Source organism: Gigantopelta aegis, chromosome 6 (assembly GCF_016097555.1).
Source record: "Gigantopelta aegis isolate Gae_Host chromosome 6, Gae_host_genome, whole genome shotgun sequence".
NCBI lineage: Eukaryota > Metazoa > Mollusca > Gastropoda > Neomphalida > Peltospiridae > Gigantopelta > Gigantopelta aegis.
The window spans coordinates 99525257-99669435 of record NC_054704.1 but is presented as its reverse complement, the minus strand read 5'-3'; the positions used below and the strand labels follow the sequence as shown (position 1 = coordinate 99669435).

Below are 144179 nucleotides of genomic sequence, written 5' to 3'. Positions count from 1 at the left end.
AATTAGACATATGTCTGTAGCTACGAACGTGTAACTTTAAAATAGGCTTTGTAAATTCGGCCCGGGATATTTTATATGCACCTCCCACATACAGGACAGCACATACATTGGCCTTGGATTTATCATAATCAGTCATGGGTCACTGGTTAGATCGGAAAACAAAAACCAATAATGGAATGCATCCACTAACGGGATTTTCTGCTATAAGTCGAAGCAGTCGTAAATGTTTTGGTGTTATGTGGTCGCAACGATAGTACTTCGACAGTCGTAGGAAAAGCTTAGTGGTATAACCCAAAACACACGTAGATTTGGCGTAAACCAAATGTATAGCTAGAGGAACACGACTGTAACTCGAAATGCCTGTATACTTATGACAAGGGGATTCCCTTGTTGCCACCAATGAGATCCGTAAAACTGCTTGTAACACGTACTGACAACAGACGGGTGGATGCAGTTCAGTGGTAGAGTGCTCGCTTGAGGAGCGATGGGTCAACGCAAAATCGACCGCCCTCGGTGTACTTTAATTTGTTTTCTTCCCAATCAGTGCCCTACGACTGATATGTCGAAGACTGCGGTATATACTTCCCTATCTATGAGAAAGTGCATATAAAAAGTGCGTGCTTACTTTTGAAATAAGTAGCCGGTGTGGCAGCAACGGCCCAGTAGGCCCCCCTCGCTCTCTCCCCCTCCCCATTTCACGCCCAGAAGTGTGGAAATAACCATATTAGACATCAGATAGTTGTACCGTAGTTTATCAAATGTTCTGAGGTGTCGTTAACTAAATTACAAATCACGTAATTAACATACGACTATAATTACAGATGTAGAAGCATACAACAATTGCGATCAATGCATTTATTGTCTAAGATCATCTTCTAATATCGGGATACGGACATTTCCCCCCACCCCCAGGACATTTGCCCCCCAGTCCAAAAATGGATAGGTGGACATTTGCCCCCCAGTCGAAATGATGGCTAGGACATTTGCCCCCCAGTAGAAATGTTGGCTAGGACATTCGCCCCCCAGTAGAAATGTTGGCTAGGACATTTGCCCCTCAGTTGATATCTACTATATTGATAAAATAAAACAAAAACACTAAATATTGTGAACAACTTTATTTTCATTTTAAGCACATGTTGAAAAAGCACATTAGAAAGCACATGGTTTGGGTATGGGTAGGGGTTAGGGGTTAGGGTTAGGGGTTAAGGGTTAATTAAGAACTTAGTAAACAGTAATTTAAGTTGTTAATTAAACCAATTTTTCTACTGGGGGGCAAATGTCCTAGCCAACATTTCTACTGGGGGGCAAATGTCCTAGTCAACATTTCTACTGGAAGGCAAATGTCCTAGCCATCATTTCGACTGGGGGGCAAATGTCCACCTATCCATTTTTAGACTGGGGGGCAAATGTCCTGGATTCTTTAATATCGCAAACAATTCAGTAATATAATATAATAATCTAGTTAACATTAGGCTTAGCAGACCAACACTGAGGACAGAAATTACCGTCTAGACATGAAGACCAACACAGAAATCACCGTCTAGACATGAAGGCCCGTTTAAGGGGCATTTAAAACAGTCATTGTAAGGACTTTCAACGATTACTCCCATAGGGTGCCTCCCAATCTACAGTGCCCTTCTCCGGACACTCTCAAAACGGCCCGAGTCGTTGTAAGGACTAAAAGAAGGCACCTATGGGAGTGAAACCATCACACCATCCATGAAGGCAAGGTTCCAGCAACGAGCTATAGCATTCGACCAACTATGTCAAAACCAACAAACTATCTCCATTTTAATTTCGGTGAACCGTTCTAAATTATGCGTCAAAATTACCATCACAAAAATTACACAACAATTTTTAGTTCACTATAATCTCATAGGACATTTACAAACTCAACAGCACCAAAACCATCACTCTCGCAAGGTTCCGACCCCGGTTGGGCTGCTTGTTCTCCTTTGCACATGCTAGCGTGGGCGATCCTCTCTCCTACGCATCTCACAACATTTCCCTATCTTGGACGTAGGAGTAGGCAAGAACCAACACCTGCGTCCATGACAGGCGTGTACTACAACAGCTTTTTCTGAATGTGCGCGTTAAATTCGATTACCTAACCTGATTGGGGTTATAATCATACTACATTTAGCCTTTCTAATCACACAAACTAATGTTATGTCCATGTTACGACTGATCTGGGGTAGAACTAAATTTTGTTGTAAATCTGGAAATTTGTGCCTGTCCTAGGTGAGGAGTAAAATTACGAGTAGTTCGTGTTACACACCTAACTTTTTAGTATAGCTTTCCGACTATCGTAAGTTTAGTATGCCCTTCCGACTGCTTCGAGTTACAAGCCCTAGGTGAACGCTCTGCCCACTGAGCTAGCTGCCGCTCTCTGTGCGACGAATACGTCTACATACAGATAAACATTTAACATTTAACCCAACCATTCAACCATGGTGACATTTACCTGTACAGGCTCTTGTTATCGCTTAGTTTACGTATGTGGTATGTAAATCTGCGTGTAAACAGCAAATGGCCAATCATTATACCTGCGTCTTTATTCACAGCAGGGGCGGGACGTAGTCCAGTGGTTAACGCTCGCCTGATGAGCGATCGATCTACAATCATTCCCTGTTGGTGGGCCCTCTGGTTATATCTCGTTCCAGCCAGTGTCCCATGTAATAACTGGTGTAACAAAAGTTTAAACTTTCTTTGGTTTAACGACACCACGAGAGCACATTGAATGTCAAACATTTGGTAATTGTTTAGAGGAAACCCGCTACATTGTTCCATTAGAAGGAAGGGATCTTTTAAATGTACCACCCCAGACAGGATAGTACATACTACGGCCTTTGATATATCAGTCGTGGTGCACGGGCTGGAACGAGAAATAGCCCAATGAGCCCACCGATGAACGTTAAAGTTTGTTTTATTTAACGACCCCATTAGAGCACATTGGTTTTTAATCATCGTCTATTGGATGTCAAACATTTGGTAATTTTGACATGTAGTCTTAGAGAGGAAACCCGATACATTTTTCTATTAGGAGCAAGGGATCTTTTATACGCACCATCCCACAGACAGCATAGCACATAAAACGGCCTTTGATATATCAGTCGTGGTGCACTAGCTGGAACGAGATATAGCCCATACGGCCCACCAACGAGGATCGATCCCAGACAGTCCGCGCATCAGGCGGACGCTTTACCACGGGGCTACGTCCTACTAACCGATGGTAAAGCGCTGGCTTGATGCGCGGTAGGTCTAGGATCAAACCCCAACGATTGGTGTAATAAAGAACGTGATATGTAATAATGCCGGTCTACAGAATGGTGCGTATAAAAGATATCTTGCTGCTAACGAACGAAAAGACTAGGCTCCCATGTTGTAAATGGCGGCAGCGGTTTTGTTTTTAATCTACCATTATCTGTATGGTCCTTATGAACCATAAGTCAGACGCCATATGACCGTAAATTTGCATGTAGTGAGTGCGTTGTTAAATAAAACATGTCTTTCTTTATTCACAACTGTACTTCATGCTCGAGTGAGCCGACTCCCGTGACAGAGTGAGAATCGCAGATGAATAATGACAAATAATACAGTCACGTGACCTGGCTTTCAGCATTGACTAGATCGTCTATACACCCATTCATCATGGGACATGGACGCAGTCATTCATCAATGTGGCTTCAATCAGAAGGGCAACTAGCCTATCTAAATATATCAGTTTTGGGCTGGAGTTTGACCCTTTCAATTGTTAGGGTAGTTTTATGTATAGGGTTAGGGTTAGTCTTTAGAGCCTTTGATGTAGAGGGATACGACTTCATTAAAAATTTAAATATTCATACAAGCCTGTAGCGGGAAAGGGTGGAGGGGTGAGGGGTGGGGGGGAATACAGTGGTGGCAAATTTCTACTGCCGTAGATGAAGCAGGTGCGGATCCGGGGGGGGGGGGGGGTCCACCACTGAGCAACATATCCCCACCCATAAACACACCCGGTAGTAATTAAAACCACATCCTTAGTCGAAACCATCGAAATTATCCAATACAATATTTCACTAACAGACCAATTATCACATCATTACTAACCAATAACCAATAACTTCATATTTTTGCACAGCTCTGTATATTTTATTTTAATTTAACTTTTGAATTTTTGTATTGATCTTCATTATCACTTCACTTACACATTTACCAATAGGCGATATATGTTTTCGTGCTGGGGTATCGCTAACATCCATTCATTCCAATAACTATTTCTTCATTACAAAACGTCCCACCTTCTTATATATCAGCTGTGATTTCATCTCAACTGACTTTCGTGTTTATATCCAATTAAATTTTAAAGTTTGTTTTATTTTAACGACACTACTAGAGCACATTGATTTATTAATCATCGGTTATTAGATGTCAAACATTTGGTAATTTTGACATATAGTCTTAGAGAGGAAACCCGATACATTTTTTCCATTAGTCAGCAAGGAATTTTTTATATGCACCATCCCAAAGACAGGAAAGCACATACCACGACCTTTGATATACCAGTTGTTGTGCACTGACTAGAACGAGAAATAGCGCAATGGGCCTACATACGGGATTCATCCTAGACCGACCTCACATCGAGCGAGTGCTTTACCACTGGGCTACGTCCCGCTTCATATTCAATTAAGGTTCAATCACGCTGTCCTGGATACACACCTGTTATCTGGGCTGTCTGTCCAGGACAGTGGGTGAATTGTTAGTGGTTAGTGAGAAAGACGAGGGTGTAGTAGTCATACACCTACCCATTGAGCCGTTAAAACTCGCTCTGGGTGGGAGCCGGTACCGAGCTGCCAACCCTGAGCCTACCAGCCTTATGTCCGATGACATAACGACGACACCACCGAGGCCGGTTTCATTTCAGCTTATTTTCGTGCTTATATCCAATTAAGGTTCAAGCACGCTGTCCTGGACACACACACACATACATACACACCTCAGTTATCTGGGTTGTCTGTCCAGGACAGTGAGTTATTTGTTAGTGAGAGAGAAGAGGGTGTAATGGTCTTACACCTTCCCATTGAGTCGTTAAAACTCACTCTGGCTGGGAGTCGGTACCGGGCTACGAACCCTGTACCTACCAGCCTTATGTCCGATGGCTTAACTACGCCACCACCGAGGCCGGTTATCAACTGTGAGCCAATCCTTCGATGAGGGTCGGGCCAGGACGTAGCCCAGTGGTACAGCGCTTGCTCGATGCGTGGTCGGTGTGGGATCGATCCCCGTCGGTGGGCCCATTGGGCTATTTCTCGTTCCTGCCAGTGCACCACGACTGGTATATCAAAGGCCTGTCTGTGAGATGGTGAGATGGTGCATATAATAGATCCCTTGCTGCTAATCGAAAAGAGTAGCCCATGAAGTGGCGACAGCGGGTTTCCTCTCTCATTATCTGTGTGGTTCTTCATCATATGTTTGACGCCATATAACCGTAAATAAAATGTGTTGAGTGTGTCGTTAAATAAAACATTTCTTTCTTTTTTCTTTCGATGAGGATCGATCTTATGATTCATCGGTCCGCTCGGCTACGTGATCCCGCCTTGAGCACCTGCGTGTTAATTGAGACTTCGCTCGCGTCATCTACCTGATTGCACTGGCGTCAGGTGGGCTACTTCGGACGGAAATGAAGGATTGCTCCGCTTCACGAAACAACTCGACATACCGCCTGTCAATTAGCGGCGGTGAAAAATAAAATCTGTGTACGTATAAAAACGGTTTAAATGTACAATCCGAAACATTTTAAGATTGTTTTTTGTTATTTAAAACGACTTTTATTCAGCGTTGTATAGCTATTGTCTGGCTTCCGTAAAATATGTAGCAGATCGGCTACTGACGCAGACTCAAGCAAATCGACGCAGACTAAAGACTATTTTTAAGGGAACACAATTGCAGATGATCTGCATCGGATCTGTGGCTGTGTTTCAGACCTTGACTTTTAATCTGAGTAATGCTAGGATCAGACTGTCAACCGTCACAACAGAGTTGACCAACTCGACAGTTGCGTTGTACTTTCCCCCACTCCTGGCCTAAGAGTAATGCGCTCTGGGGCCTAATTCACAAAGGTCTCTTAGGATCTACTAGACAACAAAGCATCCTCTTTTATTTGTAAGTATTTTAGCATTGCACTATGAGATCGCAAAGTTACGAGAGTTTTGTGAATTAGGCCCCTGATTAACAACTAATCGATCGTAGAAGCTGTATATGACGAGAATCGAGTTGTACGTGTGCTCAGACAAGCAACTAGACAGTCGTAGAAGTCGAGAAGCCGGTTAACTGCGTCGTGACAGTTGGTAGTCTGATTCTAGCATAATAGAGATAGGCGTACAGGCTCCCATTTTTGTAGCGGAGCAGGCTGGTTTTTGTAGCGGAGCAGGCTGGTTTTTGCCAGAATTAAACGAAAACTGGCCGAATTTGAATAACACCATTTATTCATATTAACATTACAGCCAAACAGCTATATAGGATTCAACTAATATTGTGGGTAGAATGATGAAAATACATGGTGAAAAGGTTTTATCGTTTTTGTCCGAATTCTAGAATTTGCTCCAACATGGGGGAGGGGGCGTGGGTAGTGGCCCCACTGCCACCTCCCCCACCCCGTCTCGTACGCTTATGCTAACAAATCCACTGTGGTTTCTTCGATGACATTCACTGTAGAAAGCTATACGTGGCAGTGCTCAGACAATACGGATACTTGTAAACTCTTGATAATGGTGAGACATGATTTCATTAACCAATCTATCGCATACCGTTTACGTCAGTGAACCAGAAGCGAACCCCAGACGTAACCCGAGACAAGGAAGATTGGCGCATCATAGGCGTATGGCTTGGTTACTTACTGAAGGAATTCGCCCTGCAAATGTCGAAGGTGGCATGATATCCGAAGTAACCAGTGGAACCCCTTCCAGTCAAGATATTATTGACCTTTCTTGGGGGTGGGTGGGGAAGAGACCCTCAAATACAATGGGCTCGTTGTTGTTCTTGTTCCAACCAGTAACCCCCCCCCCCCCCACACACACACACACACACCTCTATCAAAGAATGTGGTGTCTGCTAACTTGCAAAAATAAATATAAAAGAGATTTTGCTGCTATTCAGTAAGCTTAACTTTTGTATGGCAACGGGTTTCCTCTTTCCTTTCTCGCTATGTAAATAACCAGTCGCGAATTCAGGCGCCCTCCTCCGCTCTCACCCCCCCCCCCCCCCCGCCCCCCCCCCCCCCCCCCCCCCCGCCCCTTCCCACATTTATGGTCAAACAACACATATCACAGAATACAAACTTATCCCGTCCACCGGTCAAGGACCGTTACATTTTATTTTCAAAAAGAACAACGGGTTTTAAACAAAAATGCTGGATCCGCGCCTGATACCCATAATCAAAGACGAGATGGTTAGAGGGACTGCCATGAGTTTTCTACCACGGTAACATGTTTACACCATACGGAACCTTTGTGGTGGCGAAAATTACATATTAAAAATATTTTCTTGTTTCGAATATCAGTATCTGTATGAAAAAGAAGTAGTACGAAGTAAAATTATTTATATATGTCTGTATGTGTGTGTGTTCGTGTGTGTGTGTTTATGTGTGTGTGTCTGCCTGTGTGTGTGTGTGTGTGTGTGTGTGTGTGTCTCTCTCTCTCTCTCTCTCTCTCTCTATGTGTGTGTGTCTCTGTGTCTGTGTGTGTGTGTCTGTGTGTGTGTGTGTGTGTCTGTGTGTGTCTCTCTCTCGTTCTGTGTGTGTGTGTGTCTGTGTGTGTATCTCTCTCGCTCTGTGTGTGTGTGTGTCTGTGTGTGTCTCTATTTCGCTCTGTGTGTGTGTCTCTCTCTCGCTCTGTGTGTGTGTGTGTCTGTCTCTCTGTGTGTGTGTCTCTCTCTCGCTATGTGTGTGTGTCTGTGTGTGTGTGTGTCTCTCTCTCTCTCTCTCTCTCTCTCTCTCTCTCTTCTCTCTCTCTCTCTCTCTCTCTCTCTCTCTCTCTCTCTCTGTGTGTGTGTGTGTGTGTGTGTGTGTGTGTGTGTGTGTGTGTGTGTGTGTGTGTGTAAGTTTTGTCGGAACATCTTACAGTGGCTACATACTTAGGAAGGTCACTTTAAAAAATAACTTGGGGTGTTATTAAACAAAAGGGCGGGACGTAGCCCAGTGGTAAAGCGCTTGCCTGAAGCGTTGTCGGTCTAAAATCGATCCCCGTCGGTGGGTCCATTGGGCTATTTATCGTTTCAGCCAGTTCACCACGACTGGTATATCAAAGGCCGTGGTATGTGCTAGCCTGTCTGTTGGATGGTGCATATAAAAGATCCCTTTCTACTAATGGAAAAAAATTAGCGGGTTTCCTCTCTTATACTATAATGTCAAAATTACCAAATGTTTAATATCTGGTGGTTTCGTTAAAAAACTAAACTTTAACTTTTGTAACATGTTTACGACTAACAAATCCTTTCTGGTGGCTAAAGTTACTTATTAAAGATATTTTCTGTTCCTAATATCAGTATCAGATTAAAAAAAGAAAAATGTATTACGAAGTAAAATGCAAATGCCTGCTACAAGACCCCGGTGTTCTAAACGAGAAAACACAATTAATAGGTAATGTTAGTCGCCAATTTAAAAAAAAAAATATATATATATATATTTAATAAATTCGAAATATTTTAGTTTCAATGACAGCGTCGTGTATATGCCCAAAACACAAGAAGGGGACGCATTAGGGTTTCTTCCTGTACTGCGTGTATTAGTGATTAATATCTGAACATTTTGTTATCAAGGAGCTTAAAAAAAGTATTGATGTAAAGGTATTTAACGTCAAACATAGGATTAGTGTTGTATTAGAGCGGGAATCTTTGACTACCGTTTGGTAGGCAGCGATTGCGCAGAATTTATATAGATTGATCTCTAATGGTGAGAGAGTGTTGATAACAGTCCAAATGTCCGTCTAGCTCTCTTACCGTCTGAGCACTCGGGCTAACGGCGAGAGAGCGTTGATAACAGTCCAAATGTCCGTCTAGCTCTCTAACCGTCAGAGTACTCTGCCTAGGGACGCATCAGACGCATCACACTTGTCCGCCGCATCCAAACCATACGATTATTTCTTTGCGACTGGCGGCGTGCGTTTTGTAGACACACACCTCACACGCATCCTCACATTGTAACCGGACCGCACGCACGCGCCGTATCCAATCTATATGAGCCTTTAGTCGCAAACATCTTACAATGGCTGCAAACTCAGGACAGTCCCATTAAAAATATGTTGAGGTGTTATTAAATGAAATTAATATTCCTATGTCTGTACCCAGCTCGGGGGGGGGGGGGGGGGGGGGGGGGGGGGGGGGCATACTTAATGCACATACAATAGCTACAGTGAAAACATCGACATACCTTTATTGCCTAGGACTATCGCAGCAGAGGACAACCCATTGGAGTACCTATGGAGCGCCGTCTGGAGACCTGCTCATTATTAAATTTTAAGTCGCCGCTACAATGTTATACTGAACATTGTAACATTATGTAAATCTCATGTTTAACATTGTTTTCTTATTGTAGGGGACACGACTCGATGAACAGTGAATGCTGTTAGGTACAGATGGTATCAAACTATTCGTATAAAAAAGTTTTGTTTAACGACATCACTAGAGCACATTGGTTTTATTAATAATCGGCTATTGGAAAAAAAGAGTAAAGTTTGTTTTATTTAACGACGCCACTAGAGCACATTGATTTTTTTTATCTCATCATCGGCTATTGGATGTCAAACATATTGGTCATTCTGACACTGTTTTTTAGAGGAAACCCGCTGTCGCCACATAGGCTACTCTTTTACGACAGGCAGCAAGGGATCATTTATTTGCGCTTCCCACAGGCAGGATAACACAAACCATGGCCTTTGTTGAACCAGTTATGGATCACTGGTGGTGCAAGTGGTTTACACCTACCCATTGAGCCTTGCGGAGCACTCACTCAGGGTTTGGAGTCGGTATCTGGATTAAAAATCCCATGCCTCGACTGGGATCCGAACCCAGTATCTACCAGTAGACCGATGGCCTAACCACGACGCCATCGAGGCCGGTATATCGACTATTGGATGTCATTATATAAAAGTCTAGCAGAATTTAAGGAGCAATAGTTTTTCAGGAAGGGACAATCCCTCTCCCCCCCCCCCCCCCCCACCCCCGGCTACGGACCAGGGTATTTCTTTCCTGAACTGGTTTAGCTCATATAAATCTGAAAGTGGTATGTCCAGATAATGCATTAAATCATGGATATTCTGTAACAGGACCGTACCAAGCGAAAGGGGGGGGAGGGGGAGGAGGGGAAGTCACCCGTTTTAGTTTGTCCACCCACCCTCAATCCAGGCCCTGTATAAACTAGTTCAAATTGTAAGTAGCAATGTAAGTGGATAAGATACGATAAGATAAATTTAATTCCATGTAAACATTCCGCATTCGGAACAGCATGAACATAATGACATAATATAATATATATGTATATATCAAAAGGTTTCCTACGCATGTAATGACCTAGTGAAGACATTAACTTCCCAGTACATAAGCGTGGGTATTTTCTAAACTCGCGGCACAGAATTCCTCAAGTCGCTTGCTACTGACCTAGTCAACGGAATTCAGGCCAGATCGATGAAAACGTTTTTACACACGACGTCGTGTTTCAAATGAGCTTTTAGCTACCAGTGTTAAAGATGTAGGCGGACACTGGCCTTGGACCGAGATCGAAAAATCGATACCGTGTGACAAAACAGTAGGCCGAGTTGTTTCTGTCTTGTGCCACGTGTTGGGTACGGTAAAAAAAAAAAAAAATCTAGTTGATCGCTTTTCAAAACTCGTTTGACAGAACACAGGAATGGTAAATTGAATTGTGGACCGTGATGAAAAATAATGTATGTTGATCGAATTATGAGTCGACACCAGTTGTTAGAGTACAATACAGAAATAGATTAAAGATGTTTTTGTTTTTATTGTCTTTATTTGAAATATAAAACTATAGTTTTACAAGAGTACATACGGTTTTCACTCTATTATCCGCCTCCGGCGAATTGCTATGCAGATATATCTGGCTCTCCTGCTGTTGGTAAATGGCAAACCGATGTGGTCTCACGACACGTTCCACAAGAAATGCGCTGGCACCCATCAGGAAGTGGATACGCGCCTGGCATTTGATATATCAGTTGTGGAGCACTGGTTGAAAACGAAACTAATGCGGTGTGTTGGGGGTGGGGTGGGGGGTAACATAAGGTGGACAGGAGATTTGATCCTGCTACCCATAGCACTTTAGACAGAAGCTCCGTCCCGCTGAACAACGCGTGGCAAATTAAAAAAAAAAAATTGTCGAGATATGGTGCTTGAGGGTTTTGTAGCAGAGAGATTTGAAAAGACATCTTTGATCATACATACTAGTAACGGATCTAGGGGCATTTACGCCCACCTGAATGCTGAACATATAATTCCAGCGAACAAGGAAGTTATGACCGCTTTACAAAGCATCAACACCAACAACAAAAATCAAACCAAACAAAAATTGGGCGCTGAAAGTAGGCTTTTGGGGTTGAGTTTCAATTAAACATGGAATCCTACAACAACAAAAAAAATTCATTTAATTTTATTTTAACCTGATTTAGGTGCTTATGATAGACTGAATTCAAGCACATTGTCCTGGACACCCTCCTCCGCTATCCGGACTGTCTGTGTAGAACAGTTGTTAGTGGTTGGTGAACTACTTTTACACTTTGATCACCAAAGGAATGTGGTATTGTTCAAAGTTACTTATTCTTTTATTTCCAGTTGATTGTTTCGATTTTAAAAAACATTTTGAAGACCGTTTAAACAAAAAACAAATAAATAAATAAATAGTTTTTTAAAAACTATTTTGTTTTGGTGTATAGATATTGTAGGCGACAAGGCTTCAGCACGTGTGCACATACTACTTTGAAAAACGGTAAGATTGTGAAATAAACGGTTTATTTAATTAACTTTTCTTTTTATGTGGATTGCAGTATAAAAAACCCAAACCTGATATCAGTTTTATCCTGCTCAGGTTGAATGGCGTAAACCCACGCAGAATTCGGCGGCAGACCCACGCAGCATTTAGCGGCAGAACCAAGCAGCATTCAGCGGCCGAGCCACGCAGCATTCAGCGGCAGAGCCACGCAGCATTCGCCATTCCAACCTTCACAGGATAAAAAAAACCCCAGTTATTCTCTATATAGCCGACGCCACATAACCATAATTAAAATGTGTTGAGTACGTCGTTAAATAAAACAGCCCTTCCTTATTGAACACGAACTCAGTATCTACCAGACTTTAGTCCAATGGTTTAACCACTATTCCACTGAGGTCCTACTATTTTCATTTTAAATGTGTTTTAATTTGACAAGCAATACAGCGGTGAAGTCAGTGGTCTCCCTGGGTTGGGACAAGTCACACCCACACCTGGCTTCTTTAGTATGAAGGTTGCCAACCGGTCTAATTTGACGCCTGGCCCCGCCCCCATGACTTCCCCGGCACCACCAAAACCCAGTGCCGGACCTTCGCCTAATTGGATTAATCAAAAAGGGGGCGGATTGGAGGGGTGGACTGGAATCCAAATGACTCCCTAATGAAATTATTACTAATGGAATTTAGGTGTCAAATGAAAACAAAGAAATATTTGTTTATTGACACAAAAAAAAAAGAGTTAAAGTATGTTTTGTTTAAGGACACCACTAGAGCACATTGATTTATTAATCATCTGCTACTGCAAGAAGAAGAAGTTTGTTTTGTTTAACGACACCACTAGAGCACATTGATTATTAGTCATCGACTATTGGATGTCAAACATTTCGTTATTCTGACATATAGGTAGAGAGAAAACCCGCAGAGAGGCATTCCACGACCTTTGATATACCAGTCGTGGTGCACTGGTTGGAACGAGAAATAGTCCAATGGGCCCACCAATGGGGATCGATCCCAAACCGACCGCGCATCAAGCGAACGCTTTACCACTGGGCTACGTCCCGCCACTATCGGCTATGTCAAACATTTGGTAATTCTGGTATATAGTCTTAGAGAGGAAACCTGCGACATTTTTCCCGGGGATCTTTTATATGCACCATCCCACAGATAGCACGTACCATGGCCTTTTGATATACCAGTCATGGCGCCGTTGCTGGACCGATAAATATCCCAGTGGACCCTCCGACGGGTATCGATCCCAGACCGATCGCGCATCAAGCGAGTTCTTTACCACTGTAAAATGATTAATGGTATATCAGCGTGTAAGTCTGTTGAATGTCATTATGTGTTTATCACTTCTTTAAAAAAAAAAATAATAATAATGTTACAGGTGTAAATTAAATTGCCTCCTATAAAATGCTGGCTACGCCAATGCCTCGGTCCCAGGAGGGCGGGCCGTAGCCCAATGATAAAGCGCTTGCTTGGTGCACGGTCAGTCTAGGATCGATCACTGTCGTTGTGCCTATCGGACTAATCTTGTTCTAGCCAATGCACCACGAAAAATGTAGCGGGTTTCCTCTGATGACATCGTGTCATAATTACCAACTGTTTGACATCCAGTCGCCGATGATGATTAATAATTAATCAATGCGCTCTATTGGTATCAGTAATCAAAATTTGTTTAACTTTAATATGCTGAGGTGATGTATACACGAACATTCCTTCCCTTGCATCAGGGTGAAGCACTTGAATAATGGACCGGCCTCGGTGGCGTCGTGGTTAGGCCATCGGTCTACAGGCTGGTAGGTACTGGGTTCGGATCCCAGTCGAGGCATGGGATTTTTAATCCAGATACCGACTCCAAACCCTGAGTGAGTGCTTCGCAAGGCTCAATGGGTAGGTGTAAACCACTTGCACCGACCAGTGATCCATAACTGGTTCAACAAAGGCCATGGTTTGTGCTATCCTGCCTGTGGGAAGCGCAAATAAAAGATCCCTTGCTGCCTGTCGTAAAAGAGTAGCCTATGTGGCGACAGCGGGTTTCCTCTAAAACACAGTGTCAGAATGACCATATGTTTGACGCCAATAGCCGATGATAAGATAAAAAATCAATGTGCTCTAGTGGCGTCGTTAAATAAAACAAACTTTACTTTTTAATAATGGACGCACTGAACGGCAGACAGACGTGCCATCGACACGAGGATAAGCCCGCGCAATGATCGTCGTATGTCTGCGGAAGGGAACCACGTTGTAACTGCTGCACAGGCCTGAACTTCCAATCTCGTCTGATACTATTTTATTTGTATTCGTGCCAGACTGTCTGACCTTGTTATTGTCTTCAAGGTAAGCGCAGCCAGTGGATGTCATCCTGCCCTGGGCTGTGCACCAGACACTTGATCGCCAGCGCGCCACACGCAGCCGTCATCGACCTCCGCATCTCCCGACTTCGATCACTTGGGTATTGACGAACGTAATACAACTACACTTGACCGTCTCAAGAAATAACGTCTGCCAGTTTTCTGGCGTTAATTACTGCAATTGCCGACGACAGTTATTTTTGGGAGTTTATTCATACATGCCGTGTGTGTCGTTTGTCTGTCTGCGCTTCAGGGCTGGTACACCAAAGTTCGTGATATGTACTGTCCCGTCTATGAAAAAAAAAATATATATATATAAAAGATAATGTTGCTACATTTTTGGTTTGTAGGAATAGTCTGTTGTTGCAGCGGGTTTCTGGTTATACTCGTTCCCCCTCCCTCTCCATCTTTATCCTCCCCCTCCGTCTTTACTTCCTCCCTCCCATCCTCTCTCTCTCTCTCTCTCTCTCTCTCTCTCTCTCTCTCTCTCTCTCTCTCTCTCTCTCTCTCTCTCTCGGTGTGTCTGTGTTAAAGGGACATTCCTGAGTTTGTTGCATTGTCAGATGTTTTCGACTAATAAAATATTTCTATGATTAAACTTAGATATTAAATATAGTTTCTTGTTTAGAATATCAGTGTCTGTATATTCAATGTGTTTTTGGTCGTCTTAATATTTATAAGAAGCCCAAACTTCGTACGTACGAAAAAAACATATTTTAGGAAATAAAATACAATTTAACCTAGTACAAATAATCAGAAACACGTTTAATATACAGCCACTAATATATTATGCGGGAAAATATATTTGATATGTAATTACAATCGTTAAAAAGTCTCTGTCAGTCGATAACATCTTAAAAATTGCAGCAAACTCAGGAATGTCCCTTTAAAGCTTATGGTCACTGCCAAATCAGCAAGGAGTAAACGTGTAAAATCCTTTAGTATATAACAACCTGTTGAGTCTTTGGGAACTCGGCCATTCCCAGACACACGTCGTTAAAATCTTCTCAAATCAACAGGTCTCGAACATGCGGAACTAGAATAAAGTGCTGTACCAGGCCCCGGAATTGCGGGACAAGAGTCAGCTCTTGTTAAAATATCATAAAAATGCACCAGACCAAGGCAATTTCCGAGGAGAAGAACCGCGAGTGACTGTCTGACCAAGTGTGAACTCTTCCAGCACAGACCCCATGTGAATCTGCTCTCGCAGATCGTCCACCTCTTGGTTCCGCTGGTGAGAGCATATCAAACGAAACGCTACCCGCTGACTGGCAATAGAGGAACGTGTGTGTCGTGTGGTGCACATGAAAGTGCAACGTTGCAGAGTTTAAAGTTTGTTTTGTTTTCCCCGACATCTCTTGAGCACGATGATTTATTAATCATCGGCGATTGGATGTCAATGATGGGATTTTTGAATAAGCACTTCCCCTACTGCCATGCATTGGTCTTTGATTTACCAGACGTGGGGCATTTGGGATGAAAACCCCCAACAAAAACCATCTGAGAATGGATCCAGCACCAGTGTATTGGAATACTATCACCTAAGAATCTCAGACGAGACTTTATGGACTGAGCTGGATCGTGCCCTCAAATCATCAAATGCTAATTAATATTGAATTGGGTGAATATATGCCATTGTTAAATTACCAAAATGCTTACTTGAAAATATAATTATTTAAAATGCCGTAATTGTTTTGGCCAACGAATGTAGCTAAAGACTGTCTGATCGAATTGCTAATTTACTGTTGGGTCCAGCTAATTAAACCTTGCTATTGCAACTCCTTCCACAGCAAGGGATCTTTATATGCATTCCCAGACAGGACAGCACATATCACAGACTTTTATGTATAATTCTTAGAGTATAGTTGGAATTTTTTTCTCCAAAAAAACAAAACCCGTCCATTCTGGGAGATCGATCATGTGACCCATGGCGCGTTGGGCTCTACCACTGAGCTACATTCCGACAACATACGTAAAATAATTACAACTGCGAACATGTTATGTCCTGGGAATTTCATATTAAAAATAACCTGTCACCTGATCGGAAAAGCAGCCACCTACACGATCATGGGTTTCCTTTTTGAATACCAAAGACAATGATTCACATTACCATACTGTTTAGCATCTAAAGCTGTAGAACAAACTGTTGGGTATCATTCAATATTGTATACTTAACAAAATTAGTTCAGACGCATGTACAGGGGAATGGTTTCAGGGGTCGAAACCTCTCCCTACTCAAGCAAATTTTCCTCCTCTCCACGCCCCCCCCCCCTCCCCCCCCAAATAAATATTCCCTGGCAGCATGACTCGATCCCCCTATACACTTTGCTCACCACAGTACAAATCCCCTCCTGCTAACAAATCCTGCACATGTGCCAATAGTATGGATATTTTTGCTTTAGATATACCTAACAAAAACATATATTCTTATGTTATACGGTGTCATCGTTATGACAAGTTCTTAATGTTTACAAGTCATCACGATCTGCAATCAATACTTGCCAAAATAATGACACTAGGAAATAATTACCCAAAAAATCTACTGGGTCTTAATTACGTTTGTCGAGTATATTACTTATCTTGAAATAAAGAGATAAAGAGAAAAAAAAAAGACAGATATCTGCACAAAGCTGATTTATTATCTTACCAGCAAAGAACACAGCAATGCAAACCGAGACTTAACAGATTTGTTTTAATACATTTCAAAAATCTTTTTTCTTTCTCCTTCACATTTTATTATTTAGTTTTGACAATCTGATGAAATATTTATATAATAAAAATAAATACAAGTTATGAATTTTATTTAGTTTTTATACTGAAGAGTTTTGTCAATGTTACTGGCCATTAACAGAAGCAATTTCAGCACAAACACTAGAGGTGCCATCTAAGATACAGTCTGATGTGTCAGTGTCTGAAAGGAACCCAAAACCACAGCATGGACCTCTGATGTCCTGAAAGATGATACCGAACAGAATCTAGTGTATTAGCAGGTCAAAGGAAACATTCTGTGGATGTTTTGTACCCATACACATTTGTCAGCACCAAGGAGAATGTTCTGTTGATAACTGAACAATATCAAGTATGTTGGCATCTTACAAAAAATAATAATAATATAAAAAAAACCTGGCACGGCCAATGTAAATCCTTTTAGGTTTGTCAATAAACAAGACCTAGTGACAACTATATGAATGATTTGGTTATTCCTGCTTTTCAACATCCATGAATGCAAGTCGGAATACAACAGAATGGGCATGGGAGGCAACAACTGCTGCCCTATTATTTTGGTAAAACTATTTTTAAAAGCAGCAATCAGGGGGACACCCACTTGCATACCCAATTCTTTCAGATGCCCCTGTACTATTACAGGCATGGTTGCACGGTATTTGACCTTCATGAACCATTCAAGGCTATAAATGTATTTGTGGTGTGGCAAACAAAGCAGTTTCCTGAACAGGACAGCACATACCACAGCCTTTGATATGCCTATTGTAGGGTTATGTTAGGGCAATGGGAGAGAAAACAAAAAAGGGCCCCCCACATCTAGATGATTCCATCCTACGACTCACGTATCTCTGATTTATTGCTACATAGCCCCAATTCAATCACCTATCAAAATAAATATGCAGACTATGTTGCTCAGGGCTAGCCCTGGCACTCGCTGAATTTGACAATTGCAAATTTTAAAAACAATTGGTGAAATAATTTCATGTAATAATTGATATTTTGTTACAAAATAACTGGGTTTCTGTAAGTTTAATGGATAATTTGGCAAAATGTTCTGCTGACCCAGAGCTAGCCCTGTTGCTGATGGAATAAACTACTTTTGAGAACAAATATAACACTTATATGTCCGGCACGGTTTTGGGGCTGTATGGAAGGTCAAACGATTCGTGTTTAACATATTCAAAACCACTCACTTCATGTCCTGAAGACAAGTCTTGGATAACTCTATTTAAAAGTAATAAAACACTCTCTTTTAAACTGTCGTGAAGACAACTCTTGGATAACTCTATTTAAAAGTAATAAAACACTCTCTTTTAAACTGTCGTGAAGACAACTCTTGGATAACTCTATTTAAAAGTAATAAAACACTCTCTTTTAAACTGTCGTGAAGACAACTCTTGATAATTTCTATTTAAAATTAGTCTCTTCAGGCCATGAAGACAACTGTTAATAACTTCAGGTTTATCTGGGAGAGAAAGTTAGCATACCTCAATAGGACACAGAAGTCTGTAAAGTAACAACTTATGCTAAAAACAACGGCCATTTCACAATTTTGGTCCTTGTCAATAATATTTCATCTTCAGTGTTAATGCAATAAGCACCCAGTGAGGACAGACGTCTCTGTTGGTGTGCTTCGTAAAATAAAAATTATAAATAATAAAAATGACAATTAATATTTATTCTCAGCTTACAAAAGACAAGTGAACAAGTTGGCCCACACAGTAAAGCATGTAACAACTATTTACATCTATACAATGTTTAACGCCAAGAACATAACTCTGATACATTCTGTATTGGTTATCTTATTTACGATTTGGCTGTTATTCACTACAGTCAAGTCGTATTTGATTAATATTTTTATCAATAAAATTGGATCTTTAAAAAATGCACAAGAAAAGTTGCATTAATGGAATTTTGTGGATGCCACACACAATTAATATTTATGATCCAGGATGAATGTCTGCATGTATACAGCATTTTCCTGTAAAGTTGAAAATGGGCCCAGAAACAAATTTAACCAAGTACTTATGGTTGTGGCTGGTAAAATTCTGTTGTACTAGAACAAAATTAATTCCAAAAATTAGTTTAAAAAGTAAGTTTCGAACCACTGGTAACTTATTTCAAGTGACCAAACACACGTGCAACCCGTTCTCAAGAAAAATACTCATGTGTGTGGGCTATACATACAAATGTCAAGTACGTAACAGCCTTTACGTTATAACAATTTTTCTCTAAGACAATTTATGCCTTTTTAAAAAAATGAAATCAATCAAACTGATAACAATTTTGAGAATTGGAGAGATGCAGAATAAACCCTGCAATCATACAAGAAATTATCCATCTTTCATTTTTGTTTGTTAAACTGCTACGTAACAGAAAAATAAAACTGCATATTTAATGTATATTTCCTGCTGTATTGCAAACACTAGGCTTGGATAAGAATACTTTCTGTGTGTAAAAATATATAATTCAATACATTTTTCAGAAACAATATGCATATTAATTTTATGAATAAAACTGTGGCAGATGTAAAAGTGTGGCATGATATTCAGTCACTTAACTGGAACAGCACTTTGGCACATGGAATAAAACACCAAGTGCTATCCAGAAGACATACTCTGTAAACACACACACTCTCAGATTAAAATGTAAATATTTTGATTGTACAATACAATTTCCTGCATAGATATACATTGGAGTTTGACAATTATATCATAGTAAAAAAAAAATTAAATGGCAATACATTAATGAAATCTATAAATTTACTGGAATGTTGCCAAGACTGGATCTACGTTTTCTGCTATCAATGACAAGAATACATGTAGTATGAGAAAATTAATGAAACTTCTCTGGTCAAGTCTTATGTGATTTTTGTAACTGATATGAATTTCTTTTTTCAATTTAATTTGTTTTTCACTTATGGTGAATGTCAAAATATGGGTAATAGTAGCTGAACAGCAGTCAGTCATTTTGAAAAACAACCTATTTAAGACCAATAACTCTTTTTATATAAATTTAATTAAAGCTTTCACAAGACATGTATTAACTAAAAATTAAAGATTCATAAAGCTTGTATAATTTCATTAAACCACCTGAAAACTATAATGGTAATTTCTCAGCGTATGAGATTAAATTCAGTTTGTTTTATTAATTCATCCAAGAAAAAAAAAAGAGAGCAGAAAACCCCAACAATAAAATGCCTCATTTCTAATGAAGATATGGTCTAAAGGTAGACTTTGTATTACTAATAAAAGTACTACATAGCAACTAAAATGTACTTCATTGTTTTGTTTTATATTAAAAATTGATGAAGCTAATGCATAAGGCATGAGTATCTATTTTTGCATTAAAAATATATATTAAAAAATGGGTACAAATTACCCACCTTCCATTTTTCTTTGGAAGGGATGAAATACAGTTTGGCACAGATGTGGCAGCCTGATAGATGAAATCTGCTTTTAGTGAAACTAAGGACCAATACAGAATCAAACATGGTGGCGAACAGCATTCAAGGTCATGTATGTTCTCACACACAATGAAATGAATAAATGATACGACAAACAATTTGTATCAAAAGTTGATGCTCTTGGTAAATATAAATATATTAAATCTTTCGATGATAAAAATCAACAATCATTCGTAACTTAAATACATTTTCACTTAGATGATGATAATGATTCAGTGAATGATGATTTACATGAATTGATGATATGTAATCACTATACAAATATACATGAAGGATGAAAAAGGATGAAATTTTATCAATATACAATGAGGTGACAAGTGAAAACGAGTAATGCAGTAGCAATTCACCCTCAGAGATGGATGTACCATACCGGCCATTCTAATCGGCTAGTCCAAATCATCACCAAGGGATGAAAGCTTCAATAATTTATCAACTTACAATGAGGTGACAAATGAAAACAAGTAATGCAGTAACATTTCACACCTAGATGGATATACTAGACTGGTCTTTCTATTAATTAAGTTTAGTCCAAAACGGCATCAAGGGGTGAAAGTGTCAATAATTTATCAATGTCCAGTAAGGTAACACCCGATAACAAATGCAATAACGTTTCACCCCTCGATGAATGCAGTATTCTGTCCATTTGATTCGTGTCGACTAGTCCAAAACCCCAAGGAAAAGGCTTCTGAAAATTTGCAAGAATAATTTGTTTTATTCATGCGATGCTTCACCTATTGTTGTTCTTGCAAAATTTAGTGTACCATTTACATAGTCATTAACAGATTAAGCAAAAAAAAAAGTTACCTAAATTTATTTTTGTGCAACCATTTACCAAATGTTCAATTCTCAGAGGCCTAAAGGGTGAAGCCCTTATTAGGGGACCCATAATAACAAATACAACCTTTTACCCCTAAATGAATGCACTATCCTATCCATTCTATTTAGGTCGACTAGTCCAAAACATCACCATGGGGGAAAAGTGTTAATAATTTATCTGTACAATTCATGAGGTGATACATGATAACAAATGCAATAACATTTCACCCACTAGATGAATGCACTGTCCTGTCTTAATTTATTCATGTCGACTAGTCCAAAATGGCATCGAGGGGTGAAGGTGTTAATTAATAAGAGTTCTGCAATGCACAAATGAAATGAAGCACTCTAAAAAAGAGAACATGAGCTCCAAACACGAGGAAATGAATTAAGACGTCACTGGAATAATAAGTTTTCTCAGTCCATAACAGTTGGGTCCCTTTCTCAAGACTTGTGCACTATGACGCCTGGCCTGTAGTACTGTGGAGGGATGGGGTGATTCAGTGAAATGTTTTGCATGGAGTAGTTCTCTGTGTATGTTTTGTGACAAACACTCGTCAGCGAGTGAAGCTTGGCGTAGCACACGGGGGAGTCCCGGCCTGAACTGTCCGATTTGCTCCCCTCGTGGTCGCTGCAGTCTTTTTCACTCCCCTCGCTCCCAGCGATGGGTTGTTTCTCGTCCACCTTACGTTCGTCAAACAAAATCCTGTCACCTTCTAAGTGACGAATGGCTTCCACAATTGTTTCCAAATTTTTACGGGACATTGATGTTCGTAGGGTGACATCGGAACCAACTTTTTCCTCCGAATCAGAGAGCGAGACTTCTCTCGTACATGGTTCTTTCTGTAAGAAACAAGACGGGGAAAGTAAGTATTAGGATTTTACTTCATGGGAGAAATATACAGTACAAGACACCAATAAAATCAACCAACTACCCATATCTGGTTTCTCAAGACAAGACTACTCTTCTTCATTGGAAGGGATTTGCCCAGCAGGTTCCCGCAAATCATTAGAACCCATTTACTGGTGAAAAGGGTAATGGTGGATTGTGTTACTTGATAATGTGTAACATACTTCCAATTCCGTGACTTTGCTAAAACACTTACCAACAGGTTACCAAAAATGATTACAATCAAATTCCATGATTTTTGTAAGGATTTGAAAAAAAAATAAGAAGAAAAGGTCTGATGCTAATTTTTGCTTTTCGTTTTTCATATTATATGAGACAGAGACAAAATTATTTTCATTTTTTAAAGCCATCACAAAATTGAATAACACATGAACCCCGACCACTGTAGACAGAACCATGATTTTAATATATTTAAATGTGTAAAATATAAATCAACCCCCACTGACAGGATTCGAACCACAAACCAGCAGCTTAAGAGTTCAGCACTCTTACCAAATTGGCCTTTAACTTGGTTGGTAGAACACTGACCTCTCATACTGACAGTCTGTAGTTCGAATCTCCTCAATGTGGGTTGATTTATATGTTACACACGTTTAAAAATATTAAACCCAGGGATCTGTTTACAGTGGTCAGGATTCCTACGTGTTACACATGTAAGCAACAATACGCACCACAACAGCGGCGTCATCTTTCTTGTGCATCTGTGCCTGCACGTGTGCAGCGAGGTGGCGCAGGTGTTCAGGGTAGAGCTGGGTCTCGAGGACGCGTGTGCGTTCCTCCAGCATCATGCGCAGCCAGCGCTCCTGGTCGAGCTGTCGGCGCAGTTCAATCATCTCCCGCTGCAACTCCTCCGCAGCATCTTCACTGCTATCCATCGAACTGCCCAGACTGATGCCTTCGTCAGACGATTCTACAGTCAGATCAAAAACATGGATATCAAATGTCTGTTTCTCACAAACACTAGGCTACAATAGTAGGTTTTTTTTTACTACTTCTCAAATGTCTGCTTACTTACAAACACTAGGCTACAATAGCGGGGTTTTTTTTTTTACTACTTCTCAAATGTCTGCTTACTTACAAACACTAGGCTACAATAAAAAAAAAATTAAATACTTGTCAAATTTCTGCTTACGTACAAATACTGGGATGGATAGCTGTGTACAGAAAGTTGCTAAACTATCCCTTGAATATCTAAATTAGAAGAAACCACACAAGTATTTTCCAACAATGTCCCAGTCATTACTTTAATTTGTTCCCAGCCACATTAAAATAAAATGTGTCATTGGTGAATCGCAGAAAACTAGATCATACACTCACCACTGGGTAACATGAACACATATATTATAAATATACTATACAACAAAAGGATGTTGAGAACTCTGAATATATATTAAGTTGAGCAGAAAGAAAAACAGGTTACACAAACAAGATTTGCAGTCCTCCAAACAAAATAACATAAAGGGAGTAAGTGATTAATTGCTTCCTTAACTTACATTATAGGGAGCCAATTATCATATTGCCATATTGATACCTTGTAAATTCAGATGCTAATCCGAGATAAACATTACTCTCCTTGAAATAGTCTCAGAGGAGTGATGGGGAGCAAGTGACAGCTCCCCATAAATGGAGAGATCCGAAATGAATATTTGTGCAATTTTTAGAGGCATGATTCATCTTTCAAAAAGAAGCCTGGCTACAATAAACCTAATTTTACACGACCACAATCAAATACTTGTACAAATTTCTGTGTCAAATTCCCCCACGATAAATTGCACTGGTACCTAATTCTACACGACCACAACCAAATACTTGTGTAAATGTCCGAATCAGCCTACGCTGCTATAATCTGCCGTGTTACCTGTGTCGCGTTTCTTGCGTTTGGGTGGCGGTGACCCGTTGTAAGCTTCCTCCTGGACCCGCTCCATCTCCATGAGCACGTTCTTGAGGTGCGCATTCTGCGCCAGCAACTTCGTCTTCTCCTGCTCCAGGTTGTGCACATGCTCAGACGTCTGCTGCAAGATGGCCGCCTGAAAAACAACAAACACATCTCAGCATGGTAGCACTTTTGTGAAAGTTTCTTTTGCTTAAAATAACACAACCAGAACAAGTTGCAGGAAACATCTGCTAATCAACTGTTGCTATTCAAAGTTTTAAAAAGAAAATGTTCCCTGGATTGATGAATTATTCATCGGCTACTGGATATCAAAGATGATAATTTTGACACACAGCCTTCAAAGGACAATAACTTTTTTATTACAAGTAAAAAATGTCAGCAGAAAGAAAAATAACCATAGACAAAAAATCCAGAAACTTTTGCAGTCTTCAAAAAGCATGTTGTTACTGTGAGTATATGAACATTTTTGTTTTATTAGTGAAGTCTGTAAGTTTGTATAAATCTGGATGTGGGTTTTTTTTTTATCCATATAATTTTTTCCATTGTTCACCATATAAGGTGACTTGAGTGATTACTTGCACACCCCTTTATACTTGACTGCCTTGCAATAAATTGTTTAATAAATTTTACTTCAAACTGCTCGCCTAACACCAAATCAGGAGAGTGACCATCGACTCACAGATCAAGGGTGCAAAGCAAAGTTTTTAGGGGGTTCAGCGATATGCTCCCCCATAAAATTTTGAAAATTACATGTCCTGAAATGCTCAAAATTCTTCTGTCTTAAGATTTACTACAATTCACATTCAACAGATTAATCATTCTACTAATAGAGCTACATATAAGCAACACAAAACTCCCAATTCACTGTCAACAGGTTTTTGTCTAAATTTCAAAATTCCATTATTTTCAAATGTAAACATTTTTGTTTTAATATTATTTTTTAAATATTTCTGTTGTAACATGTATATTAAAAAATAAAACCCAACAAGCTATATATGCTTTAAACAAAACAATTTTTTAATAATTTTAAAATAAAGTAATCTTTATTTCAGATATTTTACTCATTTACAAAAGTAAAAAAAAAAATTTTTTATTGACGTTTGCATTAACGTTGGGGATTGACCAATAGCTGATGCCTATATTAATGCATTTTATCTTATAAGCTGTATTATAAACAGCTACACTGCACCACACCACACAGCCACTCAAAAACAACACACTGCATATGTGTGTATGTAGGTGGGATGACACCGACTCCCCTCACTTCCTTTTAGCATGGCTGCAAAAACATACACACACACACATGTAGGGCAACAAACCAACTGAATACAGCCACCACTGCCTGTGACCCACATACCAACAATCACACCAGAGTCGTTGGCTCCATGTAGTGTAGTGCAGCCAGGACGTCCCACACAAGAAGCCACAATGAGGCTAGTCAGTGGGTACCGGGTACACAAGCCTAGAAGCCTGCCTCGTCCTGTCTGTGCATGAATGGTCATGATTTTCGGCTACATGGGTGTGCAGTGGGCTTCTTCCCACACTCGGCTCCACGAATTAACATATCAATGCCCTGCTGGCATGCTGGGAATTTGACAATGAATGACTTTTTTAATGGCACCACCAAACCAAACCGGTTTCAAGGTTTCTTTAACTGGCGACATACCAGAAAACAATCCCACAGCCTACAGGGTTGATGTATTCTGTGTTTACATATTTTTATGTCACTGATAAATGGATTAAAAACAAAATAAAAAAATAACAGACACATTGTTAATCATTGGTGATTAGAGAATTATGCATATTTAAATAAATTAACTAAACTACACAGGGTGAGATTTAGCTCAGTCGGTTGAGTACTCGCTTGATGTGCTTGCATCACAGGATCAAACCACCTTGGTAAACCCATTCAACGGACTGGGAGTTTTCTCGTTCCAACCAGTGCACCACAACCCGTCAAAGGCCGTGGTATATGCTTTCCTTTCTGTGGGAAAGTGCATATGAAAGATCCTTTGCTGCATTAGGAAAAATGTTGCGTGTTTCCTCTGAATTACTAACTGTTTGACATCCAATAGCCGATGATTAATTAGTCAATGTGCTCTAGGTAATGGTGTTGTTAAACAAAACAAACTTTAGTTAAACTACATATATATAAATACTGTGATATATCATAATACAAGAAGAACCAGGCTGAGAAGAAACATGTTGCCACCACATAAGATACTCGTTTTGTCATAACCGTAAAAAGAATTGACCAAAACTCAGGAAAAGCTTTAAAGGTTCTTGAAAAGTCAGCGTTCTTGCAAGCTTTTCATTAGTTGTTTAAGTTTTAAATTTTACAACAGTCTCCCTAGATACCTTAAGAACTAAAGATCTCAGTCGAAAAGCCAGTATATTCTAATGAATTGGGAACGACTTGAAAATCAACACTGCTATATATATATATATATATATATATATATATATATATATATCTACATCAGTAGCACTCAGGAAAATCCCACTAGTAAATCAAGGATCAATACTAAAACACTTTCCACTTTATATCAACAACATGCACGTTGACCTCCTTCCTGCACAGGTTAATCAAGTGAGGGCGAAAAAGATAGAGTTGTAAGTGGCCAACACTACAAAGACAGCCTGCACTGCCTGGCATCAAACACAGCAAATGGCCGTGACAAGGCTCTTATGCCTTCCGCAGTTTGTCAGTAATCAGTTCTTCCTACGAGACCAAACTGATCACATGCACCACCTGATATCGGTCTACTGCAACGAGGTGAGTCAAGACTAAAAATAACACACAATACACGAGCCAGCCAGCCAGCTCCAGCACATGCACTATCACGCAACGAGGAATATATATATATACACACAACCACTATGTCCGTGAGTTTCGGGTGTTGTTTAGTACTACCCAGTCTTTGCCATGAGCAAAATCAAGGCGAGCTGACGATCACTCTTCTTGAATGGTGCCAGTCAAGCAAACACATGAAGTTTCAAATAAAATTAATTAAAAACAATTATTTCAATTGATCACTTTAAAGCTCTCCTAACTTTCCAGGCGAGTGTGGAGAGGAGAGATCACTCGTCTTCTCTGGCACAAAATAGCCCTGGATCATACCGAAAATTAGTTTAATTATCCGTACAGGTAAACTGAGGGATTGATTATAGAAGCTTGACCACATGTGTCCCAGATTCTGATTCAGTGTATAAGGAATACTAACAGGAGTGACAGAAACAGCATTGTCGTTTTTTGTTAGAAATACCAGAAATATGGATGTAGACACCAAAAATTTGAAAACAAAAAACACCAATTTCTGATTGGAAAATTCTCTCAAACAAATTTATTGCTTGCATTTTGTTTGTTGTGGGTTGGGGTTTTTTTTTTTTTTTTAAGGGGGGGGGGGGGGGGGGGGGGGGCTTGTTGGGTTTTTGTATTAACTTATCCTTATATATACTGAAATATACAAATTATGTATAATTGTTTTTCGTCAGCAAACATATATATGTTTGGTCTAAGTACATCTGATGTACATGCATTATGTTCACCATATAAATACAAACAGATCAAGATGACACAAAATGTACTCCATGCACTGTCATATTCCCTGGGACACTTATATATATATAAAAAAAAATATCTGTAGATTTTTAACGTGGAAACAAAGACAGTACATGATACATCAGTCATATTTAATAACGTGGGCTGCTAAAAAAGGATCTAAAAAAGGATCGTACAATTAATGTAGTCAATGCACACCTAAATGTTTAATGTTTTCCAAAGCACACGCACCAATTAGCTAAAATAAACCTATTGATTTCATTGATGCTGAAAATAGAAGTATACTAGTGGGGGGTTTTCTTATTTATTTATGCACATGAAGATGATAGCTGTATTTTATGGATGTAATATATACATTTTAAATGGCACTAATCCATTAGTCAACAATTTATATATATATATGTGTGTGTGTGTGTGTGTGTGTGTGTATGTATATATATGTATTGTTAAAATAAACTTAGGCATCTGCTAATCAATATACGTTTTTAACTAGTTGTTAATTAAATAAGTAATCTTTTTTTATCTGCATTCATATATGTACTTGTAATACAGTACACAGGCAACAAACAAGTTAAAAATAAGGCCAATTAAATACCCAAATTTTCTGTAAAAACATCAACAACAACAACAACAAAAAAACCCAAACACAACTCGCTACCAAAAACCTCAATACCACATTTATTAGGGTTCCAAATGGTAATATTTAATGTTGTCTTTTCTGTTTGCAACAAATACCCAAAAAACAAATTAAGCTATCATAGAAAAACAACAATTGACAACATCTCCATTAAAACTTGCCAACAAGAAAAAGCACAATTTCATAGCTAAAGAACTAGGTTATAGCTGCCATGTGGTGTTATATTTACAACAAAACAAGGGGCCACAACTCTGGGTGGTGACCTACATTCACAGCAGACTTCCCTGTCTGCCAGCAAGCGAGGGAGGGAAACCCAATCCCGCTACAGGAGAGCAGACTGCACCAGTTGCCCTTTCCTCCCCACTCTATAATGGATGCCTTACATGGCTGGCTAGGCTGGGCGTTTCTGACAAGCCAGCAAAACCTGTCCTGTGCCAGGTAGTAATGGGTTTAGGTTTTACACAGGGAACAAAAACCTTCAACACAAGCACACATTGTGAAATTGTGTCTTCACATCATAATTTAATACACATTAAAAAAATAAAAATAAAGAATAAACTTTAAAAATTAATGTAGAGCTGTTTAAAGTAAATAAAACAAATAAATAAATCTGGGTGATGCAGTGGTTTAGCCATAAGACTTTTAAGGTTTGGTAGGTACTGGGTTCGCATCCTGGTACCAGCTCCCACACGCAGGAGTAGGCCGCTACACCGACTTCTCTCTCACTACCCTAAACTCTGTGCCTAAGCGTGCTTGAATCTTAATTAGAAACAACCACAAAAATAACTACCAGTATGAATTATTGAATTTTAAAAAAAGTCATATTAAGCAGCAAATACACACAAAATCATAATAAATTATAAAAAACACAATACATATATTCCTTCTATTCTGAATGGTCAATTTAAAATAGCAATACACAGTACACGGTTTAAGCAGTGTGTATGTTACTTTGACCATAATATTAGCATACTTAAATTCTATGAGTTACATGAGTAGGGTATATATATACACACTATTATACCAGCAATCGAGACCGACTGTTGGCAAGGCGTTATGACAGCTATATATTATTTCAAAATAACTTCAATGTACATACCTGCACTAGCAGACATCTAACTGAAAACATTTACACCTGAACGTGACCTACCTTGCTAAGTTTCTCCCCCTCATGGTGTGGAATAAGATTGCGTAGTGACTGGAATCCAGCGTTGATACTCTGCATGCGACGTCGTTCATTGCTGTTAGCAATTTCTCGTCTCACCTTCTTATCGCCATCAAGGCCAAGTTTTGGTGAACAACCATGTTGCCTAAAACAAAGCAATCAAAACTCCATATACAGAAGTATATTCATAACATCAAGGTTAAGTTTTGGAGAACAACCATGGGCAACAAATGCGGCAGGGTGGCATAAAAGGAGGGCAGGGTGCAGCGCCCTTCCATTTATTGCCAGCTAGAAGACTGCTGCTTAAAACAAAGCGCCCCAAACTCCATACAGATATATATTCATAACATCGGACATGAAACTATAAACTTCAGAGTTCAAGGCATGTGTTTTATGTACACAAGAGTATAGCAAAAAAGCGTGATCACTTGGCATAGAATTTAAAAAGGTAATGATCGGAAACACTTTTCACAATCCATAACGGAGCAAACTGATTCACTTGATTTGACGTACAGGTGTTCTCTTCTTTAGCTAGTTACATCAGCTGTAACCATTTCAGACCGTCAGTGTTGGCTATATATGTACATGTATGGTCATAATTGTCCATAAACCAAAATACACTACTCAAAACAAGTGGGAAATGATCACTATGTTAGTAGGTGTTGTAGCTGTAGTTGAAAAGAGCAGACACACGCTTTTAGGCAGAAAATAATTTGAAGTTACGTAATAAAAACAGGTAATTATGGCTTTGAATGTTTGAAGTACCATTTCGGTAAAAATATGGAACCAAATTTTTGTTACCCATTATCACGTAACAGTCCACCGTTAAATAGTGATCACCAAAAATCAGTTTCTCATTGGTTTTGATGATCACAGGTCACGGAACCAAAATGTGATCGATATAAAATATAAAATCCAGCCTCATATTAAAAATGTGTCAACTACAACAATTTTGAAGTTTGTCAAAGGCAAAATAGTCATCTATGGCTATTGTGAGCAAGCATACAGCAATTTCAGACCAGTAACTTTTGCAACAAATAAACACAAACTTAAACACCCTGAATTATCCACTCTACTGACAGTAATATTTTTTACCCAGTTGCAGAAAAAACTAGTTTTAATTTTGAGCCCTGCTGGTATTAAGGGACATACCCTACTTTTTAAACACTACGGTATATTTTTGACCATTATAGCCGTTTTTGATAACTGAAATCATACATACTTAGATTTTATAGTTTAGATGATCAATTTCTGTACATTCGAAGTGTTTTTGGTCATCCTGGTGGTTTTAATATCACAAAATGCATTTCTCATATTTTTAAAAACACACGTGTGTCTGAGAAGAAACAATTATGGAGTCGAGTTTTAGTCCGTTTTTACAGGGTATTTCACCTTTTCAAAGTCACAGACTCATGTTTCACTCAACTGTAACTTTATCCAAATGTGTTTCAGGTTTGTAGATTAACTAAACTTAGTGTTAATGTTCATGGGTTGAAACTAGGGTATGGCCCTTTATACTTTTGAGGACAAATTGAATGTGTATATATAATTTTAATAACCATAATTTAGCAAGTCAACTGTCTAAAGTTACAACACTTACAATAGTTGGGGTTTTTTAATTATTATTAAAAAAAAATTAATTAAAGTTTAAAAAATAACAATAAAATAAGTTTTAGTCAAAAACAACTATGGAATACATGATATAATTGCCAGTAGCTAAAATTAGTCAGCTGTGCATACAAATTAATATTCAGCAAATAAACCTGGTTAAATTAGCTGGATTTCAATAAGTTTTTGTAACCTGGGGAAGAATACAGTTCTTAGCCCTCACTACTCAGTTTTTCCAGTGTAAAATTGATTAAAAGGTGTTTTTTAAATGTCAATGTACTTCCATAAAGTTTCGTATTTCAAACATTAATTAACAATTCCAGAAGAATATTACTTTGCAACAAATTATTAAAAAGTATAAAATTTGAGAAAATGAACATGCATTTTAATTTATACACAGGGAAAATGGAAAAAAGGGGAAATTTACTTTAAACAAAATTAACTAGACATATCAAATGTTCATATTGCACTGCTAAAGGGACAAGAGCATAGAAACACCCACCCCCTGTATTTTATTTTCCTATTTTAAAATATTATTATTAATTTTAAAAAGTAGCACAGATCTTTCTGTCCAGATATTCCAAAGTTAAAAAATTATTTGAGAAAAAAACCCTGCTTCTTTTCACTGGCAAGTGACTTTGGGGTTTTTAATACTTGTTTTGATTTTTTGTCAATACCAAACACTTCATTGATAGAAATTTGTATTCTTTTAACTTTTTTTAAACTCTTTTTGCCACAAGTTCTGTATTTTTGGAAAAAGAAACTTCCTGTTTAATATCTTGATTTTATCATGGTGTAGAATCAAGCTGTGGAACTTTCACTTTCAGATGTTTTGGCTGTCAAATTTATTAAGTACTATTTGCTACAGTGTACTTACAAGTTATAATAAACAGTAAATAGTTATCACAGAAATAACAAAATGCTAAAATTATATTTATGATTTTGTTCTGATGAAAAAATTAAACTGTGTAATTTAATAACACCAATTGCTGGCACACAATGATTTATTAATCATCAGCTGTTGGATGTTAAACATTGTTTTCAGAAGAAACATAAAGGCTATATTTGTTTATTAGCAGCAAGAGATTTTATATTTCCCACAGGCAGGTCAGTATATACTGTGGACAAGTCAGTATGTACCGTGGACAAGTCAGTATGTACCGTGGACAAGTCAGTATATATGCTATGGCCTTTGGTATATCAATCGAGGGGCACTGGTTGGGGGTAGCGAAAAAAAAATCAAAAAATGGGGCCACCAACGAGATTTGATCCCATAATATAATTATATATAATAGAATTCATCATATACCACACCCCTTCTTAAAAAAAACAATGATTTGATATCTATAGATAATTTACGAGATCACCCCTGATGAATAAAAAATCTGGCACATACATATTTTTTTTTTTAATAAAATACATTACATTCTAAGTAACAAAAACCCAATTAAATAGGCCTAATAATAAAAAAATTTTTTAAACAAGAGTCCAATATTTATTGAAAAAAAATTACTTATACATTAATACCTAGAGAGTACTAATTACCAGATTTAAATTAAAGCAAAACTATAAAACAATAAAAATTAACATGAACTGCAGTTTAAAAAAAAAAAATCCAGTTTGGCTAATTGCCAAATAATCAAAATCTATCCTTGATTATTTCAAATGGTGAAAGAATATATTTTCATATTTTGCAAAGTATTTGTTTTAACTTTATTGTGGAACTACAGTGTCCAGGAATAACAAATGTCAAAAAAAATACCCCAGTATTTGCTGTATTGAATAATACCATGATCACAAATTTCCGATAAGCTTTACTACTACAGTAACTGTCATCCGATTTGTATCTTGGCTCAGTGCCAAGCTTTTCTCGTGACTGAACTTATCACCCGATACATACTTACTAATCTTTTTAGACTACATCTATTTAAAAAATGTGTAGCCCACAATTTCTTGTTTATAAAACAATGTTACACCCCCCCCCCCCCCCCCACCCCACAAGCACGCACAGTGGCACCTATTTTACAAATACAATCTTGCAAATTAAATTGTATCGCCGCAGACAGATCGGGTTAACCTTAAAAGTGCAACACAGGAATCAGCTGATCAGTCTGACAAGGGCACGCATACGTCACTGATGTAAACACGCCACAAACATGTGGTACAACGAGCGTAGTCACAAAACTGCTTTAATTGCAAAAAGCATGTTAAAAACAACTTAAAAATAGAAAACGAAAGACGATAAAACCTTGCTTAACCGTTTTTAATCAATAACAATAATAAAAAAAAAATTAAACAATGACCACCTTTATACCGTTACTTTAAAAAAAAGGGGGAAAAAAGAAGAAACGTAGCAATCTGTATGATTTAACAAAAAAATTAAATAAAATGTGTTTGGTAGATAGATAGTTAATGCTTTTAAAAACACCAGGCCAAGCGACAGATGATGAATGGAGTCTTTGTGTAATGGCGACCATGTGGTTTCCTCTTGAGGAAAATATGCAACACTAAACACGCTTTTCTGACAAAAATAAAAGTACTACATCAAGAATCATAAGCAAATCAGGTACATTTCAGTAATACAACGTTAAAGTAATAATAATTTTAGTCTCTTATTCGAAAAATTTCAAGAAAAATTCAAAACAAGCTTTCGACATGTGTGCGTACGCCAATGTTTATAACGTAAACCATGTGTAATGTACCGTCTACAACTTACTTGGCTATTGCAGCAACAACTTCATCCTCCCTCAATTGAAATTCTTCAATAATACTTCTTCTATCAGTAGTCCGTGCAAAAAGAGACATTTTGAAGTTGAAAAAAGTAAATTTGCCACAAAATCTTCAAAATATGTGTTATATTATGTATAGAATAGTCAAACCCGGCGATACGCCACAAGAATGAGTAATAATTGGCGGGAAACAGCTGGCTTTGACCAATTCACGCCAAGAGAACTAGTCCATTGAGACAGTGCATTTACAAATTCTACATTGTTTGTTACAAAATATATTTAGTAAGTTACGTCCTTACTATTTTATTACAATTATTGTTAGATTTTTAAGATAAGACTAATAAAATACGTAAAACATGCAAATCTATTTTGTTGTGCGCAGTAATAGCTAGTAGGAGTAGTGCATCGTTCCGTTGGCAAGGCGCGGGAAAGTAAAAATAAACAAACCAGCCGCACCTGGCTGGTTGCCAAAAGCTTACTAGGGAGAATTGCAATATGATATAAATGAAAAAGCATAGTCTTTATTTAAAAAAGAAGCTATAAATAAAAAAAGTTATCTTGTCTAATGTATAAACATATATTTTATCTATATTCCTAATTTATCCTTAAAATTTATCTTCCATAGTTGTGTAGTTTGTATAAATGTTCTTCATTGTATTATTACTCTCAATAGTGGGTGAATATGTCTGGAATGCAGACAGCCTGTGACATTGCCATATACGTCGAATCTAAAATTAGGTCATTGTCATGTGACTAAATTCTAAACTGTGAGTGGATAAATGAAACCATCAATAGATTGCATCCCAAACAACCGCAATGTAACTCCTCGTTATTTCATTGACCAAATACATTCGGTTTCCCATCATTTTATGGTTTCTAATAAGTCTAATTTTCTTTTGCACATCTATTATTAGCATTAAAAAAAAGATAAAACAAAACATCTTTGTTACAAACACGCAATTAGCTTTGTATTAAATTATACTTAAACGTACGAAAATTCACCTTTACAAAAAGTCGACTTTCTGAGCAAAGTTCGAGACTGGAGAGGCCTACAGACCCTAATATGACATAATGTTCAAAATTCATACTGTATTTTGTTATATTCAATATGTCCGAATTAGGCGGGTTATATAGACGATTCGTCGCGAGTATTTTTTAATGTGAAAAATATCACTATGTTAATCGGTATTAAATTTTGTCGAGGCTCTGCAGAGACAAATACCGATTAACTAGACGATGTTGATATTTTACATATTAAAATACACGAGTAGCGAATTCTCCTTATCCTATAAAACTTCTAAAATAACATTTTAATTAAAAAAATTTTTTTTTAGTAAATCACAGTACTAAAGTCGCCGCCATCGGTAACATGACGTCTTCGCGATTAGCACAAATTAGTTTGACATCACGCATTTTAGCTAAATCTTTGAAAACGTTACGCTCAGTTAGCTCTTTTTTGCTTGTAAACAAATGACCCATTACCTAAAGACCTTACACATTTGCATACCATTATTAACCGGGTTAATACGCTAAATTGTCATATGGGTTTATGACATGGATATCAAGGGTAAGTTGTAGAATATATGTCTATATTACACTGTATGCTGTCCCTAATGGTGTATTGATACAAATTAACTGTAGGCCTAACTGGTTAAATGATAAACGCACATGCTCTCATATATGCATCTTTACACTAGTAAGGAAATATCGAGTCATTTAGTGCAAAATTGTGTATTTTTTCATGTGTGTGACTATGTCAATACATGTGTATACCAGTGCACAGTATTTTACGCAAACAGTTGTTCTGTTCGAATGTTACTATTGAAGGTTACGCAACCTTAAATCTTTAACTAAGCCAACCGCTGATCGATCACGTGATGAACTGTTACACTGCTGTATATTTCAAGATCACTGGAAGTTGATAAAATTTATGTATTAAAAAAAAATGTTTTTCAAATATTACGTAACGCTCAAGAGGTGGGTCGGTGTATGTCCAAACGTTATGTAGCGTTACAGGAGGTGGGTGGGTGTACTTAACAGCGTTACGTAAGTTGTACCGCACATTTTTATTACTAAACTATTTATTTCATTTTACATGTATTAATATTATTAATATTTTATTATTATTATTATTTTTTTTTTTTTTTTTTGTGTGTGTGTGTTGTTGTATATAAACGCTCTGTCACGATGACAGTGTTTAACGTATACTAGGTAGTTATAGCTAGACAGTCACAATTATAAGGACCATGCAAATATTACGTAACGCTCAAGGGGTGGGTGGGTATAGGTTCAAACGTTGTGTAGCGTTACAGGGGTGGGTGAATGGGAGGGGTGACTCCAAGCGTTACGTACTATTTTGGGGGGTTGTATGGTCTAGCGTAGCTTGAGTCACCTACAGCCCTCCCCTTATTGGTATGATATACTAGTATATAATCAGGATTTCTACCAGAGGGTAAAATGGGTATGGCGCCATACCGATTTTATTATTTTAACTTTTTAACTTCATGGGCAGATGCAGGACATATTTTTTAGGGGGGGGGGGGGGAAAAAAAAGGGCACATTGGCTCGTTAAAAGGGAATCTTAATAAAAGTTTTAATATTTGCAGTCAATATGAAAAAAGTTTGTTTTGTTTAACGACACCACTAGAGCACAGTGATTTATTAATCATCGGCTATTGGATGTCAAACATATGGTCATTTTTAACACATTCATAGAGAGAACATCCGCTACATTTTTTCATTCGTAGCAAGGGGTCTTTTATATGCACCATCCCTCAGACAGGATATCACATACCACTGCCTTTGATATACCAGTCGTGGTGCACTGATTGGAACGAGAAATAGTCCAATGGGCCCACCGACGTGGTTCGATCCTAGACCGACGGTGCATCAGGCGTGCGCTTTACCAATGGGCTACGTCCCGCCCCGCAGTTAATATGAAGAAGAAGGACATGTTTTATTTAACGACGCACTCAACACATTTTATTTACGGTTATATGGCGTCGGACATATGGTTAAGGACCACACAGATATTGTGAGAGGAAACCCCGTCGCCACTTCATGGGCTACTCTTTTCGATTAGCAGCAAGGAATCTTTTATATGCACCATCCCATAGACAGGATAACACATGCCACGGCCTTTGATGTACCAATCGTGGTGCACTGGCTGGAGCGAGAAATAGCCCAATGGGCCCACTGACGGCGCAGTTATTATGAATGCGTTTGTGTATATATCACAGTGTACGAACGGAAGTGTAGGCCTACACTAAAATGACTAGCTGCATTAATAAAAAAAATATTATGAGCTTTGAGGCCCGTCGGAGCATTTTTTAAAAGTGGGGTGAGCTAATGATCAGGATCGTTGTTAAGTATCAGGGCCGTAACTAGCATGGGAGTAAGGGGGGCAGTTGCCCCCCCCTCCCCCCCCCCCGCAGAAAAATTTCGGAAAGCATTATAGGAACTTAAAGAAAAAGAGTTTTAGACTATTAACTACTCAGTTGCCCCCCAAACAAAAAATCCTAGCTACGGCCCTTAGTATGGCACGAGATGTGTGTGTGTGTGGAGGGGGGGGGGGGGGGGGGTCCTGGGGCATGCTACCCAGGGGAAAATTTTAAAACTGGATTGCTTTAAACGCCTTTTCTTGGCCTCTGAACCGCAAAATTAACAATTTTTAAACAATAATAATTTTAAAAGTATTTTGAGCACTATTTTGCATATTATTATAATATAACCCAAGAATGTGTTTTTTCCCCTTGGCATCTTGATTGCAAGATTACCCATTTCAGACAGTGATCACTTCCTCTTTTGGATGTTTATAACCAAACAATTATTATTTAGAAGAGTTCAGACTCGTTACTCTTAGATCTCAATCACTAAATGGTGAATTTTAGCGTTGACCGGGGGCGGGACAACGGGGAGGGCGACCCGGGAAAAAGGCATAGAATCAACTTTGCTTCGTATATAAATAAGTATGACTATCATATATTTTATTGTAATTTGACTTTGATAACTTTTTTAAAGGTCACTATTCCAGGGACGGATCTGTTTAGGTAGGGCAGGTATAGCCTACCAAAAAAAAAAAAAAAAGAAAGAAAGAAAGAAAACTATAAGGCCTACAAAGGGGCACTTGTAAGCACTTGTAAATTAAAACTTTAAAGGGCACTATTCTAGGGACGGCTGTGTCTAGGTAGAGAAGTTATACATAGCATGACTTGTTTGTTAATGGGGTGGGGGGGGGGTGTCTCCAAGTGTTACGTAATATATCTATTATTTGGGTTTTTTTGTTTGTTTGTTGTTGTTGTTTTTGTTGGGGTGGGGTTTTTTTAGGGGGGGGGGGAGTATTGTCGAGCGTTACGAGTGGGGGTGTCTAATTTTGACAAAAATAGCGTCACGTTATATTTCAATGGCCCTTTACTGGATTTTTGTGATGGGCAAAATATCAGTAAACAAAAAGAAAAATACCAACTTTGTCTCTTACAAAAATCGTTTTTCTTTTTTTTTAAATATTTTTTATTTTGTTATTTTATTTGGAAGAAAAGTTAAAGTGTTTTGGAAATCTCCCCCCCCCCCCACACACACACACATACACTATTTTCGTATACAATTTACAAAACAGTCAGCTTATAAATAAATAATGTGTAGTAAATTCCATAGTATGAAAAAAGGCGTTACCTGTGGGAAGGATCATAACTACAAACTGCGCCCCCCACTCCCCACCCCACCCCACCCCTATTTTGGTCAAACAATATATATTACAGAATACACATTAACCCGTACACATGTCAAAGACCTTTAAATTCTATTTTCAAAACAACAACGGGTTTTGGACCCGTCTATTAAAAAATATGTTCGTTTCAAATCAATTTGAAATGTAGTGCAGGACCACGTAATACAAATTTTATGTTATGTGTTACGATTAGATCCATCATTTTAAGTTTTATGTGTTACGATTAAAAACCTCAATTTAAGGTGGATGTGAACAAATAAACACACATTTTATTTTGCCAAAAAATATACATTTTGTAGGCATACATACATATTTATATATAAAATAATATAATGTGCACACTGCGGGGAATGGTATGTAGCCTCGGTTACACCCAATAAAATTCTATAGTAAATGGGTAATGCATGCATAGCAATAATATACAATAATAACATATGTCATGTATCAATGTTGTTTGTTCTATGCGTGGTAGCAGTTTTCAAATACTTACACAATTTAATTGCGATTTTTTACATTTTGATTATACCATATGTGACCAAAACCGTTAGTGAGAAGCAGGTCTCTTATTTGACTAACCCAGTTAACAGAACGTGGTTTTCTTATGCACTCGTCATATAGGGTGTTATAACACTCTTTCAAAATATAGTTACAAATTTATCCAATATTTAACCATACGGATGTTCCTACTTATGTACAAAGGTGATCTACCTAATTCAAAATAGACCATCATAATAGTAGTGCTCCTTTTCACGCCTAAAATACGTTTACAGAATTGTAAATGTAGGATCTCGTGACTGTTTGCTTTGTTAAAACCCCAAACTTCACAGCCATAATTTAAAATACTACTAACATAAGTATCAAACAGTGATAGTAATGTTTCTGCATTTAAGAAATAGTTACTAGTTTTACCAAATAGAGCAGCCATAGCTTTTCTACCTTGGTTGCATATTACCTTCTGAGCGGTATTAAAGTTTCCACGAAGACAGACCCCAAGATAGTTAAAACTGTCAACAATTTCTAAATCTGTTTCGTGGTATGTCCACCTTTCTTCAGGTTTCACATTTCCACCTTTTCTGAATACTACAATTTTACTTTTATTAATATTTACTTTTAAATTCCATTTATTTGAGTATATATACAAAGTGTCTAACATACTCTGCAATTCAGGCGCACTTTCGGAAAACAATACTGTATCATCGGCATACATCAGTAGACAGAGATGAAGCATATTTAACTGATATAGTCGGTCGGTGGAATTTAACAGTTCCATTTTTAGATCGTTAACAAATAAAGAAAACAAGAATGGCGAAAGAGCTTCTCCTTGAATTAGACCGGATTTGTATCAGGATTCAGATATATTTCCCTGATATTTCACACATGATTTTATCTGACCATACATTGATTTTACAACATTTACAAGCTTACTATTTAATCCTAATTACCACTAGATAACTCACCGGTTACGCAACCTTCACAAAACATCGTAAGCGTAGTTTTGCACGTAAACATAAATATACGACTAAACCACACATTTTATACAAATATAGTTAAAAGTACAGGTATTTAATTTTCGTTTGTCCTTAAAATGTTCCAACTTTTGTAATGATGTAAATCGTGAACTAGCTGCCAAACACTTGTCAATGTATAACTGGTACAACGATGTTTTCTGAAATAGGCCCCAGTTATTTATGTAAAAACCATACGAGCGTACTTCCGGTTACCTAGGATTTTGAAATATTTTCCCCTGCATTCATACATTTGTGGTCAGCTTGGATTATTGTATATAAATATGCGTTTTTACTTTTTTTTCTTTTTTTTTAGTTATTATTATTATTTTTTAATATTTAGTAAAAAGGAATTTTCACAACAGTATTCTTTTCTCAAATAATTTGACTCACATGTTTGTTTTTGATATAGAGAACTCCATGAGTGTTTCAGCAGTCATTCCTCTTGTAAAGGCCGCTGCGGCAGAAGAGAATTAACATACTGAATGCTTCAGCCTTCCTAAAGCGGGGAAAAATCATTCACTCCCGAACAGTTACAGACCGATCACACTTACGTCTCACATGTGTAAAACTTTAGAAACCATCATTAATAAACGCCTTAATAACTATTTAATGGAAAATAAATTAATAACAGATGTACAAAGCGGCTTCCGCACTAAACATTCCACTATTGACCAGGTAGTCCGGCTACAAAACTCTATTACCGATGCTTCTAGGAAATCTCATAAAGTCTGTGCAATCTTTGTTGACATCGAAAAGGCCTTGGTGTTGCGCCAAGGCCTTCTAATTAAATCTAATGATAAAGGAATTAAAGGCAATATGTTTAATTTTACCAATAATTTTATTCATAATAGATCCATTTCAGTTAGAGTCAACGGACAATTCTCAGATAAAACAGAAATAGTAAATGGTATACCTCAAGGTTCAGTTATCTTTCCAACCTTATTTAACATTTTTATTAACGATATCATTACCGCTCTTAAAACTTAAGAAAAACCAGGCCAAAGCTCTCCACTAAATACAGCGTTATTCGCAGATGATTGCACCTTTTGGTGCACTGGCAGAACTATCTCTCACCTGTTTAAAAGTATGCAATCAGATATGGATAGACTTAATGCATGGGCTATAGACTGGGGCATTAAGCCTTCAGCAACTAAAACCGTCTATATGCTCTAACAAAACTAAAACCAAACCAGACAAATTTCAACTGATAACATACCACAAGTTGCAGTGCCAGAATTTAATTTCGATGCTCAACTAACATTCAAAGCCCATATCAATAATATTATTAAAAGTTCTAATAGTACTCTTAATCTACTCAGAGCCATCTCAGGTACCAGCTGGGGAGCTCAGACCGAGGCAGTGATTATGGTTTACAAAGCATGTATCCTCTGAGTTCGTCTCCAAGATAGACTATGGAGCCCAAGCCTACAGCTGTGCCTCCCCAAAGCTGTTACAAAAATTAGATATAATCCAAAATATATCACTAAGAATAATAGCTAGAGTACCAAATGACACCAGTAGTTAACGCTTAGAAGTAGAATTCAACATCATGCCATTAGAATATCGTCGTAAACTCCAATTACTTAAATACCATCTCAAAATGCATTCTCTTTAAATCAACCATCCAGTACAGGATCTTATGCCTGTAGAAAGCCGACCAGGGCAAACCTTTAAAACTAATTTTAAAGTTAACGATTCTTTTGCAACTCTAGCTAATAAAATAGAGATAGAAACAGGTACAGAAAACATACCCGTGACAATGCACCATGTCAACCAGCCTATCGACTGTCACGTCCCCTTCCTAATTAAACAAGTAAATAAAATCACCTTCCAACCCTTTAAGAAAATTCTGTTCGAAGCCGCTGTTAATGATAACTACCCAAACACATCCATATCTACACGGATGGATCTAAAAATTCTAATAATGGCAGGGTTGGATATGCAGTAGCGGAAGAAAAATTATCCAGACACCCTAAAGTTGTTAAATATGCACGTCTACCAGATAATTTATCAGTCTATACAGCAGAACTTACAACCATCCAGCACGCCCTTGTATGGATTAAAAATAATAAATACCCTAAAAGTGTAATTTTATCAGATAGTCTAAGTTCTATAAACTCACTTCAAACCAACCAGTCAACTACATGGGCGTACATAGGATTTTGAAAAGGGGGGTTCCAAAATAGATTGCAGAGATATTGGGCATATATTTCTATGTTGAGTTTTGAAAAGGGGGGTTCCAAAATAGATTACAGAGATATTGGGCATATATTTCTATGTTGAGTAAATATAATAATGTCAGATATCAATGTCAGATATATTAAATTATTAAAAAAAGGATTTCGAGGGGGGGGGGGGGGGGGTTCGGTCGAACCCATCGACCCCCCCCCCCCCCCCCCCCCCATGTACGCCCATGAACTAGGCCATATATTATAGCAGCCATTTACATTGAACTTAAGAAAATTCAACAACTTAACCTTAACGTAATGTTCGAGTGGGTCCCAGCCCACGTAGGTGTAATTGGCAACAAAATCGCAGACTACGGGGCCAAAACTGCCTTCTCGATTACCAACGACAAGAGGATCAAAGATGTACCACTGGGCATAACAGAAGTGATGTCCAAAGCCAGGGAACACTACATGAACAAATGGCAGGAAGACTTGGATCAAACGACTACCACATGGTACTATAATATCAAACGACTAACACATGGTACTATAATATCAAACGACTAACACATGGTACTATAATATCAAACCACTACCACATGGTACTATAATATCAAACCACTAACACATGGTACTATAATATCAAACGACTAACACATGGTACTATAATATCAAACCACTACCACATGGTACTATAATATCAAACGACTAACACATGGTACTATAATATCAAACCACTAACACATGGTACTATAATATCAAACCACTACCACATGGTACTATAATATCAAACGACTGACACATGGTACTATAATATCAAACGATTAACACATGGTACTATAATATCAAACGACTAACACATAGTACTATAATATCAAACGACTAACACATGGTACTATAATATAAAACCACTAACACATGGTACTTTAATATCAAACGACTAACACATGGTACTGTAATATCAAACCACTAACACATGGTACTATAATATCAAACAACTAACACATAGTACTATAATATCAAACGACTAACACATGGTACTGTAATATCAAACCACTAGTTACCTCTAAACGACTAACACATGGTACTATAATATCAAACCACTAACACATGGTACTATAATATCAAACGACTAACACATGGTACTATAATATCAAACCACTAACACATGGTACTATAATATCAAACCACTACGACATGGTACTATAATATCAAACCACTAGTTATCTCTAAAGTACTAACACATGGTACTATAATATCAAACGACTAACACATGGTACTATAATATCAAACGACTAACACATGGTACTATAATATCAAACCACTAGTTATCTCTAAAGTACTAACACATGGTACTATAATATCAAACGACTAACACATGGTACTATAATATCAAACGACTAACACATGGTACTATAATATCAAACGACTAACACATGGTACTATAATATCAAACGACTAACACATGGTACTATAATATCAAACGACTAACACATGGTACTATAATATCAAACCACTAACACATGGTACTATAATATCAAACCACTAACACATGGTACTATAATATCAAACGACTAACACATGGTACTATAATATCAAACCACTAGTTACCTCTAAACGACTACCACATGGTACTATAATATCAAACCACTAACACATGGTACTATAATATCAAACGACTAACACATGGTACTATAATATCAAACCACTACCACATGGTACTATAATATCAAACGACTAACACATGGTACTATAATATCAAACCACTAACACATGGTACTATAATATCAAACCGCTACCACATGGTACTATAATATCAAACGACTAACACATGGTACTATAATATAAAACCACTAACACATGGTACTATAATATCAAACCACTAACACATGGTACTATAATATCAAACCACTAACACATGGTACTATAATATCAAACCACTAGTTACCTCTAAACGACCAAGCAGTAAGAAACTCACTTGTTGATAAAACCATTGTTAAACTAAGAATAAGTAATTCATCCCAACTAAACAAATATCAACATAAAATTAGCAGTATATCAAGTAACTGCACGTGTGGCATACCAGACGATATGAAACACTGTTTTATGGACTGCACGCTACACAACAACCAGAGGAAAATAATGCTAGAACCACTGACTAACCCTGCCACTATCATCATCCCTAAAATGCTACTACAACCAGATAAAAACGAAAACACCAACTTTTTCAATCCATTTATCACTTCGTTCAGTCCATATGCGGGCTGGAACAGATTGGGAATTGGGGGAGGGCAACGGCCCAATCGGTCATGTTGCACACCGTGATTAGCGTCACTTAGTACTTGTCCGACCGATTATGCACTCACGGCTGGGACAGGACTGAGATTGAACGTTGTCGCCGTCCTCGAACACCTCACTCGACAACCAGCCAGACTTGGCAAATACCCCCCCCCCCCCCCCCACACACACACACACACACACACACGCGTTGGTGTGAGCTCCATTGATGGCTAGCCTCCGTGGAACCAAAAGACGAAGGGCTTGGGCACAAATGGCGTTCTTTGCAGATCTGAACTAGATATGTATACCTTTTGGTATGTTCATTTAGATTTTTTGTTTTTTTTTGTTTTGTTTAACGACAACACCACTAGAGCACACTGATTTATTAATCATCGGCTATTGGATCACAAACATATGGTAATTCTGACATAGTTTTAGAGAAGAAACCCACTACATTTTTTCGATTAGTAGCAAGGGATCTTTTATATGCACCATCCCACAAAAAGGATAGCACATACCACGGCCTTGGTGCACTGGCTTGAACGAGAAATAGCACAATGGGCCCACCGACGGGGATCGATCCCAAATCGATCGCACATCAATCGAAAGCTCAATCTAATTAAAATTAGCTCCACTATTGCATGTGGATCTAACACCAGCCAGTTGGAGCTCACGTCCACCAATCAAAACCTTACTTGCAGAATCCTGCCAGTGATTTAAAAATAATTTGAAAACATTCCGAATTATCCTGAGGGTATACGACATGTTTCATGTGAATTACGAATGCCTTATTTAGACCAGTAGAACTAATTTTAATCGGATTGCTAACAACACTGCGTAGTCTCCAATGTTCTGGCAACATTTCGTCTGTAAATAATAATATAAATATTGACCAATCACACTTCGCCTTTTATAACGTTATTTGGGAGCATACAAATTCTAAAAATATCGGTCGAGTCTATTTTAGTGACCGTAGTACAGCGAACCATACCAATACGTACGGGGTGGGTTATCAGTCTTCAATTTTACATTGAAAATTATTTATTTATTTATAAAAAAAACCTTAACTAAATTAGTCTTCAGTTTTACATTACAAATTATTTATTTGATAAAATAAAACATGTTTTAAGGCATTCGTAATTCACACGAAACATGTCGTATACCCTCAGGATAATTCGGAATGTTTTCAAATTATTTTTAAATCACTGGCAGGATTCTGCAAGTAAGGTTTTGATTGGTGGACATGAGCTCCAACTGGCTGGTGTTAGATCCACATGTAATAGTGGAGCTAATTTTAATTAGATTGGCGAAAGCTGTACCACTGGGCTACATTCCGCACCTGTTCATTTAGTCCAGCCAGTGCACCACGACTGGTATATCAAAAGCCGTGGTATGTGCTATCATGTCTGTGGGATGGTGCATATAAAATATCTCTTGCTGCTAATGGAAAAGAGTAGCCCATGAAGTGGCGACAGCCGGTTTCCTCTCTCAATATCTATGTGGTCCTTAACCATATCTCTGACGCCATATAACCGTAAATAAAATGTGTTGAGTGCATCGTTAAATAAAACATTTCCTTCTTTCTGTTCATTTAGAGATGCCTGTACTAAAATTTAATTCACTTTTCATTACAGGTATTCTTTCTTGTACCAAATATATGTCATTTGTCACGGACTAAACATACATGGAATATTTGAATTATTCTTTATTAAAATGGAAATATAATTATTATTTTCAACAGCAGGGTTCCAAATAGGAAGTAAAATGTGGCCTGCTATTATTATTATTTTTTGTTTTTTTGTTTTTGGAATTAGAAGGCCAAACGAAATATGAGACACGGCCTACTAAGAAAAAGTATGGCTTGTGTGAAATAAGATAGCGCGGAGTGAGTTGAGGTTTTGGGACAGTATGTGCAACATTAGCACCTCCAGTGGCGTGGCGTGGGTTGCCAGCGCCCGGGGCAAGGCAGGTATTGCGTCCCCTAATCAGTGGACCGATTAGCACTCCCAGAATCCCTTCCACCAGTCCAGAATTTTGCGCCGACGCTACGTCACTGAGCACCTCTGAAAGGGTTCCAGAGCATTATAAAAATATATAACCGAATGACGAGTCCAGCCTCAGCTAAATATAAGATGAGATTATTGTGTCTCACACACGTCTGTCTCGTAGAAAATGACATGCTAGTTTGTGGAAATTTTAGCAGGTGAATTTTTATTTAACCTGCTAGGTCTAAAAATGGACAGATTTTCACTTTTCGAAGGCCGCTTGTCACCACTTAGCAAGTGACTATATTTATTCTATAACTTCCATGTTATTCATGTCATAAACCCATGCGATAAATATAGATTATTATACGAGCTAGTGTGTCGTACTGATTTTACGAAACGAGTGTCAGGATTATGTATTACCCGAGCGAAAAAGTAATATTATTTGTGGATAATAAACAAATTATTACAATCGCGTATGAATCGTACTGATTTTACGCAACTCATGTCAGAATTCATGGGTAAAACGATGAACTCTTAAAGGGACTGTCCCACTGGTGGCACCTATCATTGGCAAAACGATGAGCTCTTAAAGGGACTGCCCCACTGAACTAATCATTTTGCCCATGATAGGTGCCACCAGTGCGACGGTCCCTTTAAGAACCAATCATTTTGCCCATGATAGGTGCCACCAGTGCGACGGTCCGTTTAAGAACCAATCATTTTGCCCATGATAGGTGCCACCAGTGCGACGGTCCCTTTAAGAACTAACCATTTTGCCCATGATAGGTGCCACCAGTGCGACGGTCCGTTTAAGAACCAATCATTTTGCCCATGATATGTGTCACCAGTGGGACAGTCTCTTTAAGAGCTCATCGTTTTGCCCATGATAGGTGCCACCAGTGAGGCAGTCCCTTTAAGAACTAATCATTTTGCCCATGATAGGTGCCACCAGTGGTAAACCAAAGGTCGTGGTATGTGCTATCATGTCTTTGGGATGGTGCGTATAAAAGATCCCTTGCTACTAATGAAAAAAATGTAGCGGGTTTCCTCTCCAAGACTATATGTCAGAATTACCAAATGTTTGACATCCAATAGCCGATGATTAATAAATCAATGTAGTCAACAAAACAAACTTGAACTTTTTCTGAAATATACTTTTTTGTACGTTCAAAATTATTGGATGGTTAAATCTAGTCTCGGCTTATAGAAACATTCAGGCGGTCAAAAAAACTTCGTACATGCACACACTGGTATTCTAAACAAGAAATGTATGCATTTCATATGCAATTTTAGTCATTACAAATGCTCTGTCGGGTAAAAACATATTAGAAACCTATCTTTAATGGACCTGGACAATTTGTTAAGACTGAAAGTGGATCAAGATACCCCCCCCCCCCCCCCAAAAAAAAATTAAAAATATGCTGAGACAAACATTTGTGAAATGCTGGAATTCCTCATTGACAACATACATGTCAGATTTGGTGATAGGACATATAAACAGGAAGTAGCCATCCCCATGGGAACCAACTATGTTCCATTACTCGCCGATTTGTTTCTTTGTGCATATGAATAAGATTTTCTAACTAATCTGACTAAATCCAAACAAAGGAGTCTGGCGAAAGAGTTTAATTACACCTGTCGATATACTGAGGTCTGTCCGTGGATGTGTAAAAAATATATTTGACATATTTTGAGACAAAGGAACATTTCAAATTTACTTCCCAGAATGCAGGAAAATGCATCTCCTGCATTCTAGATTAAAAATAAAATCGGGGCATGCCTCCGGACTCTCCTAACAACTCCGGCCCTTTGGGCCGTCGATTACGCACCCCCACCCCCCACCCCCCATATACATTTCTGCGTACGGGCCTGTGTAGAAAAGTCTGACCAGGGTTCTTACAAACCAAACACTCCTGAAAGATTTCGAGACGTTTTATGATAGACACCCAGAGGCCTATTCGTCGTTTTGGTGAAAATCCTCTATATTTCATCCATGGACAGAATGGCTGAAGGTTGTCATCATAGCGAGTGCCATCGGTGGGGCAGGGTGGCTGAAGGTTGTCATCATGGCGGGTGCCATCGGTGGGGCAGAATGGCTGAAGGCTGTCATCATGGCGAGTGCCATCGGTGGGGCAGAATGGCTGAAGGCTGTCATCATGGCGGGTGCCATCGGTGGGGCAGAATGGCTGAAGGCTGTCATCATGACGGGTGCCATCGGTGGGGCAGAATGGCTGAAGGTTGTCATCATGGCGGGTGCCATCGGTGGGGCAGAATGGCTGAAGGTTGTCATCATGACGGGTGCCATCGGTGGGGCAGAATGGCTGAAGGCTGTCATCATGGCGGGTGCCATCGGTGGGGCAGAATGGCTGAAGGCTGTCATCATGGCGGGTGCCATCGGTGGGACAGAATGGCTAAAGGCTGTCATCATGGCGGGTGCCATCGGTGGGTCAGAATGGCTGAAGGTTGTCATCATGGCGGGTGCCATCGGTGGGGCAGGATATGTTCAACTTTCGCGAACATCTGATATCATCACGACGGTGGGCCCATTGGGCTATTTCCGGTTCCAACCAGTGCACCACGACTTGTATATCAAAGGACGTGACATGCGCTATCCTGTCTGTGGGATGGTGCATATTAAAGATCCCTTGCTACTAGTGGAAAAAATGAAGTGGGTTTCCTCTCTAAGACTATATGACAAACAACAACAAAAAAAAAACCCCGAAACAACACCCCCAAAACACCTAACTAATATCACTGTTTTATAGTGATTCATGAGTACATGCCACCACAGCTTTATATATTTCCTATCCCGTGCAAGTTTGGGTTTTCTAAGCTAGTCTTTGGAGTGGCAGTCCTCCTAACGGCGGTGCAGGAAAGAATGAATGAATGAATGAATGTTTAACGACACCCCAGCACGAAAAATACATCGGCTATTGGGTGTCAAACTATGGTCATGCAAACAAATACAGTGATGATCAACATCAATATAAAAATTCAAGATTTAAATAAAAACAGTGTAAAGAACTGTGCAAAAATACAAATATCACAGATAGATACTGACTTTTACTCAAAATTTCAATTTGTGCTGTATTGGCCATTCTCAAAGAGAATGATAAACCCCTGCACCACGGTGAGGTTAGAGCACGCGCAGGAGAGATAAAACATTTGGTTTGTGATCTCCTAGGGGAATGGCAGTCCTTCTAAGGACGAGCCCCTGATAGTGGATTAGCCCTTGAAGTGGCAACAGCGGGTTTCCTCTCTTGATATCTGTGTAGTCCTCAACCATATGTCCCTCTTGCTCCCCCCCCCCCCCCCCCCCCCCCCCCGTTTGCTACGCCAGCGACATCCATTCATTCGTCTTGACCAAATCTCGTGACAGATTAAAATAATTTCATTTGGGAAATACATTTGATAACAGGTAACTCGTTTATTATCCTCTATTTACGTAGCCTACAATGTTTATAATTATTATTATTATTTTTTTTTTTTTTAATGAGGTAAATTGTGATTGGCACACAATAAATGTATTTTGTTCAATCACTTCCCATCTATGGCTTACATAACATTATTTAACGTAACTTTGTTTTCTGGACCGGCCTCGGTGGCGTAGTGGTTAGGCCATCGGTCTACAGGCTGGTAGATACTGGGTTCGGATCCCAGTCGAGGCATGGGATTTTTAATGCAGATACCGACTCCAAATCCTGAGTGAGTGCTTCGCAAGGCTCAGTGGGTAGGTGTAAACCACTTGCACCGACAGTGATCCATAACTGGTTCAACAAAGGCCATGGTTTGTGCTATCCTGCCTGTGGGAAGCGCAAATAAAAGATCCCTTGCTGCTAATCGGAAAGAGTAGCCCATGTAGTGGCGACAGCGGGTTTCCTCTCAAAATCTGTGTGGTCCTTAACCATATGTCTGACGCCATATAACCGTAAATAAAATGTGTTGAGTACGTCGTTAAATAAAACATTTCTTTCTTTTTGTTTTCTGGAGTATAGATCGTGATATATATGCAGTTTAGCATGCAGAAACGTACTAGTACTAATACTAGGCTACTTGTGAGTAAAATTTAAACATACAGTTAAAAAAAAAATGTGTTCATGTATATTCGAATGTACTATTTATAATTAAATAATCAAGTTGTTACAACTCTGGCCATCGGAATGAAAAGCATCTTCTAAAATAGGGTTCTTTTAAAAAAACAAGTCATTATATTTTTACTTTCGCGCGGGCGGGCGTGCTCTAGGTCACGTGATAGTGGAATGCTGTGACGTTTTGTTTGGCATGTTGGGGGTCTCGCATGTGCTGTGAAGTCGACCAACACGGATAGAATTAAAAGTAAGACGTTGTGTTTTAGCAGTTTGTGGTACCAGCAGTATATAAATGATGTAAATACATGCATATAAAATCATATTAAGCGGTACTTTCATTTTGAACACTAATTAATGTGTTCGTCTCGTTGTAAACGAAAGCACAGTGCACACGTCTCAATGTCAAGGTCGATGTCACTGTCAGTTTACAGTGTGGATTTTTATAGCCTCGTTTGATATGAAATATGTTTAATATATTATGGTTGATATTAAATGTCGTATTGTTTTGTCATCTGTTTGGTAAATTAACATGACATGCATTGCACCAGTTCACAGGTGCCCCAAAGTTACAAGTTAAGGGTGGGGTGACATGGATGATGGTGTTAATGTGATTCCTTACGCCCCCCCCCCCCCCCCCACACCCGCCCGTCCACCCGCCCGTCAACCCCTGGATTCTTGTTGGGGATACCTGTGCACCCATTTATATACAACACACACTATGAACCTCGGACAATCATTTGTTAATTTTAGTTAGGGCAGAGTTTCTTAATTCTCGGACACATGTTGAGTGGGTGGGGTGGGAGAAATATATATATATATATATATATATATATATATATATATATATATATATATATAGGGCCTATATTTTAAATATGTACCCCTGTCACAAAATATATTTAAACAGTTTAAACCATGTATGCAAGGGGATAGATCCTGCAGTCTCCAGGCATAAGGAAATGTTTTATTTAACAACGCACTCAACACATTTCATTTATGGTTATATGGCGTCAAACATGGTTAAGGACCACACAGATGAGGGAGGAAACCCGTTGTCGCCACTTCATGGCCTACTCTTTTCGATTAGCAGCAAGGGATCTTTTATATGCACCATCCCATAGACAGGATAGCACATACCACAGCCTTTGATGTACCAGTTGGGTGCACTAGCTGGAGCGAGAAATAGCCCAATGGGCCCACTGACGGAGATCGATCCCAAACCGACTGTGCATCAAGCGAACGCTTTACCACTGGGCTACATCCCGCCCCCTCCAGGCATAATCTCGCCCAAGCACATATATGGGGGGGGGGGGGGGGGGAAGAAGACATGCCTCCTGTTTTCACTGATGTGAAAAAAGGCTATCTGTCTGTCTGTCAATCATCTTTGTCTGTCATGTGAAATTATAGTTAATTTACTGAATGGATGAGAGAAAAAGACTCCATCATATGCGGTCATGTGGGATAGAAATTAACGTACGCTTCTGCGAGCCTTGTCCAAGGTAAAAATTTCCACCACATCAGATATACTTTTTCTGTGCCCTTTGAAGACTGTCTGTCAGTCTGTGTCTATCTATCTATCTTCCCATTACAATGACCACATTTGTCCCTAGATCACTTTGTTGGTATATCGAAATGGCGTAGCGTGGGTTGCCAGCGCCCGGGCAAGGCAAGTATTGCGCCCCCTAATCAGTGGACCGATAGCACCGCCCCGGTGGCCCCAACCACGCTACGCAATATTGAAAACATTTGCTCAGGTAAGCAAGTTTTGCTGTGCGTACACATAACCAACATTTGTGTGAAATACTGAGGCAATACTATTACTTATATGCACATGTTAATTTGCATGTGGTCTCCACTAGTATGCAAATTTCCATATATGTAAACACATACTCTTGTATGCAAATGTGTGCATGTCTCAGGGGAGTGGTGGGGAGCAAGTGTGATAGCTCCCCATAAATGATGAGGACTGAATTTGCAATTGTATCACATTTGGCATGAGTTATCTCACTTGCCATAATGACATAATACTTGTTAATAGTACTAGTAGTAACCGTTATTATGTCATAATTGTCAAATGAGACTGAATAGCATTTAAATAATTAGTGCATTGCAATTATTATTAAAAACAACTAATAGAAATTCAATTAATAAAGGGTAGGGACGTAGCTCAGTGGGACAGCATCAATCTAGGATTAATCCCTGTCGGTGGGCCCATTGTGCTATTTTTCGTTCCAGCCAGTGTTCCACAACTGGTGTAACAAAGGCCGTGGTATGTACTATTCTGTCTGTGGGATGGTGCATATAAAAGATCCCTTGCTGCTAATTGGAAAGAGTAGCCCATGAAGAGGTGACAGCCGGTTTCCTATCTCAGTATCTGTGTGATCCTTAACTGTATGTCCGACGCCATATAACCATAAATAAAATGTGTTGGGTGTGTCGTTAAATAAAATATTTCCTTCCTTCAGTTAATAAAATCTGTTTTGTGAAAAGCATTATTCAACCTAGTAATCAATAGACCTGCATCAAGATGCATTCTGTCAACCATGCACTATGAGACTGTCCTGCACATTTATAAATTGCCATAGAAAAAATATAAGATTATTTGAGGTGAATCAGGGCTTTAGATCTCACTGATTTGGGTGCAACAATAGTCATATATATGTATGTATATCAGTGTGCCATTTTGAGGAGAGTCCAGGAACCCGGGCTCACAAATATCATGTAGGACTCTCTATCTTGGCTAGCATATGAGCCTGCATGGCTCGTAAAAATTATTTGTACAAATTGCATTGATTTTTCGAAATGACAGTCATCATATATCTGAAAATCGTGGGAAACCACAGTTTGATGCAAAACCTTTAGTGTATTTTCTGTTCACTGGAGACGCGTGGTAGGGCTCACTAGGTTGGTGGCGGGCTCTAAAGATTTGTAAATAGGGAGTTGTTATGACACTTAAATTGTTTAAACCAAAATTGCATACTGTGTATATGTATATATATGATTGTTTTTAGTGATCCAATGACATTATAAATGATAATTGTTTGGTTGAGCTCTGCCTATAAGATGACTGTTGTGTACATAGAAGTACTGAATAGGTATAAAATGTAAAATTAGTGACTTGTGTGCTCTTTTCTGGAGAACATGACAATAGTTCCCAAATTCCCAAGACTATATTTTTTATAAACATGCAATTTGAATGCAGGCTGGTGGCTCAGGAATCTACATACTGGTATTCAGTCTGGTTTCTTATTCTCTGGTATACAGTGTAGTTTCTTATTCTCTGGTATTCAGTCTGGTTTCTTATTCACTGGTATACAGTCTAGTTTCTTATTCTCTGGTATACAGTCTGGTTTCTTATTCTCTGGTATACAGTCTGGTTTCTTATTCTCTGGTATACAGTCTGGTTTCTTATTTTCTTATTCAGTCTGGTATACTCTGGTATACAGTCTGGTTTCTTAGTCTAGTCTTCTTATTCTCTGGTATTCAGTCTGGTTTCTTATTCACTGGTATACAGTCTAGTTTCTTATTCACTGGTATACAGTCTGGTTTCTTATTCTCTGGTATACAGTCTGGTTTCTTATTCACTGGTATACAGTCTGGTTTCTTATTCTCTGGTATACAGTCTGGTTTCTTATTCACTGGTATACAGTCTGGTTTCTTATTCTCTGGTATACAGTCTAGTTTCTTATTCTCTGGTATTCAGTCTGGTTTCTTATTCACTGGTATACAGTCTAGTTTCTTATTCACTGGTATACAGTCTGGTTTCTTATTCTCTGGTATACAGTCTAGTTTCTTATTCTCTGGTATTCAGTCTGGTTTCTTATTCACTGGTATACAGTCTAGTTTCTTATTCACTGGTATACAGTCTGGTTTCTTATTCTCTGGTATACAGTCTGGTTTCTTATTCACTGGTATACAGTCTGGTTTCTTATTCTCTGGTATACAGTCTGGTTTCTTATTCTCTGGTATACAGTCTGGTTTCTTATTCTCTGGTATACAGTCTGGTTTCTTATTCACTGGTATACAGTCTGGTTTCTTATTCTCTGGTATACAGTCTGGTTTCTTATTCTCTGGTATACAGTCTGGTTTCTTATTCTCTGGTATTCAGTCTGGTTTCTTATTCACTGGTATACAGTCTGGTTTCTTATTCACTGGTATACAGTCTGGTTTCTTATTCACTGGTATACAGTCTGGTTTCTTATTCACTGGTATACAGTCTGGTTTCTTATTCACTGGTATACAGTCTGGTTTCGTATTCTCTGGTATACAGTCTGGTTTCTTATTCACTGGTATACAGTCTGATTTCTTATTCTCTGGTATACAGTCTGGTTTCTTATTCTCTGGTATTCAGTCTGGTTTCTTATTCACTGGTATACAGTCTGGTTTCTTATTCACTGGTATACAGTCTGATTTCTTATTCTCTGGTATACAGTCTGGTTTCTTATTCTCTGGTATACAGTCTGATTTCTTATTCACTGGTATACAGTCTGGTTTCTTATTCTCTGGTATTCAGTCTGATTTCTTATTCTCTGGTATACAGTCTGATTTCTTATTCACTGGTATACAGTCTGATTTCTTATTCTCTGGTATTCAGTCTGATTTCTTATTCACTGGTATACAGTCTGGTTTCGTATTCTCTGGTATACAGTCTGGTTTCTTATTCACTGGTATACAGTCTGATTTCGTATTCTCTGGTATAGTCTAGTTTCTTATTCTCTGGTATACAGTCTGGTTTCTTATTCTCTGGTATACAGTCTGGTTTCTTATTCTCTGGTATACAGTCTGGTTTCTTATTCTCTGGTATACAGTCTAGTTTCTTATTCTCTGGTATACAGTCTGGTTTCTTATTCTCTGGTATAAAGTCTGGTTTCTTATTCTCTGGTATACAGTCTGGTTTCTTATTCAGATTTGGGTTTTCTCCCTATCCCAGCTCGTGCCCCATGACTGATATATTATAGGCTGTGGTATGTGTTGTCCTGTCTGGAAAAGAATTCATAATAGATCATTTGCTGCTAGCTAGTAGAAAAATGTAGTGGGTTTCCTTTGAAGAGTACCGGGTATACCACAATTAACATATGTTTGACATCCAATAGCCAATGATTGATAAATCAATGTGCTATAGTCGTGGGTATACCAGAATTAACAGATGTTTGATATCCAATAGCCAATGATTGATAAATCAATGTGCTATAGTCGTGTTGTTTTCAAAACAAGGGGTTAAACATAGCCCAGTGGTAAAGCGTTCGCTCGATGCTCAGTCGGTTTGGGATCGATACACATCAGTGGGCCCACTGGACTATGTCCCGCCCTGGGTTTCCTTTGAAAAAAGAAGAAAAGTTTGTTTTGTTTAATGACACCACTAGAGCACATTGATTTATTAATCATCGGCTATTGGATGTCAAGCATGTAGTCTTAGAGAGGAAACCTACATTTTTCCATTAGTAGCAAGGGATCTTTTATATGCATCATCCCAGACAGGATAGCACATACCACAGCATTTGATATAGCAGAACGAGAAATAGCCCAATGGACCCACCAACAGGGATCAATCCTACATTGACCACTCATCAGGCGAGTGCTTTACCACTGGGCTACATCCCACCATCCTATCATAATATAGATGTTCTCTGTGTGCGGCTACATCCCACCATCCTATCATAATATAGATTACTTTATTGTATTCTGTGTGTGCGGCTACATCCCACCATCCTATCATAATATAGATGACTTTATTGTATTCTGTGTGTGCGGCTACATCCCACCATCCTATCATAATATTTTATTGTATTCTGTGTGTGCGGCTACATCCCACCATCCTATCATAATATAGATTACTTTATTGTATTCTGTGTGTGCGGCTACATCCCACCATCCTATCATAATATAGATGACTTTATTGTATTCTGTGTGTGCGGCTACATCCCACCATCCTATCATAATATAGATTACTTTATTGTATTCTGTGTGTGCGGCTACATCCCACCATCCTATCATAATATAGATTACTTTATTGTATTCTGTGTGTGCGGCTACATCCCACCATCCTATCATAATATAGATTACTTTATTGTATTCTCTGTGTGCGGCTACATCCCACCATCCTATCATAATATAGATTACTTTATTTTATTCTCTGTGTGCGGCTACATCCCACCATCCTATCATAATATAGATTATTTTATTTTATTCTTTGTATGCTATTAGAAACATGTGTGCCTTATACTCAGTGTTTATATCTACAACAGGACTGTACACTGTATATTGTCACTGAAATCTGTACTGAACGGTTTTTTACCCTTCTGTAATCATTAAATTACATACATTTCTGTTTGTTTTTGTTTTTATATGAAATTTCCTTCCTAGCTTGAACACCCAGTCTGACTATGCAGGGAATTCAGATATTCTGAATCCGATAAGAGTTGGTGTAAAAATAATCCAGGGGGCTGGTTAACTCACAGAACACAACCCTCAGTTATAGAGCATCAGCAAAAAGGTTACTAAGTTAGTGGCTAAAGTGAGGAACAGGAGGCAATTTTTTTTAAATATACCAATTACACACAAAATAAAATTTTAATTAAACCATGTCTATGTACTGTAGAGAAAAAATTGCAAGCAGATGTGTTGGGGCTGGGGTGGGTGTGTGGGTGGGGTTAGAGATGGGGGGGGGGTATACTGTATATACCGTCCGATATTGGTATTATGTCAGTACCGATTTACTATATCAAGCAAATCTCAATATACAAAAATTTTGGTATTGAAAAATGTTTCCTGCCATTTAGTAACAATATATCTGATAATATACTAGTAGCTCAAAATAGCTGAAAAGAAGATAGAGATGAGGGCCTAATTATATTTAGATGATTTACCACATTATGTGACAATCACTCCCCACTATTATACTGTACATTCTGTATATAGATTTGTATTTATTATGTATGCTGATGAGTTGCAGGGCCAGCTCTGCCACTCGCCAAATTCATCAGTTGCGAATTTTCAGAAAAATTGGCAAAAACAATTCATGTAATAATTGATATTTGCTGGAAAATAACTGATTTTTGCATTTTTGGACATATTTTGGTGAAAACACTTCATGTAATAATTGATACTTGTTGGAAAATAACTGAGTTTTGCATTTTTGGACATATTTTGGTGAAAACAATTCATGTAATAATTGATATTTGCTGGAAAATAACTGAGTTTTGCATTTTTGGACATAATTTGGTGAAATGTTTTGTACACCCAGAGCTAGCACTGAGTTGTAAATAAATTTGAACTTGAAAAAAAGAAGAAATGAAATTAGTGGATGAGCCTTAGTTCAGGCATTAAAGCAGAGTATACCGAAAATACCGCTTGATATCGGTATCAGTATTTTGTTAATACCAGTATTGTGTCGTTAACGAATACTGTATCAATACCGAGGTAAATCACCCCAAAAATACTAATACCGATACCGAGCCTTAACTTTCAATACCGCTCTAGTGTTGGTCAACACTCCTCCAACTCGAGCCAATTTTCTTGTTTTAAAATGTATTTCCCGGGACATCATGTCTTGATACCACCTTGAAACTTTGCCCACCACAGTCTAGACCCCCCCCTCCCCCCCCCTGCATAAATGCCTGCACACATGCCTGACGAGACATAAATACATAATTATGGCATCTCCCACCCACCCTTTTTTTAATAAATTCTGGAGTGGCCCTAACCTAAAATAATTATTATCAGTCATGCCTATATCCAGTTTAGATTTACCACGTCTAATTCTGTGATTATATTTGGGAGTTGGTAACATCTTGTCTGTGGTACAAGCCCAACTTTATTCCTCGAGTTCACGTAACAGATGACCTTATCTACAGTATATAGAAGGAAGTGGCGATGATCTCATTCCACTGTAAGTTTTTTCTAAACACTAACAGTATTCCAGTACAGTGGTGTTTTTGTTGTCTTACTCATTCGACTGGTATGAAAAATGCCACACAGAAAAGCTTCTTTTTTTTCCCCCATAAAATATTTTATTTTTGCTTTTGGAAGACCTGGAGTGAAATAATGTTCTTAGTGGTGGGTAGGTGGGTAGGTGGGAGTGGGTGGGTGGGTATGGGTGTGTCTTTTAAAGATTGTGCCTTTTATTGGGACTCACTGCTTTTTGCATGGTTACACTTTCTGCCAAAAAATAATTTGAGGATATGTTATAAAACCAAAACCGATGAGAAGTGCTCTGCTAGATAGTTACAGGTTTGAAATCTTTATAATTAGACACTGCATTTCATCTGCTTTGACATATTTTTACAGCAGTTCTCTTACTATATAATTTATCAGGAAAAAAGAGAAGACTATCCATTAATTTCCAAGATTTATATTTTCCCCTTTATACCCTCTCACAGAAGCCCTGATGGTGTATTTTCCCCTTTATAGTTATACCCTTTCTCAGAAGCCCTGATGGTGTATTTCCCCCTTTATACCCTTTCTCAGAAGCCCTGATGGTGTATTTTCCCCTTTATACCCTTTCTCAGAAGCCCTGATGGTATATTTTCCCTTCTATGCCCTTTTTCAGAAGCCCTGATGGTGTATTTACCCCCTTTATACCCTTTCTCAGAAGCCCTGATGGTGTATTTTCCCCTTTACTCTATCTCAGAAGCCCTGATGGTATATTTTCCCCTTTATATCCTTTCTCAGAATCCCTGATGGTATATTTTACCCTTTATACCCTTTCTCAGAAGCCCTGATGGTGCATTTTACCCTTTTATACCCTCTCGAAGAAGGCCTGATGGTATATTTTTAGGATATTATGGACATAAAAATAAGAGACCTATGTCCTGTCCCACCCAAATCCACAAGTAGTTCCATTCATGGTGTATATGGTATGTGATTTCCTGGCCTGTGATGGGTTTCTCATTCCAGCCAGTACTCCCTAACTGGTATAACAATGGCCATGGTATGTACTATCCTGTGCATATAAAAGATTCCTTGCTGCTAATCAGAAAGAGTATCTCATTGTGTGGTGGCAGTGGGTTTGTTCCCTCATTATCTGTATGGTCCTAAACCATATGTCTGATGCCGTACAACCGTACTTATAATGTATTGAGTGCGTCGTCAAATAAAACACCCTTCCTTCCATGTTATTATGCAGTTAAGATCCATTGATTATAATACACGTTTCATTTAAATAGAAGTAATATTTATTCAGTGACTGTTCTGGCCCAGTCCTTTCTCTACAAAAAAAAAAAAAAAAAAAAATATTCGTGCATGATATATATCTTGTGATTCAGTATCTGAGTTGAAATCCATTCATTCCTACATGTACACTAACAAATAAACCAATATTCATTCATACATTTGTCACGTCAACATCATGCCCAGCTAAAATTCTTTCACATGATTTAATACATGAAGTTGAAATGCCCATGAAGAGTGAGATGCCAGTGATAAGATTGATTCCTACGCTTCGTCTTACTACAAAATCTGGGGTGGGACAGGGCTTATAGATTATGGTAGCCCCACTCCCATGGCTAGTGATATTCAATGTTGGACTTGTAAAAAACTACTATTGCCATGCCCGACAGCTAGTGAATTTTTTGTGTCAACGTTACGTCTATTTTTTTAAAATATGAATATCCTACTTTCTCCCCAACCCCCAATGTTAGTGTTTTTAAGCTCTGTCTCCCTCTTTAGGTGATATATCCTATTATCACTATTATTTAGTAAAATTGTATTAACTTAAAAGTAAAGTTGGGCTAGTGAATTTTTTAATTGTCGCTAGTAAATTTGTAAAATCACTGATCTTATGGCTAGTGGATTTTATAAACAAGTCTAGAAACCCTGGGTGGGATCTGGCTCAGTTGGTAGAGTGCTTGCCTGGCGGTCTTCACGAGGATAGGCAAGTTATCACTCCCCTCCACACTCGCCCGGCGGTCTTCACGAGGATAGGCAAGTTATCACTCCCCTCCACACTCGCCCGGCGGTCTTCACGAGGATAGGCAAGTTATCACTCCCCTCCACACTCGCCCGGCTGTCTTCACCAGGATAGGCAAGTTATCACTCCCCTCCACACTCGCCCGGCGGTCTTCACCAGGATAGGCAAGCTATCACTCTTCTCCACACTCGCCCGGCGGTCTTCACGAGGATAGGCAAGTTATCACTCCCCTCCACACTCGCCCGGCGGTCTTCACGGGGATAGGCAAGTTATCACTCCCCTCCACACTCGCCCGGCGGTCTTCACGGGGATAGGCAAGTTATCACTCCCCTCCACACTCGCCCGGCGGTCTTCACGGGGATAGGCAAGTTATCACTCCCCTCCACATTCGCCCGGCGGTCTTCACGAGGATAGGCAAGTTATCACTCCCCTCCACACTCGCCCGGCGGTCTTCACCAGGATAGGCAAGTTATCACTCCCCTCCACACTCGCCCGGCGGTCTTCACCAGGATAGGCAAGTTATCACTCCCCTCCACACTCGCCCGGCGGTCTTCACCGGGATAGGCAAGTTATCACTCCCCTCCACACTCGCCCGGCGGTCTTCACGGGGATAGGCAAGTTATCACTCCCCTCCACACTCGCCCGGCGGTCTTCACGGGGATAGGCAAGTTATCACTCCCCTCCACACTCGCCCGGCGGTCTTCACGAGGATAGGCAAGTTATCACTCCCCTCCACACTCGCCCGGCTGTCTTCACCAGGATAGGCAAGTTATCACTCCCCTCCACACTCGCCCGGCGGTCTTCACGAGGATAGGCAAGTTATCACTCCCCTCCACACTCGCCCGGCTGTCTTCACCGGGATAGGCAAGTTATCACTCCCCTCCACACTCGCCCGGCTGTCTTCACCGGGATAGGCAAGTTATCACTCCCCTCCACACTCGCCCGGCGGTCTTCACGGGGATAGGCAAGTTATCACTCTTCTCCACACTCGCCCGGCGGTCTTCACGGGGATAGGCAAGTTATCACTCCCCTCCACACTCGCCCGGCGGTCTTCACGAGGATAGGCAAGTTATCACTCCCCTCCACACTCGCCCGGCGGTCTTCACCAGGATAGGCAAGTTATCACTCCCCTCCACACTCGCCCGGCGGTCTTCACCAGGATAGGCAAGTTATCACTCCCCTCCACACTCGCCCGGCAGTCTTCACCAGGATAGGCAAGTTATCACTCCCCTCCACACTCGCCCGGCGGTCTTCACGAGGATAGGCAAGTTATCACTCCCCTCCACACTCGCCCGGCGGTCTTCACGAGGATAGGCAAGTTATCACTCCCCTCCACACTCGCCCGGCGGTCTTCACCAGGATAGGCAAGTTATCACTCCCCTCCACACTCGCCCGGCGGTCTTCACCAGGATAGGCAAGTTATCACTCCCCTCCACACTCGCCCGGCGGTCTTCACGGGGATAGGCAAGATATCACTCCCCTCCACACTCGCCCGGCGGTCTTCACGGGGATAGGCAAGATATCACTCCCCTCCACACTCGCCCGGCGGTCTTCACGGGGATAGGCAAGTTATCACTCCCCTCCACACTCGCCCGGCGGTCTTCACGAGGATAGGCAAGTTATCACTCTTCTCCACACTCGCCCAGGATAGGCAAGTTATCACTCCCCTCCACACTCGCCCGGCAGTCTTCACCAGGATAGGCAAGTTATCACTCCCCTCCACACTCGCCCGGCGGTCTTCACCAGGATAGGCAAGTTATCACTCCCCTCCACACTCGCCCGGCGGTCTTCACCAGGATAGGCAAGTTATCACTCCCCTCCACACTCGCCCGGCTGTCTTCACCAGGATAGGCAAGTTATCACTCCCCTCCACACTCGCCCGGCGGTCTTCACCGGCATAGGGAAGTTATCACTCCCCTCCACACTCGCCCGGCGGTCTTCACGAGGATAGGCAAGTTATCACTCCCCTCCACACTCGCCCGGCTGTCTTCACCAGGATAGGCAAGTTATCACTCCCCTCCACACTAGCCCGGCGGTCTTCACCAGGATAGGCAAGTTATCACTCCCCTCCACACTCGCCCGGCGGTCTTCACCAGGATAGGCAAGTTATCACTCCCCTCCACACTCGCCCGGCGGTCTTCACGGGGATAGGCAAGTTATCACTCTTCTCCACACTCGCCCGGCGGTCTTCACGGGGATAGGCAAGTTATCACTCCCCTGCACACTCGCCCGGTGGTCTTCACGAGGATAGGCAAGTTATCACTCCTCTCCACACTCGCCCGGTGGTCTTCACGAGGATAGGCAAGTTATCACTCCCCTCCACACTCGCCTGGCGGTCTTCACCAGGATAGGCAAGTTATCACTCCCCTCCACACTCACCTGATCACATTCCAATAAAATGGATGATTTTGCTCATGCTAAGACTGCATGAGGTGCTGTGGTTGCAGGATCAAATCCCCTCTGTGGACACATCTCTGATTGGTGTTTTTCTTGTTACAGCCAGTGCCTCATGACTGGAATATAAAAGGCTGTGGTATGTGCTGTCCTGTCTGCAGGAAAGTATAAATGATCCTTTTCTGCTAATCAAAAAATACCACCACCACCACCCCCCCCCCCCCCCCCCCCCCCCCCCCATATCAAGGTCAGTATCTGGTATGTCCACCATTGGCCCGTGAGCATGCGAGAAGACGACGGGGAAAGGATTGGCACAAACATCTCAAATAAGCCACAGGAATGTTCCTCCACTCCTCCTGCAATGCCTGTGCAAGCTCAGCGACATTACGTGGTGGTGGCTGGCGGTGACGTACATGACGTCCTAACTCATCCCGCATGTGTTCAATTGGGTCCAAATCCGGAGAAATGGCAGGCCAGTTCATAACGGTGATACTGACTTGTTGCAGGAATGCCTGGGTAATTCTTGCAGTATGTGGATGGGCATTATCTTGTTGAAACAGAAGGGGACCTCCTTGTCTTCGGTGACGGCGCAAAAGTGGCTGAGAACTGGTCTTAGCATAACGTCAACATAACGCTGGGCTGTAAGGGCATCATGGACAATGATGAAATCACTCCTGAAATCACAGCTGATTGCCCCCCATACCATCAGACAACCGCTGCCAAACCGATCACGTTCCCTCTCACATCCGTCAGCGTACCGTTCATGGAGTCTCCTGTACACACGTGCTCTTCCATCGGCGAAGGAGACAGAGAAACGGGACTCATCTGAGAAAACAATGCTCCGGTAAACGGCTGGTGGATGATTACCATTCTGGAGAGCAAACTGTAGTCTCACAGCATGATGTCGCAGTGTCATGATGTTACCGTTGTACGGGCGTCTGCATCTGAGTCCAGCCGTTCTGAGTCAACGGATGACTGTCATTGGATGGATATGCCTTCCATGACATCCTATCGTGTTGCTTGCTGTCATCATTGCAGTTCTGAACTGGTCACGGAGGTGGTGTCGTCGAATCTGCCGATCTTGGCGTGGGGTTGTAACGGGACATTGACCAGGTCAAGGTCGATCACAGACACTCCGGTCTGTTGATGACGTTCAGCAAGTCGTCCAATAGTTGATGGTAGGACTCTGAAGTTCCTAGCAACTTGGCTTTGTGAAGTCCCCCCTTGAACCATGCCCAACGCTCGCTCCCTTTGTTCTTCTCCGAGTCGTGGCATTCTTAATGTGACGAGAAATATAACACCGTTACGTGACTTTTATGTGTCCACATACTGGCATTTCATGTGCATTGCATGCAGCATGATTGAGCATGTAGTGAATGCATTTCACACCATTTTGAGTGTTTCTGCTATTGTATGTGTAACGAGAACAAAACCAGGATTAAAACCCAGACAAATGTACCAATCAATGGCTTCCTCTCATAAATTGTTATTTTAAATCCAATAAATATTGAAAAATATCTGTTTTGCGTTTTTATTGTGTGTCAGTATATATAGATACATACATACATATACATGTATATTTTTTTTGTCTTAGTGCATGTTTGTACAACTCTGCAATTAAATTAATGCTGCATATAAATGTGGACCTCACTGTTTAAGGGGAACTATGACTCTTGCTCCCCGTAACTCCCTTAAAATGGTTCAGGGAGAATAACATGGATTTATACAGACCACAATGTGGTTCTGAACATAGGCCCCTTCCCAAATGAAAGTGGTACTAAAAATTAACAATTTGATGACATCATGTATAAATTAGTTTTTGTAATTATGTCTGTTTTGATAAATTAATTTAACAATGGTGTCTTGCATTATTCAGTGACCTTAAAAACAAAAAGTCCAGTTATGATTAAATCACATTAATTTTCTCAATCCCACCAGACACGAGTTCCTGCCAAAACATCGTGGATAAATCTGTGAGTAATTTTGAACTGATGTGAGTTTGTATGGTATCCATGTGGTAATTATACTAGTTTATGATCCAACTTAGCGGAGATATTCATCACTCTACACATGGGGGTTTTCACGGTCAGGTCTGTACATTCCACCACTTAATTTAAGGTGGGCGTGAATAATGCAAAATTTATACTCACATTTTAATTTCTTCTGGTTTACAGTATATAAAATAGCCAGTGGTTGTAAGCAAAAAGAGAACATTATGCCACAGTTAAAACGAGCTTCTCCCATTCCATTTCTACATCAACTATCAAAACTCATATCTGTTGCAATTTCTTTAAAGAGGTTGGGACGTAGTCCAGTGGTAAAGTGCTTGCCTGATGCGCTGTCAGTCAAGTATCGATCCCATCAGTTGGCCCATTGGGCTATTTCTCGTTCCAGCCAGTGAACCATGACTGGTATATCAAAGGCCTTGGTTTGTGCTATCCTGTGTATGGGGTGTTGCATATGAAAGATCCCTTGCTACTAAAGGTAGCAGGTTTCCTCTCTCAGACTGCATTTCAGAGTTACCAAATTTTTGACATCAAGCATCCGATGATTGATAAATCGGTGTGCTCTAGTGGTGTCATTAAACAATTTTTTTTTTTTAACTGTTTCATTAAAGAAATATTCTTTTCCTTTTATTTCAAAAAGTTAAAAAATATATATTTGTTAATTAGTTTTAAATATAAGAGTCGGACCTCAAGCATTCATGTTTATTTATTTGCAAGCAAATCGCTTAAATGTTTTAAAACTTAAAGTAAAGTACATTTTGTTTGATTACACCACTAGAGCACATTGATTTATTAATCATTGGTTATTGGATGTCAAACATTTGGTAATTCCGACATATACTCTTAGAGAGGAAACCTGCTACATTTGTTTCATTAGTAGCAAGAGATCTTTTATATGCACCATGGCCTGGTCTTTGATATGGCAGTTGTGGTACACTGGCTGGAACGAGAGATAGCCCAACTGAGATCGATCCCAGACCGACAGTGTATCACGTGAGCACATATTAAAAATACCTTGCTTGTTATAGAAAGAGTAGCTTATGGCGGGCGGCAGTGGGTTTCCTCTCTCATCATCTGTGTGGTTCTTAACCATATGTCTGATGTCATATCACTGTAATGGTATATAATGTGTCAGTTTAGCACCTGAGAGAGAAGATTAGCATTTGCTAACCGTTACCCTAGATAAATAAAACAATTATTATTATGTTATTAAAATGTGTTGAGTGCATCGTTACATAAAAAACATTTTCCTTCCTTCCTCTCACACCTTCACTAAAGTCACCACAAATATAAATTATTTTTCTATTCTATTCATTACCAGGATTTTCCATATTTAAGCCTCAGGCTTACAAAGAAAAAATACCACCTTGAAGAAGGTAAAACGTTGTTTGTTTTTTAGAAAATTAGGCCTGGAGCTTAAATTCAGAATTTGAAAAATAAAAGGAAGAAGGCCTAACGATAGCAAATGATAGATATTTTGTAATGACTACTTTAGTAGTGAATTGTCTGAGGTACACTCACACTGAAGCCATGCAGTCTTCACTATGTGATCCACTAGAAGAGTATACTGTAAGTACAATTCTCAAGTAACTAACACTTGCTATATAAAAGGAAGAAGGCCTAACGACAGTAAATGATAGATATTTTGTAATGACTACTTTAGTAGTGAATTGTCTGAGGTACACTCACACTGAAGCCATGCAGTCTTCACTATGTGATCCACTAGAAGAGTATACTGTAAGTACAATTCTCAAGTAACTAACACTTGCTATATAAAAGGAAGAAGGCCTAACGACAGCAAATGATAGATATTTTGTAATGACTACTTTAGTAGTGAATTGTCTGAGGTACACTCACACTGAAGCCATGCAGTCTTCACTATGTGATCCACTAGAAAAGTATACTGTAAGTACAATTCTCAAGTAACTAACACTTGCTATATAACACACTAGGTAACCAGTAGTCAGTTCATTGGATTGGTACACAGGTAACCGATTGTTCAGTTATGTGAATTATTTTGATGACAATAGAGAAGTTTTGCCAATCACAGTACATGCCATGTGTGTGGGGGCTATCCCTGACCAATGACCATACCTGTTGTCATGGCATGGTAATATGGTAAAAATGGTATTTTTGTTTTCTATTCAACACATAGTTTTGTCGTCTTTTTTAAAAAAATTTAAAGATAATTTTTTTTACAACTATTTTAGAAGTAACCATTATAAATAAAGATTGTTGCTTTTAAATATTTTAAGATGTATATGTGATAGCTGGCATGCGTTGTCAGGATTCATAGCTTTCTTTAAATTCCTGGAAAGTCTTTGAATTTGAAAAAAAGATTTTTAGGTCTTTGAAAGTCTTTGAATTGTAATAAAAGTCTTTAAAAGTCTTTAAATTCTTACAAATCATAGCCTTTAAATTCTTACAAATCACCGGCCTCGGTGGCATCGTGGCAGGCCATCGGTCTACAGGCTGGTAGGTACTGGGTTCGGATCCCAGTCGAGGCATGGGATTTTTAATCGAGATACCGACTCCAAACCCTGAGTGAGTGCTCCGCAAGGCTCAATGGGTAGGTGTAAACCACTTGCACCGACCAGTGATCCATAACTGGTTCAACAAAGGCCATGGTTTGTGCTATCCTGCCTGTGGGAAGCGCAAATAAAAGATCCCTTGCTGCCTGTCGTAAAAAGAGTAGCCTATGTGGCGACAGCGGGTTTTGCTCTAAAAACAGTGTCAGAATGACCATATGTTTGACGTCCAATAGCCGATGATAAGATAAAAAATCAATGTGCTCTAGCGGCGTCGTTAAATAAAACAAACTTTACTTTCTTACAAATCATAGCCAAAGCAATGGTGATATCTTTTACAGCTGCCTGCATTTGATATTGTCCAATTACAAGGTTTAATCTTGTCATAATGTATGCAAAACAGCTCAATTGTTTGCCACGGACAGCAATGTAATCGAACTAATTTGGTATTTTTATTGCAATTTATTGTCTTTGACCATTGTGTAAAAGTTTTTTAAAGTTTTTTAAAATGGCAGGTAAATGTCTTTGAAAGTCTTTGAATTTGTTTGGTCTTTAAGACTATGAACTGGTCTTTAAGACTATGAACCTTGGTTATGGAAAGTATCATTAATAAATCGAACTATGGAACAAATATCAAAAATCAAGAAAAAACAATAATTCCATACCTAATTTACCTTACAAAAATTTGTTGAAAATTTATAAAACAAGCAAAAGCCATACATTTTGAAGCAAGTTGTAAGATATGATATTATAATATTAGGGTTTGCGATGATGCGTAAATCACACGTAATTTACCTCCAATAGCCCACACATTTTAAAACTGAGGGTCACCACTGACTCAAAGTATTTTTATCTTTCTAGTAGAAAAATTGCCGATATTTCCAACATTAATGTAATTTTACTCACATCAAAATACAATTTATTTTTGCTTTCACTGCCAAAACTGAAACAATTTTAATGCACTCACAACTTTAGATTGTGAGTGCATTAAAACTGTATATGTGTCTGTTCTTTGAACTAATAAAATGACATAATAAAAACAACACATTGTTTACATAACACTCAAAATAAACAACCTCATCCCCTCCTCCCCCCCCTCCCCCCCTTCCCCCAATGTTTTGTAACAGATCTCATCATTACGTAATTGCTGAATGACCCCTACGTTAGCGAATAAACACATGCTAAATGCTATTTTCGTGAGGTGGTAAAGTTCAGTTTCTTCATATATTACCACCCACACCTGAGGGTGAAATGCTGATACGTTATCTGACTGTGTTTTGATGTGCTATTTTGGATCGGTGTTGTGTCTATTACTAGCGAGTTAGGCAAGTTCACCTTGATACGGGGGGAACAGTCATGCAATGTCTTATCGTGTGAGCACTTGCACCAGGGAGATATTAGCTCGGAGATAAAATATTTCACATAGCTAGCTGTATTTAACCTGGGAGGTACAGACCCCCCCCCCCCCCCCCCCCCAAAAAAATGTCCTTCAGTGTTATCCTTACTCTTGGGGCTGGCTGTCCCAGCTGACTGCATGGTTCATTGTTATACTTGCATGGTTCATTGTTATACTTGCATGGTTCATTGTCATACTAGTACGGTTCATTGTCATACTTGCATGGTTCATTGTCATACTTGCATGGTTCATTGTCATACTTGCATGGTTCATTGTCATACTTGCATGGTTCATTGTCATACTAGTACGGTTCATTGTCATACTTGCATGGTTCATTGTCATACTTGCATGGTTCATTGTCACACTTGCACGGTTCATTGTCATACTTGCATGGTTCATTGTCATACTTGCATGGATCATTGTCATACTAGTATGGTTCATTGTCATACTTGCATGGTTCATTGTCACACTTGCACGGTTCATTGTCACACTTGCATGGTTCATTGTCATACTAGCATTCTTATTTTTGCGCACCATGTTTTAATTTAACCATTAAATTTTTATATTGATTTGGTCATCAATTGATTCATGTTACGATACCGCTACATGTACCTTTGTTGGACACCCAGTAGCCGATGTATTCTTTGTGCTGGATTGTTGTTAAACCATTCATTCATTCATTCATTCATTCATTCATTCATCCATCCACTAATTCATTCATGTGCTACTGCATTTATTCATTAATTTTTTCATTCATTCATTCATTCTGTCATTCATTCATCCATCCATCCACCTATTCATTCATGTGCTACTGCCGGTATAAGTTAAAAGTTTGTTTTGTTTAACAACACCACTAGAGCACATTGATTTAGTAATCATCGGCTATTGGATGTCAAACATACCGTCAGTTTTTGACACAGTGTATTGAATGACCCCTATGCCAATGCTAGCACATAAACAATAATTTAACATATATAATAATAATAGAATGAATAAGTAAATGCTATGGGCCACAAGTGATTGTGGAAGGGAGGGTGTGTAGGGGTAACACAGACATAGACCCTTCCCCCCCATCCCCTGCTTCCTACAGGCCTTCTATAAATTTCATTTCAACTTATTTTTATGCTTATATCCAATTAAGGTTCAAGCACGCTGTCCTTTGCACATACAGCTATCTGGGCTGTATGTCAAGGACAGTGGGTTAGTTATTAGTTGGTTACTGGTTACTGAGAGAAGAGTAGTGGCCTTACACCTACCCATTGAGCCCTTAAGAACTCGCTCTGGGTTGGAGCCGGTACTGAGCTGTGAACCCTGTACCTACCAGTCTGTAGTCCGATGGGTTAACCACTGCAGCACCGAGGCCGGTATAAACATGTATTGAACACATAGAAAGACACATGATTCGGATGACATCAGAAGATCATTTTGTTTGCATTGAATAACGAGTAAAAATCCAATTATCTGTGCACACTACAATATTGTGAAATTCAGTCAGATAGCTTGTCTTTCTCTAGTGTGAACAGATGCGAAATTGGTGTCAAATAAAGCGCTTTCATTTGGAATCGTCTTAACAAATTAGATGTAAAGAGTGCTGTATAATTATATAAACACTACTATCTATACCACTGGCCTCACACTGACCTGGTTCCATATGATTGACTTGTTTTAGTGGACCCTGTGGGCCTATATCAGTTCTACTAACTGGGCATCTGTGTGGCCTAATCACTTTGATAAAGTATTTAGTAGGGCAATGTTTACAAGCAGGGCTCTGAATGAATTAGTTTTTGGTGTTTACAGGACTTCCACTACCAGGCTTTCCACTACCAGGCTTGAATAACCAGAAATCAGAAGAAAAGTTAAAGTTCGTGAAATTGGAAAAATGTAAGAAAAATTATACTATTGATTCATAATTGCTTCTGTTATTTTACTAATCAATGTAATGTGCTACCACTCCCTCCAAAATCTTATTATCAATTACTAATCAATGTAATGTGCTACCACTCCCTCCAAAATCTTATTATCAATTACTAATCAATGTAATGTGCTACCACTCCCTCCAAAATCCCCCAACAAACCCCTCCTCCCCACCCCCCCCCCCAAAAAAAAAAAACCCCAACGAAACCCACACAAAACCCCCCAAAGAAATATAACCACACATATATATGTTTGTATAAACTTAGAGTAATATTATTTGTCTTATTTTTTTTACATTATTTGTATTTCTATTTTCCTCCATGTTATTGTAACGTCCAATCTGTTTGGCATAAAGTAGAACATTTAGAACCCATTTCATTATTTACTTGATCTTTTTTGTCTTTGTGTATTCACTGATGATCAGTCCCAAAATTTCATCCACTTTCCAAAACTAATGATTTTAGCTCATGCTCAGCATCACTGACGAAACTGAAACTTGTTAACTAACACAGTTGTAACAGAAAAATCAACCTCCACTGAGGGGATTCGAACCACAGACTCTCAGTGCAAGAGTCCAGTGCTCTACCAAGTGAGCTAATAGGAAAATTCCCACTAGCTACTCCAGTAGGAGCACTTTATATCAACACTACTACACGGTGTTTTATGCGAACCTGTTTTCATGGTTGTTAAGTGGTGACCAGTTACCTTCTAAAATTTAAAAGTATTTAAGTTATGGTCAGATTTTTGGACATCAGAAGTTAAATATAAGAATATCATCTCATTGAAAAATCAGTTAATTTACATAAATATGGAATATCAGTGTAGTACAGAACCGTTGTACAAGTGGTAACAAGTTACTATTTACACAGATATAAATGTGGAATATCAGTGTAGTACAGAACCGTTGTACAAGTGGTATCAAGTTACTATTTACACAGATATAAATGTGGAATATCAGTGTACCGGTAGTACAGCACTGTTGTACAAGTGGTAACAAGTTACTATTTACACAGATATAAATGTGGAATATCAGTGTAGTACAGAACCGTTGTACAAGTGGTAACAAGTTACTATTTACACAGATATAAATGTGGAATATCAGTGTAGTACAGCACTGTTGTACAAGTGGTAACAAGTTACTATTTACACAGATATAAATGTGGAATATCAGTGTAGTACAGCACCGTTGTACAAGTGGTAACAAGTTACTATTTACACAGATATAAATCATGTAACCAAACAGTTGTTTACCTGGGTAAACATCTTGTGCCAGCTTACCTATAATTTTGAAATATTGTGTTCTGGATAAAGTTCCTCTTAAACTCAGGAATAAACTTCTGTTTGTGGCTAGTTATTTCCTGATTGCAATTTGAATGAAAATTGTTAATGGCTCAAGACAAATTAAATACATGTATGATCAACGGTGTAATGAGCAAAAGGGAGAAATTGGATAAAAAGGAGAAATTGGATAAAAAGGAGAAATTGGATAAAAGGGAGAAATTGGGTAAAAAATTAAATTGAATAACAAATTTAAAAAAAATCTTGCTTGAAGTATAAAAGAATAAAAAATTTAATTTCTGTATCTTTTGTTAACTTTAAAATAAATTTTGAACTGAAAAAAAAAGCATGGGGATATAATGCCAAGTATGTTATACGACATGATTTATGACATTCGTGTACATGCATATATTATGTAATATTTGAAAAATAACATGGCATTATTATATATTGGCTTCCTTTCTTTTAACATTTTACGTAAAATTTTAAGTTTGATGTATTATTGCCAACTTATTAAAAAAATTATTAATTTAAATGCATTGAAATTGAAATTATCTTTTTTGTTCACATTTTTGTTTTTTTGTTTGTTTGTTTTTTGAGTGAGAAAAACAACTGTACATAGGAAATGATTTTGCATTCTTTAAGTAGGGATCCTGATTTATTAGTAACCGGATTCATAGGGGTTGGTCAGCTGGTGTAAATTACGAGATTTTTCTCACAGCATGAACATTATTTTGACCGTTTTCGATGCAATGTTTATTGCTTCCGTTAAAAAACCTATAAAATATATAAACACTCCACGTGTAGCTATTCGACTGTCTCTATAATGACACTAGTTAACCCATTCAGCAAGCCATGTAAGAATACGTTAAGCAGGCCCTTGCTGTCTGCTGAGGGACTTATTCACCTTGTTAGATATAGTAAACTGGAACAGCAGCTGTGTCATGAATATTCATCATTCACTTGTTTGGTGTTTTAATGGGAATTTTATTACTCATAAGATTCCAGGTGGCTTCAAGTAACCCAATAATTTTGAAATATATACCGACTCTATACTGTCCAAGTGTAATCTTCTCATGAAAGTAGGAGATTTGAAAGAAAGATTATCGAAAATCTATCTTCCGAATGTGAAATTAAGGAGTGGACATTTTGAAAACAGTTTGTGTCTCTTGTGTTGAACTTGTTCACACTGGTTATTGCTTTCAAATCCTGCAATTAAAGAAACACAACAAATGTACAATTTGCATACCACCTATAAAGTTTGCTGATGGAAATTTTAGAATTTAGGATTTACTTATGTATTAGTGCATAACTCTTTCTAGTTTGTCTACCACCCCTCCCCATCCACACCCTTTTAAAAAACATATTTTAAATTTTTGTCATTTTTAATTGCCAATTTTTGTCACTATAGCAATCGTATAAGATACACACATTTAAAATTTTAAAAAATAGTTTTATGTTGACTATGATGCATAATATTTAAAATACGTGTTGCAAGTTATGCTCTGGGTTTTTTCGTCATGCAAAATTCAATGAGACCGACACATGATCACATATTTATTGTGAACTATATTTGTGATTTTCATCTTTAATTGTTTTTGGTGATTTTTGTCTTAAAAAAGAATATAGTTTGTAGACAATGTACTATATAACAAAATATACAGTTGAATCCCATTGGCTCAAACCACGTCGGTTCTTGAGAAAGTGTTCGACCCTTCAGGTAGTTCAACCCAACCATTTAGTCAGTAAAGTGTAAGTGTAACTCGGGACTTTGTTTTTGGTTCGAGCGTTGCGGTGTATTCGACCCTTGCAAGTTCGACCCAGCAAGATTCTACTGTATAAGACAATGCTGAGAGGTCCATTTACTTCCCTGCTATGACTGCTTGAAGGTTAAACAGTTTGTTTTCTTTTAATGTCACCACTAAAAGATATGAATTAATTTATCATGGGCTATTGCATATGTCAAACAGATATAAAATTTGTTTTGTTTTAATGGCCTCACTAGAGCACATTGATTAATTTATCATGGGCTATTGTGCATATGTCTTACATTTGCTAACCTGGCAACAAGGGATCTTTTATTTAATGCAACTTCCACAGACAGAACAGCATGTGTGGGCCACTGGTTTGCTAGTGGAAGGTGTTGCAGGTAATGGCTAGTGAATGGTGTGAGAAAACGGACTGCGTCTGTCACTTTTCATTATTGCCGTACTGCCAGCTGGTCAGCCATGTGCCACGCGGTGATGGAGGAATGACTCTGAAGGGGTTAATTCAGTGTTTTCTTCCCTTCATCTGAGCGGAGAGTCAATCTGCAAGCTGCTGGTAGATCTGATACCAGATAGTGTGGACTCTTGTTAGACAGGTTGTGACCACCCCATAAATCTCTTCCTGAAAACGACAGATTCCACTCTGTTAGCTTCTCCCGCCAGCTGATTCAGAGGACAAATAGACTGGCCACCATCATGGAAAGAAAGAAAGAAATGTTTTATTTAACGACGCGCTCAACACATTTTATTTATGGTTATATGGCATCAGACATATGGTTAATGACCACACAGATAATGAGAGAGGAAACCTGCTGTCGCCACTTCATGGACTACTCTTTTCAATTAGCAGCAAGAGATCTTTTATATGCACCATCCCACAGACAGGGTAGTACATACTACAGCCTTTGATATACCAGTTGTGGTGCACTGGCTGGAACGAGAAATAGCCCAATGGGCCCACTGACGGGGATTGATTCCAGACTGACCGCGCATCGAGCGAGTGCTGTATCACTGGAAAGAAAAAAAGAAGTGTTAACCTGGTGACCTGAACAACCATTCTCACCTCCTGCAGTGTTCTGTTTTCATATGCATAAATATGATTTAAATGAACTGTTATTCATTTGTACGTTAAATTTCGGACCTTCTTTGTGTGGTTGTAACAGATTTCAGGGAACATTTTGTTTTCAAAATCTTGATTAGTGATATTTCTAGTCAACTAAAAATTGATTAGCAACTATGGTTTAATTTTCTAAAATTGTGTAGCAATCTCTGAAACTCTCATAGCGAATCACGATGCGATACTGAATAAAATGTTCCCTGGATTATGTAAAATCAAATGGGTTACAAGCATTTTAAATTTTATGTTTTTTACATAACACGTACTTTGTTACTGTGTTTAGCAAATTTTCAATTCTGAGAGGTCTGAATTATGAATAAAGATTTTTTTTTAATTGAAATGTAATGAAATGATACCACCAAGATATTCAGCTGTGAAATGGTGGGAAGATATTTAATTAATTCTTTTGAAATAGAAAAATGCTCAAAAAAAGAGAGAAACAACTAAATTTTGAGTTTGATTAATTTACCTGAATGAGTTAGAGAAAACAAATTTCTTATCTGAAGTTGTCCTCACACCTGGTGTCTGGTGATTAGCAATACACATGGGTGTAGTTAATCAAACATTCTTGTACTTCTCTTTCATCTACACAGTTCCTGTCCTTTGAACAACAAGACATGGGTTTTTTTACTTCTTCTTCTGCTTTTGCTTGTTGAAAGCCATGTTTGTAGGCAGAAGGCTGCTGTGTTTTATGAGACTGTTAAATGTATAATTAAGCAAAATTTTTGAAATTCTGGTAAATCTGCACTGGGTGACTTGGAGGTAGGTTTGTTTTAACTGGTTAGAGTACCATGGTGCAAAGCAGTACTTTATATTTATTGGCTTGTAAATAAAACAATATCACTAGCCAGCTTGGGATTGTGACTCACCAAACAACACATCAAGTAATAATATGAATAATCATATATATATATATATATATATATCAATAGTGACGAGAAATAGCCCAATGGGTCCACCGATGGGGATGGGGATTGTAAGAACGGTCGTTTCATTCACGGGTCGCTTGCACAAACCTAATTTTGTGTAACCCAGTTTTCATTCACTGATCAAATTTAAGACCCCATTTACATGGTCATGATGGGCTACATGACAAGGAGATGGCTTACCGGAATAAGTTATGTGTAATCCACAAAGTTTCCATTATCAAATTTAAGACCCCATTTACATGGTCATGATGGGCTACATGACAAGGAGATGGCTTACCGGAATAAGTTATGTGTAATCCACAAAGTTTCCATTATCAAATTTAAGACCCCATTTACATGGTCATGATGGGCTACATGACAAGGAGATGGCTTACCGGAATAAGTTATGTGTAATCCACAAAGTTTCCATTATCAAATTTAAGACCCCATTTACATGGTCATGATGGGCTGCATGACAAGGAGATGGCTTACCGGAATAAGTTATGTGTAATCCACAAAGTTTCCATTATCAAAGGCCTCAAAATAAATTTAAAAGTTAAAAATTTGTTTTGTTTAATGACACCACTAGAGCACATTGATTTATTAATCATCGCCTATTGGATGTCAAACGTGTGGTGGTTTGACATACAGTATTAAAGAGGAAACCCACTACATTGATTTATTAATCATCGCCTATTGGATGTGAAACATGTGGTGATTTGACATACAGTATTAAAGAGGAAACCCACTACATTTTTCCATTAGGTCAGGTCAGGTCATAGGGTCAGGTGCACATTCAGAGTAAGCTGTTTTAGCACACGCCTGTCATGGGCACAGGTGCATTAGTAGCAAGGGAACGAGAAAAAGCCCAATGGGTCCACTGACATGGATCGATCACAGACCGACCGTGCATCAAGCAAGTGCTTCACCATTATACTATGTCCTGCTCCCAAAATAAATAAAAGTGCATTACTTATTTTATATATGAAATGTGATAAAATGCAAATACTAGCCTGAGTTCTTTGCTGTTTCGAGAGGTAGATGGACATTTGGACAGTTTTAATATCTCTTTAACCTGAGAGAGTGATTATAACCATCCAAATGTCCTAGCTCTTAAATGGCAAGAGTACTTGGGCTACTTACATGCATGTACGTATGCTATGTAAGCTTACCACAACTGTTCTAACATAACCATTAACCCACTGACCTAGGCTAGACATGGTCTAGCTGTGGGAAAGTGCATATAAAAGATCCCTTTCTGCATTAGGAAAAATTTAGTGGGTTTCCTCTGATGACTACGTGTCAGAATGACAAAATATTTGACATCCAATAGCGGGCGATGTGGTTTTTCTTTCTGATCAAATTTTATTTATTTATTTTGTTACTTTATTATTTTAGCATTGAATCCGTGGCTTTGCATCAGCCATTCCAGAATTCCAAACCATTCAAACAAATGGTTCAGAATGATGATGAAATACACAATGATATATGTACCGTATTGCCAATAGACTATTCCAGAAACGGGTTATATCAAAAACAGAACGGTCCCATAATGGCCCCAAACGCTAACCGAACCAAAATGGAATCTAGCATTGGCTCAAACGGCACTAAAATCTATGCTTATAGTATATGGCTAAAACAGCATTACAAACATGCGTTGTTTACATTATTCAACTTTTAAAAATGGATATTCGGACCAAACATTTCAGGTTTTAACACCCTAATACCATATTCACAAACTGATACACTGAAATGCGGGGCATCTATTATAAAGATATTGTTAAAAAAATAATATATTGTTCTATAGGCTGGGACTAGTCGAAATTCTGGCGGGCTATTAAAGTTTACTTGATTCTGGTCGATGGGCTAGTGAAAAATTTTCCATTTCTACACCCCTGTTGTACTGTATATATATATATATATATATATATATATATATATATATATATATATATATAATCACAAAAATCAAGTTGAAATGAAAATACCTGCACTTCCTATTGCTTGTCCCCAGACTACAGATTGCAATTAGTGTTCATGTATGTTCAACATTAATTACCCACTGTTACACTACCTGCTAGGATGTTGTTATAGTCCAGTAATATTTAGTCTGGGGAATTTGTTTTGCCTCTTAAAATAGTTTGACAAAATGTATTGTAATCTTCTATTTCCCATGAGTGGAAATGAATGCATTTTAATGTAATATTTTGTTTACTTTACTTTTGTCACTTGTTTTCTTTTGTATATCTGTATGTATGGTTTCTTTTTGTTTTATTATTATTAATGATTATTCTGAAAGAGGGAATCTGCTACTTTTTTCCATTAGTAGCAAGAGATCTAGCTTTTATATGCACCATCCCACAGACAGGACAGCACATACCATGACATTTGATATACCAGTCATGGTGCACTTGCTGTTACGAGAAATAGGCCTACTGATGGGGATTGATCCTAGACAAACCGTGCATCAGGTGAGTGCATTACCACTGGACTACATGCTGCCCCTATACCAACTCGAATAAAAAAAACAAATAAAAAACACTTGAGATAAAATTTGAATTGCATACTGGTAGGTTAAAATATTACAGGTTTGAAGGCAATTGATGGAACAGCCAAGGTATAAGGATATACTGTATGTCTACCTTTAGTCTCTGTGTACCGGACTGCTCATTCGATGAATAGGCACTCTTAAATATTTTTTGTTTAATTAGTTGCATATGAAAAAAGAAAAACCCCCCAACAAATTCTGGATTTGTCCTTCAATGATCAAATCTGGTGTATAACTGGTGATTCTGTCATGATAACATTCCATAAAACTCTAAAGGGGTTGGACGTATCCCAGTGGTAAATTCTGGATTTGTCCTTCAATGATCAAATCTGCTGTATAACTGGTGATTCTGTCATGATAACATTCCATAAAACTCTAAAGGGGTGGGACGTATCCCAGTGGTAAATTCTGGATTTGTCCTTCAATGATCAAATCTGGTGTATAACTGGTGATTCTGTCATGATAACATTCTATAAAACTCTAAAGGGGCGGGACGTATCCCAGTGGTAAATTCTGGATTTGTCCTTCAATGATCAAATCTGCTGTATAACTGGTGATTCTGTCATGATAACATTCCATAAAACTCTAAAGGGGTTGGACGTATCCCAGTGGTAAATTCTGGATTTGTCCTTCAATGATCAAATCTGGTGTATAACTGGTGATTCTGTCATGATAACATTCCATAAAACTCTAAAGGGGCGGGACGTATCCCAGTGGTAAATTCTGGATTTGTCCTTCAATGATCAAATCTGCTGTATAACTGGTGATTCTGTCATGATAACATTCCATAAAACTCTAAAGGGTTGGACGTATCCCAGTGGTAAATTCTGGATTTGTCCTTCAATGATCAAATCTGGTGTATAACTGGTGATTCTGTCATGATAACATTCCATAAAACTCTAAAGGGGTGGGACGTATCCCAGTGGTAAATTCTGGATTTGTCCTTCAATGATCAAATCTGGTGTATAACTGGTGATTCTGTCATGATAACATTCCATAAAACTCTAAAGGGGCGGGACGTATCCCAGTGGTAAATTCTGGATTTGTCCTTCAATGATCAAATCTGCTGTATAACTGGTGATTCTGTCATGATAACATTCCATAAAACTCTAAAGGGGTGGGACGTATCCCAGTGGTAAATTCTGGATTTGTCCTTCAATGATCAAATCTGCTGTATAACTGGTGATTCTGTCATGATAACATTCCATAAAACTCTAAAGGGGTTGGACGTATCCCAGTGGTAAATTCTGGATTTGTCCTTCAATGATCAAATCTGCTGTATAACTGGTGATTCTGTCATGATAACATTCCATAAAACTCTAAAGGGGTGGGACGTATCCCAGTGGTAAATTCTGGATTTGTCCTTCAATGATCAAATCTGCTGTATAACTGGTGATTCTGTCATGATAACATTCCATAAAACTCTAAAGGGGTGGGACGTATCCCAGTGGTAAATTCTGGATTTGTCCTTCAATGATCAAATCTGCTGTATAAGTGGTGATTCTGTCATGATAACATTCCATAAAACTCTAAAGGGGTTGGACGTATCCCAGTGGTAAATTCTGGATTTGTCCTTCAATGATCAAATCTGCTGTATAACTGGTGATTCTGTCATGATAACATTCCATAAAACTCTAAAGGGGTTGGACGTATCCCAGTGGTAAATTCTGGATTTGTCCTTCAATGATCAAATCTGCTGTATAACTGGTGATTCTGTCATGATAACATTCCATAAAACTCTAAAGGGGTTGGACGTATCCCAGTGGTAAATTCTGGATTTGTCCTTCAATGATCAAATCTGCTGTATAACTGGTGATTCTGTCATGATAACATTCCATAAAACTCTAAAGGGGCGGGACGTATCCCAGTGGTAAATTCTGGATTTGTCCTTCAATGATCAAATCTGCTGTATAACTGGTGATTCTGTCCTGATAACATTCCATAAAACTCTAAAGGGGCGGGACATATCCCAGTGGTAAAGCACTTGCTTGATGCATGGTCAGTTTGGGATCGATCCGTGTCGGTGGGCCCATTGGGCTATTTCTCGTTTCAGCTGGTGCACCACAACTGGTATATCAGAAGCTATGGTATGTGCTATCCTGTCTGTGGGATGGTGCATATAAAAGATAACTTGCTACAGATGTAAAAATATAGTGGGTTTTCTCCCTAAGACTGTATTTCAAAATTACCAAATGTTTGACATCCAATAGCTGATGATAAATAAATCAATGTGCTCTAGTGGTGTTGGGACCGGCCTCGGTGGCGTCGTGGCAGGCCATCAGTCTACAGGCTGATAGGTACTGGGTTCAGATCCCAGTCGAGGCATGGGATTTTTAATCCAGATACCGACTCCAAACCCTGAGTGAGTGCTCCGCAAGCTCAATGGGTAGGTGTAAACCACTTGCACCGACCAGTGATCCATAACTGGTTCAACAAAGGCCATGGTTTGTGCCTGTGGGAAGCGCAAATAAAAGATCATTTGCTGCTAATCGGAAATAGTAGCCTATGTAGTGGCGACAGCGGGTTTCCTCTCAAAATCTGTGTGGTGCTTAACCACATGTCTGACGCCATATAACCGTAAATAAAATGTGTTGAGTGTGTTGTTAAATAAAACATTTCTTTCTTTCTTTCTAGTGGTGTTGTTAAATAAAACAAACTTATTAAAACTGTGAAATGTATCTCCAAGGTAGTAATTTTGCACCCATCCCCCACCTTGTCATCATACTGAACAAAATGTTCCCTGGAAAAATGTAGCAGGTTTTCTTTATATGTTAAAATTATCAAATGTTTGACATCCAATAGCTGATAATGAATCAATGTACTCTAGTGCGGTCATTAAACAGAAATTACCATGTTATAAAACAGAATGAATAAAGATTAATTAACCTAATTTTGTAACAGAAATAGTGTCAAAAATTACAAAATGTTTGATATCCAATTCACAATGATTAATTGATTAATGTGCTCTAGTGGTGACATTGAACAAACATTTATTTTTTTCTCTAAATCTGAATATAGCTTATCATTAATTCATGTCAACTTATTTTCATGCTTGTATCCAATTAAGGTTCAAGCACGCTGTCCTGGACACACACTTAAGCTATCTAGACTGAGGGTTAGCGGTAGAGCTGTAATGATACGGGAGGTTGTGATACGATACATATCCCGATACTTGGGTCACGATATAATACGTATCGTGATTTTTAACTTTTCATATCAATCATGGATAATTAAACTTTACTTCAAGTTTATGAAACATGATAACCATAATCAAAATTTAAGACTTGACACAAGCTGTATTACAGGATAGTGTTATTGTCACTTGGTAATAAAATGCAATATAAATGTTTAAAAATACAAATGGGAAGTCTTCACAAAAATTAATGCAACATGCTTCTTCAATGCAGTTGAAAATAAACCTATGGTGTATGTGACAATATCAAGGACTCTCAATAGACACCTTAAATGGTGGGGAATTCCAGCAACTGAATGTCGAAATTATGTTTTCATTGCTCTACTGTGCATGTTCGTAAATTTCTGCCGTCCTAAATCGTTGTATCGTATCGTGGCCTCGTATCGTGATAAGTACTGTATTGCCGTATCGTTACAGCTCTAGATAGCGGTTAGTTGTTAGTGGTTAGAGAGATGTCGGTGTAATGACCTTACACCTACCCATTGAGTCGTTAAACTTGTTTTGGGGTAGGAGCCAATACTGGGATGTGAACCCAGTACCTACCAGTCTTATGTCTGATGGCTAAACCACTACACCACCAAGGCCGGTTATTACTATTTTAGTACCATCTGCTTCCTAACCAGACTGAACTCATTACCAAAGCCTTTTTGCTGAGACTGACCTTAAAACCGATGACCGGGTTCAGACATGCTTGGGAAGCATGAGAAACTGGTTCAGCAGACGGTGTTGTGTCCCTAAATCAACCCCGTTATTGGAGATAACCCGATGCGGTCAGTACTTGGCATAGAAATATTGAGGACTGGAATCCCGCTACCGCTGGTCAGTGTTTGAACTGCCCAGGATTAGTTTACAGTGTCATCAGACCGCCTCTTGTTCAAACACTCCACCTGCAAGTGGTGCGGGGTCTCATGTTGGTGGAGCTGATAAAGCAGTAATACTGATGGAATATCTATTTATATACTCTTCAAAAAAGAGTAGGGAAACCTGCAATATTAATGTTAATTTCAACTATTGGACCGAACATATGTTTTAACCACAGACATCCTAGCAAAGAACGTTCAGGTTTGTTTATCAACACACCGAAACACATTCCATAGTTTGCACATGCATCACGCAGTTGCCCCATACACATGCATGGGGTGTCATTCTCAATTTTGACAATTTCCAGGAAGGTCGATTAATCACTGTGGAACATTATTTCTGTCAATCTTTTTCATTCTGTTGATCATACAGTTGTTGTTGTTTTGTTTTTAGTCATTTTTATTGTTTGAATTTGCGATGCGGTGTATGCAACGCAATGGGTGTCTACGGGCCATTGGCATGCTGCAAACGGGCAGAAGTCGGCGCAAAGTGGCCAACACTTTTTTATTTTTCGAAGTCAGTAATTAGCAGACTATGGAACGAGGTACCAACAAACTCAAAATGTTGACGATCAACCCCGTTCAGGTCATCCCACGGCAACGACAGGAGTACAGGATCGATTCATCTGTAACCAGGCTCTAAGAAATCGAGCTCAAACAGCAAATCAAATTGTTGCAAACCTTCAGGTTACTGGTGTCTGACTTACGGGTCAGACGATTGGAAATCATCTTCATGCAGCCCATCTTCATATTCGACGGTCCCAGGTTGTGCCTACCTTGACAAATCGTCACATTGCCCACAGACGTGAATGGTGTAGGGAGCATCAGAACTGGTTGCTGTGTGATGTTTTCAGATGAGTCCCTATTTACTTTGGACTTCCTTGACAGGTGTGGTCGGGTCTGGCGACGACGAAATGAACGGCACGCCAATGTCACAATGCGATTTCATGACAGATTTGGCAGTGGATCGGTTATGGTGTGGGGTGGTATCACCATGACTGACAGAACCCCCCTCCATATTGTGCAAGGAAGGGTCACTGGGCAGTACTACCGGGACAACATACTGACACCCTTTGTCGTCCCGTTGGCTAGGCGTGTGGGTCGACGTTTTGTTTTTGAGGACAACAGTGCCCGTGCTCACCGTGCACGAATGGTCAAAGCTCACCTCCAGCAGCACAACAGCTATCGAATGCCATGGCCAGCAATGAGCCCAGACCCTCCCCCCTTGAACATGTCTGGGACATGATAGGGAGACGTGTGCGTCAACGTCAAAGAGTGGAACAGACTTCCTCAAATGGCCATTGGGAGGCTCATACGCAGTATACCTCGTCGACTGAATGAATGTCTGACACATCGTGGCGGTATCACCCACTACTGATAAAAAAAATTTAACTTTCAAATTTCACTTCTGACCCCAATCGTCCTTCAAGATCTTTGGAGGTCATAAAACCTACTGTAATTGTAATGTTTGCCCAATTAATTCACTATTATGATATAACCATTCCCCACAGCTAATATACCTTACAATTTTGGCAATTGTAAATTCTTATTAGAGTTCCCCTACATTTTTTGAAGAGTATATATATATACTGGCGACCAAAAGAAAGTAGACAAAAACATTTTTATGTCAAGTTGAACATTTTATGCCTATTTGTTGCCATTTGTGAACTGTGGTGTACATATTTGATGGTAATTATTCAGCCGTGGAAATTAAAATCAGTTTGCAATAGCTATTTAGTTCAGAAAATAATGAAGCAGCAGCATGCGGCAGCATTTCTGATCATGATTTTTTTGTTCTTATCTCGCCAAATGATTATGCAGTAAAACCCCTCTAAACTGGACACCCATGAGACCATGTAAAATGTTGGGTTTTAAGGGGTGTCCGGTTTAGAGAGGTTTTAGTCCATAATTTTCAACATTTTCACGAGCATACAAACCGTACACTTTTGACCACCCCCTCCCCCCTCAAAAAATGTACATCCCCAAATAAAAAATGTTGATCAACATTTTTCATTAAAAAAAAAAGTGTACCCTGGCCCCTTAACCAAACCCCCCCCTGCGTATGGTTTGTACGTTTCGTGGAAAATGTTGAAAATTATGGACGGAGCGGTTTAATTGTACTTTGGAAATGCAACACTTATATTTTGTGTCATTTATACTCATTCTAAAAACTGATTGGTATGCTTTCTTTTGATCAGTGCAGAAAACTGAAAGTCTGGTGAAGGAAAATGAAGGGGGAAAAATGTTTTATTTAATGACACACTCAACACATTTTATTTACGGTTATATGGCATCGGACATATGGTTAAGGACCACACAGATATTGAGGGAGGAAACCTATTGTCGCCACTTCATGGGCTACTCTTTTCAATTAGCTTCAAGGGATCTAATATATGCACCATCCCACAGACAGGATAGCACATACCACAGCCTTTGTTACACTAGATGTGGAGCACCGGCTGAAATGAGAAATAACCCAGTGGGGCTACCGATGGAGATCGATCCCAAAGGGACCGCGCATTAAGCGAGTACTTTACCACTGGGCTATGTCCTGCCCCAGAAAGTCTGGTGAATGCATACACCTGTTACTGCTTCTAAAAACTGATGGCTAGATTTTCTTTTTCTGCTCAGTATAGTATATGGAATTTGGCGATGAATACACCTGTTAAACTTTGTGTTAGCAGCCACACCTCTCTGAAGAGACCTTGACCCCATTTTGTAAATATATATAATGTAAATAACACACCCAGACCTAGTTTATTACTTTTTATGGCTGCGAAATAAGCCCAACAGCAAAACTATATTTACATAGATACCGATATATAGAGATTATTATACAAGCTTGTGTGTTGTACTGATTTTACAAAATGAGTGTCAGGATTTTTGTATTACCCGAGCGAGTTTGAGCTAGGACTGGAGAAGCAAGTTATGACATCGTTCCCCAAAATTATGACATTACACTTGTTATTACACGTGTGCTTCGTATGATTATTATTAACTTGGTTATGTTGATCCATATGGATAATAAATACATGTTGTGTATCTAGCCTATTAATAAATTGCTCACTTTAATAAAGTCTGTACATTTAGATCATTCAGATGAATTCCATTTTACTTTGTGTTGGCATTAACCACATTTCACTATAGTTAGTTTGTCTTGTTATTATTCTGCCAGCTGAATATAACAATTAAATATAAATACAGGTGATTTCTGCAACATTGGAATATTCCCTCAAAACACCACCATATTCTCAAGATTGTTTTGTGCTTAGGCTTTTTAAATTGGGAAAGATAATGATTGATATTTCATATATATAACAGCAGAACAACACATACCATGGACTTTGATACGTTAATTGTCATTTCCTGATATATCACATTAATGCTTATGGCATGAACATTCTCATTGAGCCTGGCTTGTACAGCCATGTTCTATCAAGGATGAAGCCGACATGGGCTTTGATAATACAGTGAAAATCTCCTATACCGGACACTCTGTAAACCAGACCCTCTGTAAACCAGACACTGTGTAAACCAGACTTCCCTCAATACTGGACGCTTTTCACAGTCCATTATTAAATATCAGTACAGGACAGAACCTCTCTAAACCAGACACCCCTTAAAACTGGACATTTTAATTGGTTTGTGGGTGTCCAGTTTAGAGGGGTTTCACTGTATGTTATTGCAAACATTCAGTTGGGTATATGTGTCCTTTTTTAAAACCAAATTTTAATGATTTGTTTTTTCACTGCTGGCATTGTAATTAATTTGTAATGGTGTGTTTAAATGGTGATTATTGCGACTGAGTTTAGAAATAAAAGGACAAACTTGGCTAGTATGTGAAGGAACATTTGATGGAAAGCTGTTCAGTATTTTGATATATGACAACAAAGTTATTAACACCATCCAGCCCCCAAAACATTTGTAACATTTTTGCAGTATCGACACCTTGTAGTTTGATTTTTTACTTTAGATTTGCACTACTTTGAAAGATTCATTATATACATGTACTAGATACAGCTGCCTTCTTAGTGATTTGGCCACTAATAGACCTCTTTTGAATTCCTATTGTGCACGTGCGCAAAGAGTGACGTCCCTTGCCTAATTAGACAGAATCCAGGCTGAAAAGAAATTGGGGGGCATGATCGACAGTTGTCATGAGTGTCGCGAGTAGCCTCACAGGAGCTGTGAATCTCTTGCGACAAACGTACATATTTCATATCAGATGGTATAATGGCGACTAACGTACATATTTCGTATCAGATGGTATAATGGCGACAAACGTACATATTTCGTATCAGATGGTATAATGGCGACAAACGTACATATTTCGTATCAGATGGTATAATGGCGACAAACGTACATATTTCGTATCAGATGGTATAATGGCGACTAACGTACATATTTCGTATCAGATGGTATAATGGCGACTAACGTACATATTTCGTATCAGATGGTAAAATGGCAGCGAAAAACGGTCTACTGAAGTTTACAATGGAATGGTTTAAGACCAAACGCAGAGAAACAATAACTTAGACAAAGTCTCTGGAGCCGCCTGTTAAAGGTTTTAACAAAGCAAAATTAAAATATTTATACAATAAAATGAACTTAGTTGGAATGTATTTGCTACTTTTAACAATTAGAATTATAGTTATATTCACGTGGATTCCTAGTGATGTTTAATTCTCCACATATATCAGTATTTAAAATTTAATAAAAATATGCCTCCTCTTCCGCTTAAAAAACAAACAAAATCCCTACCTCACATAGACCTTTATCACAGCTATATTTTCACCTTATCGTTTCATTAAAAAAACTAAGACAGTCATATAACTACTAATCAATGCTGCATGTCTTATCTACAGTTTATTTAACTTATTTATTTACTTGTCACTATCATCTATGTCAGACACATACAACTTCAAGTCTGCCGAGCATAATACATTATGTTTATTCCTATGTTGACGATACCGAAACACACGAGGGTAATAATCTCTTTATCATATAATCTCAAACTTAATACAGCATATTTTTGTAAACTGTATATATCAGTTAACCATCGATCGATATATCAAAATAAACTAGCGTAGCGCATGGTGTTTTTATTTTCTGAACGCTGGACAACTTTCAAAGTAAAGTTGCTATTGACGTGTTTTGGTTTGATGATTGCCGATGCCTACGTCAATTCTGGAGTGTCACCATAGTATGTTTGCTTAAAAGTCAATAAACGTAGCGCCGTTAACAAAATAAAAAAATTCGTGATAAGCTGTAATAAGCAAACGTCTCCAATAAGTATTTGTTGGATGTTTACAGTTTGGGGTTCCTATTGATACAATAATTAATAATAGAGCTAATTCACGTTCCTATTATGTGGCCTCCCATTATCAATGGCCCCCAATTTGTAGACCGGGCTATTTTTACGAGATCTTGCATCAGTTCACGACTAGCGTCCACCAGTTGCCCCACTATGTGCACATGCGCAGTGGAATGTGAAAGAGGTCTATTGTCTATGTTTTAATGTGTGGATACTTAGTTTTCAAATGTTTATGTTTGCTCTTTTATATAATTGATACCACAGGCTGATTATGGAAAACAATTTTTTCTGAGATCACTAGACAATTTTAAAATATGAAAAAGGAAATGTTTTATTTAACAACACACTCAGCATATTTTATTTACGGTTATATGGCATCGGACATATGGTTACGGACCACACAGATATTGAGAGAGGAAACCTACTGTCGCCACTTCAAGGGATACTCTTCGATTAGCAGCAAGGGATCTTTTATATGTACCATCCAAAAAGAATATTCCTTTTCTGTGTGTTGCTATACATGTAACTGAATAATGGACACTGCATGGTGTATATTCTCACTAGATCCTAGTGATCCTACTAAACCTGCACTATTTTAGTTCACTCTTTGAACAAATGAAAGTCATGTAACTGAATAATGGACACTGCATGGTGTATATTCTCACTAGATCCTAGTGATCCTACTAAACCTGCACTATTTTAGTTCACTCTTTGAACAAATGAAAGTCATGTAACTGAATAATGGACACTGCATGGTGTATATTCTCACTAGATCCTAATGATCCTACTAAACCTGCACTATTTTAGTTCACTCTTTGAACAAATGAAAGTCATGTAACTGAATAATGGACACTGCATGGTGTATATTCTCACTAGATCCTAATGATCCTACTAAACCTGCACTATTTTAGTTCACTCTTTGAACAAATGAAAGTCATGTAACTGAATAATGGACACTGCATGGTGTATATTCTCACTAGATCCTAGTGATCCTACTAAACCTGCACTATTTTAGTTCACTCTTTGAACAAATGAAAGTCATGTAACTGAATAATGGACACTGCATGGTGTATATTCTCACTAGATCCTAATGATCCTACTAAACCTGCACTATTTTAGTTCACTCTTTGAACAAATGAAAGTCATGTAACTGAATAATGGACACTGCATGGTGTATATTCTCACTAGATCCTAATGATCCTACTAAACCTGCACTATTTTAGTTCACTCTTTGAACAAATGAAAGTCATGTAACTGAATAATGGACACTGCATGGTGTATATTCTCACTAGATCCTAATGATCCTACTAAACCTGCACTATTTTAGTTCACTCTTTGAACAAATGAAAGTCATGTAACTGAATAATGGACACTGCATGGTGTATATTCTCACTAGATCCTAGTGATCCTACTAAACCTGCACTATTTTAGTTCACTCTTTGAACAAATGAAAGTCATGTAACTGAATAATGGACACTGCATGGTGTATATTCTCACTAGATCCTAGTGATCCTACTAAACCTGCACTATTTTAGTTCACTCTTTGAACAAATGAAAGTCATGTAACTGAATAATGGACACTGCATGGTGTATATTCTCACTAAATCCTAATGATCCTACTAAACCTGCACTATTTTAGTTCACTCTTTGAACAAATGAAAGTCATGCAACATTTCACTTTTTTTTTTTAAATGTAGTTAATTTTTGGTGAACATTCATGTAATAAAGTAAATAAATAAAACTGCATTTTTGTTCAATTCGGACAAAAATCAGCCTGTCTCCCTACAAAAATCAGCCTGTCTCCCTACAAAAATCAGCCTGTCTCCCTACAAAAATCAGCCTGTCTCCCTACAAAAATGGGAGCCTGTACACCTATGATCATTAAATGATATATAGGCTAAACATATCGCTATAAATGATATATAGGCTAAACATATCGCTATAAATGATATATAGGCTAAACATATCGCTATAAATGATATATAGGCTAAACATATCGCTATAAATGATATATAGGCTAAACATATCGCTATAAATGATATATAGGCTAAACATATCGCTATAAATGATATATAGGCTAAACATATCGCTATAAATGATATATAGGCTAAACATATCACTATAAATGATATATAGGCTAAACATATCGCTATAAATGGTCAGCAGTTTATCTTCCATACCGTTGAGTTGATGCAAACTACTTATTAAATGACTTCAAATCCCTTGTGTGGGTTTTGTACTTTTTGTCATTGTCATATATAATCAATGTACATTACCACATCATTATTTTCTCTTTCAGAGAGATCAACATGAAGTATAGTTAGGGGATTGAAAGCTGGCCAGCCTGCCATATGTGTGTAAATAGATCAACACAAGGTATGTTCAAACATCCAGTGATTTGCAAATTACAGCAATATTGGATTTTCATCGGCAGTTATAATGCAATCTATGCTCACTGGAATAGACCGAGTCATTTAGAAAGCATTACTCTTTCCTGTGTAGGAGTTTAGTGTAAATGTCAAACACATTGCTTAAACAAAGAGAGTGCTCAAAGTTTATGGGAGGGATTTAATCATAGGAAGTGTTAAAAATAGGATCAGAGCTTAACTGATGCATTGAAATAAACTAACTGTTGCTAAATGATTATTGCCATGTCTTTAAGGATGAAAAGATCAAAGTTATTAATTATATAGAGAATACGAAACGGGCTTGCCTGTCATACCATTTTTATGAAACGAGTGAACAAGTTTAGTGGTGCATTATCATAGTACACATTGGTTAAGTGGACAAGTTTAGTGGTGCATTATCATTGTACACATTGGTTAAGTGGACAAGTTTAGTGGTGCATTATCATAGTACACATTGGTTAAGTGGACAAGTTTAGTGGTGCATTATCATAGTACACATTGGTTAAGTGGACAAGTTTAGTGGTGCATTATCATAGTACACATTGGTTAAGTGGACAAGTTTAGTGGTGCATTATCATAGTACACATTGGTTAAGTGGACAAGTTTAGTGGTGCATTATCATAGTACACATTGGTTAAGTGGACAAGTTTAGTGGTGCATTATCATAGTACACATTGGTTAAGTGGACAAGTTTAGTGGTGCATTATCATAGTACACATTGGTTAAGTGGACAAGTTTAGTGGTGCATTATCATAGTACACATTGGTTAAGTGGACAAGTTTAGTGGTGCATTATCATAGTACACATTGGTTAAGTGGACAAGTTTAGTGGTGCATTATCATTGTACACATTGGTTAAGTGGACAAGTTTAGTGGTGCATTATCATAGTATACATTGGTTAAGTGGACAAGTTTAGTGGTGCATTATCATAGTTGAAAGATGGTGTCCGATGGTGTCAACTTCTGAGTTAAAGTTTAAAGTTAAAGTCTTGCGTTGAGATCCGTTTCTCACAAACTATAAGTTGTAGGTCAGTGAAACTATAGTTGCACCAATGGATGTTCATCACAGTGCACCAAAAAGGGTTTTGGTAGGTGAAACATTTAATTAAAAAACCCAATCTAGTTTATATGTATTAGTGATAAATAACTACTAATTAACTGATCCTACACCTATGTGTATGACTGAATTTACAACTGTATTTTTACTTTAGTGATGTGTAACATCCCTAAACAGCCATGTATATATAGGCTGTATTAAAGCAAATAACTGTCTTGAAGTAACAATTTTATCCTTTGGAGGTTAAAATGGCAAATTCTGTGAGGCTATGCAGAGCTTCGTCGTTTACCATTTAGCCTGAGACAGATAAAGCCAATCGATGTCTTAAGACAGTAACCAGGAAAGGAAGGAAGGAAATGTTTTATTTAACGACGCACTCAACACATTTTATTTATGGTTATATGGCATCAGACATATGGTTAAGGACCATACAGATATTGAGAGAGGAAACCCGGTGTTGCCACTTCATGGGCTACTCTTTTTCGATTAGCAACATGGGATCTTTTATATGCGCGATCATTTCTCCAGACAGGGGTTTAACATTTCTCCAGACAGGGGGTTTAACATTTCTCCAGACAGGGTTTTAACAGACAGGGGTTTAACATTTCTCCAGACAGGGGTTTAACATTTCTCCAGACAGGGGGTTTAACATTTCTCCAGACAGGGAGTTTAACATTTCTCCAGACAGGGGGTTAACATTTCTCCAGACAGGGGGTTAACATTTCTCCAGACAGGAGTTTAACATTTCTCCAGACAGGGGTTTAACATTTCTCCAGACAAGGAGTTTAACATTTCTCCAGACAGGGGTTTAACATTTCTCCAGACAGGGGTTTAACATTTCTCCAGACAGGGGTTTAACATTTCTCCAGACAGGGGGGTTTAACATTTCTCCAGACAGGGGTTTAACATTTCTCCAGACAGGGGTTTAACATTTCTCCAGACAGGGAGTTTAACATTGGGGGTGGGGGTGGGGGTGGGTGGGTGGTGGGTGGTGGTTAACATTTCTCCAGTTAGGGGGGTTTAACATTTCTCCGGTTAGGGGGGTTAACATTTCTCCAGACGGGGGGGGGGGGGTTAACATTTCTCCAGACGGGGGTGGATAGGGTGGTGTGTAGCTCAGTGGTAGACCATTTTTAAATATAAATGTATTAAATAGTAAATGAAACTAACTGGATTATATATTCAGGGTCTTTACATTTTATTAAAAGTAAAATCAATAAATATATTTTGTCATTATACAATTTTGAGACTGCTCCTTTAAAAAATATACTGATAACAAAAACAAAAATTCCAAAGGAACAAACCAAAATACCACTAAGAAATTCAATTTATAGATACCAAGGATGAATTTGTGGGTACTCGGGCAGTGTAGTTAATTTGATTTAGCTGGGTTTTACTTGAGGTCTGTGTGTATTCTCTCACACTGCTTGTTGTGATTATGTCATGTACAACAGTACAGTACGAATGTCGGTAATGTTCCACTCCACTAGTAGGGTTTATAGGAGTCATGGAAATCCTCAAAAGTCATGTACAACAGTACAGTACGAATGTCGGTAATGTTCCACTCCACTAGTAGGGTTTATAGGAGTCATGGAAATCCTCAAAAGTCATGTACAACAGTACAGTACGAATGTCGGTAATGTTCCACTCCACTAGTAGGGTTTATAGGAGTCATGGAAATCCTCAAAAGTCATGTACAACAGTACAGTACGAATGTCGGTAATGTTCCACTCCACTAGTAGGGTTTATAGGAGTCATGGAAATCCTCAAAAGTCATGTACAACAGTACAGTACGAATGTCGGTAATGTTCCACTCCACTAGTAGGGTTTATAGGAGTCATGGAAATCCTCAAAAGTCATGTACAGCAGTACAGTACGAATGTCGGTAATGTTCCACTCCACTAGTAGGGTTTATAGGAGTCATGGAAATCATCAAAAGTCATGTACAACAGTACAGTACGAATGTCGGAATGTTCCACTCCACTAGTAGTGTTTATAGGAGTCATGGAAATCCTCAAAAGTCATGTACAACAGTACAGTACGAATGTCGGTAATGTTCCACTCCACTAGTAGGGTTTATAGGAGTCATGGAAATCCTCAAAAGTCATGTAATTTATACATTTTCCCAGAAACACTTCGGTTGTACGGAAATGGATAATCTAAAGAATAAAATATAAGTAATGTTTGATTTTAGTGATCATAAATGGCTCTAATAGTGAAAAATATGCCTTAGTGTTTAAACATAGGGCCTTTAATATGTTAAGTACTATATTTTATCCTATAACTCACCCATGATACCCTTGTGATACTTTAGTGTAATAACCCGTGTAATAATGGTATGTAAATTTAAAGAAAAAAAAGAAAAATGTTTTATTTAATGACGCACTCAACACATTTTATTTACGGTTATATGGCGTCAGACATATAGTTAAGGACCACACATATTTTGAAAGAAAACCCGCTGTCGCCACTTCATGGGCTACTCTTCCGATTAGCAGCAAGGGATCTTTTATTTGCGCTTCCCACAGGCAGGATAGCACAAGCCATGGCCTTTGTTGAACCAGTTATGGATCACTGGTGGGTGCAAGTGGTTTACACCTACCCATTGAGCCTTGCGGAGCATTTCACTTAGGGTTTGAAGTCGGTATCTGGATTAAAAATCCCATGCCTCGACTGGGATCCGAACCCAATACCTACCAGCCTGTTGACCGATGGCCTAACCACGACGCCACCAAGGCCGGTTGTAAATTTAAAGGTCTATGCAAATTTGCATTGTTATAAGTTATGCATTTCATTAAAAAATAGTCAGGATTTATCCCAGTTGGTTGAGTGCTTGTCTAAAGTGCTTGCGTCGCTGGATCAAACCACGTCAGTGGATCCATTTAACTAATTTGCATTTCTCTCATTCCAACCAGTGCACCACAACTGGTCAGAGGCCGTGGTATGTGCTATCCTGTTTGGGAAAGTGCATATAAAAGATCCCTTGTTACTAATGGAAAAATGTAGCAGGTTTCCTCTGATGACTTCAAGTCAAAATGACCCAATTTTTGACATGCAGTAGCTGTTGATGAATAAATGTTTGACATGCAGTAGCTGTTGATGAATAAATGTTTGACATGCAGTAGCTGTTGATGAATAAATGTTTGACATGCAGTAGCTGTTGATGAATAAATCAACATGCTCAAGTGATTTTTTTCAATAAAATAAACTACCGGTAATGTTTTGATGAAAAAATAAATTTAAAAAAAGAAAGGTTTTGCAAGGACATGAAGGGGGAAAACCAAACAAACAAAAACCCCAAAGATTGTAATAATATTAGATTATATTCAGGATACCAAAATAAAAAAAGGTAATAAAAGAAAGAAAAATTAAAACGAAAAAAAGAAAGAAAAGAAATAGCCTTGTATAAAAATTAACCCTTTTCAGCGTTTTTCATATCACTTTAAAGTTTATTTTCCGACACCCTCGATACGCACACAAATTACTTCTTGTGGGCTTCTTGTTAATTTTGTTCCAGTCTTTGAAAAAAGCTTCATTAATCTTGTTATATTTCTTTTTTAATGTCTTTGTCATCATTTCATTCTATGTCAGAATCTTTTTCTAAGACAGTCTGTCTGTTCTTAGGAGGTTACGAAATGCTGTACAAACAGGTCATAGCAATGTGTGTTTTAGTCCAGTGGCCTCTGCAGGTTAGGAAATGCTGTACAAACAGGTCATAGCAATGTGTGTTTTAGTCCAGTTGCCTCTGCAGGTTACGAAATGCTGTAGAAACAGGTCATAGCAATGTGTGTTTTAGTCCAGTGGCCTCTGCAGGTTACGAAATGCTGTACAAACAGGTCATAGCAATGTGTGTTTTAGTCCAGTGGCCTCTGCAGGTTACGAAATGCTGTACAAACAGGTCATAGCAATGTGTGTTTTAGTCCAGTGGCCTCTGCAGGTTAGGAAATGCTGTACAAACAGGTCATAGCAATGTGTGTTTTAGTCCAGTGGCCTCTGCAGGTTAGGAAATGCTGTACAAACAGGTCATAGCAATGTGTGTTTTAGTCCAGTGGCCTCTGCAGGTTAGGAAATGCTGTACAAACAGGTCATAGCAATGTGTGTTTTAGTCCAGTTGCCTCTGCAGGTTACTAAATGCTGTACAAACAGGTCATAGCAATGTGTGTTTTAGTCCAGTTGCCTCTGCAGGTTACGAAATGCTGTAGAAACAGGTCATAGCAATGTGTGTTTTAGTCCAGTTGCCTCTGCAGGTTAGGAAATGCTGTAGAAACAGGTCATAGCAATGTGTGTTTTAGTCCAGTGGCCTCTGCAGGTTACGAAATGCTGTACAAACAGGTCATAGCAATGTGTGTTTTAGTCCAGTGGCCTCTGCAGGTTACGAAATGCTGTACAAACAGGTCATAGCAATGTGTGTTTTAGTCCAGTGGCCTCTGCAGGTTACGAAATGCTGTAGAAACAGGTCATAGCAATGTGTGTTTTAGTCCAGTGGCCTCTGCAGGTTACGAAATGCTGTACAAACAGGTCATAGCAATGTGTGTTTTAGTCCAGTGGCCTCTGCAGGTTACGAAATGCTGTACAAACAGGTCATAGCAATGTGTGTTTTAGTCCAGTGGCCTCTGCAGGTTACGAAATGCTGTACAAACAGGTCATAGCAATGTGTGTTTTAGTCCAGTGGCCTCTGCAGGTTAGGAAATGCTGTACAAACAGGTCATAGCAATGTGTGTTTTAGTCCAGTGGCCTCTGCAGGTTAGGAAATGCTGTACAAACAGGTCATAGCAATGTGTGTTTTAGTCCAGTGGCCTCTGCAGGTTAGGAAATGCTGTACAAACAGGTCATAGCAATGTGTGTTTTAGTCCAGTGGCCTCTGCAGGTTACGAAATGCTGTACAAACAGGTCATAGCAATGTGTGTTTTAGTCCAGTGGCCTCTGCAGGTTACGAAATGCTGTACAAACAGGTCATAGCAATGTGTGTTTTAGTCCAGTGGCCTCTGCAGGTTACGAAATGCTGTACAAACAGGTCATAGCAATGTGTGTTTTAGTCCAGTGGCCTCTGCAGGTTACGAAATGCTGTACAAACAGGTCATAGCAATGTGTGTTTTAGTCCAGTGGCCTCTGCAGGTTACGAAATGCTGTACAAACAGGTCATAGCAATGTGTGTTTTAGTCCAGTGGCCTCTGCAGGTTACGAAATGCTGTACAAACAGGTCATAGCAATGTGTGTTTTAGTCCAGTGGCCTCTGCAGGTTACGAAATGCTGTACAAACAGGTCATAGCAATGTGTGTTTTAGTCCAGTGGCCTCTGCAGGTTACGAAATGCTGTACAAACAGGTCATAGCAATGTGTGTTTTAGTCCAGTGGCCTCTGCAGGTTACGAAATGCTGTACAAACAGGTCATAGCAATGTGTGTTTTAGTCCAGTGGCCTCTGCAGGTTACGAAATGCTGTACAAACAGGTCATAGCAATGTGTGTTTTAGTCCAGTGGCCTCTGCAGGTTACGAAATGCTGTACAAACAGGTCATAGCAATGTGTGTTTTAGTCCAGTGGCCTCTGCAGGTTACGAAATGCTGTACAAACAGGTCATAGCAATGTGTGTTTTAGTCCAGTGGCCTCTGCAGGTTACGAAATGCTGTACAAACAGGTCATAGCAATGTGTGTTTTAGTCCAGTGGCCTCTGCAGGTTACGAAATGCTGTACAAACAGGTCATAGCAATGTGTGTTTTAGTCCAGTGGCCTCTGCAGGTTACGAAATGCTGTACAAACAGGTCATAGCAATGTGTGTTTTAGTCCAGTGGCCTCTGCAGGTTACGAAATGCTGTACAAACAGGTCATAGCAATGTGTGTTTTAGTCCAGTGGCCTCTGCAGGTTACGAAATGCTGTACAAACAGGTCATAGCAATGTGTGTTTTAGTCCAGTGGCCTCTGCAGGTTACGAAATGCTGTACAAACAGGTCATAGCAATGTGTGTTTTAGTCCAGTGGCCTCTGCAGGTTACGAAATGCTGTACAAACAGGTCATAGCAATGTGTGTTTTAGTCCAGTGGCCTCTGCAGGTTAGGAAATGCTGTACAAACAGGTCATAGCAATGTGTGTTTTAGCCCAGTGGCCTCTGCAGGTTACGAAATGCTGTACAAACAGGTCATAGCAATGTGTGTTTTAGTCCAGTGGCCTCTGCAGGTTACGAAATGCTGTACAAACAGGTCATAGCAATGTGTGTTTTAGTCCAGTGGCCTCTGCAGGTTACGAAATGCTGTACAAACAGGTCATAGCAATGTGTGTTTTAGTCCAGTGGCCTCTGCAGGTTAGGAAATGCTGTACAAACAGGTCATAGCAATGTGTGTTTTAGTCCAGTGGCCTCTGCAGGTTACGAAATGCTGTACAAACAGGTCATAGCATAGCAATGTGTGTTTTAGTCCAGTGGCCTCTGCAGGTTACGAAATACTGTACAAACAGGTCATAGCAATGTGTTTTTTTAGTCCAGTGGCCTCTGCAGGTTACGAAATGCTGTACAAACAGGTCATAGCAATGTGTTTTTTTAGTCCAGTGGCCTCTGCAGGTTAGGAAATGCTGTACAAACAGGTCATAGCAATGTGTTTTTTTAGTCCAGTGGCCTCTGCAGGTTACGAAATGCTGTACAAACAGGTCATAGCAATGTGTTTTTTTAGTCCAGTGGCCTCTGCAGGTTATGAAATACTGTACAAACAGGTCATAGCAATGTGTTTTTTTTAGTCCAGTGGCCTCTACTTGATATGTTTGTTTGATTCACTCACATAGTTCATGCTCAGGGTTAAGCTGGTCTATTTTGTGTAGTTAGATGTGGAAAACTAGACTTGAACGCACAGGTTCCATGAAAAACATGTCCGCAAACAAAAACATGTTTTGGGGCAGAGATTTGGTTTTTTGTCTGAATTGCTGTATTTAATTCAAAAGCAGTGTCAGTGTTATGTTCTGGTGTGTTTATCTGCTATAAAACCTTGGCTACTCACAAAATATCAGTTGATTAACTAATGAACACAAATTCAAAGTAGAGTTGGAAATTGGTTGGACTAGTATGCACATTCAACAATATATAATGCACATTGTTGCTTAATATTAACAAGTATAATCTTATAATTAATTAATAAAATGGTTAAATTTGACGACTATTATTACCATTTTGTACCATCTCAGTGAATACGCCCTCTGGCGAGCTGGTGGTTACGTAATACTTACCGCGTAACATCAGGAATGGGTGTTAGAACTAGAGAAACAAATGTACCTGGGTTTTTAACGAACAGAAAAACATTGATGTGCGTTTCTTCCTACAATTTGTGGTTGGATGGTGTAACGGTCGTAGTAACGATTGATGGTCGTTTAACGATTGATGGTCGTAGTAACGATTGATGGTCGTTGTAACGATTGACGGTCGTAGTAACGATTGACGGTCGTTGTAACGATTGACGGTCGTAGTAACGATTGACGGTCGTTGTAACGATTGAAGGTTGTAGTAACGATTGACGGTCGTAGTAACGATTGATGGTCGTAGTAACGATTGATGGTCGTTGTAACGATTGATGGTCGTAGTAACGATTGACGGTCGTTGTAACGATTGATGGTCGTAGTAACGATTGATGGTCGTTGTAACGAGGTCTGACTGTACATGTATAGAGAGAGATCGTTTCGATAATTTAATCAAAATTTCTCTGTCATTTATATTGGCAGAATATACTACCTTTTTCTGGTGCTGAGTGGCCTAATCCAAAACCACAAGGACCACACAGATATTGAGGGAGGAAACCCGCTGTCGCCACTTCATGGGCTACTCTTTATGATTAGCAGTAAGGGATCTTTTATATGCACCATCCCACAGACAGGGTAGTAGATACCACGGCCTTTGATATACCAGTCGTGGTGCACTGGCTGGAATGAGAAATAGCCCAAAGGGCCCACTGACGAGGATCGATCCCACACTGACCACGCATCGAGCGAACGCTGTACCACTGGGCTACGTCCCGATACATAATAAGAACCAAACCCGACCATAAATGGCCCGTCTCGGTGATTGTGGGTTTGACTTTATCTTTGGAAACTGGATGCTACATTTCATGTACATCAACAAATTTCATACAGCAGTTCTCTTACTATAATCTTTCTAAAACATACGAAAAATGTATCAAATAATTTCCAAGCTTTTAGGATAGGTCTAAGACAAATCGTGGCATCGTACTCCAGACAGAACCGATTCTGTAACAGTTGTATATATCACTGTTTGGCTTAAATGAAAGGACGTTCCTCAGTTATGGACATTTATGACGACAATCCATCACTGCTTACTACTGTCAACATTTTGTTTGTTGTTAACACAACCAGACCAGCCTTTTGTAGCCTAGTTACGTCCAAACATTGTCAGCGGTACATCTGGCTCCAGACCTACATTCTTGTTGGGAAACACTTTTTCTGTGCCATACATTTTATTACTGAGACCCATCAGAAACTGTTTTTTGGTAATGGTGGATTGGTGAATTATGCAACATAATAATGAGTAATAGACTTCTGGTTCCATGATTCTTTGGATTCACCACCAACACACTACCGGAAATGATCAGAGGTAGCAGATTAAAAAACATTCCACCATAATTTCTACGTTTTTCTATCAGCTTTTTAAATATATTAGAACCAAAATTTTAAAATATTTAATTGTTTCAAATATATTGTAATTAAAAAGATAATGTAAAAAGGTACAATTTATGGTGAATAAACAACAACTGCCTGCACATTTAAGAATTTGACGATAATTTCTGGTAGCATGTCGGTAAGGCATTGACACAATCACGAAACTGAAAGTCAGTTACTGATTTATCATGATGCACAACCAACCAATACCATCCATGATGCAGTAAATAAGAGAATTTGTTGTAGTTTTTTAACATTAAAAACAGAAATTCGATGGAATTAAATATTTCACCTTCCATAGACTGGTTTAGTGTCACTCACAGACAGGTAAAACATTGGGCAAATAAGAGGGCAGGGAAATTTGAGCCCGACAGACGGCAATTTTGGGGGGCATTACGTCCAGAAGGCAGAGCAATATGGCAAACTTCAAGTGTCTTGATGTAACACAACAGCAAACATTCATAATAAATCAGTGGGAACAGTTTCATGATTTTGAATACAGTTGTGATGTAGATTAACGAGTATATATATACATGTGTAAAGTCAAACATTATCAAAGAATGGCATGTGGTGGTAGAACAAGTAATGGAAATGGTCTGATCTAGATGGTTACAGGAGTGTGGGAGTGTGGGATCTATGGGAGTGTGGGATCTCTGTGAGTGTGGGATCTGTGGAAGTGTGGGATCTGTGGGAGTGTGGGATCTATGGACTGTGATCTGTGGGAGTGGGATCTGTGGGAGTGTGGGATCTATGGAGTGTGGGAGTCTAGGATCTGTGGAGTCTGGGATCTGGGATCTATGGGAGTCTGGGATCTGTGGGAGTCTGGGATATGTGGGAGTCTGGGATCTATGGGAGTCTAGGATCTGTGGAGTCTGGGATCTGGGATCTATGGGAGTCTGGGATCTGTGGGAGTCTGCGATATGTGGGAGTCTGGGATCTGTAGGAGTCTGGTATCTATAGAGTCTGGGATCTGTGGGAGTCTGGGATCTGTGGGAGTCTGGGATCTATGGGAGTCTGGGATCTATGGGAGTCTGGGATCCAGTAGGTAAAGTGCTCATCTCAGGTACTTGGATCATAACTTCGAACATCCTTGGTGGGCCCATTTTCTAGGTGTTTTGTTGTTGTTTTTCTCCATCCCAACCAGTGCCTCGCAACTGATATGTAAAATGCTTTGGTTTGTGCTATCCTGTCTGGAAAAGTGAATATGCAAGATCTCTTGCTTGTAATTAAAAAATGTAGTGGGTTTCCACTCTAAGATTATTTTATGTCACAATTATCAAATGTTTAACATTTAATAGTCAGTAAATTAATGTGCTCTAGTGGTGTCATTAAACAAAGAAAACTTTAATTAAATGGATACTTTATAAAAAATAAGCCAGATATTACAACTTTAAATGTGGAAAGATGAGACAGTACTTGCCATTAAATTATATTATTTGTTTTGACCAATGTTTCACAGAGTTGTTGAGTTAATGTAGCGTGTATGTATACCATTGTGTCCTCAAATTGTGATTAATGCTCCAAGCATAACTGCTGCTCCATAGAGATCAAATGATTATGTTTAATACGCTTGTACCGACAATCACCTCTGTTCTGTGAATCATTTCTTGACACCAGTTCTCACACACGGGTCATTGATGTGTTCGATTGGAGAGGCAGATAAGCTACCCCCTGCTAACCACGGAATCGCGAATCAAATGAACCCAATGAGGAACCGTTTGTTACCCAATACAGGTGTCTGTGGGTTCGTTTTGTGCAATTTGTAACACCGGGATTAAGTGCGGGGTTAATATGAGATCAACACCATTAATTATGTCGAGGCGATATCCAGACGGGGAACCAATCGTCCGTGGTTTACAGACAAATTGCCATCAGATAAGAGTGTATCTTGATTACACCAGAGCACCAGGCTTTGTTACCTATTCTGTTCAGCCAGTCTTTTCAGACATGATACTCACTAATGGGAGTTATATAGTACGGTCATTTGACAAACTCTTTAAGACACTGGTAAGTGCTGACTTGGACATAACTTGAGAATGATCATGTCGACCGTTACAAGAAAGTTCACTCATGACAAAATCAAGAATGTGACTTTGTTCTTGACAACATCTGATTAAAGAAAAACAGCACCAGGATTTTTAAATAGTTTGTTTGTTTACTGACACCACCAGAGCACATTGATTTATAAATCATCAGCTATTGGATGACAAGCATTTAGTAGTTTTGACATATAGTCTTAGAAAGGAAACCCGCTACATTTGTCCATTAGTAGCAGGGGATGTTTTATATGCACCATCCCACAGAGCAGATAGTACATATCACAGCCTTTGATACATCAGTTGTGGTGCACTGGCTGGAACAAGAACTACCCCAAACCGACTGCTCATCAGGCATATATATATAAACTTGCTACATTTTTCCATTAGTAGCAAGGGATCTTTTATATGTACCATCCCACAAACAGGAAGAACACATACCACAGCATTTGATATACCAGTCGTGGTGCACTGGCTGGAACAAGAAATAGCCTTATGGGCCCACCGATGGCCGGATGGGGATCGATCCCAAACTGACTGCGCATCAAGTGATCACTCAAATATATTTTCATCAAATGTGTTTTATTCCACTATATGATGATACTTATTGTTTGGTAGTAGACCGTTTGCCTCAGGTCCGATAGATCACAGGATTGGACAAAACGTTAAAACGTTTTTTAAAAAGTTTGTTTTGTTTAACGACACCACTAGAACACAATGATATATTAATCATCAACTATTGGATGTCAAACATTTGGTAATTCTGAAACTACGTTTAGCTTAAAAAGTTAAAGTCGGACACCACCCGAGCACATTGATTAATTAACTTAGTGGCTGGCTGTTGGATGTTAAAAAGTTAAAGTCGGGCACCACCTGAGCACATTGATTAATTAATTTAGTGGCTGGCTGTTGGATGTTAAACGGGTAAATTGTTTTGCATACATGTATAGTCATAGAGGAAAGTAAGCTGCTACAGTTTTCCTTTAGCAGCAAGAGATCTGTTATATGCACATTCTCACAAACAGGACAGCACATACCAGGGACCTTGATATGCCAGTCATGGGGCACTGGTTGTGATGAGGAAAACACAGTCAGAGAAAGGGTTCACAGAGGAGTTTCGATCCCAGGATCTGGCAGAGTCACGCAGATTACACAAGTTTATTTCTAGGTAACACCAGATTATAAATCAAATCTGTATTTACTTGTCATTTTTAGCAGTGAAAAGTATTATTCTTAAACAATTGGTTAACTTCGTAAAAATCAGTTGAACCGACCTCTGGTTACCTAAGATTGTGAAATATTGTCCAAATTGACAGTAATAAGAGTAATATTATACAGTTATTGTTTAGTGTTGTTATGCAACCGTCTTTGACTGGTTCGTATTGTGGTATGGTGTTGTCCATCTGTTTATATGTCCATCTGTCGGTAAACGGTTTATTTCCAGATCATATCTTTCTTATCAATTCATATACATTCGGCAAACCTTGCATGCAAGTACAACTTGGGATGGTCACCGCGACCTACTTATGACAAGCATGTCATCTATCTCACCATATCTTGTCAACAGCTTGTGACAGCTAGTATGGAATTTAATTGCATCAGTTTATGTAGTGAAAATCTGTATTGGATGAGAGGCCACAGAATGCGAGTCCAGTATAGATTTCCACCATAATGTAAACGAGTACATTGAAATTTCATATTGTAAACAACATTGTTTAATAACCTATTAACAAACATCTCACAATGCTTTAGTTTCATGGTAGTGCCTTTTGATTTTTGAGTTGCTTATTATACATGCACTGGCGTAGGAAGCGGGAAGGGGGGCATGTGCGCCCCCCCCCCCCCACTTTTCGGATATTTTGCTTTATATTTGTTTTATAATAGTGTAAAAGTGTGTAAATATAAAAGTGCCCTTCCCCACTTTTTGGCACCTTCCCATGCCACTGTACATGTATAGAATATAGAATATCTCCTGCAGAGAAAAAATTTATAATGATGTCACTTTAACGCATCAAAGAAATATGCAGTTGAAATATGTATTTTTAGCATCCAATATGATGTATCCAGTAGGGCTTTTTACGTGCAGAACTCGTAATTGTTCTAAGAGTGGGATTTAGCTTCGTCGGTTGAGTGCTCACTTGAGGTGCTTGTGTCGCAGGGTCAAACCACCTTGGTGGATCGATTCAGCTGCTTGGGTTTTTTCTCGTTCCATCCAGTGCACCACGACTGGTATGTGCTTTCCTGTCTGTGGAAAAGTGCATATAATAGATCCCTTGCTGCATTCCTCTGGTGAGACTTACCAAATGTTTGACATCCAATAGCCGATGATTGATTAATTAATCACTGTGCTCTAGTAGTGTCATTAAACAAATAAAACTTTTGGTAATTGTTCTATGATGCATTATAAATGAAGAAATGGGCAAGACGTAGCCCAGTGGTAAAGCACTCGCTTGATGCGCGGTCAGTCTAGGATCGATTGTGGTATGTGCTATCCTGCCTGTCGGATGGTGCATATAAAAGATCCCTTGCTACTAATGGAAAAAAAATATTGACGGGTTTCCTCTTTTAGACTAGATGTCAAAATGACGAAATGTTTGACATCTAATAGCTGATGATAAATAAATCAATGTGCTGTAATGGTGTTGTTAAAGAAAACAAACTTGTATTTGTCTTCAGGTAAATTAATATCTATAATAAGTATTGGAAAGATATTTCATTTCAATTCAACTTATTTTCGTTCTAATATCCAATTAAGGTTCAAGCATGCTGTCCTGGGCATACACATCAGCTATCTGGGCTGTCTGTCCAGGACAGTGGGTAAGTTGTTAGTGAGAGAGAAGAGGGTGCAGTAGCCTTACACCAACTCAATGAGTCCTTAAAACTTGCTGTGGGTGGGAGCCGGTACCGTGCTGCAAACCCTGTACCTACCTACCAGCCTTATGTCTGAGGCTTTACCACGACACCACCGAGGCCGGTACTGGAAAGATAAATGCACACATCTCTATCCAGCTTATAAAATTCAGCTTTATTCAGCAAAAACCAAACCAAACCCAACTACTACTAAATCATGGCATTTTGTAGCATTTTGTTTGTGTGAATCTGACAGAAAGAGAAGTGGAGCTTTGATGGTGATTAATATGTCACTCCCTGATGTAACTCTACTGATAAAGCTAGCAGTCAGGTCTGCTGGGGGTCTCCGTGAGGGATCTGGATGGACCCCCCACCAACAGGTTCTATGGAAGGACCCCCCACTGACATGTTCTTGGTGCCCTGTGATCAGATATAATTTGATGGCAGCTCTTGACTACTTCAGTGCTGGTTGTGGCAGTAGACATCATGGGGTCTTATCTTGCACTGTTTTGTTTGACAACAAAAGAATTAATATGTCTGACTTGCAGATTATCAAGCTGGTTTTATGAAGTGTTTTTTTTTTCTTTCTTTTCTTTTTTGCGGAGTTGTTGGTGTTTCCGTATGGAGTTGTGGAGTTGTTGGTGTTTCGTAATGCGTATCAGTATTTGCATGACTTGTGACAGTTTGGAGTCTTGTGTTAAAAAGGTCACGCCTGTCTTCAGCTTGCTCTCTGGACCCTTGCATTGTTAGGGGCTTCCAGCAGTAATAGGCTTCAACAGATTTCCAGGATTATAATCTTACTACCCTTCTCATGTGTCCCCCTCCCTTCCACCAGTAATGTGTTGATCCAGTGGTGTTTCCAGGTGTGATTATTTCCATGGAGGGGAGCCCCACAGGGTGACGACAGGGTGTAAAGAAAGCATGTGTTAAATTGACTTTTGCATCATAATGAAAGGCCCATAGCACCAGGGATGTGTTAAGGTTTTCAGTCCAAGGTAAGATCACTTTAATGAACATGTGTAAACTATTTGGCTCTTTTAATTCGATGAACTGTACTTTGGAGAGAAAAAAGAAAGGAATATTTTACTACACCTCAGCACATTTTTAAACTACAGATATTTGGTATATATCAATTTCTATATAGGACACAGCCATTTAAGATACATGTTTTACCATATTGAACATCGATATTAAATTCTTTTGTAGTGCTATTTTAAATAAAATTTCATAATATAAGGGGAGCTAAAATTATTTTCCTTCACGGTGTGTGTCTGTGTGCATATGTGTTTGTGTCTGTGTCTGTGTGTGTGCATGTGTGCGTGTGTGTATCTGTGTCAATGCGTGTGTGTATGTGTGTGTGCATGTGTATATAATGGAGAATACATGGTTAACTGTTGATTCTTGAAAAATAACCCACGAGCCCCATGTATTCTCCAACTTAATCCATAATTAAATTTTTTTAATTATGTAACTGCTGAATTAACTTCTATTTGATCTTTTTTTATAGGGTGTATACTACCAAATCAAATCCCATAGACGACAATAGTAACATATGTGGCTAAAACTCCTACCTGCAACGTATCAACCGACATAAATGCCACGGATATAAATACTACCACCCCTTACACTTAAAGTGAATCAGAAAAAAATGGGGGTCAAGCTGCTCGTTTCTGAGATAACGGGTAGCGTCTATGACTACCCTAGTTTCGCACAAAATTCGAGTACTTTTTTTTACAGGTACCCCATACATGTTTCAAGCACAAGGCTACTTGACACATTGGTACTAGATGAAATAAAATTGCACTTTTTTTTTTTTTACCCAGATGAAACTATTATTTTTTACAACCAACACACTCACATTTATAACCAATCACAGGACTTGTGGTGTTCACTTCTCTATCAAAAGTTCGGTGCACCTCGAACTTTGACCCAGCCGGAAGTTATTTGGTTTAGTACTACCTTTAATGAAAATATTGGTTAAAATGGCAAAGAATAGCCTATTTACAAAACTAATAACCCAAAATGGTAGGATCCTTTCGGATCTAACCTGAATGATTCGGTCAAGAAAACCTCAGCAGTGGATAGTTGGCATTAAGCCTGATGCACGTGCTAAACGTGTAACCTGTGATTTCCAACTTAGTTTCCAACAATCTTCGTTGTGTTCAGCCAGAATACATTACTATCGCTAGTATCAGGTTTATAAGGCTTAAATTACATGTTCATTTGATAATGCAGATGCTTGGCCTCATGGGCTAATGTGTTGTACTTGTTTACAATATACAAGTTCTGTCGGTAGTTGGTTCGAATCCCTGTTCCGAATTCATAAAAAGTTCAAATTGCATTGTTTCACAGGTGTTGATTTTTGAAGAATAATCTACACCTAGAACAATAGTGTGATGTCACAGGTATGGATTAAGTGTGTGTATTAGCTCAGCCCCCCCTTCAATGGGCAGGTTGTAAAACCATTGATACTTCAATAGTGAGGCACTGCTTGGGATGGGCAGATACAGTTTTACCACTGCACTACATCAAACTGTATTGTATTCTGGCAGGCTCTCTGCTAGAAAGGACCAGTAGGCAGTGCACTACATCAAACTGTATTGTATTCTGGCAGGCTCTGCTAGAAAGGACCAGTAGGCAGTGCACTACATCAAACTGTATTCTGGCAGGCTCTCTGCTAGAAAGGACCAGTAGGCAGTGACGCACTCACCTGATGAGCAGTCGATCTAAGATTGATCTCCATCGGTGGCCCATTGGGCTATTTCTTGTTCCATCCAGTGCACCACGACTGGTATATCAAAGGCCATGGTACACTTTTATATTTACACACTTTTACACTATTATAAAGCAAATATAAAACAAAATATCTGAAAAGTGGGGGGGGGGGGGGGGGGGGGGGGGGGCACATGCCCCTCTTACGGCCCCCCCCCCCCCCCCTCCATTTCCTACGCCAGTGCGAGTCATATTTGTGTAACTAGTGAGTAACTTAATCACAGGATTCAAAACGGGGGCCTGTGAAAAGCAGTCTGTGTTTTAGATGTAAAACGACCCGGACACTGCAGGTGCAATAGGAATTAATTCACCTCTGAAACGACCCGGACACTGCAGTTGCAATAGGAATTAATTCACCTCTAAAACGACCCGGACACTGCAGTTGCAATAGGAATTAATTCACCTCTAAAACGACCCGGACACCATTCACAGTTATCCCACACCCACCTTTCACAGTTATCTCACATCCACCTTTCACAGTTATCCTACACCCACCTTTCACAGTTATCCCACACCCACCATTCACAGTTATCTCACATCCACCTTTCACCATTATTTCACATCCACAATTCACCGTTATCTCACATCCACCTTTCACCGTTATCTCACATCCACCTTTCACCTTTATCCCACACCCACCTTTCACCATTATCTCACACCCACCTTTCACCATTATCTCACGTCCACCATTCACCATTATCTCACATCCACCTTTCACCATTATCTCACATCCACCTTTCACCATTATCCCACACCCACCTTTCACAGTTATCCCACACCCACCATTGACAGTTATCCCACACCCACCATTCACTGTTATCCCACACCCACCATTCACTGTTATCCCACACCCACCATTCACTGTTATCCCACACCCACCGTTCACTGTTATTCCACACCCACCTTTCACCGTTATCCCACACCGACCTTTCACAGTTATCCCATACCCACCATTCACCATTATCCCACACCCACCTTTCACAGTTATCCCACACCTACCTTTCACAGTTATCCCACACCCACCTTTCACCATTATCTCACACCTACCTTTCACCATTATCTCACACCTACTTTTCACTGTTATCCCACACCCACCTTTCACCGTTATTCCACACCCACCTTTCACAGTTAAACCACACCCACCTTTCACAGTTATCTCACACCCACCTTTCACCGTTATCTCACACCCACCTTTCACCGTTATCTCACACCCACCTTTCACCGTTATCTCACACCCACCTTTCACCGTTATCACACAACCACCGTTCAAAGTTATCCCACACCTACCTTTCACAGTTACCCCACATGCACCTTTCAGCATTATCCCACACCCACCGTCCTCTGTTATCCCACACCCACCTTTCACAGTTATACCACACCCACCGTTCACCATTATCCCACACCCACCATTCTCTGTTATCCCATACCCACCTTTCACAGTTATTCCAAACCCACCTTTTACCATTATCCCACACCCACCATTCACAGTTATCCCACACCCACCGTTCACCATTATCCCACACCCACCATTCACCATTATCCCACACCCACGTTTCACAGTTATCCTACACCCACCGTCACCATTATCCCACACCCACCTTTCACAGTTATCCCACACCCACCATTCACCATTATCCCACACCCACCGTTCACCATTATCCCACACCCACCTTTCACAGTTATCCCACACCCACCTTTCACAGTTATCCCACACCCACCATTCACCGTTATCCCACACCTACCTTTCATAGTTATCCCACACCCACCGTTCACCGTTATCCCACACCTTTCACCCCACACCTTTCATAGTTATCCCACACCCACCTTTCACCATTATCCCACAACCACCTTTGTCTGTTATCCCACACCCACTTTTCACTGTGATCCCACACCCACCGTTCACCATTATCCCACACCCACCATTCACAGTTATCCCACAGCCACCGTTCACCATTATCCCACACCTACCATTCACCATTATCCCACACCCACCGTTCACCATTATCCCACACCTACCTTTCACAGTTATCCCACACCCACCTTTCACCGTTATCCCACAACCACCATTCACCCACACCCACCTTTCACCGTTATCCCGCACCTACCTTTCACAGTTATCCCACACCCACCTTTCACCATTATCCCACACCTACCGTTCACAGTTATCACACAACCACCGTTCAAAGTTATCCCACACCCACCGTTCTCTGTTATCCCATACCCACCTTTCACCATTATCTCACACCTACCTTTCACAGTTATCCCACACCCACCATTCACCGTTATCTCACATCCACCTTTCACAGTTATCCCACACCCACCGTTCAGTTATGCCACAACCACTGTTCAAAGTTATCCCACACCCACCATTCTCTGTTATCCCACCCCACATTTATCTTTCACTGTTATCCCACATTTACCTTTCACTGTTATCCCACACCCACCATTCACCGTTATTCCACATCCACCTTTGACCATTATCCTACACCCACCATTCACTGTTATCTCACACTCATCTTTCACAGTTATCCCACACCCACCATTCACAGTTATTCCATACCCACTGTTCAGTTATCCCACACCCACCTTTGACCATTATCCCACACCCACCTTTCACAGTTATCCCACACCCACCATTCACAGTTATCCCATACCCACTGTTCACAGTTATCCCACACCCACCTTTGACCATTATCCCACACCCACCTTTCACAGTTATGCCACACCCACCATTCACAGTTATCCCACACCCACCATTCACCGTTATCCCACACCCACCTTTGACCATTATCCCACACTCACCATTCACCGCATACTGTCTTACATGTATTTCCAGCAGAGGCGAGATTTAGCTCGGTCAGTTGAGTGCTCACTTGAGGTGCTTAATTGCGTCGCAGGATCAAACCACCTTGGTGGATCCAATCAGCCTATTGTTTTTTTCTCATTCCAACTAGACATCTGGATAAAGGCCGTGGTATGTGCTTTCCTGTCTGTGGGAAAGTGCATATAAAAGATCCCTTTCTGCATTAGGAAAAATGTAGCGGGTTTCCTCTGATGACTATATGTCAGAATAACCAAATGTTTGACATCCAATAGCCGATGATTAATGAATCAATGTGCTCTAGTGGTGTCATTAAACAAAACAAACATACAAAAAAGACAGATTTCCAGCAAGCCATATTTTTTTCTTAGCAGGACATATTTCGTTTGGCTTGCTACTTTAATAAAATAAGAGCAGGTGATATTTTATTTTCTATTTCGAGTCGTATAACATGTGCTAAGGTCGATGACAGTCATTCTTTGATCTTTGCTTTGGTTTCTTGGCTTCGTACACAGTAAATGTATTTGAGAAAAGGTACTTTTTATGGTGTACTGACTGGAACAAGAAATAGCTCAATGGGCCCACTGATGGGGATCGATCCCAGACCGACCGCGCATCATTGGCCTACATCCTGTCCCTTATAGCCTAAATTAAGGCATTTTGACCACTACTACACCATTTTTTATAACATTAAAATATCGAAGATTTAATTAAATAGCAATCGTAACAGTGTTTTACCCTTTAACAACGAACACCACATACACCATGACGCCGGACCCCGTCACAGATACTGTGGTTTCATCCGGTGAAAGACGACATGCGCACACACACACAGACACATGCATACATGCACGCACACACACTTACGCACATACACACATAAAAATTGGTACTACTACTAATACTACTAATACTAATACATTGGGGATTTTTTTCAGTCTGTTACATATATTTAAAAAATTGACTGATTATATCTTTGAAAAATGTATAGTCATATTTAACTAATAAAGGTCAACATGGGCGACTGGGGCAACTGCTAATTTTTAACGCTGTATAAGCTAATATAAATATAATATAAACACATATGATACATTACAACTGTATAACTAAACATGGTTAATAAAAAATTATTATGATATATAATATATGGGGTTAAGATTTAAGTAAAAGAAGAATGAAAGAATGAATGTTAAGATCATATTTTGAAAAAGAAAGTACATGTATTAAATTTTGTCTTGTAATAAATACCTCAAGAACAATATTAATAGACTCCATCATATGTGGTTATGTGGGATAGAAAAAGTACACCTGAGGTGGTGAAATTTGTACCTGAGACGAGGCTTGCCAAGTCCTATAGTTGAACTTTCAACCACAGAGGGTGTACTTTTTTCATCCCACATTACTGCATATGATGGAGTCATTAATATTGCCATGTCTGTTTCATGTGTTAAATACATTTTAATGAAGGTTTTAATAACAAAATATCAATCTAAAACTAACCAACTCTATGTATTACCAACGACTTAATACTCACCATGTTAAACACAATGATATCAAAGCCTATACAAGACCGATTTATTCCGTCTCCGCTAATGTCATTGAATGGGTCTGTCTTGATAGAATTTCTTATGTCTTGTTGCCAGGAGTATTAACCAACGTGCCCAATATTATTCATATTCCTTAAATTTACAATTTTAATAAAGTATATATATTTCAATTTGTATTCTATCTTTTATAACTTTATGTTTAACATTAGCATATATGTTAGGTTTCTATATATATATATATATATATATATATATATATATATATTAATAAAGAGCCAATTAACAAATACCGTTATATTTTTGTTGCTGTGTATAATTTCAAACAACCTTTCCATATAAATAAGACTTTGGAACAGTCACAGGACAATGTTTCCAACAGGACTTTATTAACTTTACAGAACCTTCATCAAAATTGTCACCTTTCACTTTACAAACAAGATATTTATAGCTGACCGAATTGAATGCTTTTTTTAAAATCACGAAAAATGACTCCTGTTAAATTTCCATTATTCATTTCTTTTAGCCAAAGGTCTGTGATTTTTGTAAGAGCTGACCAAGATGAGTGAGATGTTCGAAAACCAGACTTTAGTTGAAAATATGTTATACACATTCTAGAATCTTTGTATTCCACAACTTGGGATATTGTTTGCTTTACTGACGTCAGAGGATTGAGTCATTGCTCTGTTTACTAGTTTGTTTACGTATGTGACCAGTTGGCCAATGTCATTTCAATTAGAATAAGACAAATTGAAAATACTTTGTATAAAATGACTTATGTCTGAAGAACGAGATTATTATAGGTTGTTTTGTCTGCATGTACGCAGTTCTGTGACTTGCATGATGAAACTGAAGGTAAGTTTTGACCATAGTTAGTGATTAGTTTTTACAACTTTCACACTTATGTCATGTAATGTATTATAAAAATAGTTTATCTATGCAAGGTTTTATCAAATGTGTCTAGACTTCAATATATTGGCATAATTTCCCACAATTCCCCAACGGTTATGTCATTTTTTATTACTAATTTTGGATTAAAAAATTCACTATCTGAATGTAAATAATTCCTTTTTTTTATTATTATATAATCAAATTTCCATTAAATTCATTACAATATAATGTCAACCCATTGATCAAGACAGCAACAGGAGTTTGTTCAATTCTCGATGAACGTAAAAATTATGTCGTCAGGGAACGTTGTATCTGATGATGTCATTTTATATGGGCAAGTTGTCTTATTGAGCGCTATGGTTTATGGACCAAAAATAATTCAAAATAAAGTATGAAGTTTTAGTGTTATTCTTAGCAAGTGTGATTCTAATTTCATTATAAGTATTGTCTGTTATTTCTTTTACGTTCATCGGGGTATGAAAAAAACAAATCTGCAAAATTATATGAGAACGGCTTCACTGATTCACACAGTTTGCGGATGATTTTTTTTTTGTTCATACCTCGATGAATGTAAAAGAAATAACAGACAATCCTTAAATAAAGATATATTTTAAAATAATATGTAACACTTGACAAACACCCCTTCTCCGTCAACCATAATGTGTTAATGTCAAATAGATATATTAATTTGAATAAAGATATATTTTAAAAATAATATGTAACACTTGACAAACACCCTTCCCCCTCAACCATAATGTGTTAATGTCAAATACATATATTAATTTGAATAAAGATATATTTTAAAATAATATGTAACACTTGACAAACTCCCCTTCCCCCTCAACCATAATGTGTTTTAATGTCAAATAGATATATTAATTTGAATAAAGATATATTTTAAAATAATATGTAACACTTGACAAACACCCCTTCCCCCTCAACCATAATGTGTTAATGTCAAATAGATATATTAATTTGAATAAAGATATATTTTAAAATAATATGTAACACTTGACAAACACCCCTTCCCCCTCAACCATAATGTGTTTTAATGTCAAATAGATATATTAATTTGAATAAATTAACTTTTTCTTTAAGTCGGACAATTTGTAGGAATTGCTTATGGTTAGAACATTGACATCAGAAAGTTGTAAAAACTAACTCTCTCTTTAAGTCTGACAATTTGTATGAATTGCTTATGGTTAGAACATTGATATCAGAAAGTTGTAAAAACTAACTCTCTCTTTAAGTCCTGTAATCGATCCCCGTTGGTGGGCCCATTGGGTTTTTCTCGCTCCAGCCAGTGCACCATGACTGGTATTTCATAGGCCGTGGTATGAGTTATATCCTCTCTGTGGGATGGTGCATATAAAAGATCCCTTGCTGTTAATGCATAAACAAAACATGGTACAATTATTTCGACTTGTTGTATAGCCACTTTGACAATGGTGGTTTATTTTGTATTGAAATATAATGTATACTTATTGCTGGCTTACTGGAATCGGGGGCAGGATTTAGCTCAGTCGGTTGAGTACTCACTTGAGGTGCTTGCGTGACAGGATCGAACCACCTCGGTGGATCCATTCAGTTGAGTGCTTTTTTCTCGTTCCAACCAGTGCACCACAACTGGACAAAGGCTGTGGTATGTGCTTTCCTGTCTGTGGGAAAGTGCATATAAAAGATCCCTTGCTTCATTAGAAAAAATGTAGCGGGTTTCCATTGATAACTACGAGTCAGAATTACCAAATGTTTGACATCCAATAGCCGATGATTAATTAATCAATGTGCTCCAGTGGTATGGTCAAACAAAACAAACTTTTACTGGGATGGATATTATTACAGAAGATAGCATTGCATGCCTATTTTATCATCCCGCAAAACCCAGGTACATTTGTTTCTCTAGTTCTAAGACTCATTCACTGGAATGGTACAAAATGGCTGTGCCCGTTATATGTATAATAGCTGTCACATTTAACAGTTTTATTAATTAAATATAAGATTATTCTTGTTGATATTAAGCAATAATGTGCATTATATATATTGTTGAATATGAATACCAGTCTAAAAGCCTTGCTCAAGCATTCCTTTAACCATATATGTCCGACGCCATATAACCATAAATAAAATGTGTTGAGTGCATCGTTAAATAAAATATTTTGTTCCTTCCTTTCTTTAAGTCTGATAATTTGTAGCAATTGCTTATGGTTAGAACATTGTCAAATCTCTTAATGACTTCACATGCTTACTATATATATGTATGGATTGGCAAGGTGTTTCATTCTCAGACTCTGGATGAGTCTTGAATCTTGGCTCTACAAGTTTTATAAACTCGAGGATGGGCTTGTATTATTTTTAACCTGTGCATGAGTTACAACACACTAGGCTTATTGGTCAACATTTTCCCTTGGAAATGTAGGTTCAGTGACCGCAATGACGTGGTTCAGTGACCACAATGACGTGGTTCAGTGACCGCAATGACGTGGTTCAGTGACCGCAATGACGTCTGCTTCATGTCAGTTTGGGGCAGGATGTAGCCTAGTTGTACATAGACCTGGGCAGTATGGAAATTTTAGCTTCGGTTTTTGGCATTTTGGGGGTGATTTACCTTGGTATCAATACAGTATTTGGTACTGATACCGACATCCAGCGGTATTTTTGGTGTACTCGCCTTTAAATGCTAATAAATAAATTTAAATAAAATTCCACTGCATACAAAAGGCCCTCATCTCTGTCTTCTTTTCACTTATCTTGTGTTCGTCAGATATATTCTTAATGCTTTACTAAATGGTGTAAAACATTTTTCAATTCCAAAATTTCGGTATTTTGGGATTTGCTCGGTACGGTAAATCAGTATTGACATGATACCAATACCGCCCAGCTCTAGTTGTGAAGTGATCTGACTAGGATCAATCCCCGTCGGTGGGACAATTGGGCTATTTCTCATTCCAGCCAGTGTTACACAACTGGTGTAACAAAGGCCGTGGTATGTACTATCCTGTCTGTGGAATGCTGTATATAAAAGACCCCTTACAGGGAACATTTTGTTAAGTATCGTGTCACGATTTGCTATGCAAGTTTTAGAGATCGCTAATAAACAGTAGTTATTAATAAATTTTCAATTGACTAGAAATATCACTCAACAAGATTTTGAAATCAAAAGATTTCCTGCCTTGCTGCTAATCGGAAAGAGTAGCCCATTGTTTGGCAGCAACGGGTTTCCTTTCTTGTTATCTGTGTGGTCCTTAACCAAATGTCCGATACATTATAACTAGAATTAAAATGTGTTGAGGCTGTCATAAAATAAAACATTCCCTGCCTTGCTGCTAATCGGAAAGAGTAGCCCATTGTTTGGCAGCAACGGGTTTCCTCTCTTGTTATCTGTGTGGTCCTTAACCAAATGTCCAATGCATTATAACTAGAATTAAAATGTGTTGAGGCTGTCATAAAATAAAACATTCCTTCCTTCCTAATTGTCATTTCATTCAAATTGGTTATTAAAACCTTCATTATCAGGGCTGCAGAAAGTACTCACCCATTCGCCAAATGAGAGTAAAAATTCTGATGAATTAAAAAATGCAATTACCAGTCTGGCGGGCGATCGTGTGTGTGTGTGTGATATGGGTGTGTGTGTGTGTGTGTGTGTGTGTGTGTGTGTGTGTGTGTGATATGGGTGTGTGTGTGTGTGGCTTCTGACTGGATTTTATTTATTTGTTTTATTATTATTAATTTTTTTTGTGTGTTGAATCCTCGACTTTGTGTCAGTAATGTCAGAATTCCACACCATTCAAACAAACGGTTCAGAATGATGACAAAATACACAATAATACATGTACCGTATAATGGCATATTGCCAATAGACTACTTCAGGCCTACAAACTATGCAAGTGCAATATTCCAGAAACAGGTTATAGCGAAATTAAAAACGTATCAAAATGGCCCTAAATGAAAACTGAACCAAACTGGACAAAATGGAACCTAGTGTTGGCTCAAACGATGCTATGGCTATCTGGCTTAAATGAAAGCACAAAATTAAATATATGGCTAAAACGTCATTACAAACGTGTTGTTTACATTATTCAACATTTAATAATGGGTGTTTGGACTATAACAATGCAAAAACAAATACACCCACCCACCCACCCACCCAAAACAAAAGTAATAAATAAAATAAAGGAATAAATAAGAAAACCCCAAAACCAACCCAACCCCCCCAAAACCCCCCATAAAAACTCCACCCCACAACACGAAAATGGTTCCATTTTGATAGTAATTTTGATTTAGTCTCATTCCTCTGAAATTAGCTGGTCAAAGGTCAATAGTTCCTACAAAAGATTTGCTTCCATTGAAAATATGTTACCGATGTTTTTTCAATTTATTTTTCTGTTAAATACTTGTGGGATGTCACTTGAATTTTGTAAATCTATAAGAAAGAAATGTGAAAAACATAGTCTTGACTAATAGCTTTTGAGTTTGATCTCGCTCATTTGCCACGTGATCTTGATCAATTACCAAGTGTCCTTAATAATATTTTGTTTATTAATACGTGTGTGTTTTGTGTTCAGAGGGATGGTAAAATAATATCTCTCTCTCTCTGTCTCTCTCTCTCGCTCGCTCTCTCTAATTTTGTGCAATAAATGTAAGAATAATGTATTAATTATAATACATTCATGTGTTAAAATATCCATCACTTCTTCCCCCTGGTTGTCATGAATACAAGTGTAAACGGGGGTTCTGTGAATAATAAAAAAAAGAATTAAAAAAAAGATTCACACAAATGCCAATCTTTTGATGGTGTATATTTTGGTGTGTGTGTTTTATTAGATTCACACAAATGCCAATCTTTTGATAGTATATATTTTGGTGTGTGTATTGTTAGATTCACACAAATGCTGATCTTTTGATAGTACATGTATATATTTTGGTATGTGTTTGTGTATTATTAGATTCACACAAATGCTGTTTTCCAAAGAATGTTACGACAAGCTGAAGAGCAAAAGAAAGAAGATAATGCGAGAAGGGATGCACCAGTGACAGAGGGTGGAACCGAGAGGGAGAGCAGGGGCCATAATACTGGAGATACCATTGCCCACAAAGGTCAATTAAAGAAATACATGTTTAGTGCAGGGCTTCAAATACATTGTAGTAGCGGGAAAGAACCGAAAAGCAGTAAATGTTTTTAGACCTACATACAACATAGAAATTCACAGGTCTGCTAAAACTGCAACAAAAGGTTGCAGGTAATTTTTCAAGAGACAGATTTATTGACAATTATCTCATCTGCTATTTAGTTTGTGATTGTGTTATATTTTAATTCCAAACTGCTCTAAAATACATCTTAGCTAAAGCTAAATTCATACTTCACTGCCCGTATTTTCAAACACATCATAGCTAAAGCTAGATTCATACTTCACCGCCCATATTTTCAAACACATCTTAGCTAAAGCTAGATTAATACTTCACCGCCTGTATTTTCAAAGACATCTTAGCTACAGTATGTCGTAAATCTGTCATAAGTGACTGTGGCAAATGTAGCATATTTTCAAAATTGTCTGTGTTCTGTCAGCAGATATAACTAACTTTATTATCTGTGTTCTGTCAGCAGATGTTGTAACTTTAACTTTATTATCTGTGTTCTGTCAGCAGATGTTGTAACTTTAACTTTATTATCTGTGTTCTGTCAGCAGATGTTGCTGATTCAAGTAAGACGTTTCTGGCGCCACCGCTCGATTCCAAAGCGTTGATGTGTCCCCCGTGTCCTGACGTATACAACTGTCTCTCTCTGATGGTCTTCTGTACGTCCTGTCCCAACTCCGATGGTGTCTTTTCCCAGGAGTCAAAGGAGACAACGCCAACGAGCTTAATGCAGTCCTGCACAATGCCGCTGACGTTTTCAACACCTACGTACAGCTTGCCTGATCCCATGATGCTGTCGTCATCAGCGCTGATGCCCAGTATGATTCCGCACCCATCAGAAATGGCAAATGGGGGATCATCTTCTCAGGTGGGTTTTACATAGGTATAGTTCAATGGGTGCACGTACAAACCTTGTCGTGAAAAAACACCTAAGGGGTGTGATTAATTGATATAGATTATAAAAGAAGATAAAGATTGTTAACAGATAAAATCCACTTTGATCTACTGCAAACATTAAGATAACCAGAAACACATTAAATATACTCTAAGCAACGAATGCAATTTAGTACCATTAACTGGATTAATATTGCAACGTACATTAGTGTAAAGCATAAATTTCACACACAACCATTAATAAATGCAATATATATAACCAATGGAATATGCAATATATATAACTACAATGGAATATGCAATATATATAACCAATGGAATATGCAATATATATAACTGCAATGGAATATGCAATACATATAACTACAATGGAATATGCAATACATATAACTGCAATGGAATATGCAATACATATAACTGCAATGGAATATGCAATACATATAACTGCAATGGAATATGCAATACATATACTGGAATATGCAATACATATAACTACAATGGAATATGCAATACATATAACTGAAATGGAATATGCAATACATATAACTAATGGAATATGCAATACATATAACTGCAATGGAATATGCAATACATATAACTGCAATAGAATATGCAATACATGTAACTGCAATGGAATATGCAATACATATAACCAATGGAATATGCAATACATGTAACTGCAATAGAATATGCAATACATGTAACTGCAATGGAATATGCAATACATATAACTGCAATGGAATATGCAATACATGTAACTGCAATGGAATATGCAATACATATAACTGCAATGGAATATGCAATACATGTAACTGCAATGGAATATGCAATACATGTAACTGCAATGGAATATGCAATACATGTAACTGCAATGGAATATGCAATACATGTAACTGCAATGGAATATGCAATACATGTAACTGCAATGGAATATGCAATACATGTAACTACAATGGAATATGCAATACATGTAACTGCAATGGAATATGCAATACATATAACTGCAATGGAATATGCAATACATGTAACTGCAATGGAATATGCAATACATATACTGGAATATGCAATACATATAACTACAATGGAATATGCAATACATGTAACTGCAATGGAATATGCAATACATGTAACTGCAATGGAAAATGGAATATGCAATACATGTAACTGCAATGGAATATGCAATACATATAACTGCAATGGAATATGCAATACATGTAACTGCAATGGAATATGCAATACATGTAACTGCAATGGAATATGCAATACATGTAACTGCAATGGAATATGCAATACATGTAACTGCAATGGAATATGCAATACATGTAACTGCAATGGAATATGCAATACATGTAACTGCAATGGAATATGCAATACATGTAACTGCAATGGAATATGCAATACATGTAACTGCAATGGAATATGCAATACATATAACTGCAATGGAATATGCAATACATGTAACTGCAATGGAATATGCAATACATATACTGGAATATGCAATACATATAACTACAATGGAATATGCAATACATGTAACTGCAATGGAATATGCAATACATATAACTGCAATGGAATATGCAATACATGTAACTGCAATGGAATATGCAATACATGTAACTGCAATGGAATATGCAATACATGTAACTGCAATGGAATATGCAATACATGTAACTGCAATGGAATATGCAATACATGTAACTGCAATGGAATATGCAATACATATAACTGCAATGGAATATGCAATACATGTAACTGCAATGGAATATGCAATACATATAACTGCAATGGAATATGCAATACATGTAACTGCAATGGAATATGCAATACATATAACTGCAATGGAATATGCAATACATGTAACTGCAATGGAATATGCAATACATGTAACTGCAATGGAATATGCAATACATGTAACTGCAATGGAATATGCAATACATATAACTGCAATGGAATATGCAATACATGTAACTGCAATGGAATATGCAATACATGTAACTGCAATGGAATATGCAATACATATAACTACATTTGAACGGCAATGGGCAGACATCACAGAATTTATATGCATGCATTTTTTTACACAGTTTACAGTATTTCCAATGTTAAAAAGTCTATTAATTTGAAACATGTTTGGGAGCTAACTTGACCATTTCTTACCAATTCAGCTGTGCCCTGAGGAACCGGCGAAGACAGCCATGACGGCCAAGCCTGGCTGTTACGAGTGTCTGTGGATGCGCTGCGGCCAGACGTTCTACAACATTGACGCCCTGGTGGTGCACGTCAATGACGACCACGTCAAGGTGGAGCGGCCTGACATCGACTACCAGTGCAAGTGGACCGGCTGTCCCCGTCTCGGCAAGGGTTTCAATGCCAGGTCAGTGACAGGGTTTTAATTACTACACTTGGCTGTCCCCGTCTCGGCAAGGGTTTCAATGCCAGGTCAGTGACAGGGTTTTAATTACTAAACTTGGCTGTCCCCGTCTCGGCAAGGGTTTCAATGCCAGGTCAGTGACAGGGTTTTAATTACTACACTTGGCTGTCCTCGTCTCGGCAAGGGTTTCAATGCCAGGTCAGTGACAGGGTTTTAATTACTACACTTGGCTGTCCCCGTCTCGGCAAGGGTTTCAATGCCAGGTCAGTGACAGGGTTTTAATTACTAAACTTGGCTGTCCCCGTCTCGGCAAGGGTTTCAATGCCAGGTCAGTGACAGGGTTTTAATTACTACACTTGGCTGTCCTCGTCTCGGCAAGGGTTTCAATGCCAGGTCAGTGACAGGGTTTTAATTACTACACTTGGCTGTCCCCGTCTCGGCAAGGGTTTCAATGCCAGGTCAGTGACAGGGTTTTAATTACTACACTTGGCTGTCCCCGTCTCGGCAAGGGTTTCAATGCCAGGTCAGTGACAGGGTTTTAATTACTACACTTGGCTGTCCCCGTCTCGGCAAGGGTTTCAATGCCAGGTCAGTGACAGGTTTTTTTTATTACTACACTTGGCTGTCCCCGTGTCGGCAAGGGTTTCAATGCCAGATCAGTGACAGGTTTTTTTTTATTACTACACTTGGCTGTCCCCGTGTCGGCAAGGGTTTCAATGCCAGGTCAGTGACAGGTTTTTTTTATTACTACACTTGGCTGTCCCCGTGTCGGCAAGGGTTTCAATGCCAGGTCAGTGACAGGTTTTTTTTATTACTACACTTGGCTGTCCCCGTGTCGGCAAGGGTTTCAATGCCAGGTCAGTGACAGGGTTTTAATTACTACACTTGGCTGTCCCCGTCTCGGCAAGGGTTTCAATGCCAGGTCAGTGACAGGGTTTTAATTACTACACATGGCTGTCCCCGTCTCGGCAAGGGTTTCAATGCCAGGTCAGTGACAGGGTTTTAATCACTACACTTGGCTGTCCCCATCTCGGCAAGGGTTTCAATGCCAGGTCAGTGACAGGTTTTTTTATTACTAGCCTTAGCAGGTTTTTAATTACCCCTCGTTGCCAGTGCCCAGTGTATGGTGTTTTAAAGGCTGTCCTGTCTGTGGGAATGCCACATTTTGATGCCATGTTGGGGTTTTTTAATGTTAATTTTTCTATCCTTGGTGGAACCACTGGGTTTTTTTTCAGTTCCAACCAGTACACCTATATTCATTGGTGTATCAAAGACTGTGGTATTTGCTGTCCTGTCAGTGAGAATGTCGAGGTTTAATGCTAGGTTCCTCGAAGGAACTATTGGGGTTTTTCGGCATCCCAAATAGTGCCCCAAAGGCTGTGGTATGTGCTGTTGTCAGTAGGCATGCCAGACCAGTCTCATGTTTGGGTTTTTTTTCCTTTTCTATCCTCAGTTAACCCACTAAATATTTTCCCTTCCCAGCCAGTTCCCCACAACTGGTATATCAAAATCTGTGGTATGTGCTGTTCTGTCTGTTGAAAAATCTTCCCTTATTTTTTTTCCACAAGTATATATCAATAACTGCACATGATTACTGGTAAATACATGTACATTGAAGAATAAGATCCGTTTTATATGTTATAGTGTTCAGAAACTCTCCATCGACTTTTCTCTCATGGAGACAATATTGATGTAATTCTTGTGACTCGTTACAGATACAAGATGTTGATTCATATCCGCACACACACCAACGAGAAGCCTCACCGGTGCGGCATGTGTGGAAAGTGTTTCTCGCGGCTCGAAAACCTCAAGATACACAACCGCTCTCACACAGGTTTGTTAACAACAATAGCAATCTTCGGGAATCGAGTCATTTTCAGCTTAATATTGGAGGGCTTTTTTTCTAATTTTTATTTTGTAGTTTACACAAAGAAGATTACATTTGATCTGAAATGTTGAACAATTCTCTTTATCTAATTGTAGTATTGAGTTTTAAACTTTTTAAAGATCATTTCAGTTTTTATTTTTATATGGGTTTGGATATCACATCCCTGAATCACAATTTACCCAATGGTTGTCTGTTAAAGGCAAGGGTTGAACTGCAGTTGACGAATACAGTCACAGCAGTCACATGGATTATGTCAGTTGAAATTTATAATGTGGTTGTAGAGAACAACTGTGAACTGTAATAAAGGTTAACTTGATAATAAACCTGTTAACTGTGAACTGTAATGAAGGTTAACTTGATAATAAACCTGTTAACTGTGAACTGTAATAAAGGTTAACTTGATAATAAACCTGTTAACTGTGAACTGTAATAAAGGTTAACTTGATAATAATAAAACTGTGAACTGTTAAAGGTTAACTTGATAATAAACCTGTTAACTGTGAACTGTAATAAAGGTTAACTTTATAATAAACCTGTTAACTGTGAACTGTAATAAAGGTTAACTTGATAATAAACCTGTTAACTGTGAACTGTAATAAAGGTTAACTTGATAATAAACCTGTTAACTGTAAACTGTATGGTTTAATTCTATTTCACTGTATATTTTGTATTCCCAATAACAAGTGAAAAGTGATATTCCTACTTTTGCTTTCATGTAAGTACCGCAAAGCATCTACCGAAATCCCTATGCTAAATGTTCCAAACTTTACTGGAAAACAAGGATGACTTTGTTGTTTATACATAATGTCATTGTGGATAATTTTTAGCTCTTTTGTACACAGCTGCAGATGGGAGAAAATAGCATGAATTATGTCACTATCTTTGTCCTTTTAAATTGTAACCAAAAAGCATTTTAATGCAGGGTTTTCAATAATTTAAATGTAGCAGGTTTCCTCTCTTAAGACTATATGTCAGAATGACCAAATAGCTGATGATAAATAAATCGATGTGCTATAGTAGTGTCATTAAACAAATGGTGATTTTTATAGAAATAAAAACATGTAATATCATCTCGTGATTTTGACATCGGTATATTAAACCTCCTCAGTGGTTGCATCCTCTTATTGGGTGTTTCCTGTCTCAACCAGTGCCTCATCACTGGTATATCAAAGGTTGTATGTGCTGTCCTGCTTATGGGAAAGTGCTGCATATAACAGATTCCTTGCTGGTAATTGAAAAATATAGCAGGTTTCCACAAAGACTGATAATGACATCTAGCAGCCAGTGATTAATAAAATCATTGTGCTCTAGTATTGTTGTTGTTAAACAAAACATACTTTAACATTTCCCTTGATACACGCACTTGACTCTCTGATTGTTTACCCCCCATCCCAAACAGGTATATCAAAGGACCTGGTATGTGCTGTCCAGTCTGTGAGTAGGTGCATATATAAGATGTCTTGCGGCTAATAAAACAAGTAGTGGGTTTCCTATAAGACGTATGCTACATCAGGATTATCAAATGTTTGGCATCTAACACTTGATGATGTCATTAATCAAACTAACTTTAACTTTTAGCTTTTTAAACAAATGATATATATATATATATATATAATATATATATATATATATATATATATATATATATATATATATATATATATATATATATATTATCTTAAAAGGTGAAAAACATTGAAAAAGAAGAATTATGTTAGCTGTTGTTAAATTCAAAGGTCGGGTAACGTCCAATGGACTAGTTAGCAGTGGGTTTATATATTTTTGAAAAACATTTGGAAAAGGTGAAATGTGTTGGCCTTCCATGTGTCTGTCTGTGTCTGTTTTTATCTTGAAACTACAGCTTGAAAACAATCTAGATCATCAAGATTTTATAAAAGACTTAACTTTGAGTACTATGGTAAATTTAAAGAAAAATGAAAACAAGTTAATCAAAGAAAAAGTTTTTAAAGTTTGTTTGTTTTGTTTAACGAAACCACTAGAGCACATTGATTGGCCATTGGATGTGAAACATATGGTAATTCTGACACTTAGTCCTAATGTAGCAAGGAATATTTTATATGCAATTTCCCACAGACAGAAAAACCTTTGACCAGTTGTGGTGCACTGGTTGGAAGGAAAAAAAACCCAATCAGTTGAATGGATCCACAGAGGTGGTTCGATCCTGCGACGCAAGCACCTCAAGCGAGCACTCAACCGACTGAGCTAAATCCTGCCCTTCAAAGAAAGAAAACATCTTAAATAACATTGTGTAGTAAAAATGTGCAGATTCAATTATACTAACCACAGCATTTGTCTTTTTACTTTCTTGTTACAGGAGAAAAGCCTTATGTGTGTCCATTTGAGGGTTGCAACAAGGCGTACTCCAATTCAAGTGACCGCTTCAAGCATGTTCGCACTCACCAAGAAGAGAAGCCCTACTTGTGTAAAATGCCAGGATGTAGTAAACGGTACACGGATCCGAGTTCGCTTCGTAAACACGTGCGCACACACGGCCACTACTACCGCGGGGAGGTTTTGCAGCCTGCAACCCCTCGCCCTTGCCAACCCTCGACACCTGTTTCTCATTCCCTTTCATCAGGGTTTATTAATCTCAGTCCAAATGGTGGCATGTTGCATCCATCACCGTCGCCACAATTCATCCCGATGCGAAACGACATCTTCCCCATGCCTGGACTACAGACAGCCACACAGTCTAACTCTCTTCTGCCTCCACACATTCTCCATGGTGCTGTTTCCATGGTTTCATCCCATGTGGCAGACATTTTACCAAGGGCAGTGACTCCGCTTCCCATGCCTGTTCTGAAAATTGAACAAAGTATGTGTGGTGTAGGTGGTTGTGCGATGATGGAGAACGAGAGATCTCAGGATGCGCCGTTGGATCTTTCACGGAGTCCACAAGCCGATTCGCCAGACTCTGACGTACCTGGTTCACTGAACACACCAGTCAGTTGCGCAAACTCTGTGAAGCAGAAATTCTTGCAGAGAGACCTTAAGAATGGTCTCCTTGATCTGTCCAATCATTCCATGGGTGACCCAGCAAAGAGCTCATTTCCCGCCATGTCCTGGAGTTCAGTGCTTCTAAACGGTCCATACTCATCCAAACCAGTCAGCCATGACTTTTCTTGCTGCCTTCTGCCACATTGAAACAAAAAACGAAAAAAGAGAGACACCTGATAAACTTACATAAAAATTCAGCCCTTGAAATTCATGACAGCCATCAACAGTGCTATTGTAAAACATTATTGCATAATTGATCTTTGATGGCATTTTTATCATAGGGTATTTACTTTGCCGTTATCTCTGTTAAATTGGTGATGAAAGACAATGTGAATTTTGAAGGTTGATAATATTGTGCCTTCTCAAGATATGCTCAATAGATTTTGGTTGCTTTTGAATGATATATGTTTTTGTTTGAGTCAAACATTGAAATAAGTCGAGAAGAACTGCTAAATAGATTTTGGTTGCTTTTGAATGATATATGTTTTTGTTTAATTTAGTCAGACATTGAAAGATGTTGAAAACAGTCATGAATGGTACTTTGTTCTTGACAAAATTCTCAAATGGACAATTTTTTGTTACATTCACTTGCTTTGTTTCAGTATAAAATCACAGAAATTTGTTCTTGACTTTGACATTTCGTACTCATAATCAGTTTACTGTAGGACTTAATGGTAACAATCATAGGAAGTGTAAACTTTATAAATATGACATAACCTATAGGTTATCAGAGGACTAATTCAATAAACTCTTGCAGTGTTGCAATCTCACAGTGCCATGTGAGAAGACTTGCAAGTACAATACAGTTTTACTTAAAGGATTTGTGAACAGCGTCTAAATATTGTAACTGTGTAAATATATGATGCCAAATATGACTAAAAAAATAATTTACAAAATATATAAAAATTATTTCACAACTTAAAAGCAGTACAATTCGTAATTCTGACATCGTTGGGAAATATGCATATTTTACCGGCAAAGATCGGCAATTTCCGTGATGACGTCAGAGACGCTGTCCAACCGTGAACCGCTATTCAGTAGCCTATTGTTTGCCATTACAAAAGCGTGCTTTCTTCGAACAACACTGAGTTAAATTACGGAATTATCCTTTATAATATGGTTTATTGTGTGGCATGGGGATGTCAAAACCAATCAAAAAAGGGATCAGGAATCAGCTTTTTTAGGTTTCCGCCGGAAGGTGATTCTAGAAGGAACATTTGGATCCATCGGTGTCAGAGAGGTGAGAAGGGATGGACACCAAAATGTACAAGTCGGTTGTGTTCGGCACATTTCGAAAAGGATGCTTTCGCTCGGGACCCGGTTGAAATGGCTAAGATGGGATACAGCAATGCAAGAATCTCGTTAAAAAGGCACTGCTGTCCCGACTGTATTTACCAACAGGGAGTTTGTTGAAAATTCGGTAGAGATGCCGATTCGCCGCCCTAGGTCCGCTTTTCAGAAAAGACGCAATGCCGAGGTAAAACATTCATTAGGCCCTAGCCAAATGACTTCCACCAAATAGTTTTACAACCAGCAAACGTATTTATAATATATATATATATATATATATATATATATATATATATATATATATATATATATATATATATATATATGGGTACTTGTTTTTTGGCTAAAAACCCTCCCCTAAATAAAACAAATTAAATCCCATGTCCAAATAGCACGATCCTGTACCGTAAAACATATCGCCATACATTGTATTTTCGCAAAATGCATTCTAAGCGAAAATTTCTGACATCCCATTACAAGATTGTGGAAAAACAGTACATTTCTTTTTTTTTATAGAAATACGATAATTTACTGCAAGAAAATATACATGACATACATGGCCTTGTAGAAATAAGTAGTTAATAAGAACGTCATTAAAAAAAAATTAATAATAATTTCTACCAGTTTATGTTTCCAACACGGTTTTCCATACCGTCGTTGGTTTCGTGCTCGCTATCACTTTCATCTTCGCTCTCAACAGCTCGTTCGTGGGCCAAAGGCTCGAACTGGTACGGCTGTATGTCCAGGTAAAAGTTTTCTTCCCACCATTTTGCCATTCAGAAATAATCGCGGAAATTAAAGTGAAACTAACACACGCGTACGAACTGGCTTCTCACTTCCTCTGGCTGGCAGTAGCGTCTCTGACGTCAGCAGACCACGTGACAGACCAGCTCATTAAAAGTCGGGAAGGATTTGGTACTGCCTTATTATTTTGTTGTTTTAAGCTATTTACACTAAATTAAGAGTTAAAAAAAAAAAAAAAATTGTTTTTAGACTTATAGTATGGCAATGCAGAACAAAATGACAACGGACCCTAGTTTTTAAGCACCATTTTAAAAGCCATTTTGACCTTTTACGTCAGAAGTATTGACATTTTATTATTTAGAATATTCATTTTCATACACTTGAAGTGGTTCTGGTCATCCAGGTTTTTGTAATATCCCAAAATGCATTTTTCACAATTCTAAAAATGCACTTTCGTCTGAGAAGTAATGGTTATTGGGACAAGCTGTAGATATTTTTAGCTGATATTTCCACGTTTAAACATGACATATTTTAGCTTCTCTCTGCTGTAACCGTATCATGGCTAGGCTGACACTAGGGTCTGCACTTTTAAACTAACTTGAGAAATCTTTGTGACATGGAAGCCCAGGTCTGTATTTTGTGGTAACCGGTACATGGGTTACTGTGTTTATTTTCATGTGTGTACGTGAACTTAAAAAGAAGTGATGTTTTGTATGCAGTTTTAATGGTTTTGTAATGAGAGGCCCACAAAACAAATTGTACATTGGCAAATGAATCATTGTATATTTTCTATAGTTAGAAGACATACCATAGTTACGTGGTAATATGACTTGACTCAATATTTTCATCCAAATATTATTTATCCCCATTAAAAAACAAAACAAAAAACCTAAAACAAACACAGACAGTATCCATTAAGATGGTAGATTATGAGACGGTAATACATGTACATAATTATAGGATAGTAAACTAGCTTCCATTTCGTATCATGTTTAAGTCTCAAATGAAATCATTTTCAGTTGTCACGAGCTTTATTGAATCACAATGAAAATTATTTCACGAGGGACATGATACGTAATGGTAGCGAGTTTAATATCCTATTTATTACCCATAATCAATCTTAATTTATATCACTCAGCTTGTTCGGTTGACATTCCTGGGTATGGTCCCTTAGCTAAGCCAGTGACTGTTTTTGCTATATTCCATTTGCAGCAAAATGGAACCAATGAATTGGTATATAACTACGTACTGTATAATGCTAAAACTCATATAAAAACATATTATTAACTTTTAAACCCATAACAACTCTTGTAAAAAAAAATTCAAGAAACATTTATGGAAATAACTTTCTTTGCAATTATCATCAAATTGTATAGAGTAAAGCTCATTTCCAATACAGGGGTGAAGAAACAAATGCCGGAACAGCCAAGCTATGCGGTATCACCTGGAGTGATCAATAGTCCAGTGTTTCACCGTGAATGTTCCATCACTTCCCTTTTCACCTGTATAGGAGATTTTACCGATGCAATTTGATGACAATTTGTAAAGAAACTTTTTTATTTACACTGAGATTTAAAAAAAAAAATGTTTTGTGGGTTGGCATGGGTAATAATACACAAATGTAATAATATGTTTTGCTATGCATTTTAACATTATATCATTATATAGTTACATGCCAATTCATTGATTCCCTTTTGACACAGACAACTTTTGTGCCATTGTGTCCCGAGTAGTATTACAAATGGTTTGACTATCAATTTAGGGTCTTGCATAATAGTTCTAAACATGTGAATAAAGTAAGATATTTGTAGTTTGTACACATTTCAACAGATAATTTGCTTATTTGTGCTTTATTTATTGCCAATTTAAAACTAAATAATGATACTGCTGGCAGTTATTAAGTTACTGTTTTTGTGTTCATCTCATATTAAAATATATTTTAGGAGATGAATATTCATGTGCTGAAGACATATCTGTTTGTGCTTTACTGCATATGTATGTTTTGTTTTGGTTATTGTTGATTTTTGTGTCTATGAAAAGATATTAATGTCCCATTCTAGTTAGGTAATGTTTTTGTGATCACCTTACATTAAAATATATCTTAGGAGATCAATATTCTAGTGCTGGAGAACTGTTTGTATATGCAGTGCATTGTTTTTGTTTTGTTGTTGTTTTCTAAAGAGCTGTGCCCTGTGCTGTGTTTTGGAACGTTTACAGATCTGGCAGTATTTGTCTGTATCTACACATAAGAATGTGTTATATACAGGTATCTATATCGTAAATGTTTTACTGTTTATGCTGATTTACTAATTAATTTAATGTACAGCCTAAAGTTTTATTAATGTTTTTATTTGTAAAAGAACTGAAAGATAAGGGTCGCCATGTACTTTGTATTAAAAGTTTGACAGTTTTATCAATGTTAAATAGAGAACATTACGAGTGGTCATTAGATCCAGTTTATTTCACCACGAGTTGTTTCAAAATTTATTTAACAAGCAAAAGAGTTAGATACATTTTTAAACGAGTTGTAAGGTAAATAGTATATAATAGACAAGAGTGTATTTACTGTGATAATTTTTGCTGTTAACTTATAAATACAATCAACTTACACTTTACAGAGCAATCAATTTTGGTCATGCTTTCATTGAATGTTATGGCTGTGGTGACTGGGTCATCATCGTGGATCAGTAAATCAGATGTCATAAAATCGACATCCCACTAAAGGGATATGGCTACATGTATATGATACCAAAAATCTTAGTGTTCATTCAAATGGGTGTGTAACAATTACATTTCTAATACAGTATTATAATTCTGTGGTTTATGTGACTAACAATTTTATGTCATAAAATTAAAAGTGAAGTTTACACTTTATGGCTTAGCAGTTTGACATTTGAAGAGTAACCTTTTTAGTAATAAAACGAGATTTACTTGTAGATGACCAAGTTTTCAGCTTGCATCCTACACAAAAATTTAAAAACAGTTTTGGAATCAATAAAGGAATGAATGAATATTTAATGAAACACCAAAATTGAAAAACAGTTTTGGAATCAATAAAGGAATGAATGAATATTTAATGACACCCCAGCACAAAAATACACTTTGATAGCCAAACAGTTTTTGGGACATATGACAAACTTTATTGGTTTACAAATCACCAGACATGAAAGTTGTCTGAATCTTTTTAGATTTTAGTTCTACACAAAAACTATTCTTTCCTTGTTCTGTGATGAAAAGCTCACAGCAACTATGTACGTCTCTAGACCCTGCAAAGTTTTCGTGGATTTTTTTTCCAATGACATCTTTTGGTCTTGGTTTATTACATTAAAGGGGCAAACACTAAGACATATTTTTGACTATTAGAGCCGTTTTTGACAACTGAAATCATACTTTACTATGATTTTATTGTTTAGATTATCGATTTCCATACATTCGAAGTGTTTTTGGTCATCCTGGTGTTTTTAATATCACAAAATGCATTTCTAATATTTTAAAAAGACATGTGTCTGAGAGGTAACAGTTATGGAGTCAAGTTGTAGTCTATTTTAGATGGTGTATCACTTTGAAATCAAAGTCACAGACTCATGTTTCACTCAGTTGTAACTTTATTGAAATGTGTTACAGGTTTGTAGATTAACTAAACTTAGTGTCCATTTTCACAAGCCGAAACTGTGACTTTTAACAGTATTTATTTTCTGCTGGTTAGTGTCAAGTTGGCAAGACATTTGAGAGTTCACAGTCGTATAAATTTGATTAGCCTCAGTCACTGGGTCATCCATAAAAATGAATGTCCAGTTAACAGTATTTAATGATAATCCAGAGTACTTCCAAGTCTAACAAGCCAAAATAAAACAGGTGACAGATGTTTTATTGTAAATACTGTGTGAGAATTAAATTATTATAGAATTATGATAATTTTAGATCATGAAAATTAAATTTGAAAAGGACCATGGACTTGAGAGTGAGAATTTTAAGACATGGATTTGTTTGTTTGTGCTGCTGGCACTATGGTGAACATGGCTTATTGGTTGTTCATATATATATATATATATATATATATATACACACACACACACACGTATACATATACATACATGACTGTATAATATGTATTTATATTATTTATTGCAGTTATTGTTTTGAATAAAGATTTATTTAAGACATTTCACAGTGTTTTGCTTTTATGTGCAAATATCATTTTAGGTTACAATACCCGGTAAGCTTTAAAACAAAATGAAGAAAGAAATGGAATATAGTGACCAAAACCGAAACGAAAATAGGAATAATTTAAGGATTTTCTGTCTTTTTGATTACAATAAAACCCCTCTGAACCGACACCATGGAACTAAAGATACAAAGTCTGGTTTTATACGATATCCAGTTTATATCCAGGTTATATTATGTACCGATATTTAAAAAGGGACAGTTAAATACATCTGAGAATTACATTGAGGGAATTCTGGTTTAAAGAGTTCGGTTTCATTAATATTATTCAATACTCGCTAACTCCAGGTATGCAGGGGTTAATTTTGAAGGGGGGGGAAGGGGGGCACAGGCTGATTTTTGCCTGAATTAAATGAAAATACCCAAATATGGATAACTGCCAAACAGCTATATAATGTTGTAAACAAATCGGTACATGTTTACATGGATTACAACTAATATTGTGGGTAGAATGATTGGAAATGCATGGTAAAAAGGTTTCAGGCAAGCTAATTTTGTCTAAATACTGTTTTTGCCTGAATTTGAGGATTTGCAGTTACAACCCCGCCCCCTTTTTTCGAACACTTATGCCTCTGGTGAATGTTCTACAAACTGAGATGAATCCTACCTCGAACCCAGTATTTGGCCCATAGCTTATTCAAAAGAGGATTCATTCTGTTGCTATTGTGTTATTCAAGTGCAATTCACAGACGTTAATTAACCTGTGAGGCTGGTATAGCTTAACCCCTGAATTGCCAATCTTTTATATTCATTGTAACTTGATTTTCCTGCTCTAACTGAATAATTTAGGTTAATTCAAGCTATCCTGGACACCCACACCTGAATTATCTGGTCTGTTGGTCCAAAAATAGTTTGTTTTATTTAATACAACTATAGCACATTGATTAATCATCATCTATTGGTTGTCTAACATTTGGAAATTCTGATATTTTCAGACTAAAAACCGCTACATTTGTTCATAAGCAGCAAGGGAAAGTTTGTACACTTTAACCAGACAGGACAATGCATACCATGGTCTTTGATATACCAGTCATAGAGCAAAGGTTGAAACGGGATAAAATCCAGTTTTTAACATATCACAAAATTTCTCGTTCTAGCAAGTACACCATGACTGATGTATCTAAATCCTGTCTGTGGAATGGTGCATATAAAAGATCCCTTGCTACTAATGAAAAAATGTAGCCCAATAGCTGATTAATAAATCAATGTGCTCTAGTGGTGTCGTTAAACATAACAAACTTTAACTTTTATCAGCCAAGCACCATGGGCAAGCTCTCTACAAACTGATCTGAATCGCTCCGATCTGCTAAAGGCTCTGGTTAAAGAAAGAGATGGCGGTGTAGTGGCCTTACACATCCCCACTGAGCCATTCAGGGCCGGTACTGGTATGGGGTGGGACAGAGCCCAGTGATAAAGTGTTTGCTTGATGTATGGTCGGTCTGGGATCGATCCCCATCAGTCGTCCCATTGGGCTATTTCTCACTCCAGCCAGTACACCACGACTGGTATATCAAAGGTCGTGATATGTGTTATCCTGGGATGGTGCACATAAAATATATCTTGTTACTAATGGCAAAATGTACAGTGTACCCTTGCTGCTAATTGAAAAGAGTAGCCCATAAAGTGGCAACAGCGGGTTTCCTCTCAATATCTGTGTGGTCCTTAACCATATGTCTGACGCCATATAACTGTAAAGAAAGAAATGTTTTATTTAACGACACACTCAACACATTTTATTTACGGTTATATGGCGTCAGACATATGGTTAAGGACCACACCGATTTTGAGAGGAAACCCGCTATCGCCACTACATGGGCTACTCTTTCCGATTAGCAGCAAGGGATCTTTTATTTGTGCTTCCCACAGGCAGGATAGCACAAACCATGACCTTTATTGAACCAGTTATGGATCACTGGTCGGTGCAAGTGGTTTACACCTACCCATTGAGCCTTGCAGAGCACTCACTCAGGGTTTGAAGTCGGTATCTGGATCAAAAATCCCATGCCTTGACTGGGATCCGAAGCTAGTACATGTACCTATCAGCCTGTAGACCGATGGCCTAACCACGATGCCACAGAGGCCAGTCCATATAACCATAAATAAAATGTGTTGAGTGCATCATTAAATAAAACATTTGCTTTAAGGTACTGGTATGTGGACCCAGAACCTACCAGCTTTAAGTTGTCAAACTTGTGCCCATTTCTTTTCTTATTTATGCAGTAAAATATATTTTCATTTGATCAAAAGCAGCTTTAAGTCAGATGGCTTGAATGGGAATGGGAAACTCATTTAATGTGCCAATATCCAAGAGGTTCAGGCATGCCCACCTCGGGTCTGGTCTGGTCTTTGACTTTGCCTGGCTTGAACACAATGCAATGCTGACGGGATCTTTTATATACAGGCAAGACATAGCCCATGGGTAAACCATTCAGCTATTTCTCATTCCAAGTGTGTGCTGTAATCTCACCGCGGTGCAGGGGTGTAACATTCTCTTTGAGAATGGCCAATACAGCACAAATTGAAATTTTGAGTAAAAGTCAGTATCTATCTGTGATATTTGTATTTTTGCACAGTTCTTTACACTGTTTTTATTTAAATCTTGAATTTTTATATTGATGTTGATCATCACTGTATTTGTTTGCATTACCATAGTTTGACACCCAATAGCCGATGTATTTTTCATGCTGGGGTGTCGTTAAACATTCATTCATTTGTTCCAGGCAGTCCACCATGACTGGTATATCAAAGGACATGATATGTGCTATCCTGTCTGTGGTATGGTCCATATAAAAGATCCCATGCTACTAATGGAAAATGTAGCAGATTTCCTCTTGGATAATATGTCCGAATTACCAAATGTTTGACATCCAACAGCCAATGATTAATAAATCAATGTGCTCTAGTGGTCCTTTATTTTTTAAAACATTATGTAGAGGCTGGTGGGATCGTTTATATGCACGTGCTCACAGACGCGATAGCACAAGTACATTACTTTATTTTTTAAAACATTATGTAGAGGCTGGTGGGATCGTTTATATGCACATGCTCACAGACGCGATAGCACAAGTACATTACTTTATTTTGTAAAACATTATGTAGAGGCTGGTGGGATCGTTTATATGCACGTGCTCACAGACGCGATAGCACATTACTTTCAACGACTACTTCACCACAGGTGGTGGACGGGTCGCAAACAAGAGAATCAACACAATCAATGACATTGCATTTGTGAGATAGTCACTCTTCTCAAAAACATGATACAGAACTGCAAACTTGAAAACGTAGTTAAAAGCCTTTCATTAGGTACCGGGTATGATTTGTACAAATATTCATGTGTGAGATAGTCACTCTTCTCAAAAACATGATACAGAACTGCAAACTTGAAAACGTAGTTAAAAGCCTTTCATTAGGTACCGGGTATGATTTGTACAAATATTCATTTGGGGATGTTCAATAATTACTTGATGAAAACAGATCACTTTTTAACACCACTATCTCCAAAGTAATGTTTTATAGTCTTAAGACCACCATTAAAATTACATAATATTTCAGGAGAACTGTTGTTCTGTTCGTGTGTCGGTTACGCAACTTTAAAATCACGAGAACCGTTACGTGGTGACCAATTACATTCTAAAATTAAAAGTACCATATATCATTAATCAAAGTGAAAATCAGTTTGTTTTTAAATTCATTTGAACCACCAATGTAGCATAGGACCATAGATCGTGTTTTAGGATTACCGGTAGATAGATCCAACTCATAGGTTACGAGAACTATATTCATGTAACCTAATTAAAACTCATGTGAACTGATTTCCGGTTTACTTGGATTTTGAAATATTGTCCCCTGTGAACACTCAACACTACGTTTTCACTATTACAGTAATGTAATTTGACAAATGTTATTAGATTTCTATTTTAATTTTAGTCTTGTTTATTTGACCATACAAACAAGATTTACATAAATAAAATGTAACAGAACAAACTGGCCCTGACTGGATACAATTGTTGCATAAATAAAAAAAGAAAATGTCACAAACAATGTAACTCTTGACACACACTCCCTGCACTACACTTAATGTTTTTGTAATACATCTCCTAACTTGTTACTTTGTTGAATGACCCAATTTTTAACTTAATAACTACATCACACATCATAAAGATTTTTTACTTAATAACTCTACATCACCCATCATAAAGATTTTTAACTTAATAACTCTACATCACCCATCATAAAGATTTTTAACTTAATAACTCTACATCACCCATCATAAAGATTTTTTACTTAATAACTCTACATCACCATCATAAAGATTTTTAACTTAATAACTATACATCACCCATCATAAAGATTTTTAACTTAATAACTCTACATCACCCATCATAAAGATTTTTAACTTAATAACTCGACATCACCATCATAAAGATTTTTAACTTAATAACTCTACATCACCCATCATAAAGATTTTTAACTTAATAACTCGACATCACCATCATAAAGATTTTTAACTTAATAACTCTACATCACCCATCATAAAGATTTTTAACTTAATAACTACATCACACATCATAAATATTTTTTACTTAATAACTCTACATCACCCATCATAAAGATTTTTAACTTAATAACTCTACATCACCCATCATAAAGATTTTTAACTTAATAACTCTACATCACCCATCATAAAGATTTTTTACTTAATAACTCTACATCACCATCATAAAGATTTTTAACTTAATAACTATACATCACCCATCATAAAGATTTTTAACTTAATAACTCTACATCACCCATCATAAAGATTTTTAACTTAATAACTCGACATCACCATCATAAAGATTTTTAACTTAATAACTCTACATCACCCATCATAAAGATTTTTAACTTAATAACTCGACATCACCATCATAAAGATTTTTAACTTAATAACTCTACATCACCCATCATAAAGATTTTTAACTTAATAACTCTACATCACCCATCATAAAGATTTTTTACTTAATAACTCTACATCACCATCATAAAGATTTTTAACTTAATAACTATACATCACCCATCATAAAGATTTTTAACTTAATAACTCTACATCACCCATCATAAAGATTTTTAACTTAATAACTCTACATCCCCATCATAAAGATTTTTAACTTAATAACTCTACATCACCCATCATAAAGATTTTTAACTTAATAACTCGACATCACCATCATAAAGATTTTTAACTTAATAACTCGACATCACCATCATAAAGATTTTTAACTTAATAACTCTACATCACCCATCATAAAAACTTTTAACTTAATAACTCGACATCACCCATCATAAAGATTTTTAACTTAATAACTCTACATCACCCATCATAAAGATTTTTAACTTAATAACTCGACATCACCCATCATAAAGATTTTTAACTTAATAACTCTATATCACCATCATAAAGATTTTTAACTTAATAACTCTACATCACCCATCATAAAGATTTTTAACTTAATAACTCTACATCACCCATCATAAAGATTTTTTACTTAATAACTCTACATCACCATCATAAAGATTTTTAACTTAATAACTCTACATCACCCATCATAAAGATTTTTAACTTAATAACTATACATCACCCATCATAAAGATTTTTAACTTAATAACTCTACATCACCCATCATAAAGATTTTTAACTTAATAACTCGACATCACCATCATAAAGATTTTTAACTTAATAACTCTACATCACCCATCATAAAGATTTTTAACTTAATAACTCGACATCACCATCATAAAGATTTTTAACTTAATAACTCTACATCACCCATCATAAAGATTTTTAACTTAATAACTCTACATCACCCATCATAAAGATTTTTTACTTAATAACTCTACATCACCATCATAAAGATTTTTAACTTAATAACTATACATCACCCGTCATAAAGATTTTTAACTTAATAACTCTACATCACCCATCATAAAGATTTTTAACTTAATAACTCTACATCCCCATCATAAAGATTTTTAACTTAATAACTCTACATCACCCATCATAAAGATTTTTAACTTAATAACTCGACATCACCATCATAAAGATTTTTAACTTAATAACTCGACATCACCATCATAAAGATTTTTAACTTAATAACTCTACATCACCCATCATAAAAACTTTTAACTTAATAACTCGACATCACCCATCATAAAGATTTTTAACTTAATAACTCTACATCACCCATCATAAAGATTTTTAACTTAATAACTCGACATCACCCATCATAAAGATTTTTAACTTAATAACTCTATATCACCATCATAAAGATTTTTAACTTAATAACTCTACATCACCCATCATAAAGATTTTTAACTTAATAACTCTACATCACCCATCATAAAGATTTTTAACTTAATAACTCTACATCACCCATCATAAAGATTTTTTACTTAATAACTCTACATCACCCATCATAAAGATTTTTAACTTAATAACTCTACATCACCCATCATAAAGATTTTTAACTTAATAACTCTACATCGCCCATCATAAAGATTTTTACTTAATAACTCTACATCACCATCATAAAGATTTTTAACTAATAACTATACATCACCATCATAAAGATTTTTAACTTAATAACTCTACATCCCCATCATAAAGATTTTTAACTTAATAACTCTACATCACCCATCATAAAGATTTTTAACTTAATAACTCGACATCACCATCATAAAGATTTTTAACTTAATAACTCGACATCACCATCATAAAGATTTTTAACTTAATAACTCTACATCACCCATCATAAAAACTTTTAACTTAATAACTCGACATCACCCATCATAAAGATTTTTAACTTAATAACTCTACATCACCCATCATAAAGATTTTTAACTTAATAACTCGACATCACCCATCATAAAGATTTTTAACTTAATAACTCTATATCACCATCATAAAGATTTTTAACTTAATAACTCTACATCACCCATCATAAAGATTTTTAACTTAATAACTCTACATCACCATCATAAAGATTTTTACTTAATAACTCTACATCACCATCATAAAGATTTTTAACTTAATAACTCTACATCACCCATCATAAAGATTTTTAACTTAATAACTCTACATCACCCATCATAAAGATTTTTAACTTAATAACTCTACATCGCCCATCATAAAGATTTTTTACTTAATAACTCTACATCACCATCATAAAGATTTTTAACTTAATAACTATACATCACCCATCATAAAGATTTTTAACTTAATAACTCTACATCACCCATCATAAATATTTTTTTTTACCATTAACTCATCACTATATGGGGGTGGGATGTAGCCCAGTAGTAAAGCGCCCGCTTGATGCACGATCGGTCTGGGATCGATCCTTGTTGGTGGGCCCATTGGGCTATTTCTCGTTCAAGCCAGTGCACCACGACTGGTATATCAAAGGCCGTGGTATGTGCTATTCTATCTAAGGAATGGTGCATATAAAAAGATCCATTGCTACTAATGGAAAAATGTAGTGGGTTTCCTCTCTAAGATTATATGTCAAAAAGTACCACATGTTTCACATCCAATAGCCAATGATTAATAAATCAATGTGTTCTAGTGGTGTTGTTAAACAAAACCAACAAACAAACTTTATCATCTCTATATTTTCCAAGTAATCTGTACAATATTTTAGTTTTCTTCAATACAATAACCGGGCTCACAATGTTCATTGCCAAATGAACCCACTTCTAATGTACACTGTATTCACTTGACTATAACATTTAGACTAGTCTTTGGCTAATACATTCAAAGAAAAATTAACCGCATTTTAAGAATTTTCAAGGAAATACTCTACTATTTTTGAAAATTGGCTGAACCGAAATTTGTTCCCATGTGATCCCTGAATAACAAGCGACAGATCAAGTATTTTAATGAAAATAATGGATGAAGACAAAACAAAATGCAGTGATTCCATGATACTACTCATTAAAAACAAAATATAAAATATAAATAATAAAACTAAAAAAAAAGAAATAAATTTATTTTTAATCCTCCATTAAGGACATCAGTTGGCAAAACCAATGTACAGGTAGTATATGTATTGACCATCATAAATGACAGTTAATTATTTTAAATATGACATTCTTGTACATCAAACATGATTCTTCATAAACCTCCAGCATATATTTTATATGAAAATGTTTATCTCCTCTCCTCAGTAGAACAGTCACTTCCACTCATACAGATTTGAACGTAAGACCTATTTTTCACAAATCCGACTGCAGGCTAATTAATTATTTTCTTTACCACCAATGAAAGGCCATCTCTTTAAGAAGCCTGTAACACAGTTACAGTAATATAACAGCAACCAGAGTTGGCTAATGGAGACTGCGGTCACCTGCTTGCTCTTTGATGTGTTAATATGTAAATATTTTTACATAAATTTCTACATGACAATAACAGATTGTTTCACACATACATAATTGCAAGTCACAAACACTAATGACATGCATACATCAAGTTTCTTCTTTCACAGTCTTTTTATCAGAATCTTTCATATCCATTTCAAATCTTTCTTTAGCACGTACAACCTGAAAACAAATTTAAAAAGAAGAATAAAAAGACAGAAGATTCAATACTGTATATCGTAACATTGTCAAGACCGAAGATTCAATACTGTATATCGTAACAATACTGTATATCGTAACATTGTCAAGACCGAAGATTCAATACTGTATATCGTAACAATACTGTATATCGTAACATTGTCAAGACAGAAGATTCAATACTGTATATTGTAACATTGTCAAGACAGAGGATTCATACTGTATATTGTAACATTGTCAAGACAGAGGATTCAATACTGTATATCGTAACATTGTCAAGACTGAAGATTCAATACTGTATATTGTAACATTGTCAAGACAGAGGATTCATACTGTATATTGTAACATTGTCAAGACAGAGGATTCAATACTGTATATCGTAACATTGTCAAGACAGGATTCAATACTGTATATCGTAACATTGTCAAGACAGGATTCAATACTGTATATTGTAACATTGTCAAGACAGGATTCAATACTGTATATCGTAACATTGTCAAGACAGAAGATTCAATACTGTATATCGTAACATTGTCAAGACAGAAGATTCAATACTGTATATTGTAATATTGTCAAGACAGAGGATTCAATACTGTATATCGTAACATTGTCAAGACAGAAGATTCAATACTGTATATCGTAACATTGTCAAGACAGAAGATTCAATACTGTATATCGTAACATTGTCAAGACCGAAGATTCAATACTGTATATCGTAACAATACTGTATATCGTAACATTGTCAAGACTGAAGATTCAATACTGTATATCGTAACATTGTCAAGACCGAAGCTTCAATACTGTATATCGTAACATTGTCAAGACCGAAGATTCAATACTGTATATCGTAACATTGTCAAGGCCGAAGATTCAATACTGTATATTGTAATATTGTCAAGACAGAGGATTCAATACTGTATATCGTAACAATACTGTATATCGTAACAATACTGTATATCGTAACATTGTCAAGACAGAGGATTCAATACTGTATATCGTAACAATACTGTATATCGTAACATTGTCAAGACCGAAGATTCAATACTGTATATCGTAACATTGTGAAGACTGAAGATTCAATACTGTATATCGTAACATTGTGAAGACTGAAGATTCAATACTGTATATCGTAACATTGTGAAGACTGAAGATTCAATACTGTATATCGTAACATTGTCAAGACAGAGGATTCATACTGTATATTGTAACGACAGAGGATTCAATACTGTATATCGTAACATTGTCAAGACAGAGGATTCATACTGTATATTGTAACATTGTCAAGACAGAGGATTCAATACTGTATATCGTAACATTGTCAAGACAGAGGATTCATACTGTATATTGTAACATTGTGAAGACAGAGGATTCAATACTGTATATCGTAACATTGTCAAGACAGAGGATTCAATACTGTATATCATAACATTGTGAAGACTGAAGATTCAATACTGTATATCGTAACATTGTCAAGACAGAGGATTCAATACTGTATATCGTAACATTGTCAAGACAGAGGATTCAATACTGTATATCGTAACATTGTCAAGACAGAGGATTCATACTGTATATTGTAACATTGTCAAGACAGAGGATTCAATACTGTATATCGTAACATTGTCAAGACAGAGGATTCAATACTGTATATTGTAACATTGTCAAGACAGAGGATTCATACTGTATATTGTAACATTGTCAAGACAGAGGATTCAATACTGTATATCGTAACATTGTCAAGACAGAAGATTCATACTGTATATTGTAACATTGTCAAGACAGAGGATTCATACTGTATATCGTAACATTGTCAAGACAGAGGATTCAATACTGTATATCGTAACATTGTCAAGACAGAAGATTCATACTGTATATCGTAACATTGTCAAGACAGAGAATTCATACTGTATATTGTAACATTGTCAAGACAGAGGATTCAATACTGTATATCGTAACATTGTCAAGACCGAAGATTCAATACTGTATATCGTAACATTGTCAAGACAGAGGATTCAATACTGTATATCGTAACATTGTGAAGACAGTTGGAATTGGTTACTAGGGCCTCCACGACACTTACTAAGTGATAATCAGAATTATGCATCTTATTTCCAGCGCTGAACATGGATGCCAAATCATGCCATTGTATTGCATTCCACATACTTGTTTTCCCTCCAAGTATTATAGTCCTATGGCAAAATAGCGTTAATTGTTCAATAATAAAATGAGAGTGCTCTTCCTTGCACGGGTACTCGAGTCCTGTGAATGGACTGGAGTTTTGCTAGACTCGGCCCATGCCCAATTACTTGTGGAGACCCTAATGGTTACATGCACTTTCAAATATTAATTAACATTTAAAAAAAAAAAAAAACCTACAGCCATCTGTTACATGAATCTTCAGTTATGTCATTTTAGATATTCAACATCATAAACTAATAGCTCTTTCTGGATAAATTTGTTTATAAAAATTAATTTCTTGGTCAAACTATGTATGTATAGTTCATTTCCTAAATGCAATTTATGCCAATTTCCAAATTTTTGAGTTAGCAGTGAAGCTACAACTCCGAAATACATGTATGACGATAGAGTTTCTGTAAATATGTGATCTATGTTTAAACTGTGCTTCATATGATATTTCATACGTCATGTTGCAGCAAAAACATGATTTTTTCACAATGATGAAGATGGATATATAATGTGCTTTGGAAATAAACTGTTCATTTAGTATCTAAGACATTAGAAACTCAGTCACCAAATCTTAAAGTATCATTATTATTATGGAATCTGTGAATTACACAACTACAAATTCTGATAGTTAAAACAAGCTAAGAATCATTCAGATCAAAACGAAATGCAGTTATTATGGAAAATTTGGATTATAATATATTATTATTATTATTATTACTGTGCATGGCTCTTGCTGTCAGTAGCCTAATTTAGCCATTGGCTAATTTATACAAAAAATGGCTAATAAATTTTTTCAAGTGCAACTGCAGTTTCATTTATTTCTTTGTCTTTGCATGCAGATCGCGATCACGAAAAATGGACATGCAGTATTTATACAAATTGCAGTTAAACGTACACTGAATAAAATTAGTTTACAATAATCATATTTGTTAGATAATGTTAGATATAAATTTGTAAGACTGTGAGGTGACATTTAATAAGTTAGCTGGATTCTAAAACGACCGTAAATTTTAATTTTATCAACAGTTTTTTTTTTTTTTATAAATGGAATATACCGTGAAGTCAGCATTCTTAGCCTAGGTAATTTACAAGTAGAAATCACA

At 37.9% G+C, this 144179-nt stretch overlaps 4 protein-coding genes across 6 annotated transcripts in view; 1 reads left to right on the top strand and 3 right to left on the bottom strand.

The window, feature by feature from the left end:
* Positions 1-16940: 16940 nt before the first annotated feature.
* Positions 16941-34011, bottom strand: LOC121374089 (transcription factor AP-4-like). Its single transcript, XM_041501008.1, has 5 exons — positions 33820-34011; positions 29481-29640; positions 24096-24264; positions 22909-23147; positions 16941-22170 (listed from the first exon to the last, which is right to left on the bottom strand). The coding sequence occupies exons 1-5, from the start codon at positions 33906-33908 to the stop codon at positions 21772-21774; spliced, it is 1056 nt and encodes a 351-aa protein (XP_041356942.1). The 5' UTR covers positions 33909-34011; the 3' UTR covers positions 16941-21771.
* A 16718-nt stretch (positions 34012-50729) lies between these two features.
* Positions 50730-127407, top strand: LOC121374245 (zinc finger protein GLIS3-like). 2 transcript variants are annotated; one of them, XM_041501262.1, is made up of 8 exons: positions 50730-50837; positions 70619-70702; positions 90019-90095; positions 117685-117835; positions 118426-118742; positions 120934-121142; positions 122855-122973; positions 125363-127407. In XM_041501262.1, the coding sequence occupies exons 4-8, from the start codon at positions 117712-117714 to the stop codon at positions 126190-126192; spliced, it is 1599 nt and encodes a 532-aa protein (XP_041357196.1). In that variant the 5' UTR covers positions 50730-50837; positions 70619-70702; positions 90019-90095; positions 117685-117711; the 3' UTR covers positions 126193-127407. The 2 variants fall into 2 exon arrangements, with proteins under 2 accessions (XP_041357196.1, XP_041357197.1); XM_041501263.1 differs by lacking the exons at positions 50730-50837; positions 70619-70702; positions 90019-90095 and adding an exon at positions 105597-105708.
* On the bottom strand, positions 107880-109022 carry LOC121374823 (loricrin-like). The gene has a single exon (XM_041501935.1). The coding sequence runs from the start codon at positions 109020-109022 to the stop codon at positions 107880-107882; it is 1143 nt and encodes a 380-aa protein (XP_041357869.1).
* Positions 127408-140318: 12911 nt separating the features above from the next.
* The window catches only part of LOC121376077 (mitochondrial import inner membrane translocase subunit Tim16-like), a 10926-nt gene continuing 7065 nt past the window's right edge, over positions 140319-144179 (bottom strand). For both annotated transcript variants that reach the window (XM_041503858.1, XM_041503857.1), the window contains exon 4: positions 140319-140877. In XM_041503858.1, coding sequence (XP_041359792.1) covers positions 140803-140877 — 75 coding nt within the window. In that variant the 3' untranslated portion in view covers positions 140319-140802. The remainder of the gene's footprint in view (positions 140878-144179) is intronic.

Excerpts from the sequence above, each read along its gene's own strand:
- LOC121374089 (XM_041501008.1), bottom strand. The coding sequence starts at position 33,908 with ATGTCTCTTTTTGCACGGACTACTGATAGAAGAAGTATTATTGAAGAA. Across the intron at positions 24,265-29,480 it reads AGGGGGAGAAACTTAGCAAG|GCGGCCATCTTGCAGCAGAC; the intron begins GTAGGTCACGTT and ends GTTGTTTTTCAG. Across the intron at positions 22,171-22,908 it reads AAGATGACGCCGCTGTTGTG|AAAGAACCATGTACGAGAGA; the intron begins GTGCGTATTGTT and ends TGTTTCTTACAG.
- LOC121374823 (XM_041501935.1), bottom strand. The coding sequence starts at position 109,022 with ATGGTGAATGGTGGGTGTGGGATAATGGTGAACGGTGGGTGTGGGATA.
- LOC121374245 (XM_041501262.1), top strand. The coding sequence starts at position 117,712 with ATGTTACGACAAGCTGAAGAGCAAAAGAAAGAAGATAATGCGAGAAGG. Across the intron at positions 117,836-118,425 it reads AGATACCATTGCCCACAAAG|ATGTTGCTGATTCAAGTAAG; the intron begins GTCAATTAAAGA and ends TTCTGTCAGCAG. Across the intron at positions 121,143-122,854 it reads GGCAAGGGTTTCAATGCCAG|ATACAAGATGTTGATTCATA; the intron begins GTCAGTGACAGG and ends GACTCGTTACAG.